Source organism: Microcaecilia unicolor, chromosome 5 (assembly GCF_901765095.1).
Source record: "Microcaecilia unicolor chromosome 5, aMicUni1.1, whole genome shotgun sequence".
NCBI classification, from domain to species: domain Eukaryota; kingdom Metazoa; phylum Chordata; class Amphibia; order Gymnophiona; family Siphonopidae; genus Microcaecilia; species Microcaecilia unicolor.
In genome coordinates, this window is record NC_044035.1 from 125,489,080 (window position 1) to 125,633,258 (window position 144,179).

Consider the following 144,179-nt stretch of genomic DNA (forward strand, 5'->3'; position numbering starts at 1 on the left):
TAGATTGTGAGCCCTCCTGGGACAGAGAAATACCCAGAGTACCTGAATGTAACTCTTGAGCTACTACTGAAAACAGTGTGAGTAAAATCTAAATAAATATGTTCCACCACATAAACAGCTATGTTACCATTTTACAACATAGACCAGTGGTTCCCAAACTCGGGCCTGGAGGCACCCCAGCCAGTCTTGTTTTCAGGATATCCACAATGAATATTCATAAGAGAGATCTGCATGCAGCGGAGGCAGTGCATGCAAATCTCTCTCATGAATATTCATTACGGATGAATATTTTTTTTAAAAAGCTGTGCCCAAATAACCAGATTGAAATTGTCTTATTTTGGACATATCATGCAAATGTATAATTAATTTTTGATCTGTGAAATAAAATGTCTTTGATCCAGCTTATTTAACTGCCTTGTTGACTTCCAGGAGGTTGACTGTAGATGCTTCTGCATCCTTTTGAGGTTTAGCTTGAGGATTAATTTTCCTTTTGAACTGAATTTGATCTGAAGTATGAGTGATGTGGAATTTTCCTTTGTTGTAGGATCAATTCTTTTTTTTTCTCTCCCTTTGATTGTGGATTCCCCATATTTTGAGGATTTTTGCCAATACCAGATTAGTGATTGCTTTATCTAAATTGCCTGTTTTCTTGTTTGAATTTTTATGTTACCTGGTATGGCTTTTCTGTACAAGTTGTTTGTTAGGGTGCTACTGAAATTATGTCACATAATAATAATAATAATAATAAACAGATTTTTATACAGTCATAACTGGAAGCTCCAGATGGTTTATAATATTTTGATTAAACCCATGCACAAAAGTAAATAATTTATAATCATAATTAAAACAATATAATCACTGATAGTATTTAACAAATAGCCAAGCCTATAAAAGCTTTCTAAACCTTAATAATTTGATTCACTTCTAATTTCTATGGGTAACGAATTCCAAAGGCTTGGAGTAACTACATTAAACAACTTCTTACAAAAAGAGCTAATTTAGTAAACGAGCCTGATGGGAAATCAAACTTATGTAAGTGTACTGAATAAGTAAAATGAGGTTAGATCAAATCTTCAATACAAAAATCAAATATGATGAATATTCTCCATAAATCAATTTAAAAGCTAAACAAAAAGTTCTGAATTTAATTCGGGCCTCTACCGGCAACCAGTGTAATGATTTCAAAAGTGGAGTTACTCTGTCAAATTCTGATTTGCATAATATTACCTTAACTGCTTGTGAGACCCCAAGCGGGAGTTGGGAGTAGGCCAGTGAAATAATGCCACTGGACAACAAGGTATAAATGCAAAAGAAGTATTTATTTTAAAGAAAGCCTCAGGCCTGTTCTTCTTACAGGCTTGAGATGTTGAGTAGGAAACTCCTGCAGTTCAATATATTTTCGTTTTAGCGGCCTCTTGCAGTAGGCCAGGCACAATCTTCGGCTGAAGGGGGCCACATCCCAAACAGAGCTGCTGAATTTCCGACTTTCTGTTCAAGTTCAGGTCTGCCCCACCAGACCTTTAAACAAACTTATAAAGTTCTCTTTGGCAATCAGATGGCTTACCTCTCCTGTCATGATTATGGCATAGCACCTTCCATATCAGAATACTAGGATTCAAGTATTTTTTCCCATGGGCTTCCTTATTCTAATCCTGGCTCTGTTTCTTATACTCCCAGGTATGGGTTCCTAGGGTGGGTCTCAGGCTCTTAAGGTGATCCAGGCTATTAGAGGGACTATTCTTAAGGGGGGCCCAATATATCAGTGGGACTTTTCTTGAGGGAGGGGGCAGTTTTCTATAAACTCTGTCGTATACTCTCACCCTCAGCTCAACTGTATCCGGTTGAGCACCTACCATATCAGGGTCTACCTCCTGGGACAAAAAGTTTGCATTTGCATGTTCTTGGCCTGCCTGGTGTGAAACCCAATACTCAAAGGGTTGAAGACTGAGGAACCAAAATATTACACATGCATTGGAATCTTTATGGTGGCCCTTCATGCTACCGTCGGCATTTTTGAACGGATTGATTTATGACCGATGAACTGGTTGATTGAATGGCTGTGGTCCTCAAGCAGCGGAATGTGAAACGGGACCCGATGACCACAGTTGAATCACGGTCTGGGAGGAGAAAGTCTGCAGTTAGCCGAAGTTAAGTAAAAAAAAATTTTATAGCTTACTCGGCAGAGCGGCTTTGTTATTGAGCATTAAGAAAAAGAACTTTTCAAAAAATGTTTTAAAATGAGGAGGTTTGTAGAAACGCCTATGATGATGAATTTGTAGCCTTCACCCCATTTATATCTGTGGGAGGGGCTTGTTTTTGAGGCGTTTTCCTCCTTTAATTGAAGAACTCTGACTTACACATTGATAACTGTGTTCTGTATTTATAAGTACAGTGAATGAATGGAACCAGTTTCCTCTTGATAATTTTAGTTTAAATCTTTATGGTGGGCCATCCACTGCAGGGGTTGATGATGAGTGACCAACAGGAATTTACGGCCCAGTACTGGAATATCTCCAGGGCCCATTTGACCGTGAGAACCTCCTTCTCTAGTACCATATAGTTCTGTTCTCTTGGGAACAGCTTTCGGCTGATATAGGTGATCTCCATCCACTTCCTGTGCCAACGCGGCCCGAGTCTAACTTCTGATGTATCCATCTAGATAATAAAGGGCTGGTTGAAATCCAGGCTAACCATCACTGACTCTGAGAAAATAGCCTTCTTTAGAGTTTGGAAGGCCACATCCAACTCTTCAGTGCACTGTACCTTCTTAGAACCTTCTTCTGCAGGAGGCAGTTCAGCGGCTCTGCTTTCTCCACAAACCCAGGGATAAATCAGTGGTAATACCCCATGATCCTGAATAAGGCTTGAACTTGCTTCTTTATCTGAGAGATGGGCACCTGAGTGATTGCCTCCACCTTTCAGATCTGGGGTTTCACTTGTCCTCTCTTGACTGAGTACCCCAGATACTAAACTTCTTGTCCTCCCAGGAAACACAATCTGGGGTTTGCCATCAACCCAGCAGTCCATAGGCTATCTAGTATGATTTCTACTTGGATAAGATGGGATCTCCAATTCTTACTATAGATAATAATGTCATCCAAGTAAGCAGCCGCGTAATCGCTATGGGGTCTGAGTAGGTGGTCCACAAGGTGTTGAAAAGAAGCTGAGGCTCCATAAAGGCCAAAAGGGAGCACCATAAACTGGAACAGACCTTGGGGTGTCAATAAGGCTGTCTTTTCTTTGGCGGCTGGGATGAGAGGTGTCCGCCAATATCCCTTGGTCAGGTCTAGGGTTGAAGTGAATTGGGCACCTCCCAGTCGCTCAATGAGTTCATCCATCCTTGGTACTGGATGGGTTCTAGCTTGGACACAGCATTCACTTTGCAGAAATCAATACAAAACCAGATGCTCCCATCTGGTTTAGGTACCAATACAATGGGTGATGCCCAATTGCTTGTAGACTCCTCGATAACTCTCATTTTCAACATTTCAGCAACTTTCTTTGCCACCGCTTGCTGTCAAGCTTCCGGGATTCGATAGGGATGCTGCAGAACCACCACTCCTAATTTGGTAATAATATCATGAACGGCAAGGTGGGTCTGGCCTGGCATTTCGGAAAAGACATCTTCATTTTGGCGTGCTATTGTATTATCTGTATTATTAATTTTAAAAACCTGATTTGTAATTGAAAAGATTCTTTATCTAGAGAAGTTCTCAATCCTTTCCCTTTATGACAGTTGAATCTTTTAACAGCTTTTCCTCTTAAAATAAAAGTAAAATCCAATTTAAAATGATCTGACCAAATCAATGAGGTTAGTTCGACTTTGTATATCAAGAGAATGGATTAGTTCAAATGTATCATAAACAGGTACTAGATGTTGGAATCTAGGACAAGCCATAAGATAACAGGAAATCCATAGAATAGAAAACAAAGGAATCTTGTAAATTGTCAAAATATGAATTAAAATCTCCTAAAATACAACTAGTTTGAAAATTTAAACAATGTTAAGTAATAATGGGAAAGGGAAATGGACTTGATATACCACCTTTCTGAGGTTTTTGCAACTACATTCAAAGTGGTTTACATATATTCAAGTACTTATTTTATACCAGGGGAAATGGAGGGTTAAGTGACTTACCCAGAGTCACATGGAGCTGAAGTGGGAATCAAACTCAGTTCCCCAGGATCAAACTCCACTGCACTAACCACTAGGCTACTCCTCCACTTTAGTAATCTTTAGTAAATGAGAGATTATTGATCTGGGAGAGTGATAAAGACAACCTACTTATTCCTGATCCTTATCCAAACTTACTCCAGTAATATACACACTCCCCCTAATTCTATATATGGTGCTCAAAATTGCATGTGCACATTTGGGTGTGCGCCCAAATTGTACATGCAATTTAATTGCTTAATGAGCCAATGAGTGCCGATAAGAATCAATCATTGGCAATAATTGGAATTTACATGCACATCTTTATAGTAACTATATTCTATAAAAATGTGTGTGTAAATTTTTCTGTGCAGATTCAAAAAGAGGGTGTGACAATCAGAGGGGCATGGGCGGGTCAGGTGTGTTTCTAGGATTTGTGAACAGTGTTATAGGATTTAGGGGATCCGTGCCTAATTTAGGCATGGAGACTTACACCAGGATTCAGCTGGTGTAGATCCTCGCACTAAAATTGGGTATGGATCCTGGTGCTAAGCCCTATTCTATAAATGGTGCTCATCTTTAAGCGCCACTTATAGAACAGTGCTTAGCGTGCATTCTGTGGTGCTTAAATTTGGGCCCCATTTACAGAATTGAGTCCTCTATGACCCTATCTGAATTACTTTGTAGTACCTTAACTGACATCCAGTTAAGGGCAGATCTAGAACGGTCCTATATAGAAAGATATAGAATAATAGATCATCCTGTAACCTAAAAGATGAAGAGTTTAGTTGAGGGCCCTCAGATTTAGGTAGCCAAGTCTCTGTTAAAAAAAAAAAAAGATAATCCATACTCTGAATCAACAAGAAGCAGTGGCGTACCTAGCGTACATGACACCCGGGGCCGATCATTTTTAACACCCCCTCCTCTATATGAAAATATTATTTTTACTAATAATCCAAGAGTCACACAACAAGGGTGTACCAAGGAAAGGCAGCATCCAAAACTTTGCAGTGAGCACTAGAACACCAATACACCCACTGTAAAACTAAACAAGACATTAGTAAAAATGATCCTGCCAACAGAAAACCATGTCTTTTTCACAAACATAAATACATCCTCACCAAGTATATAATAAGTAACCACAAACTAAAATAGAAATATGTAGACAAAAATTAAACTGAATCCCCAAGAGGCCACAGAAACAGTGATGCATGTCCCTAATGCTGTGCAAAATATAAAGATAGCAGATGAAAATTTGAAAAAACTGACAAATACCAATCACCACTTTACAAATTAAAAAATAGAAATAAAACGAAACATAGAAAATAAGATAATACAATTTTATTGGACTAATACTTTTTTAATTAGCTTTCCGAGGTCAAAACCTTCCTCAGATCAGTACAGTATACTGCTGTTATGGTCCTGTCCTGACCTAAAGATGGAGGTTTTGGTCTCTGAAAGCTGGTCAAAAATGTATTAAAATTAGTCCAACAAAAAGATCACCTTATTTTCATTTTCTATTTATCACCACAGCTACAATACTACTTTATTCTAAAGCAAATAAATACATAAATCTTTTTTCTACCTTTGTTGTCTCTGGTTTCTGCTTTCCTCGTCTTCTCTTCACTCTCTCCCTTCCATCCAGCATCTGCTCTCTTTCTCTCTCCCTTTCATCCAGCGTTGGTCTGCTTTCTCTGCCTCTTCCATCCACTGTCTGCCCTTTCTCACTTTCCATATGGTGTTTGCCAGCTTTCTCTGCTCCTTCCATCCACTGCCTGCTTTTTATTTCCCTTCTATCCAGCATGTGCCTTTTTACATGATGCATTCCAGCTTCTCCCATCTCTCCATCTTCCTCTCTCCACTCTCTGTTCCCTATCCATAACCACCTTCTGCTTATCTCTTGACTTTTTTCTCTCCATGTCCACTGTCATTGCCTCTGACTCACTATCCACCTTATAATTGAAAGAGAAAAACGCCTAGATTTCGACCCAAATCGGGAGATAGACGTTTATCTCACAAAAACGAATAACGCGGTATAATCGAAAGCCGATTTTGGACGTTTTCAACTGCACTCCATCGCGGAAGCGTACAAAGTTGACGGGGGCGTGTCGGAGGCGTGGTGAAGGTGGAACTGGGGCGTGGTTATCGGCCGAGGAGAGATGGGCGCCTTTCGCCGATAATGGAAAAAAAGTATGCGTTTGTAGCTAGAATTTAGGGCACTTTTCCTGGACCCTGTTTTTTCACGAATAAGGCCCCAAAAAGTGCCCTAAATGACCAGATTACCCCCAGAGGGAATCGGGGATGACCTCCTCTGACTCCCCCAGTGGTCACTAACCCCCTCCCACCACAAAAAATGATGTTTCACAACTTTTTATTTTCACCCTCAAATGTCATACCCACCTCCCTGGCAGCAGTATGCAGGTCCCTGGAGCAGTTGTTAGGGGGTGCAGTGGACTTCAGGCAGGTGGACCCAGGCCCATTCCCCCACCCTACCTGTTACAATTGTGCTGCTTAATGCTTAGTCGTCCAACCCCCCCAAACCCACTGTACCCACTTGTAGGTGCCCCCCTTCACCCCTTAGGGCTATAGTAATGGTGTAGACTTGTGGGCAGTGGGTTTTGAGGGGGATTTGGGGGGCTCAACACACAAGGGAAGGGTGCTATGCACCTGGGAGCTCTTTTACCTTTTTTTTTGTTTTTGTAAAAGTGCCCCCTAGGGTGCCCGGTTGGTGTCCTGGCATGTGAGAGGGACCAGTGCACTACGAATCCTGGCCCCTCCCACGAACAAATGCCTTGGATTTATTCGTTTTTGAGCTGGGCGCTTTCATTTTCCATTATCACTGAAAAACAAAAACGCCCAGCTCACAAATTGTCAAATAAAACATGGACGTCTATTTTTTTTGAAAATACGGTTCAGTCCGCCCCTTCACGGACCCATTCTCGGAGATAAACGCCCATGGAGATAGACGTTTTCGTTCAATTATGCCCCTTCACCTCTCCTATCCATTAGTGCAGTGGACATTGATCCTGGGGAACTGTGTTTGATTCCCACTGCAGCTCCTTGTGACTCTAGGCAAGTCACTTAACCTGCCATTGCTCCTGGTACAAAATAAATACCTGAATATATGTAAACCGCTTTGAATGCAGTTGCAAAAACCTCAGAAAGGCGGTATATCAAGTCCCATTTCCCTTTCCCTCTGCGTCCTTGTCCCTATTCCCCCCATGTTCAGCATTTGCTCTCTGTGTTCCCATCCCTGTTCCCCCCATGTTTCAGCATCTGCCCTCTGTGTCCCCTACCTATGTTCCTCACCCTTCTTTCTTCCTCTCTCCTGCACTCCCACCCCAGGGCCAGTATCTCTCTCCCTCTTCTCTCCCCTGCTTCATAGTACTGCATCTCGTTCTCCCCCTCCCCAGATCCAGCTTTTTCCCAGTCTCCGCTCCCTCATGCGTCCCACCTTTTTCTCCCCTCCCTCTCTTGCTTCCCTTTGATCTGGCATCACTCTCACTCCTTTCTCCACTCCCCCCCCCCTTTTTCCCATTCCACTGTCATCGCTTTCCTTCCTCTCTCCACCACTCTTTTCCTTTGGGTCTGGCATCCCTCTCTTCACCCCCCCCCCTTCCCTTAGAGCTGGCATCACATCCCATCTTCCTCTCTCCACCCCACTTTCCCATTGGTCTGGCTAGAATCGCTCTCCCTCCTCCCCGCCGCCACCGCCCCGACTAGTGTGGTATTGCACTCCCCCTCCTCATTCCATGCCCGCTCCACTCCTGCATGCTTCCAAGCTTCCAGGCCCGCCAGCAGCGTCTCAGCAATTAAAGTGCTGCCTTCTGCCTGCCCTGTAAGCCACCTCTATACAGCTTCCCGCGGGAATGATGTACAGAGAATGTTTCTAGGGCTGGCCGCAGGCTGCACTCACATTGCTAATGCTGCCGGAGGCCTCGAAGTTTAAAGACCAGCAGAATGGGGCGAGTGAGGAGGGGGGGAGAGCGATAGCGCACTAGTCGAGGGGGGGAGATGGGACACCCCATGCAGCACCGCACCAGTCGGGGGGGGGGGGGGGTGAAGACGTACGCAGCAACACCGCACCAGTTGGGGAAGGGGGGGAAGACATCCATGGATGGCAGCACCCCCTAACCATCTGCACCCAGGGCAGACCGCCCCCACCACCCCGCCCTCAGTACACCACTACCAAGAAGATCTCTAAATACATCTAACTTGTTACATACTGATTTTGTGTTTATGAAAACACATGGCATAGATGTAAAGAATTACTATGGGGCTCATTTTCAAAAGAGAAAAATGTCAAGAAAATGTCATAAAGCAGCATTTGAACAAATTTCTTCTCAAAACGCCCAACAGGCTTATTTTCGAAAGAGAAGGGCGCCCATCTTTCGACACAAATCGGGAGATGGGCGTCCTTCTCTCAGGGTCGCCCAAATCGGCATAATTGAAAGCCAATTTTGGGCGTCTCCAACTACTTCCTATCACGGGGATATCCAAAGTTCCCGGGGGCGGGGGGGTGTCGGAGGCGGGACTTGGGCGTGCCTAACAGATGGGTGTCCTCAAGCGATAATGGAAAAAAGAAGGGCGTCCCTGACGAACACTTGGCCGACTTTACTTGGTCCTTTTTTTTACAACCAAGCCACAAAAATGTGCCCTAAATGACTAGATGACCACCGGAGGGAATTGGGGATTACCTCCCCTGACTCCCCCAGTGGTCACTAACTACCTCCCACCCTAAAAAAAAAAACAACTTTAAAAACTTTTGTTTTGTTTTTTTAGAGTATGGGTGAAGGATCTCCTTCTATATGCCTCCGTCCCTGTGACGGCAGTTGAAGATGTCCAAAATGTGGATGTTTGTGAGAAGGACATCCATGCCTGGATGTTTCTGTGAGAAGGATGTCTATGCCTGTTATGCCTCCAACACCCCCTTTATTTATTTGGGTTTTGGGTCACAAGTAGCAGCAGTGGGATTTGAACTGGCTACCTCTGGATTACAAGATCAGTACTCTAATCACTAGGCCACTCCTCCACTCCCTTGAAATTTGGCCATTCCTGTGGGGGGGGGGGGGGCAGTATGCAGGTCCCTGGGTGGGAAGTATGTGTGTGTCAGCAGAGGCATAAGGAGGGCGTGGATGTCCTTCTTTCAAACATTTTGGATGTCCTCAACTGCCCCCCCCCCCCCCCCCCACAGGGATAGCCATAGTGGAACAAAACAAAAATGTCTAGGGGTAAAACTTCAATGTCTTGATCTGGACCTGTTTTTAGAATGAATAATGTACAAAAATGTGCTCTAAATGACTGCGGTTTTACTGTATTATAGAGCGTCTGGTACAATCTGCTACAGATCAAAAATTATTATAAAAGGACAATCTGGGTTATTTCTAACTTAAAGAGATACTAGATTTACCCCTGAGGCAGGTGCTTTTGTGTGCAAAAACAGGGCCTGTGTCGGGTCCATTTCATTAAAGATTGTACCATTGTTCCAGTTCTGGAGGCCCTTTTGTGCTTTTTTTGCTACTTTAGTTTGTGTACTTTTGGACCCTCTCTTTTTTTGCTGTCTGGCAAGTGGTACAGCCACACAGGGTGGAAAGGATGTGGAGGCACCAAAATCGGTCCCTGTCCATTGTCTTGGCCACAGTGTTGCACAGGGTGCATTTCTGGCTCAGTACACTGCTAGCAAATGCTACAGGTTTGCAACTGGGGAAATATTTATAAATTTTCTCCTTTTAATTTCCTGATCCAAAACCATTATTTTCTCTCTTTTTTTCAGTACTGTTGCACTTGAGATTATTATCTGTGAGAGATTTCCCAGCATCCCTGACATCCTGTGGAAAGCATTCACTGTTACTGTGTTCCTAAATATGTTGTTTAATCTCCAGTTGCAGATATTCCTTCAGCTTCTTGTCCTTCAAGATGATAGTGTTCAGATGTCACCTACTGGCTTTGAAGTGTACTGCCTGTGAGTTTATTTCCAACTTTTCAAAACTCCAGTCAGTAGGAAAACTAGATGAGTAGTTTGAACCCACACACAAGTTTGGGGGCAAGATAGCAACCTAAATGGACATGAGGCAGGAAGCTCTTGCAGTGAGCTTCCTGCAGTGCAGAGACAAAATGATGAAGTGCAAGGGGAAGGGTTGAATTTACTCAGCTAAATCAGAAGCTTCAAAGGGAGGGAATCCAATGTACACCCAAACAAAGCAGGAAAGCCAAAAAAAGCAGAAAAGGCCTTCAAGAATAGGGGGGGGGGGGGGGGCGTCAAGTCAGAACTTTATTATACAGATCCAATACGGTCAGTGTTTCAACAAAACCACCTGTGTCTGGGGTCTTATGTAGAGAAAAACAAAATGTGTCTCTCACTCAAATGGGAAGATTCAATCTAATTTGAACTCAGAGAACACCTGCAACTGGCACAGGGCACAAGGAAGCGCTGTCTCAACTGCCTTCATCAAAACAATGCGCATTTGACCAACACATTTTTGATGTTTTTCTCTGCAGGTGTGTCAGGTCTGTGTAATAAAGTTCTGACTTGAAGTCCCCCCATTCTTGTAGGCTTATTGTGCTTTTTTGGCTTTCCTGCTAAATAAGAAGCTTCCCCCAGGTTTAACCCAGCAGTTCCTGAAGGGTTTCGTGCTTTCTCAGATGACATTGTTGTCGGGAGCCAGAGCATGCTGGAGGAACGTTTGACACCAAGTTGATCCCTGAGAACTGCAATACTCCCCCTCAACCCAGAAGAACGTTAGTTGTCCTAAATTCACCCACTTAACTTATGTGGACCTCAGCTGAATATTGCTGGCACCTATATAAGCCCTACTTCCATCCCAGTGCCACCCCTTGGCCCATCCCTGACCGGCCCCCTATTTTGGGGCCAGTCAGAGGTGATACTTAGTGGCATTGGGGAGGAGTCAGGGCTTATGCGGGCACCAGCAATATTCAGCCGAGGTCCACATAAGTTAAGTCGGTGCCAATGAATATCGGCCATTGGGTGGCAAGAGATGATTTAAGCAGGAAGGAGAGGCTCCTGCCTGCTTAAATCACTTTGAATATTGGGCCCAATCAAAAGTTGAAAGCTTTGGAAAATTATAACTGTAGACTGAAAAACCCAACACAAATTCACAACCAGAGGAAAAGTAGACAACCACACATTCTGGACAACAACAATAAACGAACTCAATGACATACCACTTGAAGATAAACACTTCATGAGAAACTGGAACAAAACAAGTGAAAAAAAACATACTAAACAAAATAGCACCACTCAAATCAAAAACAAAAATCACAACCACACCCCAGAACATATTGGCAACAACTGAAACACCACCAACTGCAGACGAGCTTACACAATACTTCAAAAACAAAATAACAAACACAAGATCAAATCTTGGAAAACCACAAATAAACATCACAGACTACCTACAGACTGTAAAACACACGACAATCACACCACAGCAGACAGAGTATAGACCACATTCAAACCACCCCAACTAGACACAGTGAAAACACTATTGTTAAAATACGCATATGCATACTGCCTACTTGACAAATGCCCCAACTACATGATGAAAAACCCACCAGACTGGTTCATCGAGCAAATCACACAACATATCACATACATGTTTGAAAGAGGTCAATTTCCAACAGACAAAGGCAACATAGTACACACACCTATCCCCAAAAACACTGCCAGCAAGATCAGTGATATCACATTTTATAGACCAGTAGCCTCAACACAGTGACTAATGGAATACTTGACAACATTTTCAATTCTTTATAAATCCCAGTCAGGTTTCAGACCACAACACACCACTGAGACTGTCATAACCACCCCGATAATGAAATTCAGAAGCATAATATGCCAAGGACAAAACATATTACTACTACAATTCGACAAGTCAAGTGTGTTTGACCTAGTAGACCACACCACACTAATGACACTGCTCAACAACATAGGAATCAGAGGTGCAGTGGCAACATGATTCAATGCCTTCCTAAAGACCAGATCCTACATAGTAAAAATGTCTAACCAAACATCAGCCTCATGGGGCTCTGAGTGCGGGGTAATATAGGGATCGCCAATATCACCAATACTGAGCATTGTAATGATGGCACCACTTAAAAAAATGGAATTATTGGGTTTCAACCCATGTAAATATGCAGATGATGTCACCATCTTCATACCTTTCCAAAACAATATCACAAACATACAGGATAAAATTTAAAAAAGGGATTGGACCTCATGGAAGAATGGGCAACAACTTAGATTTCAAAGTATGAAGTCATGAGGTAACAGCCTAGAATTTCTCGTTAACACTAAAGATTTCATGTTGTTGAAGAGAAGTAAGTGAACAGAGAATGTGGATATTGTCTGCATATGCATACATTTTAAGGCCAACACTCTGTGTCAGGGTGAGGAGAGGAGCAAGGAAAATATTGAAGAGTGTTGGGGAAAGTATAGAACTTTGGGAACACCAGAGACAATCGTGAAGAAATCAGAAACAGAGTTATTAGAGTGAACTATACAGCGTCTGTTATTTAAGTATGAAACAAACTGCTCAAAAGCTATTCCTGTTACACTTAAGTCACACAACCTGTCAAGGAGAATTGGATGGTCTATTAGATCGAATGCCACGGATAAATTTAAACAGACTAACAGAACTAGTTTTGATTTATCTAGATGTGTGTGAATATAAGTAGTGATCCCTAGAAGTGCTGTTTTTGTGTTATGATAATATCAAAATCCTGTCTGGTTCAGGTGTAAAGCATTGGTCTGAGAGACAAAGTCAGAGAGTTGCGAATTTATGATATGCTCAGTGATTTTGGTCAGAAATGGGAGCTGGCAGGAGTCCCCAATCTCTGCCAGCAGGATCCCTTCTCCATCTGAAGCCAGGCACATAGCCTTACAAAGTTGCATGGAGGGCCATAATCGAAAGGGGCCGCCTATCTCTAAGGGCGCCCATCTCCGGGAACGGCTACGACAAAGGGCGGTCCCAATCGTATTATCGAAAAAGATGGGCAACCATCTTTTCTTTCGATAATACAGTTGGGCCCGGCCAGTGGCGTCGCGAGGGCAGCTGACACCCGGGGCGGGTCGCCGCTGCGCACCCCCCCCCGGGTGCAGCGCGACGCACCCTCCGTAGCGCAACACCCCCCCCGCCCGCGAGAACATACCTGGAAGGCGGTGAGGGGTGGGTGGGAGGGCCAATCCGCCGAGAGCACGCCGCTGGGGGGGTGTCGGCGCCTCGCTGGTTCCTTGCTCGCTCTGCCCCGGAACAGGAAATAACCTGTTCTGGGGCAGAGAGAGCAAGGAACCAGTGAGGCGCCGACACCCCCCAGCGGCGTGCACCCGGGGCGAACCGCCCCAACGCCCCCCCCTTCCTACGCCACTGGGCCCGGCCAAATGTCAGAGATGGGCAGGTTTGAGATGATCGGCATTGGTTTTCAGCAATAATGGAAACCGAAGGCGGCCATCTCAAAAACGAACAACTCCAAGGCACTTGGTCGTGGGAGGGGCCAGGATTCGTAGTGCACTGGTCCCCCTGACATGCCAAGACACCAACCGGGCACCCTAGGGGGCACTTTTAAAAATTAAAAAAAAACATTAAAATACCTCCCAGGTGCATAGCTCCCTTACCTTGGGTGCTGAACCCCCCAAAACTCACTACCCACAACTATACACCATTACCATAGCCCTTATGGGTGAAGGGGGACTCCTACATATGGGTACAGTGGGTTTTGGAGGGGTAGGAGGGCTCACATTTATCACCACAAGTGTAACAGGTTGGGGGGGGTGGGCCTGGGTCCACCTGCCTAAAGTGCACTGCACCCACTAAAAACTGCTGGCTGGAAAAAAATGTTTTTAAAGTACTTTTTTTTGGTGGGAGGGGGTTAGTGACCACTGGGGGAGTCAGGGGAGGTCATCCCTGATTCCCTCCGGTGGTCATCTGGGCAGTATGGGCACCTTTTTGGGACTTGGACCTAAAAAAAAAGGGACCAAAAAAGTGACCTAAATTCTCGCTATGGGCGCCCTTCTTTTTTCCATTATGGCCTGAAGCCGCCCATCTGTTAACCACTCCCATGCCCACCCCTGTCCCACCTTTGCTACTGTGCCGACACACCCCTGTGAACTTTGTTTGTCTCCGCGACGGAGTGCAGTTGAAAGCGCCCAAAATCGGCTTTCGATTATACCAATTTGGGCGCTCATCTCCCGAAGATGGGCGCCCTTCTCCTTTCGAAAATAAGCTGGATATTATAGAAACCTAAGTAACATAGTATGTCTATGTGCTTTGAAAATGAGCCTCTTTATGATATATGTTTTCCTGGTTGCTCTTTTCATTTGATACAATCATAGATGAAAGCAAGCCTAAAAACAAATAATTATAACAGGGATGAGCAACAATAGTACTTGAGGACCACAATCCTGTTGGGTTTTCAAGATTTTCACAATAAATATGCATGAAATTTATTTTCATATACTGCTTCTATTGTAGAAATCTTGAACAACTGGCTGGGTTATGGCACTCAAGGACTGTGGTTGCCCACCCCTGAGTTTTAATAATCTAAATGTACTAATACCTAGGCATGTAGCACTACTTAAAATCTGCAGGTGCAAAAATCATGTTTGAAATGAGGCCTAATTGACAGGGGAGAGGGAGAGGCAATGGAATTATGTTATTGTTCCTGTCTTTGCAACTATGGTATATGTGGACAGGCGGCATTAACATTTTTTAAAGTTGATTTTAAAATATTGTTAAATAACAGATGAATAGGCTTCAGAGTCAATGGTCCTCCCTTCCATAGCTTGCATGCATGCTTATGTGAAAAAGATAACAACATAATAATCAGTGGCGTTCCTAGCCTTGATGACACCCGGGGCGGATCGCCGATGCGCCCCCTCCCCCCCGGGTGCAGTGCCCCCCCGCGAAATGACACCTCCCCCCCTGGTGAAATGACACCCCCCGGGTGCACGCCGCTGGGGGGGGTGTCGCGGCACGCGCCTTTGGGCTCCGAGTTCGCTACACTAACTTCACTGGTTCGCTGCAGCTCCCTCTGCCCCGGAACAGGAAGTAACCTGTTCCGGGGCAGAGGGAGGGAGCTGCAGCGAACCAGCGAAGTTAACGTAGCGAACTCGGAGCCCACAGGCGCACCGTGGCACCCCCCAGCGGCGTACACCCGGGGCAGATCGCCCCAACCGCCCCCCCTTGGTACGCCACTGATAATAATTGCTTTGCCATCTTATGGGATAGGAGGAAATGTCCTATTGTGGATTAAAAACTGGTTGAAGGATAGGAAACAGAGAGTGGGGTTAAATCAGCAGTATTCACAATGGAGAAGGGTAGTTAGTGGGGTTCCTCAGGGGTCCGTGCTAGGACCGCTGCTTTTTAATATATTTATAAATGATTTAGAGATGGGAGTAACTAGTGAGGTAATTAAATTTGCTGATGACACAAAGTTATTCAAAGTCGTTAAATCGCGACAGGATTGTGAAAAATTACAAGAGGACCTTACGAGACAGGGAGACTGGGCGGCTAAATGGCAGATGATGTTTAATGTGAGCAAGTGCAAGGTGATGCATGTGGGAAAAAAGAACCCGAATTATAGCTACGTCATGCAAGGTTCCACGTTAGGAGTTACGGACCAAGAAAGGGATCTGGGTGTCATCGTCGATAACACACTGAAACCTTCTGCTCAGTGTGCTGCTGCGGCTAAGAAAGCGAATAGAATGTTGGGTATTATCAGGAAAGGTATGGAAAACAGGTGTGAGGATGTTATAATGCCGTTGTATCGCTCCATGGTGCGACCGCACCTTGAGTATTGTGTTCAATTCTGGTCTCCGCATCTCAAGAAAGATATAGTAGAATTGGAAAAGGTGCAGCGAAGGGCGACTAAAATGATAGCGGGGATGGGACGACTTCCCTATGAAGAAAGACTAAGGAGGCTAGGGCTATACAGCTTGGAGAAGAGACGGCTGAGGGGAGACATGATAGAGGCATATAAAATAATGAGTGGAGTGGAACAGGTGGATGTGAAGCGTCTGTTCACGCTTTCCAAAAATACTAGGACTAGGGGGCATGCGATGAAACTACAGTGTAGTAAATTTAAAACAAATCGGAGAAAATTTTTCTTCACCCAACGTGTAATTAAACTCTGGAATTCGTTGCCGGAGAAAGTGGTGAAGGCGGTTAGCTTAGCAGAGTTTAAAAAGGGGTTGGACGGTTTCCTAAAGGACAAGTCCATAAACCGCTACTAAACGGACTTGGAAAACTCCAAAATTCCAGGAATAACATGTATAGAATGTTTGTACGTTTGGGAAGCTTGCCAGGTGCTCTTGGCCTGGATTGGCCGCTGTCGTGGACAGGATGCTGGGCTCGATGGACCCTTGGTCTTTTCCCAGTATGGCATTACTTATGTACTTATGACTTCATAAAATATTCTTACATAAATCAACTAGACAATTTTAAGGACCTAGAGAAACAAAACAATGTGTGTAAACTTTAACAGAGAATCTACTCTTCATCTACAAGAGCATGAAATTAGAAGACAAATGAAATGCTTTCCAAAGAATGATCTATTCAAACTACAGCAGAAGCTTGCTTGCATAGCAGAAAGCAAGACAACAGATGGACATACCACCTGATTTATGTTGATGATGTGGAGGGGCATAATCGAAAGGGGCGCCCATGTTTTCCTGAGGACGTCCTCGCAGGACGTCCCGGCGAAGGGGCGGGGAAACTCGTATTATCAAAACAAGATGGGCGTCCATCTTTCGTTTCGATAATACGGTCGGGGATGCCCAAATCTCAACATTTAGGTCGACCTTAGAGATGGTCGTCCCCGATTTTTGGACGCCCATCTCAGAAACAACCAAATCCAAGCCATTTGGCCGTGGGAGGAGCCAGCATTCGTAGTGCACTAGTCCCCCTGACATGCCAGGACACCAACTGGGCACCCTAGGGGGCACTGCAGTGGACTTCACAAATTGCTGCCAGGTGCATAGCTCCCTTACCTTGGGTGCTGAGCCCCCAACCCCCCCCCCCAAAACCCACTACCCACAACTGTACACCACTACCATAGCCCTAAGGGGTGAAGGGGAGCACCTACATTTGGGTATAGTGGGTTTCTGGTGGGTTTTGAAGGGCTCACATTTACCACCACAAGTGTAACAGGTGGGGGGGGGGGGGATGGGCCTGGGTCCAATTGCCTGAAGTGCACTGCACCCACTAAAACTGCTCCAGGGATCTGCATACTGGTGTCAGGAAGCTGGGTATGACATTTGAGGCTGGCATAGAGGCTGGCAAAAAATATTTTTAAAGTTATTTTTTTAGGGTGGGAGGGGTTAGTGACCACAGGGGGAGTAGGGGAGGTCATCCCCGATTCCCTTCTATGGTCAGTTTGGGCACCTTTTTGAGGCTTGGTCGCAAGAAAAAAATGGACCAAGTAAAGTCGGCCAAATGTTCATCAGGGACGCCCTTCTTTTTTCCATTATCGGTCGAGGACGCCCATGTGCTAGGCACGCCCCAGTCCCACCTTTGCTATGCTTCTGACACGCCCCCAGAACTTTGGTCATCCCCGCAACGGAAAGTAGTTCAGGACGCCAAAAATTGGCTTTCGATTATGCCGATTTGGGTGACCCTGAGAGAAGGATGCCTATCTCCTGATTTGTGTCAAAAGATGGGTGCCCTTTTCTTTCAAAAATAAGCCTGATAGTAATTTATGGCAAGGGACTATTAACATACGCATGGCTCTTCAGTAGAAATGATTGCAGACACAAATGTCAGCTAGTGCAATTTTGAACATGATATCTAATGGACTTTTTCAGAGAGGAGACTGGCCAGAAAGACTCTTCAATATGTGGAGTAAAGATGAACATCCATTTGAAATACTTCCACTAAACAAAAGCCCATATGTGTAGGAACACAAAATAGGAATATATATTAAAAAAGAATAAACAAACAAACATTCTCATAAGTGTAAATAAGCTGGAAACTATCAGTTTAAGAATGATATTTTGTTAAGTGGTTCAGGAGCCCTTTTACTAAGGTGCGTAGGCACCTACATACATTCAACGCATGTCAAATTGGAACTACCGCCTGGCTACCGGGCCCAGGTCAGAGAAGAAGGAGAGACATCCTGAAGACTGGCAGGGATCAGAGAGATGATCTTCTTGCCCGTGCAGCGCCTTCACACAGAGGTGAGAGGCGCTGCGCGGGCCCAGTAAGGCGTATGGGGGTCCGGTGGAGGGGGGGAGCGGCAGTGATGACCTCAGGGGGGCGGGGCACGGGGGCGGAGGATGGCGGGAGGCGGAGCTGTGGGAGAAGGAGAAAGAGAGAGACAGGAAGGGAGGGGGGCCGAGGCTGCTAAACTTTTGATTTTTGTTTTGATTTTTTATTTAATACAGGGGGAAGCGGGGAGCAGCGGCGACCTCGGGGGGGGGGGGCAGGGGCAAGGCCGTCCATACAGGACGCTCCTGACGAGCGCCTTTGCCCCCTCCTGATCATTTTTTAATTTTTGGTTTGATTTTATATGTTAAGCAGGGGGAAACGGGGAGCCACGTGTTTGTGGGGTTTTTTTGGTGGTTGTTGTTTTGACGTTTGTGGCATGCGCAGAGCAGCCAGCATAACGCTTGGCTGCTCTGCGCATGCTTTAGGGGCCAATTACCGATGGGGATTACAACAGTTTAACGAATCTGTAATGCATTGTACTTTACAATACCGCACAGAACATGTGCAACTTGTTTTTTTGGTGCATTCTTCCTTTTTTAAAATTCGGTAAGCACTTTCACATTTTAGATTTTTTTTTACGTATGGTTGATGCATCTGTGTCTAAATCTCCATCTGCTAAATTTTCCTAAAATTTTGGGGACTACTCCATTCTAACTATTTACGCTATTCCTTAAGGAAAATTTAAAATATCCGCAAGAAGCTATACCACCAATAAATAAAATATATTATATACCGAACAAGATTAAAAACGCAGATGGAATGGGAAAAGATAATGGGAATAACGATATTGAAGTGGACAATATTACAGCAATATTAGAACAATCACTTGATAATGTTACTGAAAGAGCTACAATGATTGTCTCCTTTGTTTTTGAGCAAGATCTGAACTCAATTATGAGACTTTATTTTAAATCAGCTAATTATAATTTTGGAGGTGAAAAAATTTGGCTTTATCCTGACGTCACAAAGACAACTCACAAAGGAGAAAAATGTTTCTTTCTATGAAAACAAGAACATTAGAATTAGGAGGGACTGTTAGCCTATCCCTGTAAATGTATAGTAAGGTTAAGTCAGATAAAATATGTTTTTTATATGCCTGAACAGCTGAAATCTTTTCTTGACTCAAAACAGCGGTAGAGAGATAGAAATTAAAATAATGAGAAATACGGCGCCATAATTTTGTTAAATGTTGTTAAATATGCTTTATAATCTTCACTAATTCCTACCCCTCCCCCAATTGTTGAGGTCTAAGAAAGCCTTATTGATTTTGGTATAGTATTACTTATTGATTTGAAAAAATATTTTTGGCTGTATTTCACTTAACAGATGTAACCTGTTTAAGTTTTGAAAATCTAATAAATGATTAAAAAAAACATGTCCCCTTATGATCTGGATGCACTGCAGATGAACTGCATAGAAAAATGTCTAAAAAATGTGATTAAAAAATAACGATTTGGACATTTTTGCCAGAAAAACATCCATCTGCCGCTTTGTGCAATTTATTTTGTACATTTTTGTGTTTCAAAAATGAGTCAGCTATATTTACACACCAAAAATGCAAATAGTGAATCAATAACAAGTGTACTCCAGAATGTGAAATATATAAATTTTATAGTGATCATACATCCACATAGCATTTCTTAAATATCCTGTTACTACTTTTTTTTATATTATGTTTGTTTTTTGTTTTTTTATATTTCTTTAAAAAGGAGGAAAAGGACCTCAGTTGGTTGTGACTGTCTTACCTAACCAAAAAAGCAATAAAATCTGCAGTCAGGTAGACATTTATAATTCATAAACAGCTCACAGTTCTCTACCATTGGTCTTAAAAAACCTCCATGATTTTTAATTCAAAACGTTAGCATGAATTTTCACCAGATCTTCACAAAGAGAATAAAGATGTACTGTGCATACTCTTAGGGATAGGAAGAGGTAGTATCATTTGTATCCCATGTAGTTGCATATCGTTAACAAATTTAAAAAAGCAGAAAAAAAGCACATTTTCCCCCTGATTCTACAAAGGTCGCCAAGAATTGCATGCACACATTTAGACAAGGCTCCCAATTTGCATGCACAATTTAATAGATTAACGAGTCAATTAGTGTCAATAATTGGCTTTTTAACAAGCAATTATAGGCATTCATTAGATTTAATTGGGACTTATGTGAGTAAAGTTAGGCATGGGAACCTTGCCTAAAATTTCTGCACAGCCCAAAAAAGGGGTTGTGGAAATGGAAGGGTCGTAGGTGTTTTGGTGCAGATTGAGGACATGCAATTGTAGAATAGCGGTGCTCCACGTATAAATTTAGGTGCAGGCATTTTCACCACATTTTCGTTGCCACAAATGGGGGCACCTAAATTTACATGCAACCTCTCCGTTTAAGCATTAATTCTATAAACTTTGCCAAAATTTAGGTGCAGCTTACAGCATACTACTTAAGCATTTTTTTCGGCAATGATTTTTTAGGCGCCATATGTAGAATCTAGTCCTTTGTGTTTTTCATTTGCCAATGGCAGTATGCACTGTTTGCACTCTTTTGGAAGAGTGTGCACTCTTTTCCTGATAGTGCACATATCCAAACTCTTGAACATACACAAACCACTGTGCATGCATGAATAGTGCATTCATGCACACTGTACCAGGAAAAGAGTGCATGTTCTTTCTGAAAGAGTGCGCCATTTTAACAAACAATGCACACTCTTTGGAAAGAGCATTAACTCAATGACTTGCTTTCATGATGACATAATAGCCAAATGAAAAAGAGTAAAATAAACTTTCTCTCCCCTAACAAATTCACAGGAAGTGACACAAAACAGTTATTTTCTGGTAGCCCATCTCTATTGGTTATGCCATGAATGAACACATCTTGAGAAAAGAGGTGAACCACCAAATAGAGTATAGGTAATACGATGGTTGGATACATGAAATAACAAAAGATGATGATCAATAAGGTCAAAGGCTGCAGATAGATCAAGTGGAATAACAATAATGTGCTTTCCAGAGTTCAAGCAATGTTTTATTTTATTGATTGTAGTGACTGCTTCACATGCATTTTCAATTGCTAATTTTTTAATCAAGCAATTACAAGCTTCTCATATATCTAGGAAATGAAGGGGAGGTACAAAACTGACTGATAATGTGAGATGGCAACCAATGATCCTATTTTGTGGAAAACTCATATTCAGTAACTTAGGGGAAATTATTATTTTTTCTCATGAACTCTTACACATGTAATTTTCAAATGTTATTTCATGAAATCTTTCTAGGGGAAATTCTAAAATCTCTGACAAACCTGAGGTAGGTTGATAACTATTTGTGTTGCATTGGCATTGAGTTATTCAGTCATCTATAATAACTATCATCGATTTAGAATACAGTCCTTATACTTTATACTTAAAGATGAACAGTCTGAACTATTGAGTCCAGCACCTCCTGAACCCCTTTATATTTTACTAGTTTAACACTATCATATAACTTTTGTTAATGTGTTTAAAGCTATTTAAAACAAAAATATAAGAACATAAGACATGCCAATGCCAGGTCAGATCAATTTTCAATTGAACCCAGTATCCTGTGTCCACCAGTAGCAGGTCACTCTCTGCAATTCTATTGCTAGCTCTATATTCTAATTTGAGCCTGCATGTTTATCCCCATATAAGCAATTTCAGCTTAATTTGAAATGTGCTGCTGCTAAAAGAAGCCTTAATAATCATTAAATACCCGACTGAAAGCCCACCTCTTTACCATTGCTTTTGACTCGTAACCACTTGTAACCACTCGCCTCCACCTACCCTCCTCTCTTCCTTCCCGTTCACATTAATTGATTTGATTTGCTTATTTTTTTTATTTTTTGTCTATTAGATTGTAAGCTCTTTGAGCAGGGACTGTCTTTCTTCTATGTTTGTGCAGCGCTGCGTATGCCTTGTAGCGCTATAGAAATGCTAAATAGTAGTAGTAGTAGTAGTAGTAAGTAGTCATTAGCCTTATAAAGTTATTACTTTGAGTTTCTTTAATTTTATTTCAAAAAGTTCTATTAACCTAGGTCTGTTACATTATTTATTGCAGATGCAGAATTTAAATAAGGTCTATAGAACCTCATTACTTTAACTGATAATAGAAAATCTCATTCAGGAATAGTACAGGAGATTTCCCTGCAACTGATTAGCATTATCCTTATTACAGTAGTTCTCTATTAGTGTTGTCAACCAAAAGCTTATTAATATTTGTATTCTATTTGGTAGTTTATTTGTAATATATTTGTATGCATTCTTTCTTGTGATAAAGTTGCCACTTTGATTGTATTGTATTGACTGATTGTTTATTGAATTATTGAAGGAGTTGTATAATATTTCTAGTAATTTATAATGATGTCATGTGAATGGTGGGAATTCTAGTATATGATATATTTTTTTCTATTGCATTTCTGAGATACCAGTAGGCAGTGGCGTAGCGGGAGCAGCTGCCACCCGGGGCGGATCGCCGCTGCACCCCCCCCCCCCCGGGTGCAGACCAACACGACCCCCCCCCCCCCACCGGCATAGCGCCACCCCGACACGGTCCCCACCTGTCTACGAGCTCCATCCATCTGCAGTGCTGCTGTAAAAATCACTTTGTCGGCCCTTCCCTCACCCACTGTGTCCCGCCCTTGAGGAAATAGGAAGTTACGTCAGAGGGCGGGACACAGTGAGTGAGGGAAGGGCCGACGAAGCGATTTTTACAGCAGCGCTGCAGATGGATGGAGCTCGTAGACAGGTAGGGACCGTGTCGGGTGGGGAGGCGCTGCACCGGGGGGGTGTGGACGGATGCACCCCCCCACCCGTTGACACCCGGGGCGGACCACCCCCACCGCCCCACCCTTGCTACGCCACTGCCAGTAGGGAGCCTTATGGGTGTCAATGGAAAAAAAGGCTATTGCATATACTTTAGAAGGGGGATCTAGGACAATGCCTAAACAGCCAGAGCAAGTCCTCTGATTGTTCCTTGTAAATGAGTATTCACTAGGCTGATTCATAAGAGCCAATGCAAGAATTCTTTCTTGCAGATGGAATAGCAAGCTGTACACTAAGACCCTAGAATATGCACAATACCAGTCCCAGAAGATATTAGCTCATATATTTTAGAGACCATAAAAGGGGGCAGATGGGCTGCAGCTCAAGGAGGGAGAGTGGTGACAAGCTAAGCTGTCACTTTGGGTAAACTGATGAGGAGGACTTGTCTAAATGAAAACTGTAAAGTATATGCTACATCATGTGCGATGCCACAACGGTGAGTTTGGTAAGCCCTGTGTTACGGACTTTGAACTTGGTCAACAGTGCTTGCTGAGGCTAGTTCAGCACCGACTAGCTTCAGGGATGGAGGAAAGAGCTCTCTGGGATTTTATGAATTACATTGTTATATTTATTAAATAAGATTTATGTGTTAATAAAGCTGCAGCCCTTTGTTATGCCAGACATGAGTTTTGTAGTTATTGATGTGAAATGTGTTGAGCATACCGTGGTGTGAATGTTGATGTTATGAGAAGTATTCATTTGCTTTGAATCTTGAGCAATTTCTTTAAACTGTATCTTTTTTTTAATATAAAAGAAACGTTTAGTAACAGGTATCACATAATAGGAATGGATGAGTGGCCTAGTGGTTAGGCCACCAGCCTTGACACCCAGCAGTGCTCAGTTCAAACCCTCCATTGCCTCAGTTACAAAATTTGATTGTGAACCCTCCAGGAACAGGGAAATACCCAGTGTACCTGAATGTAATTCACCTTGAGCTACAACTGAAAAAGGTGTGAGCAAACCTAATTAAAATAAATAAACACAGACTGCCCCAACAACCTGCCCTGAGTCCCATAGAAACAAAAATCCAAAAAATACAATATAACTCCAGTACTTATCTTAGCACCAACATGAACCCAAAAAGGAAACAATAAACATTCAGCTGTCTTCATTCAAGTGCAGCATACTTATACAACAAAGCCACAAACACAGCTTGTCACAGATCCAGCTCCATTTTCAGCTCTGCCAGGTTGGTTAGTCTCAGTTGTGAGGCTACCATTCCGGGGGTGTTTACCCTGGTTTAGTGGTTGTGAAGACATTTTCTGCTTGGACTCCTGATGATACTATATTTTAGCGAAACAGAGATCTGTGTTGAGTTCAGTCCTTTTGGAATCAGTTCAGGACACTCTTTCCTGCATGTTCCTTGGACTATGGAGCTTTTATTTTGATGCACCAAACAGAGACATGGCAAACTGGTACTTTTCTTCTGGAAACTAATTGTGCAATGAATGGCTACTGCTCTGTCCTAACAGGGCTTCTGTAAGCTCAGCTTCCTGACATTCTTGCCAGGGGAAATGTGGTGTCAATGAAGCTAGAATGATTTGAAACTTTATGGCAGAGCTGAAGATGGAGCTGGCTCTGTGACAAGCTGTATTTGTGGTTTCATTATATAAGTATGCTGCCCTGAAATGAAGACAGTTGAAGATTTATTTTTTCCTGTTTGGACTCATGAGAGTGCTAATTACTGGAGTTGTGTTGTTTTGTTTTTTTGGATATTTGTTTCTATGGGACTGAGGGCATGTGGTTGGGGTAGTCTGTATTTTATGTAATACCTGTTTTTAGAAGTTCCTTTTGTATTAAATAAAGAATGTGTTTATTATAAGAATATGGTTTAGATTGGCATATAAATTTGAGATTATAATCCATTCTAGTGTTAAACTCAGTATAGATAGTAGTGCACTGTATCTTTGTTTACTAAGGTGTTAGCATTTCTAACTTTCCTATACATTTCTATGGGCGCGTTAGTGTTTAACACACGAAAACCATTTACGTGCGTTGAAAATGCTAACACGCCCATAGCGCACCTTAGTAAACATAGATGTATCAGACTAATGCTGCCTCGACACTACAGTGTGCTAAGACTTTTTATATGTAGGATTTGGAAGGAGAGAGACTGAGAGAAAGATCAGGCATCAGGGAATGATTTTTTTCTGATCAGGTCTTTATGGAGGGAGGCTGCCAGGAAGCCATCAGCCAGTCAGATTTACATCTAATAGTGCAATGGCTAGAACTTACTGAGGAAACTCATGCTGAAAATATCTGATAGCCTTCTAACTTACTCTTCTATCCTAACCTCACTTTCAGGCCCACCCAGAATTTGGCTGGCTAAAATTAGTGGGTCAATATTCAAACTCCATGGTACTACTACTACTTGACATTGCTAAAGCGCTACTAGGGTTACGCAGCGCTGTACAATTTAACATAGAAGGACAGTCCCTGCTCAAAGGAGCTTACAATCTAAAGGACAAATGTACAGTCAGTCAAATAGGGGCAGTCAAATTGGGGCAGTCTAGATTTCCTGAAAGGTATAAAGGTTAGGTGCTGAAAGCAATATTGAAGAGGTGGGCTTTGAGCAAAGATTTGAAGATGGGTAGGGAGGGGGCTTGGCGTAAGGGCTCAGGAAGTTTATTCCAAGCATAGGGTGAGGCGAGGCAGAATGAGCGGAGCCTGGAGTTGGCGGTGGTGGAGAAGGGTACTGAGAGAAAATTATAGCTGAATATTCAGTGTCAGCCACTATTCTAATATTACCTCTGAATATCTAGCAGTAACAACAGAGCCATGATTATGTGAATAAAGACAACATTGAGCATCATACCCAGATGACCATCCAGATAACTGAGGACAGCCAGTCTCTGAGTAACTCTGAGTAATCTTCCATCTTTCTTTGAATAGAAAACTTTTTTTCTTCAGGAGCTTTCTTCTTCATTACCAGCGGATGGTGTCATAAGCTAAGATTTGAATAGACAATTATGTTCGGATTCTTTATCTATGTCTACTTGCAACTCATATTAGGATACAACTCCATAGAACAATTATTTAAAATTTGCAACTGTCTTTTGTGCTGTAAAACTTGAATTAAAATTATTGTAATTGCTTGTTTGTAATATAGATTCAGCTTGAAAAGTTTGATTAGGTTACCATGTTAACCTAAAGTTACTGTATAGTGTTATGATAAACTGAGATAAGAGACAGAGAAAATATCTTATTCATTTCTTGATGCAATACTTGTTGCAGTCTTAGGGGCCTTTTTACAAAGTTGTGGTAAATACTAACATGTGCTTACTGCAGCAAAAACCCCAGGGCACACTGAGGCATCCTGTGGTAATTTCAGGATGTGCGCCACTACCCACGTGCTAAAATATAAAATTTATTTTGTGGCACAGGGGTGTGTGTATGGGGACGGAGAGTGGGTATGTACTGCACTTATCGGTTATTACAACTACATTCCCGTGCCCTAACTGATTAGTGCATGATTAGCACATGAGCCCCTACTGCCTAAGAAATGGGTCATGGTAAGTGCTCACATGGTAATCTGTTTTAATTGCCACACTAATGTTTGGGAAGAGAACAATATGATCCAGCAAGCTGATATTTAAACATTTTGAGGGGGCGATCCTTGAGACAGCTGGGGCAAAACATGCATGTCGGACAATACCCCCATCCGACAGCGTCAAAAATCATCTTTTTTTTATTTTATTTTATCAAAATTTCAAGAATTAATCAAGCAAAAATTTGTACAGAAAAGTATGATATAACAATAATAATATACAGATATATCTAATAGATACAAAGGGAAAACATCATCTGTCAATCATAACTCAAGTCCACATTTTGGAGCCAAGATATTAAACAATGGAGATTCTAATTTAAGGAAAACAATAAGATGCATTTTCTTCATCTAACAAATCACTAGATTCCTGTTAATTAAATTAAACAAAGAACTTACTGGGGAGTTATTGTCCCCCAGCAATCCGTTTAGTTGACAAAAAAGCTGTAAGATGGGAGGGCTCATAAAAGACATATTTTACCGATTGGTACCTGATGACACATTTACATGGATATCGCAAAAAAAAAAAAAAAGTAGCTCCTAACCGAAGAACACCTGGTTTCATTAACAAAAATTGCTGATGTCTATTCTGAGTGTCCTTGGAGATGTCTGGGAAGATTTGAATTTTCAATCCCAGGAAAATCTTATCTTTGTTTTTAAAGAACATTTTCAATAACCAATTCTTATCGGGTGTCAACACTACAGTAGCAATCAAAGTTGATGCCATAACTAAATCAGTACCTGAGGACTCCAATAGAGCAGAAACATTCAGCTCTTGATTATCTTGATCTTGCTGATTAACTGCTGGTTTAGTAGGTAAATAATATACTTGTGAGAAAGGTGGAATACTTTCTTCAACCACTCCTAATATTTCTTTAATATACTTTTTCAACATATCTCGGAGGGAGACTGTGAATTGTTTAGGAAAATTAAGGAATCTGAGATTATTACTCCTAGAAAAATTCTCAAGAGATTCAGAGGGGCATAATGGAACAGAAACGCCTATCTCCATGGGCGTTAATCTCCGAGAACGGGTCCGTGAAGGGGCGGACCAAACTGTATTTACGAAAAAAATAGACGCCCATGTTTTATTCGCCAATGTGTGAGCTGGGCGTTTTTGCTTTTCAGCGATAACGGAGAATGAAAGCGCCCAGCTCAAAAACGAATAACTCCAAGGCATTTGTTCGTGGGAGGGGCCAGGATTCATAGTGCACTGGTCCCCCTCACATGCCAGGACACCAACCGGGCACCCTAGGGGGCACTTTTACAAAAACAAAAAAACAGGTAAAAGAGCTCCCAGGTGCATAGCACCCTTCCATTGTGTGTTGAGCCCCCCCAAATCCCCCTCAAAACCCACTGCCCACAAGTCTACACCATTACTATAGCCCTAAGGGGTGAAGGGGGGCACCTACATGTGGGTACAGTGGGTTTGGGGGGGTTGGACGACTAATAAGCATTAAGCAGCACAATTGTAACAGGTAGGGGGGATGGGCCTGGGTCCACCTGCCTGACGTCCACTGCACCCCCTAACAACTGCTCCAGGGACCTGCATACTGCTGCCTGGGAGGAGGGTATGACATTTGAGGGTGAAAATAAAAAGTTGTGAAACATCATTTTTTTGTGGTGGGAGGGGGTTAGTGACCACTGGGGGAGTCAGGGGAGGTCATCCCCAATTCCCTCTGGGGGTAATCTGGTCATTTAGGGCACTTTTTGGGGCCTTATTCGTGAAAAAACAGGGTCCAGGAAAAGTGCCCTAAATTCTAGCTACAAACGCATCCATTATCGGCGAAGGGCGCCCATCTCTGTTCGGGTGATAACCACGCCCCAGTTCCGCCTTCGACACGCCTTCGACACGCCCCCGTCCACTTTGTCCGCATCCGCGACGGAGTGCAGTTGAAAGCGACCCAAATTCGGCTTTTGATTATACCGCGTTATTCGTTTTTGTGAGATAAACGCCCATCTCCCGATTTAGGTCGGAACTTGGGCGTTTTTCTCGTTCGATTATAAGCTGGTCAGTCTTCTTCCTCAAATATGTCAAGTCTTTAACAATAGTACTTTGAAGAGCTTGTATATGCTGAAATTCTTTCTCGTGTATCTTATTTTGTTGAGTTAAAGTTTCTAGTCCATAGTCAGTTTCTTTAAGTTTCCTATCCAAATTAGTCAAATCCTGGCTCAATTTTTGGACTTGAGGGCACAGTGCTTTACCCAAGTCCACAATTAAACTCCATAAACTGTCAAGGGTGACTTCAGTAGGCTTAGATATGGATGAAGGAAATAAAGTCATCAGTACCTTAGGTTCCTTGTTAGTAGAGGAATCTTTCTGTATACTCACGGCTCCTACCTCCCCCACAGTATCAGATGGAATGGCTTCAACCTCTCTTAGTGAAGCTAATGGTTCCAGGCTCCTCCAAGCTCCCTCGGGTTGATGAAGTGCCTCTCGTCTCTCTTCTCCTGCCCCACCCTTGGTTAGCAGGGCTGGAGACGCCGACAACGGGGAGCTACTGCCTCGTGGTTGTGGGAGAGGGGCTCTCACGTTGGTGCTGAACGAAACCTCTGGCTCAGGGAGCATCCCAGGGCCTCCATCTGCCCTGAAGCACTCCAGCAGGCTGCCCTCCAGTGTTCCAGGAATCCCAACCCTTTGAAAGTATGAATCGAATATGCTGGTACCAGAAGGAAGACTTTGCCGCTGAGAGGCTACAGGAGCAGATTGGCCCCTTCTTTTCAGCATCGCGGTCAAATTTCCAGAAGTCACAAAGAGCTGACATGAGCGTCAGATGTAGACAGCGGCCATCTCATCAAAAATCATCTTAAAGATGAGTATGATTTAAATCATTTAAACTTAGATATATAATATAATTTGGGAAGTATTATAGACATAACAATAAATACATGACAAAACTAAATATATTACCTAATCGATGAGGAGATGGGTGCTGTAAATTCTTGTGGCTGAAACGATATAACCACAGGTTGCACCACTGAGATTGGCAGTAAAACAATTAAGTTACTGTGGTGAGTTAATAATAAAATTAAAACTTGGCCATTAATACAAAAAAATAGGAAATTCATCCATTTTTTAAAATATTTTATTTATAGGCATTTTAAGATACTTTATATTCAAAACAGAATAGTATTACACAATTTGTAATCTATCTACAGATAATTAATAAAAATAAAAAGGAAATTAACAATACTCCCATCATCCACTAATAATAAGAAATGATCCAAGAATCATAGGAAAAAATTATTATCAAGCTATCAATATCAAGCTTCAAATATTCCAATTAAACCAAAGACCACGCTAGGCCCCATAGATTCACTCCTAAGTGCTATACAGTGTTCATTCGAGTCTAAACTTTCACAATAATACTCTCTTTTCAAAAACATATCCAACTGATTGGGTTCAAAAATTGATATTGTTTAGTGTGAAGTAGAATTCTACAAACACATGGAAATTTCAAAAGAAAATTTGCCCCCAGGGCAATTGCCCTTGGGCGCAAAGCAAGAAATAGCTTACGACATTTTTGAGTTTCCCTGGACAAATCCGGGAAAACTCTTATTTTTGAACCCAAAAATAAAGAATTCAAGTGCCTTAAGGAAAGCCTGAGTACTGCATCTCTATCCAACTCTAGTGCAAAAGTCACCAACAAAGTAGTCCTTTGAGTGACTGTTGGAATGTATTGTATTTTACATGCATTGCCTGTCACCTATTATTTCTCTGTGATTACTCTGTGACCTCTGATGTGAATTACTTAGAGAGGTCACACAGCTATGCAACTTCCTGTTGGGGGTTAGACACAGCAGATGCAGCACATGGAGCACATGGAGCTCATGATCTCTCCTAACCTGAGAGGATCTATGGTGGTGTGAGCATCCATTACCATCTAAGCACATGGAAGGAGCTGATAATACAAATGTATAATAATATGTATATATAAGCCTGTCTGATTATAATCTAACTACAAACTGTGAGTAAACAGATGTTTTGTTACTTCAACTTTAAAGTGACTCAGCAGTGAATTATTCAGGGGTGAATGAGAGAGAGATGAAGAAAGAAATTAACATTTCTAAAGCTGAAGCTGTGTGTACTAAAATCTGCTAATTATTTACTACAAATAATCCAACAAAAGGGTTATGGGCCCAGGGCTCAGGAATTGAAAAAGAAGAGAAATATTACCAGGCAGAAAAAAAAAAGGCCACATTTTTCTCTTAAGTTTTAAAGGAAAGATTCAGTCTGTCTCTCTCTCCCCCCACACAGCAGACAGAAGGCTAAGAAAATGGCTGAGGGAAGAAATTCACTATTGTTCTATTCTCTCAAGGTGCCTAAATTAACTGAGTTTAATTATCGGCAGTGGGAACTAAGATTCATATGTCTCCTTCGAGCAAAAAGATTAAATATATGCTTAGACCAAGACAGAACAGATGAAAATATGGCTGAATGGGACAATGCAAACTATTATGTGAAGTGCATGCTTTTGGAAGCTCTCTCAGAGAAACAAGCCATATTAGTGGAGGGAAAAGATACACCAAAGGACATTTTATATAAACTGAGAACTATGTATGCAACTACATATGCAAAGCAGCAACCAATTTGGCTGGCAGAGTTGAATGAAACAAAATTAAGGGATAAAAGTAAATGTAATGATCACATTATGCATCTTATGTCTTCATTTCAAAAGTTAGAACTTTCTGGAATTCCCATGTGTGATGCATTGAAAAGAGCATTTCTTTTTACCTCACTATCAAAGAAGTTTGATGTTTTTAGGTCTGTAAATGAGGCCATTGAAGGGCAATCTTTTGAACAGACAACATCAAAACTAAGGCAGGAATGCATAATAAATGATTCTGAGGAGATGTGTTCTCAAAGCAAGTCAGAGAGAAATGAAACAAATTTCTTGGCAAAGAACAGAGGAAGGCGGAGCTATGGGAAAACTCCACCCAAGGGCAAGCTGATTTGCTACTCATGTGGAAAGGAGGGACATGTATCTAAATGGTGTAAGGAAACACAAAACACTCCCTCTAGCTCACCTAAGCCAATGGAACTAAAGAATTTTCAAACCAGGAAATGTATGAAGGACAAAGATAAACACAAGGGCTTTCTAATGGCAGAAAAATCTTTGACTATGGTAAATAATAATTCAAATGAAAGTACTTGGATTTTGGATTCAGGGAGCACATGCCATTTAACCAATTGTAAGGATTTCTTTCAGGAAATGTGTCCAGAGGAAGGTATTCTTAAAACTGCAAACGCAGGGACTGCTAAGATCCAAGCAAAAGGTATTGGATTCTTAAAATGCAAAGTGTCTAATGAAGTTAAAGAAATTCCTGTAAGTGATGTCTTGTATATTCCCCAAGCAGTTTGCAATATGCTTAGTGTATCTACATTAGATAAGAAGGGATTTGTGATTCATTTTGAAAACAGTAAGTGCACAATCTCTAAAAATGATGAAGTGTATGCTGAAGCTTTTATGCATAATGATGTTTATAAACTGAGCATTTCAGGTGAAGCCTCACATATGGCGCAAGTAAGGAAGAATGCTGGTAAAATGGAGAAATGCATAGACTGTGTTACTCAAAAAGGTGTGAGACCCTCATTTCCTGCATACACAGGAAATAGGAGTAATAAAGTGCTGGACTTAATACACAGTGACTTATGTGGACCGTTTAATATCCCATCATTGGGAAATAACAGATTTGTGCTAATATTCTTGGATGATTTCTCTAGATATTGTGTGGCCTATTTGCTGAAAGAGAAAAGTCAAGTCACAGACATGCTGAAGAAATACGTAGCCATGGTGAGCAATAAATTTGAAAGAAAACCAAAGGTTCTTCAGACCGACAATGGTGGTGAGTTCATTTCACAAAGCATGCGCACATTTCTAGAACAAGAAGGCATTCAGCATATCACAACAGTAGCTTATACACCAGAGCAAAATTCTGTTGCAGAGAGAAAATTTAGGTCAATTGTGGAAATGACCAGATGTATGCTGTCAGATAGCAATCTCCCTAAAAGACTATGGGGGGAAGCCATTCTCACAGCAGTGTACCTACAAAACAGAATGCCAACTAAAGGCGCTGAGCGCACACCACATGAGACATGGCATGGTAGGAAGCCAAACCTGTCACACATAAGAACATTTGGAAGTACAGCATATGCTCATATACCAAAGCAAAGAAGGCATAAGCTGGATTCCACAACAGAAAGGGGCATTTTAGTTGGCTATGCTCCAGGACACAAAGGATATAGAATTTTGAATCTGAAAACTGGCATTGTTGGCATAAGACATGTTACATATTTTGATGAAAACAAAAGGGTTGATAAAGGCTGGATTATCCCAGATGAGCCTTATCATCCAGAATATGAAACTAGAACCATAATAGACATGCCAGTGTATATAAATGCCATACCAAGGCAGATGTCTGAAAGCAACTCACCTGTATCTAACGAGGAACAGGCAGAGGAAGCAGACACAGAAAGGATCATTGAAGAAGACAGTACAGTTGGAGAAGGGGAATCAATTGGAGAAGTACTCTCAGATTTAGAGGATGCGGAAAGGTCAGACCAACCTGTTGTCAGACGCTCATCCAGGGAAAACAAAGGTGTTCCACCCCCAAGACTGTCTTACCTAACAAAGTCAGCAGAAGCTCAAGAGCCCTTAACATGGGATGAGATTGAGAAAATGCCAGCAGAAGAAGCTGCTGAATGGCGTAAAGCTGCACAAGAAGAAATTGATGCATTGCATAAAAATAATACTTGGATTCTTACAAAATTACCTCCTGGCAAGAAAGCTATAGGATGCAAATGGGTATTCAAGTTAAAAAGGAATGCACAAGGAAAAGTGGAAAGGTATAAAGCAAGATTAGTGGCAAAGGGATATCTTCAAAAATATGGAGAAGATTTTGATGACGTGTTTGCACCTGTAGTGAAACACACGACAATCAGAACACTTCTGAGCATTGCAGTCTCAAAAGGCATGCAAGTCAAACACATTGATGTGAAAACAGCGTTTCTTCACGGAGATATAACTGAAGACTTGTACATGGAACAACCAACAGGTTTCATAAATACAAAACAAAGACAGCTAGTGTGTAAATTAAACAAAGGTCTTTGTGGATTAAAGCAAAGTGCAGAATGTTGGAATGAAAAATTGCATGAAATATTGACAAATTTAGGATTTAAGCAAGGTGAAGCAGATAAATGCTTGTACACTAGGTGCAGAAATGGACAATATGCATACATTTTAGCTTTTGTTGATGATCTGCTCATTGCAAGCAAAAGTGAGCAAGAGTACAAGGACATTGTAAAGTGTTTAAACCACAATGTTGAGATAAAAGAACTTGGTAATGTGTCATACTATCTTGGTATAGAAATTGAGAAACAAAATGATGGTTCTTATATTCTAAGCCAGAAGCAGAAAATAAATGAGCTTATTGAAAGTTTAGGTATGCAAGATGCCCAAGTTGTAAGCACTCCCATGATCACTGATTTTCTGAAGGATGAAACAGTAAGAGAACCTTTACCAGATAACATCCAATATAGATCAGCCATAGGTAAGCTTTTATATCTAGCTACCACATACAGGGCTGATATAGCAAATGCAGTAGGAATTTTGAGCAGAAGAGTCAGCTCACCTACCAAATCAGATTGGACTGCAGTTAAAAGGATGGTAAGGTATTTAAAGGGTACCATTGATTGTAAATTAAAGATTTCAGCCAATAGTAATCCAAAACTAATATGTTACTGTGATTCAGATTGGGCAGGGGATCATTCTAATTATAAATCCACAAGTGGATATGTGTTTATGTATGGAAATGTACACATTTCATGGGCCAGTCATAAACAAAGTATTGTGAGTCTGTCTTCTACAGAAGCTGAATACGTGGCCGTATCGGAAGCGTGCAGAGAACTGATGTGGATTGAAAAACTTTTGCTGGATTTTGGAATAGCTGAAAAGAGACCAATCCAGATAATGGAAGATAATCAGAGCTGCATCCGACTGTCACAGAATGACAAGGTTCAGTCACGCACCAAGCACATCGCAACGAAATACCACAACGTGCGAGAGTTGGCGAAAGAAGGGGTCATCAGTCTACACTATTGTCACACCAGTGAGATGACAGCTGACATCATGACCAAACCGTTACCCAGAGAACATTTTGTGAATCTGCGTATAAAGCTTGGACTTTGTATGAATAAATAATTGCATGACAGTTATGCATGAGAAGGGGTTTGTTGGAATGTATTGTATTTTACATGCATTGCCTGTCACCTATTATTTCTCTGTGATTACTCTGTGACCTCTGATGTGAATTACTTAGAGAGGTCACACAGCTATGCAACTTCCTGTTGGGGGTTAGACACAGCAGATGCAGCACATGGAGCACATGGAGCTCATGATCTCTCCTAACCTGAGAGGATCTATGGTGGTGTGAGCATCCATTACCATCTAAGCACATGGAAGGAGCTGATAATACAAATGTATAATAATATGTATATATAAGCCTGTCTGATTATAATCTAACTACAAACTGTGAGTAAACAGATGTTTTGTTACTTCAACTTTAAAGTGACTCAGCAGTGAATTATTCAGGGGTGAATGAGAGAGAGATGAAGAAAGAAATTAACATTTCTAAAGCTGAAGCTGTGTGTACTAAAATCTGCTAATTATTTACTACAAATAATCCAACAGTGACCACCTCCAAAGAAGATTCCAGAAAAGCCGTTAAGTTCATTGCATTCTGAGGGTCTAAGTTTCCTGGGACTTGCCCAGTAGTTTGAATATAATATGCCCTTGTAATTGGTGGCAATGAGTTTTCGGGCATTCCCAGAATATCAACAAGATATTTCTTAACCATCTGTACAGGAGAAAGAATAGGTGATTTCGGAAAATTAATCATTCGTAGGTTAAGTCTTTTAGATTGATTTTCCAGATATTCCATGCGTCTAGAAGCAAAGTTCCTGTCTTTAATTAATGTTTGGTCCACAAGTTCCATTTTTTCAACTTTTTGAGAAAGGATTTTTACTTCAGTTGCATGAGTCTCATTAATTTGAAATTGTTTGAGAGCAGACTCTGCCAAAACTTTAATGGTTTCATTATTCTTTGAAATAGCAGATTGTAAAGTCAAGATGGTTGTGGAGTTCAGATCCCAAAGTGACTCTAAGGTCACTACAGCAGGTTTTTCAAACTGCCCTACATTAAATACCAGGGGAGACTCCTGAACAACTTGTTCCAGGGTACTCACTGTCGCAGAATCCACAACAGTCACAGCTTTCTGCTCTGGAGTAGTCGGTTGTTCAGGAGATGACCTCTCTGCTACCATCGGGTTCCCTCCCTGCTCGCTCCCTTCACCTCTTTGGGCGGACGCTGCAGGACTCGACTGGAAGCGCTCACTTCCTGGTTGAGGGGACACTGCACGAAGAACAGGGCTTAGAGAAGCCCCGTCGACACTGTCGGTCAGCGCCGAGATGCTGGCACCAGCAACTGGAGTGGAAGTCGACGGAGTCCCGGAAGCTATTCCGAAGTGCTGGGAGAGCGGAGGTTTTGCGCCAGGGTCTAAGGGAAAATCCCTGACTTTCCCATGTCGCTTGCCCATCGCATCGACGGGTAAGGTAGCTCTCTCCAGATCTGCTCGAACACTGCTTATAGTGCGTCCGTAGCGCTAAATCAGACCGTCGCCATCTTGGATCGGATTCGGAAATTCATCCATTTTAACTCAGCTGTAAATATGGCCTTAGCACATGGCAAAGACCTGTATAAGGGTGAGTTAAGGCCACATTTTACTGTTGTTTGGTAAAAGGGCCCCTTAGTTACACACCATGTTCTTAGGAACATTTGCTACATTTGAATGATATAATTGGAGTTGTTTACATTTGACGTCAACTGGATTTATTTTCTATATAAATGTGGATGGCCGTCAATTTTGAAAGTGGGGTTCTGATTGGTGATAAAGATAAAAGTAGGCATGGCCATGTCATGAGATTGAAGAGACCGGCATTGCAATGCCATTTTTCATGGAAATGACCCCATGATGATTTGTAGTTATAAAAGAGGGTCATGTTATTGCTAAAAAAGTAGAAGATGCATGACATTGGACTGTCACTGGTTTTTAGATGTTAGATTGTGAGAAACAACAGGCATGGTCTTTCATTTCTGAAAACTGATTGGATATGAATTAATTCAAGAATGAAGAAGGCTGGCTGAATTTGAGTCTGAGAAATATAATGGAGCTTGTTTATATCTCTAGCAGAAAGAATACCGAAACAAATAGGAAAAGTCATTCAATAAACTAAAGCTTAGTACACCTGAAACAGATTCTATTTAGAAATATGAGGCTGTGATAGGCAGTCAGGTGTTTACCTGATGGGCATTCTTGGCTGTAGTAAGTTTTAAATGCAAGCAAAAGTGTAAAAATTTCTATTATTTGTGGAAAGTGATTACAATCTGGGAGCCAGAACACTGATATGCTGATTCTCATCCTATTAATATTTCATTATTAGAAATGTGTCTCTTCATATTTTGTTGATTAGATCCTATATAATAAAATGCACCTCCAACATTCTGAAGCTGACTGCATGGCTGAGGCATTCCTGCTCTCTGTATCCATCTCCTGAATTGACATCACGTACTTCCAGGTTCGTCACAAGCAGAAGTGACCAACCACACGAGGTTTCTCGGCTTCAGAATGTTGGAGGTGCATTCTATTAATAGGATTGGTCAGTTCCTTGAAGCACAGCCAGAGCTCAGCATCCTGCACAGTAACGCTCAGACACCAGAGAGAGAAGGGGGGCCTAACACCAGAGAGAGGGAGGGGGGGGCCTGATACCAGAGAGAGGGAGGGAGGGGGGCCTGACACCAGAGGGGATGGGGAGGTATCTCTGTCACACACACACACTCTATCTCACAGTCAATGTCTTTCTCTCACATACTGTCTCTCACACACTCTATGTCTCACACTGTATCACATTCACTATGTGTCACATAGTCACTCACACACTCACAGAGAGTCTGTGTCTCACACACACTCTCTCTCTCGCACACAATGTATCTGTGTGAATCACACTCTCTCTCTCTCACACTGCGCCTCACATATGCACTTGCACACACACTCTCTCTCTCATAGACACACTCGCACCCAGACTCACTCTCTCTCTCTCTCACACACACACACACACACACACACACACACACTCGCACATTCACTCTCTCTCTCTCAAACATACACACTCCGAGGAAAACCTTGCTAGCGCCCGTTTCATTTATGTCAGAAATGGGCCTTTTTTACTAGTTTATTAATATTATAAGCAATCAACATTCACTAGCTAGCATCAATAGCCATGCTGAGCAAGTGTCAGAATGACTTGATATTGGTTAGAGCAATTTTATTTTAAGGTCACTTTCAGTATAGTTAATCTTCTAAAAATCAAAGAGGATATTACATTTTTATAGCTTTCATCTACTGTAATTCATTTTCTTATAATTGCTGATTCAAATATCTAACTGTAACCTAAAGTTGAGAACTTTATCTTAAGTTGAATGCAAACTTCTGACATATCAAAGTTGACTAAAAATGTTTGTGACTTTTCCTGCTCATCAAGTATAGAGAGCTCTAAAATTCCAATAGCTTTAGAGTGTGGGAACCTCTAGTGGCCCAACAAAGTATAGTAACCAACCTTTTTATTTGATATTTATGCCATCTAGTACTTTCCAGAATTGGGAAGGTTCTTCTTACTGGTGATTTAAGGGTAGGAGGAAAACTTAAATTAGAGGGAAACTGGAGGGTATAAATATGTAGCCCAAAGTCTGTGTTTAGCTGGCTAAGCTACTTACCATGAAGGATGTAAAGTTTGACTGGCTGTCAATATCGTAATACAGTGCTTGTCAACCACTTCCTGGAGGCATATCTAGCCAGCCAGATTTTGAAGGAGTACCACAATGAATATGCATCAAATAAATCTGCATATGTTAGAGACCAACTGTATGCATATCAAACCCAATTGGTTAGGTGTACCTATAGGGCAGGGTTAAGAATCAAAGCCCTAATACATAGTAACATAGTAGATGATGGCAGAAAAAGACCTGCATGGTCCATCCAGTCTGCCCAACAAGATAAACTCATATGTGCTACTTTTTGTGTATACCTTACCTTGATTTGAGAACTGCACAGACATCACATGAAGATAGCCGGTGCCAATCAGGTTCCCACCCCGGTGGGCCAGCATTTTACAAGACCGGGACACTGCACCAGTGATTTCATAGTTAGAATCCTGAAAAGTAACTTTAAAACAATACAGGAACGTAAGACCTTGAAGTCAGAATGATTGAATATTTTGACACCCAACAGACAGGACTTAACAAGGATCTGGGTTTTCTAGCCCATTATAAACCATAAAATTGTATTTCTCTGTTTATCACCCTCCTCTCACCTACCCACACCCATCCTGTTAGAATATCAATGAAATGCTTTGATGTCCCCATGCATACCTCCTACCCACCCCCATCCTCCCACCCTGTCAGACTGTCAAAGTAATGCTTAGATGTCTCACTTATATATACTATCTGCTACCACATTTGCTTATTTCCGATCTGACGAAGAAGGGCAACCTTCGAAAGCTAATCAAGAAATGTATTAAGTTATGTCCAATAAAAAAGGTATCATCTTATTTTCTTTTCCATGTTTTATTTTGTTTGATTTCTATTGATACCATAAGGAAGGAGAACAAAAGCATTAATGCTGATCCTGGAAGAGGAGGATCTAGAGGACAACCCCAGGAGCTGAGCGATGGAGGTCTAGGATCCAAGGGAATAATTGTTTTATGTGTCTAGAATCCAAATTGGAATCTGCCAGGAGAGGGAATCAGGAAGGCCAGAGTTAAAGGGAAGAAGTGACTACTTTAGGTGTTTCTGGTTTGCCACCAAAGAGGAAGATATAAAGAGAGGAGTTGGAGAATACTAGATTCCTCAGTTCAGAAGAATACCAGTATGAGGAGATTCTTTACTCTAGAAAAGAGACAAAAGAAAAAAAAAGGATAATCTTTAAGCTTTATTTTAAGCTTTATAATCTTCATAATTGTTCCATTATTTAAAGACCGTTAGTAAACTTTAATGTTTTAGAAGAAAACCTGCACTAGGAAAGGGATGGTGAATAAGACCAAAAGTACTATAATGCCTCTTTCTCATAAGAACATAAGAGTAGCTATACTGGGTCAGACCAATGGTCCATCTAGCCCAGTATCCTGCTTCCAACAGTGGCCAAGCCAGGTCACAAGTACCTGCCAGAAACCCAAATCATGGCAATACTCCATACTACAAATCCCAGGGCAAGCAGTTGCTTCCCATGTCTTTCTCAATACCAGACTATTGACCTTTCCTCCAGGAACTTGTCCAAACCTTTTTTAAACCCAGATACGCTAACCGCTGTTACCACATCCTCGGCAAAGAGTTCCAGAGCTTAACTATTCATTGATTGAAAAAATATTTCCTCCTATTTGTTTAAAGGTATTTAAAAGTATCACAACAAGCATTGCTTGAACTAGTAATACTGCAGAACAGCTAAGTGAGTAAGAATCAGCACTGCTCCCTTTTGCCCTTTTTAAGTATATTATTTTTGCTGAGCCCCTTCTGCAAATTGTACTTGAAGATTATTTTTCCATTTTTATTAGCTTTTTAGTGTCTTTGGGGCCCTTTTACTAAGCATTAACACGTGCTAATAGACATTAGCATGTGTTAAGTGCCATGCAGGGCTTTTTTTGAGGGGGTACTTGGGGGTACTGAGTACCGGCACCTTTTTCATTCTCTGCTAAAATTGACTCATGGTCCCCAAGTTATAGTAAAAGAGCTCAGGCTCTACACACTAATTCTGCCTTGTCATAGATTCTGTGACTGGTTGCAGGGGGCCTGGCTATTGTGGGGTGGGTCCCTCATTGATCACCCCACCCCTGAAGGGTGGTCTGGCATTTGAGTACCGGCACCTTTTTTGCTAGAAAACACGAACTGGTGCCATGTGACCCATAGATATAAAATAGGATGGGCAACATTTAGCATGCAGTAATGTCCATTAGCACATGCTAAACTTTAGTTAAAGGGCCCCTTTGGTTTTTAAAGTCTGTGTGATATATGTGGCCAACTTTATGTTGGGCACATTTCATTTACTTCCTTGACTGCCTGTGTAATTTGTCAAGAACTATACTTTACTCTATTGGTTCATGTTTTACGAGTAATAGGAGTACTTGCCTGAATTGTCCTTTTAGCATCCAGTTTCATATTCTTGGATTAGAATAAGCTTTGTACTGATTGATATTTTTAGAAATGAAGTATGATATTTAGTAACATTTTTGTGATTTTCAGTTGGTAATTGGAGAGTGTTTTGGGTATAAACTTATGGTTACACTTCCAGTTATCCTGAGTAATATGGACTGGATTAATGACTTTAGCTGCATACTGAAAGTGTTCCTGTTGAACATTTAGAGTGAGTTCTTTATAATGTTTTCAGAATTATGCCCATTTTTGCATATTTTGTATGTTTGCTTTATTGTGAATTGTTTTTGACTTTTTGTTACCTTACCTCCCCTTTTAATGGATTTTTCAGAGGCTTTTTACTTCACATAGTTTGACTCTAGACGTTTGATTGTGGTGGTAAAGTATAGGGCACAATCATCCTATTTCTGTTTCTTATATTTTTATTTTTAATTTTAATTTGGTTTATTCGTGCTTCTATGTTTTTAGGATTTTTTCCAATCCTTTGCTAGATGATATGATGCCCTGACCTCATTGTTCACAACTAGAATTTATGAGTCTCCTAAAGAAGGCATTTCATCAAAACATGTCGAGCATCTGATATTTGGGAACATATTTGTAATGGACTAATAGTTGGCAATGATTGTATAACCACTGATATTTTTATGTCCTTTGGCAACACATATGATTTATTATTTACTTGTTTTTCTATGTAATTGTTATAATCATTTGAATCCTTTCATCCTGATTGCTTTGCATTGTATATGCTCATTTCTTGTTTGCAATTTGGTACCCCTTATTTTGTGCCATGGGAAACAACATGACATGAACATTTTTGGGATGCACACCCCTAGTTTAATCATAGGCACATATAAGACAATACAAATAAACCTATCATACCTAAAACCCTCAAAACACCCCTCTTTTCAAACCGCAACAATATTGGTCACCACAAACTCAAACAGCATTTATTTAATCTTTACCTGGCATTGAATTTCTCAGTTTAAATGCTGATTCCTGCTGGCTGAATATCAGGCCATGGGTGTTTTGTATACATTTGCATGCTTTGCATCTAATTATTTATGTGCTATACTGTAACAAAATGCATGCTATTGCCATTTAATGTACATTAAACAGCAAATAACTATCCCTCAGATTCTTCAATTTTTTTAGGTTTTACATGGCTTCAGATTTTAATTTCAAATAATTAAAACAAAAGCAATTTATTTTTAAAGACCTCACAATCAAAATGAGAAAAAAAAGTAAAGCATAAATCAGAAAAGTAAAGCATAAATCAGAACACGGAGATACTTTTACTCTTGGCTATGTCTTAGTTTTCCACTGTGAACAGTCAGTAACAGAACTTAAATCTTCAGAGCAACCCAAAGTTTGTCATCATCTGTTTAACCAACCTTTGCCCTTGGCACTTCTCCCAAGTATGTTGCTTCACATCATATGTTTTACTCTTTACTCTAATTTCCTGTAAATTGGAACATTTCTGCATTCATCTTCTTGCCTCTTTATCTTTCAATAAGGTAAAAATGCATTCCCATACAATTAATGGAAGCCCTAAACCTTTGTTATATGCACAAGTATTTTCCTTCATTGATTCTAATTATTAAAACTTTTTGGGGGTCTTCATGATTAACTTAGCTGGCTAGGTTTTCTCCAGTTAGGTTTAGGAAAATATTCAACTACAACCTAGTCAGCTTGCTTGTGGATGAACTTTGCTCCTAGACTAACTTAGCTGGATAAAATCTAGCTGAAAGGTCTATAGAATAAACCTTAATATCCTCCTTAAGTTCTCTCATGCACACTAAGACTTCCATGTACACATTAATATGCCCCAAAAGGACATTATCATAAACACAGTAAAATTAATATCCCTTTGAATGCCAATGAAGAAACATTATAGGGAAAGACGGTTTACCTTGCATATCTGTAAGCCACATTGAGCCTGCAAATAGGTAGAATAATGTGGGATACAAATGCAATAAAATAAATAAATATGGTAAATCACATGGTATGTTCTCTTCATATAATTTACCTAGGCCTCGCCAACAACCTGTAACTTAACACCTACCTTGAACCAGGTGTTAATTTATTGTTTACATACCAGTACGGATAAGGATTTGCTAGCTCACATTCAGTTCTTTTGGGAGCCTTAAAAATATTAGAGCACAAAAATTGATTATAAGCTTGTGTTCCTGTGAATTGGCATGTGTACAATAGATTTGTGTGAATAAAAAAGTTCTAGCACGCACACAATGCATGCATTTAAAATAAATATGTGAAACAAATAGAAATATGCCTGAATGGGGGGATGCTCAAAAGCCCAAGCAAGATGAAGGCGTGAGAGTCCGCTTCTCCAACCCATCACTGAATTTGCCTTCATGTGATGCTTTAGTCTATTATTTTTAGTACAGCTGTTGTAAAAAGATGTTGAATAATAAGACTAATAAGATTGAGGCAGCTTTTTGCATTATCTATTGGAGTAAAGAGTTTGAAATCTGATCCAGCATTACCCACCAAGCAGGATCGCGGCACTCCTGATCGAGATAATATGGCAGAAGTGGCCAAGCTGCTCCGACATATCTCAATAGTGCTTTCCGAGATCATCACGGATATCAAAGATATTAAAGCAGAAATTATAGAATTTAATACAAAGTTTTCTGCATTGGAAACTAGATTGCTCACCCTTGAAAGCAAGTATCAGGCAGCTGAAACTTTAACAGCACAGCAAAAGTCAGGTCAGAAGACCATACAACATATAGAAGAAGTTCTAAAAGATTATGGCAATTGAAACAACCAAAATAATGTACGAGTCCTGGAATTAGTGGAAAAGACTGAAGGAGAACATCTGGAGCACTTCATTGGAAAATGGATGCCTTCTGTGCTCAATTTGCATTTCACTCGCCCTTATGAAATTGAACAGGCACATTGAGGTCCCACCGATCACCGCTGGGCTCAGCTAAGCCCAGACATATTGTTCTGAAAGTGCTGAGGTTTCCACATGTACAAGCTATTTTGGAGAAAATGAAGACCATGCACAGCATAAAATTTCAAAATCAGCGCATTCATATCATGGCAGATTTCACAAAATATACATTGGACAAAAGACAATAATTTCTGGATCTTTGGTCAAGGCTAAAGGCACCCGAGGCCTGCTACAGTCTCTTGGCACCAGTGAGAATGAAGGTCACATATCAAAATCATACTAAAATTTATAGTGACTCAGGAGAGTTGGAAAAATACATTATTGTAGAAATAAACTAAAGACTCGGTGATAAGGAAGAATTCCCTAACTTGCCGACTTGCACATTCACTATCAGGGGTATTCACAATTAGACACACTTGTGTTTAAGGAGGAAAAGGCTCAAGAAGCTCCTAGATTATTGAAGTAGTCTTAGAGGAGCTGGACTTCTTCATCATCGGCAAAAACCTCCGTGAAATGGTAGTATGATATATTGATTCGTGACTTAATCAACAGTTCTAATAGTAAGAAGAACTTAACTTAGTCAGTTGGTCTCTGTGTCGGTCTCTGTGTTGCGTGATCAACGATGGCCAGCGTTTGGAATCTCAGCTTCTGCTTCAAGATCATGGGCCACATAGATCTATAACTAAATGGAAAACACAGAAATGACATTATATAATAGTATAATATCCCAGAACATTACAACATATACTTTTCACCTGTGCTACACTTTCCCATTTAAAGCAGGGGTTCTCAACCCAGTCCTTGGGACACACGAAGCCAGTCAGGTTTTCAGGATACCCACAATGAATATGCATGAGATAAATTTGCATGCACTACCTCCCCTTTATACAAATCTATCTCATGCATATCCATGGCAAGAATCCTGAAAACCTAACTGGCTCGGTGTGTCCCAAGGACTGGGTTGCGAAAACTTGATTTAAAGTGATACGGCTATCCCACCCTTTGAAAACTAACCTCCTCATTTCAACATTTTTTATGGTGTCTACAGGAAAAAGCTTGTTAAATAATGGTCCTTTGCCTCACATTTTACTGCAGTTGGGATATGTGATTCACTGGTACTATTCAATGTTTTCATCTGCCTGCAATATTTTCAATGACACAGGGAAGACATTTAGAAGTTCAGAGAGGATAACAAATATTCACAAGCCTGTACCATGCCATCTTTTTTTACACAACTAAAGACATTTGTCACACTTCTGTACAAGCAGTGGGAGTATAGAAAGAATAAGAAGGAGCCTTAACTGCCTCAGATAGTGCTTGTCAGTCTCCTTGCAATACATGAATGATCTTCCAGATATTTCTGAGAACTTTGGAATTTCCAAGAAACTCCCCCTGAAAGCTAGATGAGGTTTGCCAATAGAACAGGGTATAAATTAAGAAGTGAATCCCAGCTAGGACTGCAACAGATCAGCCGAACCTTCGAGTGTACCAGAATTAATCTGTGGTAAGTTCCTTATTTCAGGATTGTTTTGAAATGGAAAACAATGTTTAAGAATATATTATAATTTCAAGTGAAGCATTCCTATTATAGTAGCTTAGAGTTTTGGAATATTGAGCAGTATTAGGAAGACGAGGGAGTTGATATACCCCTTGAGATTTGGATTGTCACTGGGTGAATATTTGCAAAAAATCAGGCGCTATTGGTCATTGTTTGGTATGTATCAGAACAATCAGTTATTTTGAAGGACCTGAAAAAATATTTCAATCACACAGCAAAGAGAACCAGATTATGCTCCGGAGTGAAAGAATGTAAGTTTAGAATATTAAGATTATTTTAGGATTTTTAGATGTTTGTGGATTTGTGGGCGAGTGATTTTTGAGTGGATGTGAATTTTCTATCTTGATTTGGAGATCCTTTCTTCTAAATTATTGCATTGTTTATCGCCTTAACGTTTGTTGAACAAGTGCAGAATATCAAATAAAGGGAAACACATATCTTCTTTACTACCAAGAAAAAAATAATGGGATCCTCCCTATGAAGAGAGTACAGCACACCCTAGATAGCAAGGGAAAGAGAATTTTATTTATGTATTTATTGGAATTTATAACCACCTTTATGAAGAGGTTGAACCAAGGCAGTGCACAGCAGGTATGGCTTGACATTCAACTTATATCTTTGTAAAACAGCATAACAATAGTAAAATGATCAAATATAAACAGTACAGATTAGGAAAAAAGTCAGACTCAAGGGGTAACAAAATGATAGGCAAAATAATGCAAGATGCACAGAAGACATAAATGGATTAATTTTATAACAGAATGTCTATGTTGTTATGAAAATGTATTGCTTATGTTCAAAGTAGATGGAAGTCTAAAAATGCCTTTAAAAAAGTCCATCTGCCAAAAATGTCCAAATCATGATTTTTGAAAGGCAGAATTTGGACGTCCTACACTGCAGTTCATCCAAATAGCAAGGGGGCGTGTTGTGGGTGTGTTTAGGGCAGGACTATGGAGGACCCAAACAGAGGAAATCCAATAGCAATAATCAATATGGGAAGAAATGTCCAAGTAAAAGAAGAAAGATGTCTTAAATTAGACCTATTTCAATCATGTCCAGGCTATAAAAAGTTACCCTGATTGAGTAGCTGACCACTGGAGGGATTAAGGCATGATCCCTCATGAATCTCCCAGTGGTTACTGTCACCCTCCCTCACCCCTTAAAGTGACACCGTAAAAGAGAATCAAGGCTTTCTGACAACATCAGGTATTAAAGGCATTCTGAACATAGCAGCAAGCAGGTCTGAAGGGTAGCCTAGTACTCATACCAGGAGACCCAGGTTCAAACCCTAGTTCAACTCTCTGGGGTCCTTTTACTAAGCCACGTAAGCGTCTACGCGCACCCAGCGCCTTCCAAAATGAAGTTACAGCCCGACTACTGCGTGGCTCTTGCGGTAATTTCATTTTTGGCATGCGTCCGCTACGCACGTCTGAAAAATATTTATTTATTTTCTGGCACTCGTAACGGATGCACGCCAAGTGGCATTTGGCGTGCATAGGTCATTACCACTCAATTACCACGTGAGTCTTTACCGCTAGGTCAATAGCTGGCGGTAAGGTCTCAGACCCAAAATGGACGTGCGGCAATTTTCATTTTGCCACACATCCATTTTCAACAAAATTTTTAAAAAGGCCTTTTTACAGGCACACTAAAAAATGGATCGGCACGCACCCAGAACCCGCGCCTACACTACCGCAAGCCATTTTTAGTGCACCTTTGTAAAAGGACCGCTCTCTTTTTTTTTTTTGTAAGCCTCAACTCTCTTTTTTTAAAAGCCTTTAAATTGTGAGCCCTCCAGAAACAAAGCTATATCTACTGTACCTAAATATTAAAGACACCTGCAAGCCTTAGGGCTATTGAGGTGGTGTACATTCAGGTACCCTATCTCTGGAGAGCTCACCAGTTAAAATAACAGAGTTGTAGTGGAATATGAACCTGGGTGCCCTGGATTAAAGTCCACTGCACTGACCACTAGGCTGCCCCTCTGCTCTGGAGGGATATCTGTGTGGTCATTTTTGTACAAATGCTGCTAGTTAGCAGGCCTATCTTTGACCGCTAAAAGGTATCGGCATAGTCGGTTAACTTTTTAGTGACCAAAATAAACCTGAGTAAATGCCCTGCCCACTGCTGGCTGAATATTGGGCCCATACTTTTTAATATGATGCATAATTGATCATTTGTATATCACAGAACCTTTATTGCACATTTTCAATCAATTTCCATACAGAATCTAATCACCAGTCCCCTTTCTTATTTCTTTGCATTTTATTCAGTCTAATAATCCTATATAATAATTCTCACCTCCAACAGGATGTGCCTGGGACCGTGCCTGCCGGAAGTGGTCTGCTAGGCAGCACTGACCTCAGTGACATCAGTGACAGACAATTTGGGAAAGTAAAACAATCTGAATGCTGGTCATTAGGACACAGGGTAGATAGGAGAGTTTTAAAAGACTGAAGGAAACGAAAGTGTTAAACTGGAGAAGGGGGGGGGGGAGTTCTAAATGACTGAAAGACATGCAAATTTGGGACAGGAAAACAATCTCAATGCTGGCCATTAGCACACAGGGTACATTGGAGAGTTTTAAAAGACTGAAGGAACCAAAAGTGTTCGGGGGGGGGGGGGGGGGGGGGGGGGCAAGTTCTGAATGAATGAATGAAAGAAATGAAAATTTACGAGAGGAACACAATCTGAATGCCGGGCATTTGTACACAGGGTAGATAGGACACTTTTTTTAAAAAATGAAGGACGTGAAAGTATTACATCTTGGGGGAGGGGTGAGGAGGAAAGCGGTGGGATATCCGGATACTGGGTGTTAGGGCCACGGGGGTACATAGACTTTTGAAAGCCTTAAGGAACCCAAAGTGTGGGAAGGAGGAGGAAAAGGAGGGGAGGGAACGGAGTGAGGGGCATTAGGAACAGGGGAGGGGGCCCTGTCACAAACTCTCATTCTCACACACACGCTGTCACACAGACAGTCTCACTCTGTCACACACCCGCACATTCACTCTGGCTCTCTCTCTCAAACATACACACTCCCAGGAAAACCTTGCTAGCGCCCGTTTCATTCGTTCCAGAAACGGGCCTTTTTTACTAGTTTATTATAATCCCCATTATGTATGGTACTAAGCTCAGAATTTTCATATAGGTATCCACATGTCACGTTTTAAGTTCTGCATGTAACAGAGCATGAAGGAGACACTGGGGTGGGGTGACGGACAGCACAGGCCTGGATATTCAATATTGATGCCCATACATGCTGGTCTAATTTAGCTGGCAGGACTCAGTGTTTAAAAACAACATACTGTTAGTGGCTGAGTGGTTAGGGTGGTGGACTTTGGTCCTGAGGAACTGAGTTCAATTCCCGGCACAGGCAGCTCCTTGTAACTCTAGGCAAGTCACTTAACCCTCCATTGCCCCATGTAAGCTGCATTGAGCCTGCCATGAGTGGGAAAGTGTGGGGTACAAATGTAACAAAAATAAATAAAATATTGACTGGTACACTTCCAGTCAAAGTTGCTCAGAGTATGCCTGCTTCTACACTCCAAGCCCTGTGACACAATTGCTTTTGAGTGTCCATTCCTTTTATAGTTTTCCTTAGCTTCTGAAGCAGATAGATACATGAGATGCCTAAGACAATTAAAGAGACATTTTTCACATTTTACTGAAAATATCCAAAAATCAAGTGGCAAACATAGTGATTTTTGAACCAGAAAAATATTTATTTATTTTAGTACATTTATACCCCATATTTTCCCACAGGAGCAGGCACAATGCGGCTTACAAAATTACAAAAGTTACATATCAAGAAGGGAAATAACTGTTTGAAACAGGTTCAGTCAAGAGGAAGAAAGTGTGGGCTTAGTGATGTAGTGGGAATATGTCTTCTCAAACAAGAATGTTTTTAAAACAAATTTTTTGAACATTTGATGATCGTATAGCTCCTTTAAGGACTTTGGTAGACTGTTCCAAAACTTAGGATTGACATAGGTGAAGGATAAGGAAAGGAGCAGTTTATATCGAACAGATTTATAGCTTGGAAAGCGTAAGTTGAGGTAAGATCGAGCGGTCAAGGAAGCATTTCTGGATGGCAGGTCAATCAGGTCTTCCATGTAGGCAGGGGCCTCCCCATAGATGATCTTGTGTTTTTGTTATTATTATTATTACTTTTTTTGTGACCATTAATAAAAAACAACCAAGGGAAAAATGCACAGAAACAAGCCATTGGGATGTATGGGGACCAGCGTTCTTAGTAGACTGGCCACACAGACATCCCAGCAAAGCAGTGGGGCACATAAAAGATCCCAGGTATGTAGCTCACCATTACTCCTTAAAGTGAGCCCTCCAAAACTCATCAAAAACCAATAATACCCAACTGTATACCACCACAATAGCCCTTATGTCTACAGGTGTCACCTGGTGGGTTTTGGATGGCTCATACCACCACAAGTGTAACAATTAGAGTGGAATACAGTCCTGGGTCCCCTTCTCTGCAGTCCACTGCACCGACCACTAGGCTACTCCAGGGATCTGCTTGCTGCTCTAATAGGACTGGCCATAACATTTGATAGTGTCACAGAGGCTGGTATATACTATTTCTTTCACATATTTGGGGTGGAGGTGGGAGAAGGTACCACTGGAGGGTAAGGAGAGTCGTAATCCCTCCAGTGGTCATTTGGTCATTTAGGGTATCTTTTTGTACGTAGTCATGATTTTTAGCCTGGACGTTTTTGCTTTGTTCCATTATGGCAAAAAAAGGGTCCAAGTTCTGGGAATGCCCAAATCCTGCCTCCCAACACGTCCTGACATGCCCCCTTGTGATTTAGATGCACTGTAGACAACCTGCATAGAAAAATGTCTTTGAAATGTATTTCAAAAATAGCAATTTGGACATTTTGGACCAAAAAAGGTCCATCTGTCACTTTGTGTCGCTTTTTGGACTTTTTCTGTTTCTAAAATGAGCCCCTTAGTTAAAAATAAAAATCTAAGATGTGGTTTTAATGAATTTTCAGCCCTTGCATTGTTTGGTAAAAAATGTTGAAACATGATCTACCTAAAACATGATTTTTCATACTTCTTATAGGTCCATAGTCTTGAACAATGCAATCACTTCAACTCTCTGTCTTTCTCATGCTGGGGATGTTCATCATAATAGCAACATCCAGCCCTAATCCACAAAGCAGCACAGAAAAAGACAACACATGTTCAATGGTTGCATGTGGAGCTGCTGGAGCCAATGGACTGCCAGGCCGAGACGGAAGAGATGGAAGAGAAGGTCCTAAAGGAGAAAAGGGTGATTTAGGTACAGAAATGTTTCTTTTCTGGAATCATTCACACTCCACACCCCTCCCCCATAAAATTATGTTACACAAACTAATTGGCAAAACAGAGCTGTAGCTAGCTTTACTAACTACTATCTTCAATTAACAATGGACAGAACATAAGAATAGCTATATTGGGTCACACCAACGGTCCATCTAGCCCAGTGTCCTACTTCAAGCAGTGGCCAATCCAGGTCACAAGTACCTGGCAGAAACCCAGTTAGTAGCAACATTCCATGCTACCAATCCCAGGGCAGCCAGTGGCTTCCCCATGTCCATCTCAATAACAGACTTCCATGGTATATAACTTGTCCAAACCAGATACACTTACCACATCCTCCTGCAATGAGTTCCTCAAAGAATGAGAATCTAACTGTCAGAGCTGGCGCTAGATTAGATCTTAGGGGAGGTCCTTGAGACAGTTCGTATTAGAGCAAAACATGCATGTCAGGCAGCAGAGCCCCTGGATCTGATAGCTAAAAATGTCTATTATTAGATACCTATTAAAAAGTAGAAAAGAAAAGTTTATATAAATTATATTAATCGGGTGTACCGATGACGAAGTTTGCGTTATTGATACTGCCATATTAACATGTTTTTGGCAGTAAATGCTACTGAGGTCCCCTAAAAAAGTAAAAAAAAGTGTATGAATCGAGTTGTGGTAACATTAAGAAGAAGGAATGATTGATGTTAAATATGTTATTTGAAAGAATATATGAGTGAGAAGCTGGGTCCCAAAAACAAATTTTTTTTCCTTATTTGTAAGATAGTGGGACTGTTGAAGATTTGCTTTTGACACAGCCACTGAATAGGTGACATTCGCTAATGTTAGCATTAATATGCGGCCATTTTTTTAAAAATTAACATTAGGTGGCACTATGGATTCCCATGTTACAGATATATTAACTAGTTAGTGCACCAGTATTGTGAGTGCACTAGCTGAATAATGCTTCTATGTCTATTTTCTGCTCCTGCATGCCCCTTCAAAAAACAAATGTAATATTGAGTGTGAAATGACAACACTAATGCAGAACACTTTAGTGCATCCTGTCGTAGGCCGTTTTTCCTACATTAAGCGTGCATTAGCACTTAACGCAGCTTAGTAAAAGGGCCCCATAAATGATAAAATACACTAATTTAGGTGCAAACATAAATAATCTAGGTGTGGAAATTTACACCTCTCCAGCTCCTTCAACTAAACAGATGTGTGCTGGCAGTCGATAGGTCCATGAAGGAACAAGTAGTGATTGATTTTGAGGCTGTTTCATCGTAACTACAGTAAACTGGGGAGTTTGTCTATAATAAGATTCATGGTGCATATCAGAAATGCATTCCTAATTGACTTACAGGCTTATTTTTGAAAGTGATCGCCGGCCATCTTCCAACATAAATCGGGAGATGGCTGGTGATCTCACAAAAGCGGCGAAATCGGTATAATCAAAAGCGGCATTTTTGACAGCATTGCCGCTTTCCCGTCGCCGTGCCGGCAAAAGTTCAAGGGGGCGTGTCGGTGGTGAAGCGAAGGCGGGACATGGGTGGGCATGGGCGTGGCTACCAGATGGCCGCCTTTTGCGGATAATGGAAAAAAAAAGCGGCATTAAGCAGTATTTCGCCGGGTTTACTTGGTCCTTTAATATTCACGACCAAGCCTCAAAAAAGTGTCCCAATTGACCAGATGACCACCGGAGGGAATGGGGGATGACCTCCCCATACTTCCCCAGTGGTCACCAACCCCCTCCCACACTAAAAAAATTAAAATAAAACACTTTTTTGCCAGCCTCAAATGTTATACCCAGCTCTCTGACAGCAGTATGCAAGTCCCTGGAGTAGTTTTCAATGGGTGCAGAGCACTTCAGGCAAGCAGACCAAGGTTCATCCCCCCCTATCTGTTACACATGTGGTGCTAAGTGTTGAGCCCTCCACCCCCCCCCAAAACCCACTGTACTCACATGTAGGTGCCCCCCTTCACCCATAAGGGCTATGGTAAGGGTGTAGAGTTGTGGGGAGTAGGTTTTGGGGGGGATTTGGGAGGCTCAGCACCCAAGGTAAGGGAGCTATGCACCTGGGAGGTATTTGTATATTTTTTTAAAAATTTTAGAAGTGCCCCCTAGGGTGCCCGGTTGGTGTCCTGGCATGTCAGGGGGACCAGTGCACTACAAGTGCTGGCTCCCCCCATGACCAAATGCCTTGGATTTCGCCGGGTTTGAGATGGCCGGCATTTTTTTTCCATTATCGCTGAAAAACAAAACCGGCGATCTCAAACCCGGCGAACTCTGGCATTTGGCCGGGCTAAACCGTATTATCGAAAAAAAAGATGGCCAGCCATCTTTTTCGAAAATACGGTTCTGACCAGCTGTTGCACCGCTGCCAAAATAGATCGCCGGCGACCTATTTCGCCGTCGACGTTCGATTATGCCCCTCTTAATAATGTAGCATTATAAAGTCCAAGGGCAGTGAGGAACAAGGGATGGCTCTTCACAAGGGAACCGCTGAACAACAAATGGGTGTAATACAGTCTCTATTGGTTGTCGATGCACTTATATGTAGTGCATTCTGTGTTCCCCACTGACCATGGACTTTGTGCTTTGCTTTCGTGAGGTCCTGAGTTCCTCCACTGTGGTGTCTTTATCCACAGTGGTTTCTCTCCACATTACAGTGTATGACATTTGGACCTTTTAAGCTAACATATGATGTGTAAGCACATGTGTTGCAACTCTAACAACTGCCTTATACTGTAAACTTGACTGTATCAAAAATATTTTTTTGTTTTAGCACGATTTAATACATTTATCATGATCATTTAGAATTGGAATGAAGTTATAATGTGATAGTACAGCTATAAATAAAAATATGGATTATGCAGACCACTGCAAATTTGGTATTTGATTGTTTCATTGTACTATCATTAGGCTTGCAAGGATCAAGAGGTCTACAGGGACCTCCAGGGAAAGCAGGACCAGCGGGACCAGCAGGTTTGAAAGGTGATAAAGGTTCGATGGGAACTAAAGGAGAGAAAGGAAGCAGTGAAGACAATGGTAAGTAGGTCATTTCTATTGGGAAGAAGAGTTAATGCAAGAAAATATGTTGAGTCTTCAAAGAGTGGTTTTAACCAACTTTTCCTGCCTCATGGGGTCCAGAATGCGATTTTTATTATAAGATGAACTTTCCTTCCTGAATACTTACTCCTCTACCTTAACTATGTATTTCTTTTTTTCCGGAACTGGTAATCACCATTACGGAAATATGTAAGCCACATTGAGCCTGCAAATTGGAAAAATGTGGGATACAAATGTTGTAGATAAATCATTAAATAAATAAATCATGGGACTGCTTTTCTCATCTAACTTACATTGCAGGAGTTCATCATGTGCATCAACAAGTGTAAATAAATGAACTTTGGGCAGCTTGTATAAGACATTTTCAAGTGTTGGCATGATATATTTTAGTGAAAAGTTCAGAAACTTTGGATCAATATACATTCTCAGCTTCTTGGGCTTTTTTTTTTTTTTTTGCTGTAGCCATGTTGTTGATCCAATTGGTTAGTTCAGTTACCGGTGCAATATGGCCATCTGCTTCATGCATGCACACACTATGCAAACAAATATGCACTAAGAGGGCATACTTTCTTTAAAGAGTATGCAGTCTTTAAAGAAAGTATGCCCTCTTAGTGCATATTTGTTTGCAAAGTTTACACTCTTGATGACATTTGTTCCACAACAACAACAACAACAAAACAGAAAAAAATGACAAAAATGTTTTGGCTGCCCATCCCTACTATCCACATGCCTAATGATTGAATCACCAACTACAACAGCTATCCTAACCTTTCCTTCCTGAGCACATGCCCTTGAGACAAATCCTCAGTGTGAGAAGATGCATTACCTGAAGGACAGGTCTTGGCTACAGGACCACAGTACACTACTGCCACACAGATGACGTTTCATCTCTATGGCAGCACAATGGCTACTAGACATAAGGTTGGCTTTCTATGTTTTTGAAGGTCTGTTTTGTCTACCTCTGACCCAGTTCTCCAAAAATTCTATTCTAGCTTCCAGAGATCAGACTTGTTCCCTGCCATTTGAAACAACCGTATTGTTCCAGTGTCTAAGTTCAAAAGATGTGTGTAGTTTTACTCACAAATGATTTTTGGCAGGGACATATAATAATATATATTACATATAGAAAGGTGCAAATTGTTAAATATTGTAAAATATAATCAAATAATCCTGCAGATACTTGAATTATTTCAACTGCGCTATGACATCACAAATCACACAATATTCTCATTTAAATTGTCTGTGTACCTGGATCACATCCAGGAATCAACAATCATATCCTTATTCATGGTGTCTCTGATGGACACAATCTTTAATTTAGATTACGATTTTCTTGTATATGCAATTCTAAGATGTTTAGTACAAAAATATCTTTGTGTTTACAAATAATTCTACCATTGCATAATTAGAGCTTAACAAGACGTATGTTTCTTCAATAATGTTGTTTTGGGGAATTAACTACTAATCTCTGTTTGTATAATGAATTTGTTTCTAGGATCTCTTGCTCGTGTGGTTGGGATATTTCCATTGCAACAATTTCAAAAATAATTTATTGCATTGCATTTTGACATATTTACAAGAGGAGCAATTTCATTTATAAAATAAAACTGTGAATAAGATAAATTACACTTTAGAACCTATGGATGAAAACTGCCAAAATGCAGATAGGCATTTTGATCACAAGGATTATCAATTGCTCAAGTAGGGAACCCCCCTCCCCCAAATTTTTAGTAACTATAATGTTCAAAAAAGAAATATATGTAAAATTAAATTCTATAGAATATTAAGGCAGTTATTTTAGAAGCTCTACTCATGATTTGGACATGCGTAAAGTGACAGGGGCCCTTTTACAAAGCTGTGATAAAAAGTGGCCTGCGGTAGTGTGGGAGTGTGAAAATTGCCACGCGCTAAGGTCACTTTTACCACAGCAGGAATTTCCATTATTTAAATGGAAATCGTAAATGACTGTGTGCTAATAAAAATATTAGTGTGTGGCAGTTTACTGCCTGAGCCCTTACCACTTCCTATTTAGTCGGCAGTAGGGGCTCATGTGCTAACCTGGCGGTAGTCGGACAGCACACACGGATGGCCGATTACTGTTGGGCACGCCTACCCCACTCCCATGCTACAAAATAGAAAAATATTTTCTGCACGGGAAACGCTGCACAGCAAACACAGAACTACCACAGGGTGCCACTGTGCGCCACACAGTAATGCTGTTTTACTACACACTACCCGTGTGGTAACCCTACCGCACCTTTGTAAAAGGGCTCCTTAGAGCGGCATTGTAGAAAGAACGTCCAACTCAGAATATGGCCATCCAAGTCTGTATGTCACATATGGATGTCCATTTCTCATCTATTTTAGAACAGGATCTGCTGACATACAGCCATTCTAAAGTACATGAGAAACGGATGTCCAAGTTCTGGCTACGTCCAGCATGAACATCTATTTTAGAAACTAAAATGTCCAAACTATGAAAGGGGCAAAACAAGGGGCGTGGATGTCTTTGTGGCAGCAGAGGAACATCCATATTTTAAAATGGCCACATAGATATCTGTGTAGAGGAATAGTCTAATAGTTAGAACAGTTGCAAACCAGATCCGAGAACCAGAGATCACTGGTTCAAATCCCACTATAGCTGTTTGTAATTTTCTTTCCAAATTGTGAGCCCTCCAGAGACAGAAAAATACATCTGTGACTTCTCTTACTCCATCCTGTAGAGAATTGTTCAATGAGAGCACCTTTCTGTAACCTGGACATGCTAAGTACCAGGTCTAAATACAGGCATCCATCTTTTTGGAGATGGACATCCTTTCCCCTTCTGTAATGAGAGCTGGGTGCCCATGTTTGGGCCCCTCCCTAGTCCCACCCAAAACATACACAGATCATGCCCCCTTGTCTTATTAACTCTCTTCAGTTTTAAATGTCCTTATACTGGCTTTATAACATTGGGATTTGGAAGTGCATACAATTTAGTGGTCCTTTTACAAAGGTGCGCTGAAAAATGGCCTGCGCTAGTGTAGACGTGTGTTTTGGATGTGCGCAGATCCATTTTTCAGTGCCCCTGTAAAAAATGCCTTTTTAAAATTTTGACCAAAAATGGACATTCGGTAAAATGAAAATTGCCGCGTGTCCATTTTGGGTCTGAGACCTTACCGCCACCCATTGATTTAGCGGTAAAGTCTCACATGTTAACCAGGCGGTAATGGTCTATGAGCCTAGAATACCTTTTACCACCCAGATAGTGCCACACGCTGAAAAATAAAATTATTTTCCAGTGCACGTAAAAAATGAAATTACTTCCCAGGCCATGCGGTAGCCAGGTGATAATTCCAAATTGATGCATGTTGGGCTCTCGTAGGCACCTACACGGCTTAGTAAAAGGGCCCCTGGATGTCTAAATGCTGGTTTTCAGATGTCCAAAACAGGAATAGAGCTTCTAAAATAACCACCTTAGGTGGGGGGGGAGTTATCAACGTGAGATACCTTTAAGACAGGTTATTTTACCTCAAATCATGCTATTTTAACATAGGATCTCATTGCATAAAACGGGACCCTGTACTAAAATAGCATGAGTTGTGGTAAAATAATCTGTTTTAATGGTAGCTCAGGTTGATAACTATACCCCTCAGGCATCTATATTGCATACACGTTTAAACTCCAATTTTGACATCCAGAATATACACATTTAAATAATGATTATATGCATATGGAAAAGGGGTGTGGTCTGGGCATATTTTGGGCAGGATTAGGATGGAGCTAAGATGTACATGTACATTCTCCATTTCAGAAGAGGAATGCACATTAATGTTCTCCAAGATCAACATCTGGATTTACAGCTGCTCATAGGGACGTTTAGATTACTTGAAGGTGCTCATTTCATGTAGTGCTCTAATGGAGGGATTAGAGAATGTTGCCCTCTTAAACTCCCAGTGTTTTTGCCCTTCCCAACTTGACAACAATATTGGTAAATGATATTGGGATTGTTGACATGTAGATTTCCAAAATGGCAGACATAAACATCTATGGGCAGGCACACACAAGTGTATATTCTGAAATATCAATAATATGTGTATATGTGTTGGCACAAAGATGTGTATTACATTACATTACATTACATTATATTGATTCTTTTATGGTGCAACTACCCAAAAGAGTTCAGTGCAGATAACAGTAAAGCAAAACAGGCAAACCCTGCGAGCAAACAATACAGAGTCAATTATAGCATGTACAATTATTAAGCTAAAAATGTCTTTAAAAGAAATGTTTTTAAACATTTTCTAAAAAAAAAGTCATAACTGGTGGTTCTTCTAATATGGAATATAATTCCATATAGTGGGCACCTGATATAAAAGACTGGCCAAAAAACTAGTCAGACTTAATTCTATTAGGCGTAGGAAAGTAGAGTTGAAGATTATCTCGAAGGCTCTTACTTTCGATAATGGTTTGAGCCCAGTGGGATAGATAAGCTGGAACTAACCCATGTAAAATCTTAAAAACTATCATGCACACCTTAAAATGAACATGTGCCTCCACTGGCAACCTGTGGAGGGCCAGCAGCAAAGCAGTAACTCTATCACTTTTAGATGCAGAAAAAATCTCCTCCCTTATTTTCCCCCTTGGTGTGATTGCTTGCTTTCCTATATTTTAATGGAGTTATTTTCTTTGTTTCCTCATGTAGCCTGTACAGTGCTGTACACTGCCTTTCAGTTTAGCAGAGGCGTATCTGAACTTCGGCAGTAGGGGGGACCAGAGCCAGAGTGAGGGGGCACAATATAGCCCCCCCCCCTGCTGCCGCTGCCATTGCCGACCCCCCCCCCCCCCCCCGCCACCACTGCCGACCCCCCTGCCGCCGTCACCTACCTTTGCTGGCGGGGGACCCCAACCCCCGCCAGCTGAGGTCCGCTTCCTCCTGCCGCTGCCTTTAAAAATATTCCTTCAGCTGGCGGGGGACCCCAACCCCCGCCAGCCGGGCCGAGGTCTTTTAAGTTCTTCGTTCTCTGTGCTGTTCAAAGCTGCTGAATCCAGTTTCGGAGTCTGATGTCGCAGCACGTTGTACGTGCAGGATGTCAGACTCACAGAAAGAGAAAATAAACACAGAAAATAAACATAATGTTTTATTAAGTACAAAATTAGCCCAAAATGAAGGTCTCGCACACCTCCCATCACACCACAAAATAAACAACTCTTCCTCATCCACCCCCTGCAATACCCTCCCTAACACCTACCCTGAGCCTAACAATCATGACCCCTATATGTCCTTTAGACAAACCCCCTCCAAGAACCAGACACCAAACCCACCTCAGCCTGGGAACATGAAGCATCAGACTAGAATAACAAGGTCCCTATTCTGTCTCTAATATCCACCCAGTATTCCCCACCCTCACCCACCTCCAACAATGTCTAACCATCAACAATATAAGTCTGCATGACCATAACACATAAGTACATAAGCATCGCCATTCCGGGACAGACCAAGGATCCATCGAGCCCAGTACCCTGTCTCCGACAGCGGCCAAAAGAACAAACAATTTGTCCCTGCCCATCCCAGAAATAGTGGATTATTCCCACGTCCATTCAATAGCATTCTATGGCCTTTTCCTCCAGGAAGCCATCCAACCCTTTTTTTAAAGTCCGCTAAGCCTTAATCACTTTTTCCGTCAACGAATTCCAGAGTCTAACTACGTGTTGAGTGAAGAAACATTTCCTCCAATTCATTTTAAATTTACTACACTGCAGCTTCATCGCATGCCCCCTTGTCCTAGTAGTTTTGGAAAGCATAAACAGATGCTCCACATCAACCCGTTCCATTCCACTCATTATCTTATAGACCTCTATCATATCTCCCCTCAGCCGCCTTTTCTCCAAGCTGAAGAGCCCCAGCCTCTTCAGCCTTTCCTCATAGCCTACAGTAAAATGCACATTACAAACACTTAAAAGACCCAAAGTGAAGAATTTTAAAAACCTGTAAAACTTATTAAGGTCCTGACCACAAAGTCATTCTGGAGCATCCCATGCACCTGAAGTGAATCTCTTGGCCTTGCCTGGGATCCTCTGCCACTGACACAATTTCCCTATCGCTGTTGGCACTACTGCACTTGAAGAAAGTGTAGTCACTACCAGGCCAGCCACATACAGCAAATACCACGTTTCCTCCAGTGTGCAAACTTTCTAGGCTCTACCCAATACAGTAAAACACAGGAAAATGCCCATAGGCTTCATTGCTCTCCACTTTTCTAAAGTTAATGCAGAGACATGTTGAAAAATGAACACTTTACTGTCATTGTAGAGCAAGTGCGGCATGAGATGAGCTCCAAGTAACACGCGGTCCTTGTCAGTAAAGTGAGTGAAATGGACAATTATGTCCCTGGGCCTTTTATTGATAGGGGGACCCAAAGCCCTATGGGCCCTTTCAGTCAGCAGCGGCAAAACATCAGCATCGTCTTTAAGCAAGGATTGGCACAAAGAGTGCACAATGACAGTGATGACTTCTTGCTGCCCAGTGGCTTCAGGCACTCCTCTAAAATGCAGATTCTTGTAGTGATTCCAATTTTCTAGGTCATCTGTTTTGTAAATCGCTTCCTCCAACCTAGTAGAGAGATCAACAACCTGAGCACATGTAACATTAAAATCTTCAATATGCTCTTCCATCTGCAGTTCTAAATCATCAACATGACCCCCTAGTTCTTTAATTCATTATGAATCGCACCCATTTTTTCAATATCTCAGTATGAGGGTTCTTCACCTCACAAAAATACTATAAGTTCACTTAAATATCACCTGAGATCTCGAGGACCAAAGTGACCTTTATCACCCCTAAACATCTCAACTGCTGAAGCTTTAGATTCCACTTCTGAGATTGATTTGTGCTCTGGGGACACATGGCGCAAGCCTACTCAACTCCCAAGACAAGCAGTAAGTTGAGTCACCTCTTTCAGTTTAGACTTTTGAGCCATGGCTGATGCACAAAGAGTCAACGGATTGTAAATTCCAGCCTCTAACAAAGTTGATGCACAGGATTTTGAAAGATATTAAAAAGGTCAAGCAGAAACAAGGGAGCTAGGTAGCCATACTGGAGGGAGACATCACTTCCTCCCCAATTCACCTTTCTCTTTCAAACATTCCCTATTTCTTTCTTTACAATTCTTCCCCCCTCAATTCTCTGATTCCGTCTCATTTCCCCTCCATCTATACCTCAATCCCCCAGATACCCTTTCATCTGCAAAATCTCCTTCGTCAACAATTCCTCTTCTCCTCCTTCCTGAGATCCCTTCTTTATCTCCCTCTTCCAATATCCCCTTTTCTTACTCACCCCCAAGATTCTGAATCTATATTTTCTATCCTTCAGCAGTCATCACTATGATCCCTATTCCTTCAAACAGAAACAAATAACATAACCTGACAAGAAAAATGTCAGAAAATTATTTTGTAACATTTTTAATATGCAAATCCATGCAGATGTATGTATCACATAATTTCTGTATTTAATAAACTTTGCTGCAGGATTTTCAAACCCATAGTAGAATATCAAACACTGAATTGATACAGGAAAGTGAAAACTGCATGTATAGTAAATATATCTTTTTTTTAGGAATGCAACTTGCTGTAAGGCTTATGAATGAACAACTTAGAACTTTGCAAGACAACTTTAACAAATTCAAGAAAAGTAAGCTTACCTCTTTTTGACTTCCAAGCTGGTCAGGGCATTGCTTCCCCTGTAGGGGTTCTTTTACTAAAGTGTGCTAAGCTCGCATTATTTCTTTTAGAAAAATATTTTTAACAGGGAGTGTGTCATGGGCAGAAAATGGACATTAGGATTAGCACATACTAACTGGATTAATGGGAATGGGACTTGATATACTGCGTTTCTGTGGTTTTTGCAACTATGTTCAAAGCACTTTACATAGCATGTACAGTACTTATTTGTACCTGAGGCAATGGAGGGTTAAGTGACATACCCAGAGTCACAAGGAGCTGCAGTGGGAATTGAACCCATTTCCTCAGGATTAAAGTCCACTGTACTAGCCAATAGACTACTCCACTCTGCTCTGTAAAGCTTTAATATCCTAGAAGAATAACTTTGGCACATCAGCACACACCCTTGAAGCCTCATTATTTTCTGAAATGTACTGTATTGAATAAATATAGATAGTTTACTCACAGCAGTAGAATTTCAGAAGTATTGCCCCAAGGCAAGAGACTTCATAATTCTGAGAGCTGCATCAGTGGTTGGCGATGGAAATCTGAAGAGAAGGAGCTTTATTGCAGAGGTGGGAGAATAGTTAAACAGATGCAAGCAGTCCAGGGCTGGGTGGCTGGGATTGTGCAGTATCTTGAGAGAAAGAGTGAAGGAGTGGAGTGGGAATACCTAAGTGTCTCCAAAATAGGAGATGATAAGTGTTCCTGCATTAATTTTCTTGCAGGTCTTGCAGGCTAATGGACAAATTAGCACGTGACCTTGAAAAATAAAGAAAAGAATAAGCCTTATTTTACTGCCACATTAAAAGGGGCTTAGTACATGAAAAGGTTCCACATTAAAATGTGCTAAACCCATTTTTTAGTGCATTTTAGTAAAGGGCCCCTTAATTAAGTTGTTTTAGTAGTCTTTTGTTGCTTACTACTTCATATAACTTGATTCTTACTGACTAATAATGTTTTTATTGTTTACAGTTTAATTTTTGTTACTGTTATTTTAGTATGGTTTATTATCTTGTATTGCTGTGTTATATTTTTTGTTTTTATTGTATTTTATTTTGTTGATCTAATTTGTTTAATCTACTATAATAAAACTCACCCTCAACATTCTGAAGACAACGTTCTGAAGTCACTCAGTCACTCACTGAAGGGTTCATGGATTCATGGTGGTGAAGCCATAACACTGACCATGTCTCTCTGCCCCGCCCTCGCATGACGGACCAATCAGAAAAAACACCCTCAACATTCTGAAACACAAAGGACCATCACAACACCGTTCCCAGGCAACACTAGGCAACGTAAGACGGACCAATCAGAGGAAACTACGTGACAATAAGGGAGGAGCATTCCCTAGCAGAATGGCTCATTATCTGTGCAGCACAGAACCACCGCTGGAACGAGAGAAGAATATTCCTGCTGTGAATATGTGCAAAAATAGACCGGGGGGGGGGGGGGGGGGGGGGAGAAATTTTTAAATGTCTAATGCCAGTACTGAAGAGTGCCAGAGGGCCTATAGCACAGACTATATTTGGGATCGCTTGACATGGAGTCAGAGGAGCCGGAAAACAATGTGCCCGTCACCATCTGGGACGTGGGCGAACAGGACAAGCTGCAGCCCAGCTGGAAGGATTACCCGTGACCCAGCCAGCAGCAAACAGCGACCAAGGAAGGGGGAGGAGTACTCCTTCCCTGCCTAGGAATTGCTGGAGACTGGCTGCCAAACTAACGAAACAACCGCACACCGACGCACCACCTCCATCATTCGAAAGGCATCCACTCTTTCTTCAACAGAAATGCAAACTAATAATACAAAACAAACAAAGAATACATGGTTTCTCAGGCGGCTGCAGGTAACTCCCCACCTCCTTCCTCTTCCCCTTTTGCCGAAGCGGCCAAGGATGTGCCCAACCATCCCCAGCCTCAGGCAAGCAGTCTCCCACCTCGGGGATTCCCCGAGCACCCGGAAAAAGACGGCGCTGATTCCTGCAGCGCATAAATGTTCCAGCATTCCCCTGCAGTCGGCCTGAAATGGACCAAACATACCGGATCACTCCCCGACGGCCCGAGACCGTGCTCTTCTCCCTTCCGCCTACTTAAAACAACCATCCCGGTCCTCAGGCAAGCCGTCATCCACATCCCCCAACCCCCAAGCAAAAAACAAAACAAAAAAAGACACATCAACAACCTGCACACACACCGCACCCTCACACACTCACACAAACACACACACAAAATAACTCTGTGACACATACACACAGACACAAAAAAAAACCACATTCTAGCGCCCGTTTCATTGGTTTCGGAAACGGGCCTTTTTTACTAGTATTATATATTTTCACTCCTTTTTGTCTTTTTGATAATTTGGATGGCCACTTTTTGCCCGATATTCAGCCAGTGGCATGCAGCACTTCTCCTGTCCGCTGTCAACATTAAACTTGGATATTCAATGCTGGGCCATTTCCAGCAACCAACATCGAATATCTGGGGGGTAGGGGTTAACCGCTAAAAAGTTAACCAGCTATGCCAGTATTCAGCGCTAACTGGTTAACGTTTTAGTGGTTAAAGATAAGACAGCTATTTTTGTGGTCCTATTTTACCACTAAATGTATTCTGTTATGCGATGAATATTGGCGGCTAACCAGATAAGTCACACGATATAACCGGTTATGCACTAGGTGCTAACTGGCAATATTATGCACAGCACAGACAATTTGAATAGAATAGTGGAATTAGAAAAGGTGCAGAGAAGGGCGACGAAAATGATAAAGGGGATGGGACGACTTCCCTATGAGGAAAGGCTAAAACGGCTAGGGCTCTTCAGCTTGGAGAAAAGGCGGCTGAGTGGAGATATGATAGAGGTCTATAAAATAATGAGTGGAATGTAACGGGTAGATGTGAAGCGTCTGTTCCCGCTTTCCAAAAATACTAGGACTAGGGGGCATGCGATGAATCTACAGTAAATTTAAAACGAATCGGAGAAAATATTTATTCACTCAACGTGTAATTAAACTCTGGAATTCGTTGCCAGAGAATGTGGTAAAGGTGGTTAGCTTAGCTGAGTTCAAAAAAGGTTTGGACGGCTTCCTAAAGGAAAAATCCATTGACCGTTTGCTCTTCAATTCTAATTTGTATCTGATATCACCCAGAGATCTCTCTCTCTCTCTCCCTCTCTCTCTGGTTTTGTAAGCCACATTGAATCTGCATGCTTGTGGGGATAATGTGGGGTATAAATATCCCACATTATTAAATAAATAAATGGACTTGGGAAAATCCACTATTTCTGGGATAAGCAGTATAAAATGTTTTGTACATTTTTGGGATCTTGCCGGGTATTTGTGACCTGGATTGGCCACTTTTGGAAACAGGATGCTGGGCTCGATGGACATTTGGTCTTTCCCAGTATGGCAATACTTATGTACTTATGTACTAATCTAATAGGTGGTAGGAGCCAGCATTTTGTGAATAGTATGGCGTGGCCTGATTGTGGGGGTCTTTTACAAATGTGCATTAGCATCTTTAGTGTGCACTAATTGCTAGAGACGCTCATAGGAATATATGGGCATCTATAGCATTTAGCATATGCTTATTTTTAGCGCATGCTAAAAACACTAGCGTGCCTCTTCCTTATGCTACCCTGTGGGGAAACACAGCAATACAGTAAGTGCTAGGGCACCCAAACCAATGAATAGTTAAGTTGTGGAACTTGTTGCCAGAGGATGTGGTAACAGCGGTTAGTGTGTCTGGGTTTAAAGAAGGTTTGGACAAGTTCCTGGAGGAAAAGTCCATAGCCTGCTATAGGGGGAAGCCACTGCTTGCCCTGGGATTGGTAGCATGGAATCTGTCAGGTACTTGTGATCTGGATTGGCCACTTTTGGAAGCAGGATACTGGACTAGATGAACCATGGCTATTCTTATGTTCACAATTAACACTACAATCACAGAGGTGTAATTTGTCAAGAATTTGTTTGCTACTTCGGACCATTTTGGAGGTAATTGTATAAAGGATGTTTTGCATGTAAAGGATCTGGTTAAACACATAAAATGACTCATAAAATTAACACAGGGTTATGTGCATAACCGTATATGTAGTACCAAGAAAGAGTGCACATTTTTGCAACCCTTGTGTTGGTGTGTTCCAGAGCAGAATTTGGACTTGGTGCAGAAGGAGTTATGTTTGATATGTGTTCTTTATAAAATATGCATGCAGGTACTTTTCATACTATCTATGCCTGCTCCCGAGCAGCTGCTTCAGCATAGCCACAATTTCCACCCCTTCACATAGATGACCTATTATGGAAAGCCTCACAACCTATACTAAATGCACATGGGTGCCATTATAAAATAGACTTGTACAATGACCTCCAGTAGTGCTCAAACTGTCTTGCATTGTTATAGAATACACACCGATTTTGGCACGGATCTCTAGGCATGCTATATAGAATCCAGGGGACTTACTCTATAAAGGTTATGCACCTAAATTTAAGCTTCTAAAATGTATGAGCATAATTTATGTTCCTATATTTATGCTCATAAATTATGAGCATGCCCTATGCTTCACAACAGATTATGCTCGTAATTTAGGAGCATAAATTTAGTTACGTAAATTATGCTCATAAATTAGCAGCAAAATTTTAGGAGTGTAAATTTTAGAAGCGTAAATTTGGAGCATAACCTTTATAAAATAAGGCCCATAGCTGGAAGCCCAACCCCTGTCTTTCCTATGAACCAACAAAAACAAGGTCCAAGTCTCCCATAAAAAACACATAAAACAACAAAGAAAGCGGAAGAAAACCAAAATAGACCAGATAAAAACCACAAAGAGTAAGAGCACCAAAAAAGTTTTATTGGGACCCTACACGGTCTGTGTTTCGGCCAAAGGGCCTTCTTCAGGGGTCTTCAAATTGACGTATACAGATGTGCCTCCAGAATTCTCATGGAGTGAAAGGCATAAACGCTGGTGCTGTCCGAAATCGAGCATAGGTGTAAATACTTGTAAAAGCTTTTACAGGTATTTACACCTACACTGGATTTCGGACAGCACCAGCATTTATGCCTTTCACTCCATGAGAATTCTGGAGGCACATCTGTATACGTCAATTTGAAGACTCCGAAACACGGACCGTTGAGGGTCCCAATAAAACTTTTTTGGTGCTCTTACTCTTTGTGGTTTTTATCTGGTCTATTTTGGTTTTCTTCCACTTCCTATGAACCACCCGTGTGTACACCTCCCTTGCAAACATATGCTATGTAAGTCAAGCAGTCATTGTAGAACAGCAGTTGCTCTGCTGACTTTTTTACGAGTAAGTGTACACCCATAAGTGCTACTGTTCTAGACATTTACACATTCAAAGGGCATGAAAGTCTCAAAATAGAAAATCATTCTAAAGTGCTGGGTGTCATATTGGACTCAAAACTGAATTTTAGTAAACAAATCACTGCATCGAACAAGAAAGTTTTCTTCAGATTGAGGCAGTTTCACGTTATTAGATCGTCATTACTGTTACAGAATTTTTGAGTTCTGGTACAAGCAATTTTGTTGCCACAGTTGGATTATTTTAACTCGTTATATCAGAATATTTCATTTAAAACACAAAAATGGCTACTATTGTTACAAAATACGGCTGCCAAATTGATTTATTTGTAAAGGGAAGTTTGAACGTTAAGCAGCTCTTGAAGATTTACATTGGCTGCCAATTCAGAAATGCATTGATGGGCCCTTTTACTAAGCCGTGAAAGCATTTACGCATGCCCAACGCATTCCAAAATGGAGTTACCACCTGACTATTGCGTGGCTCTTGCGGTAATTTCATATTTGGTGCGCGTCCGATACGCACGTCTGAAAAATATTTTTTATTTTTGGGCACATGTAACGGATGCACGCCAAGTGGCATTTAACACATGTAGGTCATTACCGCCCGGATTCTTTACCGCTAGGTCAATGGCTGGCTATAAGGTCTCAGACCCAAAATGAACATGCAGCGATTTTGATTTTGCCGCACGTCCATTTTCGGAAAAAAAGGCCTTTTTTACAGGTGCACTAAAAAATGGATCGGCGCATGCCCAAAATCCACACCTACACTACAGCGAGCCATTTTTCAGTGCATCTTAGTAAAACGACCCCTAAGTTTACAGTAGCCTGTTTGGTTTTTAAATCTCTTTTTGGGCAAAATTTGGAGGGTTTTACAGAATTACTTCAGATTTCCTCCTCAGTATATTTGTCTTGTTTTTAATAATATATGTTTTAAATCTGTTTATGAAGGTTCTTTTACATTCCAAAAAGCATGAGTTTGGAATAGATTGCCCTGGGATGTAGAAAGATTACCTACATATTAACATTTCAGGAAAGGTTTGAAGAAATTTTTGTTTCATTTCAAATGAAGTTTAACTGAGCAGAAATGTCATTTTTTGTGAATTATGTTTAAAGTATTATAATTTCAACTATGGTGTGCTATTGTACATTCCTGTAATGATGAGACGCTATATTGTTAACCACAGTAAACCTTCTAGAGGATTTGAAAGGTATACAAATCCTTTATAATATAGTATAGTATGTAGATATGGGCATCTACATTATACAATTACCCTTACTGTGCCAATGAAAATTTGGTTGTAGACCTTGTCAGTGGCACATATCTGGATAGCAACCCCTTGTTACCAGGATAACTGCTGCTGAATATCAGGTCCATGGTCTTTGACTATCTGGGTGGCATGGAATTGAGGATGCACTACTTAATTGTGATGAACAATTGTCATATGAACCAAAAGTATAATTTGACTTTTTTTTCTGTCTTCAAGTTTTCATTTTCTCGATAGGCAAAGAAGTTGGTAGAAAAATATTTGTGACTAACGGTCTAGAGTATGATTATGAGACTGCATCAAGGATGTGTTCAAGAGCCGGAGGCCTGGTTGCCTCCCCAAAGAATGCCGATGAAAACCTTGCTCTACAAGAAATTGTATCCAAACATGACAAACGAAGCTTCCTTGGAATAACTGATCTACACACAGAAGGAACTTTTAAGTATTCAACTGGTGGAACAATTACTTACTCCAACTGGCATTCAAATGAACCGAATAATGATAAAGGAAATGAGGACTGTGTAGAATTAAACACTGATGGAAAATGGAATGACACATCATGTACAAACAAAAAGCTACTTATTTGTGAATTTTAAATTGAAAAAGCCTTATTTTTAACAATATTTATAGTAGTTTAATTAAGGCACTTTTATCAGCAACTATAGCTAATTACAGAGATTACATCAGAAATAGCACAAAATAATTCTTCAAAAAATATCCTAGAACAAACTACAGTGAAAGTCATCACTCAGGGCTAGATGAACTAAAAGTCACTAGCACATTATCAAGAACTAATACACATTAACACACAATCTTCATGTCAGTCCCCATTGTGGGTAATGGGACCTATTTATTTAGGAGTCCATTTTCTAAGCTGCGGTAAAAGAGGGCCTTCGCTAGTGTAAGTGCATGTTTTTGACGCACACTGAGGCCCCTTTTTCTCTCAGTGGGTAAAAGGCTGTCTCTTTTTTAAAGAAATGGCCATGCAGTAAGTGAACCACTTACCACACGGTCATTTTGGGGGGAGCACTAACCACCACCCATTGAGGTGGTGGTAAGGGCCCCGTGCTAACCGGGCTGCTTGTGGTGCTGCCTGATTACCGCTGGGTAAGCACCAGCGCTACGAATATATAAAATATTTTTTTAGCCACGGAAATGGCACTCACTGAGGGTGGGAAATATTGCTGGGCTCCTGAGGTAGTTCCAGAATGGTGGGCAGCAAGCCCATTGCAGTGCGCCAACCCTTTAGTAAAAGGGTCCTTATAGCACATGTTCATGACAGAGGCTCACTAATATTGTACATATTAGTAAATCTAGGGGCCCTTTTACTAAGCCACGTATGCGCCTACGTGTGCCCAACATGTGCCAAATTAGAGTTACCGCCCGGTTACTGTGTGGCCCTCACAGTAATTTTCATTTTTGCACACGTCTGCTACGCATGTCTGAATTTTTTTTCTGGCGTGCGGCAGCTATGCATATAGACCATTAACGCCTGGTTACCGTGTGAGACCTTACCACTAGGTCAATGGCTTGTGGTAAGGTCTCAGGCCCAAAATGGATGTGCGGTCATTTTCATTTTGCCACACGTCTGTGCGGTCATTTTCATTTTGCCACGCGTCTGTTTTTGGCAAAAAAAAAGGCATTATTTGTAGGTGTGCTAAAAAATAATTCTGCGTGTGCCCAAAACACACGTCTACACTACCGCAGGCCATTTTTCAGTGCACCTTAGTAAAAGGATCCCCTAGTCCTCAATGCAGTGCACATTGATTTCCAGCTGTTAAGTCACATATCTAAAAAAAATCAAAAAACACTGTGTTAGAACTAAATTTATAGCCAAGGGTCCATTAAGGATTTATGCATTGCACAGCAACTGAAGATACTAACTATAAAACAGAGGTCGATAGTCAAAAGCATTATGCAATTAAATTCAGAGTTAATTGCATGAATATTCTTGCTAAATTTGGGGCTGACCGATGTATATCTTTTGGCTGCCCAAATGTTATGTGCATTGAAGAGTAGGGGATTGAGGTGGTCATGGGGTGTGGCTTACATTTGACCAGATGATGACATGATAATACGTGGCCCAATGCTCCTCACCATTTAATGGGGGGTCGATCCCTCCTCCACCCAAAGACCCCCTGAAGACCCCCCTCTGAAGACCTCCACACCCTTTAGACCCCTGAGCCTACTTTTATTAATCCCTTATATGGGGCTTGACCCCTAGTAGTAGTACAGCAAGACTACCGCTAGGGGCCATCAGTGCATTTTGTAGGGGCAGAAACATCTGTTGATCTCTTCTGCCCCAGACCTCCTTGAGTTACTACTACTACTTATCACTTCTATAGCGCTACAAGGCATATGCAGCGCTGTACACCATACATGAAAAGACAGTCCCTGCTCAAAGAGCTCACAATCTAAATAGGACAGGCAAACAGACAGAACAACTAAGAGGTAAGGGAATTAAAGAGGTGGGGATAAAAGGGTACAGGGCAAGTGAGCAGTGGTTAGGACACCAGTACTTGACAAAGGTAGGCCTGGACGGACCTATGGGGGTAGGTCTATAGAGGTTTTCTTTAGAATGGGTCTGTTCAGGGGGGGTTCTTCAGGGGGGATGGAGGGAAGAGGGATGTGATCATATTTTAGCCATGTGGTCATTTTAAAGAAGGATTCCCTGGAGCATCAGGCTGACCCCGTTGATCCATAACTTTCTTTAAATTAATCCCCTTATTTTCTTACTCCTATTACTGTTCCATCTTTGCTTATACTCTAAGCTATCTAAGAAAATGTTTTATTACATATTGTGTTGTCGTTGTAATGTAGCATATTATGCCATATGTTGTATTGTTGTTTGAATATTTTTACTGCTATAATTATGTATTGCATATTTGTGACTTATTCTTGCTGTATACCACCTTGAGTGAATTCCTTCAAAAAGGCGGTAAATAAATCCAAATAAATAAATCATTCGCCATGGAAGTCGCTAACCTGCGTACTGAGTTACTGCAGGTTAACGACTCCCACAATAAACTAAGCTGCAGTAAAATGCCATATTTTCTCACAGCTTAATAAACTCCCCCTAAATGTTTACCCCCCCCCCCCCCCCGTTTACTAAGCCGCACTAGCGGCTGCTGCAATGGGCTGTGTCGGCATTAGCGCATGGCAGCCATTAGTGCAGCTTAGTAAACAGAGGGATAAGTGTGTTTACTCCTGTTTCAATAAAAAAGTCTTGTTCAAATTCAGATTATTATGCACTTGTAAAGTACTTTAAGCTAAATAAAACATTTGCTCATCACTTCAGTATTCTTATAATCATTTTAGATCATTGTTCTTGATTTCAGTCCTAATCCCCCAAATTCTATATAGTGCGATTTGAATTGTGCACGCAATTCTGGTCATATTCACCATTGCGCGTGCAACTTAAATATCTTAACGAGTCAATCAGCGCCAATAATTGGATGCTAACAACCAATTATTGACACTAATTGGCAGGGCCGGTCTTAAGCCGAGGCGACCGAGACGGCCGCATAGGGCCCCGCGCGGCACGCCTCAGTCAGCCTCCTCCGCTCCCGATTCCCTATTTAAATTTACCTTCTTTTTAAATTTTTTACCTCCGTCCGGCAGCGCAGCGTCAGTGAAGGAGGCGGCGCTCCCGAGTCCCGACGTCTCGAGCCTTCCCCCTTCCCTTCACTCAGGGTTCCGCCTTCTTCTGATGTCAAGGATATGACATCAGAAGAAGGCGGGCCCCTGAGCGAAGGGAAGGCCAGAGACGTCGGGACTCGAGAGCGCCACCTCCTTCACTGACGGCTGACGCTGCGCCTGTGCTGCCGGACGGAGGTAAATTTAAAAGAAAAAAAAAGGAAAGGATCTTGGGGGGAAAAGAGGGCGGGCAGTTGGGGCAGGGGAGAGAGGAGCATGGATAGGAGGGCAGGGTTCATGGAAGGGAGAGAGGGGAATTGCTGCTGGATAGGGATGAATGGAGGGGGCAGGGGACAGATGGGCATGGGAGGATAGGGCTCAGGGAGAGAGGGGCATTGCTGAATAGGGATGAATGGAGAGGGCAGGGGACAGATGGGCATGGATGGATGGGAGGGCAGGGCCCAGGGAGAGGAGAAATTGCTGGAAATGGAGAGGAGGGGAGAGAGGAGAATTGCTGGATGTGGATGGAGGAGGGAACAGCAGAGAGGGCCAAGGATGGACATGGATGGGAGGCCAGGGCCCAGGGAGAGGAGAAATTGCTGGAAATGGAGGGGAGGGGAGAGAGAATTGCTGGATGTGGATGGAGGAGGGAACGGCAGAGAGGGCCAAGGATGGACGTGGATGGGCGGACAGGGCCCAGGGAAAGGAGAAATTGCTGGAAATGGAGGGGAGGGGAGAGAGGAGAATTGCTGGATGTGGATGGAGGAGGGAAGGGCAGAGACGGCCAAGGATGGACATGGATGGGAGGGCAGGGCCCAGGGAGAGGAGAAATTGCTGGAAATGGAGGGGAGGGGAGAGAGGAGAAATGCTGGATATGGATGGAGGGTAAATTGCTGAATTTAAGTCCTGGATCGGAACACTTTGAAGGCAGATGCTGAAACTGGAGAAAGGATAGGGACAGGGCTACAGATGGTAGACAGAACACATAAGGACACAGGAGGATGGTGGACATGGTGAGAGAAAAAATATCAAATGGAAAGAAGACACTGCATAAAACAGAAGACACTGGGACCAAAGCGAATAGAAAAACTAAATGATCAGACAACAAAGGTAGAAAAAAAGTATTTTATTCAGAATTTATTAATTGGAATATGTCAGCTTTTAGAAATGTGCATCTGTGATATTTTGCATGTAAGTTTCAATTTTTCTAGTATTGCTGCATGCTGAGTCTGACTTCATGAGGTAACTTTCCAGTTCAGTATTTTGCCTTCATATTTGTTGTGCCATGTGTTTTTAATGTGTGATCAAGGTACAGTATCCTGCTAGCGTGTAGTATTTGCAGCCCTTTTTTTTTTCAAGGGGTAGTGTATTGGTGTTTTAGAGCCTGGTGTAATTACAGTTCTGCCTTTCCAAGCATAAGGTTGTAGCTCGTCCTGTCCTTGGAATTAGTGCTGTTATGGTTTGGTAAGGTTATGAGTGTGTTTTTGCACAAGTTTGTGTATAGTGTTTTGCAGTGGAGAGATTGTGTGTCCGCATCTCTGACCCCCCGTGGTTATGAGAATTGGAACTACTAATTGTAGTGGACTTAAACTGAATAATTTCTGGGGAGGGGGGTTCATGATAGCATTGTGCTTATTATTTCAATCAGTTTTTCTGTACAAGTTTAGCTTCATTTGTCTTTATTTGAAATTTCATAAAACATTTTCTAAAAATTGAATAATCTTATCAATTGGGGTGGAGCTGGGGTAGGGGCGGGGCTAGGGCAGGGGTGGGGCTAGGATGGGGCCCCACCAAATTGGTCTGCATAGGGCCCCGCACTTGCTAAGACCGGCCCTGCTAATTGGCTTTAATTAGAATTTACATGCACAACTTGCTAGATGCATTCTATATCACGATGCATGTAAATTCTAATACGTGCTGCTAAAAAAGGGGGTGTGGCTATGGGTGTGGAATGCATGGTTCTTGGACATTCCTAAAAATTATGTGCACTGTTATAGAATTCACCAGATCCACACCTAAGTTAGGGTCCCTTTTACCAAGCTGTGGCAAAAGGGGGCAGGTGCTGGCATCAGCATATGTTTTACATATACGCCGATACCCCCTTTTACCGTAGCTGGTAAAAGGGAAGTCTCGCTTTCCTACAGGAAATGGCCATGTAGCAAGTAATGCACTTGCCGCTCGGCCATTTTGGGGAGGGATCCCTTACCACCACCCATTGAGGTGGCGGTAAGGGCTCCGCGTTAACCTGGTGGTAACCGGGCAGCACACGGCACTGCCCAATTACTGCCGGGTACACTACGGCACTACAAAAGTAAAAAAAGGTTTTCTAGCGCCAGAAATGACTGCATGCTAGGGGTGGGAAATACCACCGGGCTGCTGCGGTAGTCCAGCGGTACATCCTGTATTGCTTACCGCCACTTAGTAAAAGGAGCCCTTAGTTGTCAGAATTTACACCAAGTTTTGCTTGGCATAAATTCTTGCGACTAGATTTAGTTGCAAGGTTGGGCCCTAGGTGTGTTCTATAAACTGTACCTAAAGTTAGGTGCAGTTTATAGAATATGCCTAGGCGTAATTTGTTTTTTAGTGCCAATTTTTATGGCACCATATATTGAATCTAGCCCAATATGTTCATGTTCTCAATGATTATTTTAAGCAATTAATATGCCAATTAGGGCTTCTTTTACTAAGGTACGCTAATGGATTTAGCACACATTAAATGCTAAGAAGGCCACAGAAATCAAATGGGCTTAGCATTTAGCGCACAATAATCGTTAGTGCATGCTAAATCCATTAGTTCACCTTAGTAAAAAGAGCCCTTAATCTGTAAAAACCTCTATAGAATATGCCTTATAAATGAAGCAGACTGATACAACAATGAAAAATGTTTAATTTGATTTTAAAGATAATAAAATCTATACAATAAAATGTAACATGCACATTAAGGGCTGTTTGCACATGGTAAAATTAATAGCATGTTATGCAGGCTTCTTAACATGCAAGTTAAGATGGTTCCTAGCACATCAAAGTACATATGGAAAATAGTGAGCTATATTCTTCATATTCATTATTTACCGTGGATCTGGTAAAGGGTAAAAATGTAGCAAGGTATTAAAATTTTATGCTGTACAATAAAACTGTAATTCATCCCCCCCCCCCCCCCCCCCCCCCCATGCTGTGCTATCTACTCTTTCATTTGTCAACATAGGGATTTTCTCTCTCCTCAAAACCTGCCATAGGGAAAAGACCACTTTTTACCCCCACCCCACCATGTCCACCCTAAATCAGCATCACCCACTTTTTTGAGGCATTCCTCTGGCTTATTATGATTACCTTGTCTCAAAGCATCTCCCCAAAGAACCTTCCCACTCTTCCAAGCTCAGGTCTCAGTCCAAGATGAAGGATTTTAAATTCAGAAGTAGGCTGATATGTCCTTGTCCAATCCAACCACACTTTTTCATAATGCCCTTTTTGTGAGCAACTTAATATTGATGCCTATACAGCTATATTTTGCAACTCGGCAGGAGTAGATTTTTACCCAGTGCATCTAACTGACTCAGTTTGGCAGTAAAAACTAGCAATGATAACGCATCAATAGATAAAGAGATGGTTCTCTATTACAGTAACAATGAAAACTGTTAATACAATACAAACTGAAATGATAATCAATCTTTATTAATTCAAGAGTACATGACAAAATAAATATTCATAGGAGTGATATCCAACAGGTTCAGCTATCTCATGTAGGCAGTGTCATATCCATTCAAGGTGCGTCAATCCCTCTCTCCGCATCTCTCCCTTCCCTTCCCAGCCCCACAAAGTTCTGGTAATTCCCTCCCTCTCCCCACTTTCCCCCGGCCCATGTCTTAAAATCACCTCCAGTCTTCACCTGGGCAGCAGCACCGGCACTCATAGGCTGCTTGCAGTCTGCACCAGGGCTTTCTCTCGAAACCATCCCATCCCTTCTGATGCAACTTCCAGTTTTCTGAAGGGGGTAGGACGGTTCAGAGAGAAAACCCTGGTGTAGGCCACAGGCAGCCTATGAGTGCAACTGTCACTAGTGATGCATGGGTGTAGATTGGAGGTGATTTTAAGGTACAGGGTGGGGGGGGAGCCGGGAGAGGGAGGGAATTATGAGAGTTTTGTGGAGTTAGGAAGGGAAGGGAGAGATACAATGGAAGGGAGAAGGGAGGGAAATGCAGCATGAGATGAACTCCCTATTGAAAATTCCTGGCTAAACCACTGCATATAGGATTCTGAGTCCACAGAGATAACTCCAAAACTAGTATAGTCCACTGTGCAGTGGACTGGTCAAAACCCTTCCAAACTCAAGTTTTGGTGTTGTCCCTTTGGAATCATGGTCCTACTTGAGACAGCAGAATCTACACTCTACAAGTTACTGACTCTGTTGACTATCACCAGCTTTACTCATTAATATTCATTTTGTCCTACACATTTGAAAGGGGTTTGATCACTCCACTGTAGAGATGTCGATACCATTTCTTGCTACTGTCTTTTCTGGCATTCACACAGCTACTGTGAGGCAATTGTCCAAAAATATCTAGTCTCCCCCACTCATTAATGTTTGGGTTGTAACCATGATTACTCCTTACTGATTACTCCAGCCCTTCTTGGAAGTGTGATGCAACTGTCCATCACTGTTAGGGTTATATATTTTCAGAGGGTTTTTTTAATGAAACAATACTACATAGGGCAAAACAGATAATTTTGATCATCTGTTCTCAATTCACGATGAAAGCAAAACCAGTGCATTTTTTTCTAGCAAAAAAGGTGCCAGTACTCAAATGCTTGACCACCCTTCAAAGATGGGGTGATCACTGTGGAACCCATCCCACAATAGCCAGGCCCCCTGCAGCCAGTCACAGAACGTATGACAAGGCAGAATTGATGTGTAGAGCCTGAGTTTTTTCATTAAAACTTGGGGTCCATGGGTCAATTTTAGCAAACAATGGAAAAGGTGCCGGTACTCAGTACCCCCAAGTACCCCCTCAAAAAAAGCCCTGAGCAAAACACGAACAATTACAAAGCTGAATATCACAACAGCTGAAAAGTATTCCATCCCTATAGTCCAATCCCCAACTACAAAGTAGCAGTAATAACACATTAAACTACCTCCACATTTTAACACAAAAAATTTCTCCCTCCCCATTACATGTAAAACAGAAGAAATATAACCCCCATCAAATAACACAATAAGAGTTGTACATCAATAAATTGCTCCTCCCCCCACCCAACCCAACCCTCCACCTTGCTTTTTGATGCAAGAAGAATATAATATCCACCTCTATGCAGACCTGATGGTCAGATCACATTCTACAGGTAATTCCATGGTCATTATTATTTTACCATAGAAGCCTAATGCACCACCACTGTGTAAGGGTTTAACCAAGCTTGATGCAGTTGTATTTATGCTTTCTGGCCACTGGCCTTCTGTTTTTCTGTCTTTGGCCTTCCAGAGTTTATAATCCTGAACAAACAATTAAATCTTCCCCTTTCCTTTCATCCAACTTTCACTTCTACCCCACCTGTATTACATGCTATCTGTTCTTATCGCTCGACCCTATAGATATTTCAAACAGGTTTAAATTTTTGTTAATTTCACTGTCCTCTACCTTTGTCAATAAGCTACTCCAGGCATCCACCATTCTTTCTGGAAAGAATTATCTTGTGTTTCCTTTGTACCTTCCTCTCTTCATATCATGGCCCTTTGTTGGGAATTCCCCTTTCTATGGAAAATTTGACCTTCCTACACATTTATTAAAACCTTTTAAATATTAAAAGTGGTCTTTCATATGTCTATGATCCCTTCTTTCCTACAGTGAGTATATTTTGAATATTTATAGTGATCGTGTTGCAGTTAACATTGATCATTCATTTGCTATTTATCCTTTTTTATATCTTGGGGGAAAGTAAAGCATATTCAGATGCTATATCAAGGTGAATGAATGGCTTGGCTTTGTTACTCCACTTTCTGCCTTTCCGTTTCAACTGAAGTTGTCGTTGGCAGTGCCTGGAACCCTCATTTAGGGGCCCTTTTACTAAGCCAGATAGGTGCCTATCCGGCTTATAATCGAAAAAGAAAAACGCCTATATTTCGACCCAAATCGGAAGATGGGCGTTTTTCTTGCAAAGGCGCCCAAATCAGTATAATCGAAAACCGATTTTGGGCATTTCCAACTGCACTCCGTCGCGGAAACGAATAAAGTTGATGGGGGCGTGTCGGAGGCATGGTGGAGGCGGGACTGGGGCATGGTTATCAGCTGAGGAGAGATGGGCGTCTTTAGCTGATAATCAAAAAAAAAAGGCGTTTTGACCGCGATTTTGGGTCACTTTTTTTGGACCCTTTTTTCTCACGAACAAGTCCCAAAAAAGTGCCCCAAAAAAGCCCACTTTAAAAACTTTTTTTCCAGCTTGTATGCCAGCCTCAAATGCCGTACCCACCTCCATGACAGCAGAATGTGTTCGATCCTGTCACAGCCTTTCCCTGGGTCAGATGTGGCTCTCGGGTACAGTACAGGGTCACATCAGCATTGCATTGTGGTGGGTGTAGGGTATTGCGCTCCATGATTTCATTAGCTTGTGTTACAGTCTCACGATGTTGGTAGTTGGTAGGCTCTTCTCCCATGGTGCTTTTCCCCCTGCCTACTGAGTCAGAGTGTGCCCTGTTGTGTTTCCTGTTGTAGTCCATGCGGTAGTGGCCATTTTTGTAAGCCAGTTTTAGTTCCCTTTCCTGTGTTAGCCACGTTACAGAACTTAGTTCTTACCTTGAATGTGATTGAAAGAGGACATTGTACAGCATTCTGCCAGCTCTGACCTACTGCTCATCTCAGTACCAGGAAGACTCGTTGCCAGTGGGGCACAACCTCTGATCTGCAGTTAACTGTGAGTAAACGCGGTTATTCCAATAAAGGACGTTTTCGGAGAGATTAGTCTTCAGGTGTCAACTGGTGTGCCAAGGTTATATAGCAGCAACAAGTCCTAGAGGCCTGGAGCACTTTTAGTGGGTACCGCAGTGCACTTCAGGCAGGCGGACCCAGGCCCATCCCCCCCCACCTGTAACACTTGTGCTGGTAAACGGGAGGCCTCCAAAACCCACTGTACCCACATGTAGGTGCCCCCTTCACCTCTAAGAGCTATGGTAGTGTTGTACATTTGTGGGTTTTGGGGGAGGGGGTTGGGTGTTCAGCACCCTTGGTAAGGGAGCTATACATGTGGGAGCTTTTTCTGAAGTCCACCGCACTGACCTAGGGTGCCCAGTTGGTGTCCTGGCATATCAGGGGCCAATGTACTATGAATCCTGGCCCCTCCCACGACCAAATGGCTCGGATTAGGACGTTTTTGAGCTGGGCGCTGCGTATGCCTTGTAGCGCTATAGAAATGCTAAATAGTAGTAGTAGTAGTTTCCATTATCGCTAAAAAAAAACAAACGCCCAGCTCAAAAACGTCCATTTTTTCGAAAATACGGTTCGGCCCGCCCCTTCACGGACCCATTCTCGGAGATAAACGCCCATGGAGATAGGCGTTTGCGTTCGATTATGCCCCTCCACGCGTGTCCAATGCACATCAATTTGGAGTTACCACCCAGCTACCACGAGGCCCTTGTGGTGATTTCATTTTTGATGTGCGTCTGTATTGTGCACCGGAAAACTATTTTTATTTTCTGGCATGTGGCAGAAACCGGGTGGTAATCATCATTCTACGCGCATAGACGATTACCACACAGTTAACGCGTGAGACCTGACCGCTAAGTCAATGGCTGGTGGCTAGGTCTCAGACCCAAAATGGACGCGCACCAATTTTTATTTTGCCGCACGTCCATTTTCTGCAAAAATTTTAAAAAGGCCTTTTTTACAGGCACGCTGAAAAATGGATCTGCACGCGCCCAAAACAGTTTTTGGTGCACTTTAGTAAAAGGACCCCTTATTAGTTAGTATTGTAAAGTCCCACCTAAAGCATTCAACAGACTCCTGCACCCAAACAATCTTTTCCACAGCCTTGTATACTTGCCCCTGTAAGCATTTATAGGTGAATAACTCTTCTGGGCAAAGCTACCCAATGAGTAATTCCCAGGTTCCGTTTACAGAAGTCTGGCTAAACCAACTTCCTAGCTCTCTGTCCAGGGGTGGTTATAAAGGAACCTGGCTGTTCTGGGCCTACACCAGAACTTTTCTTCTGTTAGACCCCTGCGTCCCACATCATCTAAGTTTTCCAGTGACTTTCCAACATAAGTAGTTTCATTTCATGTTATCCTAAACCAAAATATGAAATGTTTGATACATATTGAGGATGATCTTTATTGATGATATCTTGGTTATAGTTCAATCTAATGATATCATAGCTATTCCACTTTCAGGTGAATTTTCAAAAGAGAAGGGCGCCCATCTTCCGACACAAATCGGGAGATGGGCGTCTTTCTCGTAAAGTCGCCCAAATTGGCATAATCAAAAGCCGATTTGGGGCGTCCTCAACTGCTTTCTGTCGTGTAGACGACCAAAGTTCCTGTGGGCGTGTCAGAGGCATAGTGAAGATGGGACTGGGGCGTGATTAACAGATGGGCGTCCTCGGCCGATAATGGAAAAAAGAAGGGCGTCCCTGACAAGCATTTGGCTGACTTTACTTGGTCCGTTTTTTTTCATGACCAAGTCTCGAAAAGGTGCCCGAACTGACCAGATGACCACTGGATGGAATCGGGGATTACCTCCCCTTACTCCCCCAGTGGTCACCAACCCCCTCCCACCCAAAAAAAAACTTTAAAAATATTTTTTCCAGCCTCTATGCCAGCCTCAAATGTCATACCCAGCTCCATCAAAGCAGTATGCAGGTCCCTGGAGCAGTTTTTAATGGGTGCAGTGCACTTCAGGCAGGCGGACCCAGACTCATCCCCCCCTACCTGTTACACTTGTGGTGGTAAATGTTGATCCCTCCAACCCCCCCCCCCCAAACCCACTGTACCCACATGTAGCTGCCCCCTTCACCCATAAGCGCTATGGCAGTGGTGTACAGTTGTGGGGAGTGGATTTTTTTTGGGGGGGGCCCAGCACACAAGGGAAGGGGGCTATGGACTTGGGAGCAATTTGAGAAGTCCACTGCAGTGACCCCTAGGGTGCACGTTTGATGTCCTGGCATGTGAGGGGGACCAGTGCACTACGAATGCTGGCTGCTCCCATGACCAAATGCCTTGGATTTGGTCGTTTTTGAGATGGGCGTCCCCGGTTTCCATTATCGGCGAAAACCGAGGTCGCCCATCTCTAAGGTCGATCTAAATGTTGAGATTTGGGCATCCCCGACCGTATTATCGAAATGAAAGATGGACGCCCATCTTGTTTCGATAATACGGGTTGCCCTGCCCCTTCGCCGGGACGTCCTTAGAGATGGGCACCCTTAGAGATGGTCGTCCCCGTTCAAAAATGCCTCTCTTTGTATGAAACCACAATCCATGACATTTTTAGTTAGACATAGAAATAGGTGTTTGCAATCTTTTTGTTACAATGCGTAGTGTAAAGGCAGCCTTTTACTTTTAAATTTAACACTTTGTTGACTTTTTGAAATGTACCTATTGAAATGTTGCCAAGATAATCAAAATAAACTAATCCTGGAAAATTCTCCTGCAACTGATGTGCACAGATTAGAACTCAAAGTACAGTTGTGCAATCCATGGAGTGCAATGAGGACAATGATAAATGTCAAAAAATCTTTCCAAAAGACGCTACTCAGTTCTTGATGGTGATTGTGGTATGCTGCATCATACCCTAAAGTGATTATCCTTAAATTAAAAACAAAAAAAGGGAAGATTTATATTTTGCCAGCTTCAATCTATGCCCAGAAAGACAACTATAGTAATTGGACATATATGCTACAGTTATTTGTATATATGATCACGGAAATCTGTCACTAAGCAAACTGCCACATTAGGGTCAGGTAAGTACTAACAAGTTCTAAATATGTGTTAATATGGGTAAACTTGCATTTTGCATTTTGTATCTTGTATTTTGTTAAGCCTATTCCTGTTAAAAGAAGATATCAAGCATAGATACATTGAAAATATTTAGAAATGATAACAAGCAGAGACTCGTTGATAGATGGATGCATATGGGGCATTTTTCAAATTTATTGGATTGATATGTATAATATGTTCCATGTATTAGTTATGTAGAATGTATGCCAAAAGCCAGGTTGTTTATCTTCTTATCTACTCTCAGTTTTCCTTTACATGGTGCCAATTTGATCAGATGCAAGATAAATCTGAATGTGTGTGGGGAGAAGAAGACAAATTAAATGAATAAACAGCTTGAGAATTGCCCTCCTTCACCCAGCTAAAAATATGTGCAGTCTTCCAAAGCGGACATACTTTTGCCTGAATTAAAAAGTAGGGCTGTGCATTCATTAGTGTATATGTTGTTCATTAGTGTGCCTTAAAAATTTAGAGGCCCTTTTACTGTGCTGTTGTAGGGCTACTGCAGCAATCCGGTTCAACTGCCAAGCTCTTGGGGGGAGCCCAGTGGTAGTTTTGGCCCCCTCCTGTACATTTTCTTCCCACAAATATTTTTTTTAGTGTGAGTGGGGGGTGGGGTGGGGGGGAGGGTGCACCTAGTGGTAAGCTGCCCAGTTATCGCCGGGCTACTGCCAGAGCCTCTACTGCAGTAAGGACTTCAGCAGGAAATGGTCGTATAGCAAGTGTTTCACTTACCGCACTGACATTTCCTGTCCCAGCCAGGTGGCAGTAAAAGGGGGCCTTGGTGTGTGGCAAACCCACACGCCGAAGCCACTGCAGGGTCCCTTGTATTGCCGCTTGGTAAAAGGGGCTCTTAGTGCATTCATGCACATGATTCATTAGTGGGGCCCTTTTACTAAGCCAAGTAGGTGCCTACGCGCACCCAACACACGCCAAATTGGAGTTACCGCTCGATTACCACAAGGCCCTTGTGGTAATTTCAATTTTGATTCGCATCCACTACACGAGTCTGAAAAATATTTTTTATTTTCTGACACGCGGCAGCTACGCGCATCAAGTGGAATTTGATGCGCATAGACTATTACCACCTGAGACCTTACCGCTAGGTCAATGGCTTGCGGGAAGGTCTCAGACCCAAAATGGACGCGCAGCAATTTTCATTTTACCGCCCATCCATTTTTGGCAAAAAAAGGCATTGTTTTTGTAGGTGTGCTAAAAAATAATTCTGCGTGTGCCCAAAACACGCGTCTACACTATCGCAGACCATGTTTCAGTGCACCTTAGTAAAAGGACCCGAGTGTGTCTTAAAAATTTAGGGCCTCTTTTACAAAGCCATGGTAGGGCTACCGTGGCAATGGCTTACGGCAAATTGGCCCTACTGCCGGGCTACCAGAGGAGCCCAGCAGTAGTTTCGGTATGTGCCACGCACCATTTCCAATTACCACAGGGGTAATGTAGGAGCCCTTACTGCCTCCTAAATAGGAGGCAGTAAGGAATCCCCCAGAAAATGGCAGCACGGCAAGTATTTAATGTACCACACGGCCATTTCCTTTTTTGAAAGAAAAAAGTCTTCTACTTGTTGTGGTAAAAGAGGCCTTGGTATGCAGCAAATCCATGCGCCGATGCCACTGCAGGCCCTCTTTTACCACAGCTTGGTAAGAGGACCCCTTAGTGATCACATTCATAAATAGATCCCTGATACAGATGGTCTCATCGAAATATACTATCAGGTCGGAGCTGTGCAATAGTTAGGAGCACTCTATGAAACCTATATTATTTGGTTTCAGTTCAACAAAGAATGATATGATAGTCTGGAAAGTCTGGATTTATGTTGATATTGAGCAACAAAATATATTTATTTATTTATTTATTTAAAAATTATTTGTTATATTGCCTCAACTCATTAGTAGACCTAGAAGGGCATAATCGAATGGGGCCGGCCATCTCCGGGGCCGGCTCCGTAAATGGGCGGAGCCAACCATATTTTCGAAAAAAAAATGGCCGGCCATCTTTTTTTCAATAATACGGTTGGGGCCAACCAAATCTCGACATAAATGTTGAGATCGGCAGGTTTGAGATGGCCGGCTTCAGTTTTTGCCCATAACGGAAACCGAAGCCAGCCATCTCAGACCCGGCCAAATCCAAGCCACTTGGTCGTGGGAGGGGCCAGCATTTGTAGTGCACTGGTCCCCCTGACATGCCAGGACACCAACTGGGCACCCTAGGGGGCACTGCAGTGGACTTCAAAAATAGCTCCCAGGTGCATAGCTCCCTTACCTTGTGTGCTGAGCCCCCCAAATCCCCCCATAACCCACTCCCCACAACTGTACACCACTACCATAGCACGTAGGGATGAAGGGGGGCACCTACATGTGGGTACAGTGGGTTTTGGGGGGTTTGGCGAGCTCAATATTTACCACCACAAGTGTAACAGGTGGGGGGGATGGGCCTGGGTCCACCTGCCTGAAGTGCACTGCACCCACTAAAACTGTTCCAGGGATCTGCATACTGCTGTCAGGGAGCTGGGTATGATATTTGAGGCTGGCAAAAAAATATTTTTTGGGGGGTGGGAGGGGGTTGGTGACCACTGGGAGCGTAAGGGGAGGTCATCCCCGATTCCCTCCGGTGGTCATTTGGTCAGTTGGGGCTCCTTTTTGTAGCTTGGTTGTGGAAAAAAAAAGGGACCAAGTAAAGCCGGCGAAATGCTCGTTAAGGCCGGCTTTCTTTTTTTCCATTATCAGGCGAAGCCAACCATCTTGTGAGCAAGCCTCCGTCCCGCATTCACTACCCTACCAACACGCTCCCTTGAAGTTTGACCAGCTCCACAACAGAAAGCAGTAGAAGCTGGCCAAAATCAGCCTTTAATTATATCGATTTGGCCAACTTTAGATCGCCGGCCATCTCCCGATTTGTGTTGGAAGATGGTTGGCGATCTCCTTCGAAAATAAGCTGCCTAGGCAGTTACAGTGTTTCCCAAGTCCATTCCTGGAGTACCCCTTGCCAGTCAGGTTTTCAGGCTATCCACAATGACTATGCATGAACTTGATTTGTATACACTGCCTCCATTATATGCAAATCTATTTCATGCATATTCATTGTGGATATCCTGACTGGCAAGGGGTACTCCAGGACTGGACTTGGGAAATACTGTTCTCTTTTTTTTTTTTTCTTTTTTTTTTTTAATCATTTATTTATATTTTTTTTCATTTTACAAGGATCACTTGCAAAACAGTAAAACAGAGATGATTGTACATTAAAACAATTTTAGAAGAAAACAATCTCAACAAGATAAATGGATTTTATACAATCTTTCTCTTTCTTAGACCACAAAATAAATAGGGAGAGTGAAACAAGACAAGGAGATCAATTTAAACAACAGCAAACAAAGAAAACGTGGTATTAACCTGATTATCCCCAGTTATTTATCTAAATCATTAATCCACATTGATCATCTGGTTGGTTTCTTCAAGACCATAACGGTGCATAGTCCATCAATTTCATTGGAAACATACTTATTATCCAATATTAGTGAAAGTAATACACCTTATTTCATTTTTTTCCCTTTTAAAACCAGAAATTGTTTAACAATACAAACCCTTGAATCTCCAATCCAATTCCCGCTGATTAAAGTAATCCCAGTTTCACAGGCTTCACTCCTTTTGAATTAATATATTAAGAGGAATCATTTCAGAGGAAAAAAAACATTAGGAGTCATACCCGGAACTCTGGGAAAACAACAATCTTGATATTAATCATCTGTAACAATATTCATTTTGTTCAAATTTTTCTGGTCTTTTATCATTTTCAAATCTTAACCGTTTCCTACTTCAGTAGAACTTCATTTGCTGTATATTCTCAAAGGATTCGATTAGATTATCCATGTGGCTCATTAACTAGACTATATCTGAAGCAAAGTCATTCTCTACCACCGTCAGGTCCTGGAGCACCCTCCAGATGACATTCAATGCAACCTCCACGGGAGCCAAAAACTCCAAGCTGATAGCTCTTAAGGGTTTAGGAGTAGCACCGCCGACACGGGTTCAGCTGTAAACGACTTCCGTTTCAGCATACACTCCTGACTTACTCCTCCACTCCTTTGGGCATGGTGGTTAAATGATTTTTGAGCGATGAAGTTGTTTCCAGGTCCAAGAGCATCGACGCTCCTTCGTCGGCGCTAATCAAAGGACTCATCAACCCAATCATCTATGGGCAGCTCGTCATACAGCGGTCCCACACTTGCTGCACAGGGGACAAAACGCTGGTCATCGGCGGCTGACCCCCCATTGTCCCCTTCCTCTGTTAAGGCAACTGCAATGCAGAGAGGAAATTTCAAGTGAACAAAAACTGAACTTCAGAGGACAGCTGGGCCGTTGAGTGTACGAGCTTCAGGTCACCATCTTTCCCCTCTCCCTAATTTGGGACACTCTTTGTCTGGTTTCTCCTCAGAGGCCTGTCTGATATGGGTAACCCTTCAGCATAGCTCTCTGAGTCATTGAAACACGGAAGCCCCTCCACCACTTACAAGGTGGTGTCCCTTCGGAGGGGGGGAAATACTGTTCTAAACCAGTGGTTCCCAAACCTGGACCTAGAGGCACCCAGCAAGTCAAGTTTTCAAGATACCCAAAATGAATATTCGTGAGAGAGATTTGCATATAATGGAGGCAGTGTATACAAATCAAGTTCATGCATATTAATTGTGGATATCCTGAAAACTCCAGGACTGGACTTGGGAAATACTGGTTTACAACAAAAATAAAACGTATACTGTCAAGAAAAAAGAAAGGGAACAATAATATTTCAAAGGAAAATAAAGGCAATTCATTCCAACAAAAGCAAAACCAAACAAATGGGACAGAATAAGGGTAGGGGAGGAAGGGGACTGGGATGAAGACAAAAAAAGGTAAATGTGGGAACAAGAAAAAGGGAGGGGAGGTAAAGAATGTATGGGAAACAGTGGTACTAGCAGCAAACAGCCCTATGGGAAATTACATGCTTGGCAAAATAGCCAGGCCTTTATTACTGGTTTGAAATTTTTAAAAGGACAACTCTGCTTATGATAACACCAGAAGTTGTCTGAGTGCTCTCCCATGTTTGATGGTCCAGCATACAGTATAGAAATAAAGTGGGGGGGGGGGGGGTTAAGTGTGTGCTAACCTACAAAATACTGCTCATTAAGGGGGTCTTTTATTAAAGGCTTAATGCATGTTATCTGCCACAGGACCTATTTTATTCCTATGGGCTCTGCTGCAGATGATTTGAGGTAATTTTTATTAAAAGACCCCCTAAAAGGAACATTTTTGATATGACATGTAAGTCCAACTTTGGACAAGGCATACACAGCGCTGTACACCATACACAAAAGACAGTCCCTGCTCAAAGAGCTTACAATCTAGATAAGACAGGTAAACAGACAGAACAATTAAGGGTAAGGAAATAAAGAGGTGAGGATAAAGGACAGGGTAAGTGAGTTAGGAGTCAAAAGCAGTGGTAAAGAGGTGGGTTTTGAGTTTGGACTTGAAAACGGCTAAAGACGGGGCTAGACGTACAGGCTCGGGAAGACTATTCCAGGCGTGAGGTGCAGCAAGATAAAAGGAACGGAGTCTTGAATTAGCAGTAGAGGAGAAAGGGACAGATAAGAGAGATTTATCCACAGAACGGAGTACTCGAGGGGGAACGTAGGGGGAGACAAGAGTGGAGAGGTACTGGGGAGCGACAGAGTGAATGCACTTATAGGTCAATAAGAGAAGTTTGAACTGAATACAGAAACAGATAGGGAGCCAGTGAAGTGACTTAAGGAGAGGGCTAATGTGGGCATAGTGACTTTGGCGGAAAATGAGTCGCGCAGCAGAGTTTTGGATTGATTGAAGAGGAGAGAGATGGCTAAGAGGGAGTCTGGTGAGAAGTAGGTTACAATAATCAAGACAAGAGGTGATAAGAGTGGATAAGGGTTTTGGTAGAGTGCTCAGAGATGAGGGGACGGATTTTACTGATGTTATACAGAAAGAAACGACAGGTTTTGGCAATCTATTGAATGTGAGCAGAAAAGGAGAGAGAGGAGTCAAAGATTACCCCAAGGTTACAAGACAGGGCCATGGGCATTTAGGGAGACTGAATATGAGGGAAACTACCACAAGTCAGACTTGTACTTACAAATGAGGACCTCCTTTGCTGCTGGAGGCTCCAAGTGACTAGTCTGTTTGATTGCAGAGGGTTCATAAGGGTCTGTTTGCTGGTGGGGGTGAGGGTAAGGGGTCTATTTGCTGGCAGGAGATCAGGTGAAGGCTATGTTTGTTGGCAGCATGTAGAGTGAGGGGTCTGTTTGCTGGAAGGCAGATAGATGTTGTTGGGTAGGTTGGAGAAACTGGAAGATGGGGTCTGCATAGTGGGGGGGGGGGGGGGGGGCAGGCACTGATTCTAGGATTTGGGCCCTTTGCAGAAGTAGTGATTTTAGAAACTGCCCCCATGTCTATGTGTGTGGGGGGAGGGGAGAGCATGTTTATTTTCACCATATCCAGCTTTCTAAAATCACTGCTCTCTGTTTCACAAGGTTTTATATTTGGAAAAGCCTCTTCTAAAATAGTATGGGGATTCCACTCATCCCATCTTGGATGTTTGAATTCTCCTTTACATATCCTTTCTAAAATATGCTTCATATGTCTTTAACAAATGCTAACATAAATGTCAGAATTTACACTTACCTTACAGGTTCAGAAATTTACACCAATTTGAGAGCAGATGTAAATGTCACCACACACAAATTAGTCCATTTTATAATCTACTAGAAAAAAATGCCCGTTTCTGAAGGGAAGGAAACGGGTGCTAGGAAGACCATCCCCCACCCTCCCTTGCTGTTCCAGACTCCGCCCTCCCTCCGTTTTCACCCCCGCACCGCGTTACGGACCCCTGTAACCCACTTCCGCGACCCTGTCGTCCCCCCTTCTCGGCGAAAACCGTCCCACACCGCCGTGGAGTACCTGTGCTGATGGGGGACCCCAACCCCCATCAGCCGAAGTCCTGTGCTGGCCTTCGCGTTGCTTCCTCAATGATCTTTTGTTGAAGTTCCTCTGAGTGCGTCTGACGTCATATGTACGCAGAGGAACTTGAACAGAAGATCATTGAAGAAGGAATGCCGCGAAGGCCAGCACAGGACTTCGACTGATGGGGATTGGGGTCCCCCATCAGCAGAGGTACTGGACGGTGGCGGGGGACGGTTTTCGGCGAGAAGGGGGGGTTGACAGGGTCTCGGAAGGGGGGTACAGGGGGCCGTAACACGGGGGGGTGTTGAAATCGGAGGGAGGGCGGAGTGTGGAACTCAGTGGGAGGTGCGTGAGGGGAAACAGGGTGTTGATGCTCATCGGGTGGGGAGGCGGGTTGGTGATGCGGCGAGGGAGGGTCTGTGTTGCCCCGCTCCCTGCTACTTGCTCCGCAGTGGCAGGGAGCGGCGCACTGACAGCTGATTCCCATGCAGGTGGAGGAGTTCCCTACTCCTCCCCTTGCTTTGGAATCAGCTGTCACTGATGTCACCAACGTCAGTGCCTGCCTGCCTAGCAGACCACCTCTGAGGGAGGCACAGTCCCAGGCACATTAGAACGTTGCAGGTGAGAATTATTATATAGGATGTGTGCATTTGCAAACCTGCCCATGCTCCACCCAAAATCTACCTCTACACAGCTACCAGCAAAGTATATGTCACCGCAGGGGTCCTTTTACCGCAGCTTGGTAAGATGACCCTTAAGTGTCCCCTAGTCTTTACTTTTTGAAAGAGTAGAAAATCGATTCACGTTTACCCATTCTATGCCACTCAGGATTTTGTAGACCTCAGTCATATCCCCCTCAGCCATCTCTTTTCCAAGCTGAAGATCCCTAACCTCTTTACCCTTTCCTTACTTTTATGCCGGTCAGAATTTTAAGAGTTAATTTACACCTGTATGTGGTCACATATGCACAAAACTTACTTTATAAAATTGTTCCTTTAATGCTTCTTATAAAACTACACCGCATATAAAAGCACATATGATGGAAAGATTCCACATATTTGTATGGACATTATTATGAGCATGTTCTGGAACAGAGTTAGGGGAAAACAAGAGTGGAGTTGCAGTTTACATGTGTCCTTTATAAAATGCACACAATCATGCCTATTGTCTGCAACTCCAAATGTAGCATGTGCGACCCTGTTCAGAGTCGTGACCAACAATTTGGGAAGCTCTGGGGTGGGGATTGGAGTGCTAGGGGGGATTGGATAGGTAGGTGTGATGGCAGAGGGGGACCAGGAGGATGCTGACCCACCACTGCTGCAGCTTTATTTTTTTTACACTTGGAGCAGCCCTGGGACCTATGTTGCATCCACTGGCCTGGGAATGTAATGTGGCCCCTTGTGATAGGCATCTGCCCTCTGTACTAAATACAGTCAGATGCTGGGCATGCTCTCTGCATTTACCACACAGATTTTGTATTTACTACACCTTCATTTTGCAGCTATGGTGCAAAGAAAGCAAAATGTTACCAGAGTTTAGTAAACATGGCCCTTAATGTGGGGAATACACAGATAACAACCTTCTGGGGTGTTATGGGGAACGTGACACTTAGTATAGATTGCACAAAAACGGGACTCTACCATATTCTTGCAGTAGACTAAGTAGTATCTGGAAAGTGATTGTGTTCCCTTTTATCTATAGACCCGAATTCACAACAGAACTAACTCCACACCAAATGGTATTACAAAAATGAAATGGGTATCTTATCATGAGAATATCATGGAGCAAATGCACTTGAATCCCTAAATAGACTGCTCAGTAAGCCAGTTATTCTAAATCCACGGCACTTATAAAACAAACTATGCATGGTAACTATCAGTAGTGTGCTGGTAAATTTTTAACAGGCTCTCTCCCCGGTCCACCTTGGCGCCCCCCCCCGTCCACCTCAGCGCCCCCCCCCCCCCATCCACCTCTGCACCCCCCATCCACCACTGTGCCCCCCATCCACCTCTGCGCCCCCCCCCCAAAATTGCAGAGCTGGCTATAGCTGGGGGGGGGCAATGCATTACTCTCTCCAGAAAAAAAAATTAAATGATCCCAGGTTCCAATCTAATTCATGTTTAATATGGGATAAAATGCCATAAATAAGTAAATAAATATCAACTTTTAACATTCAGCACCTGATTCTCAAAGTGGACATATTCCAAACACTATAATGAAAATAAAATTATTTTTTTCTACCTTTGTTGTCTGGTGACTTTGTTTATCTGATCATGCTGGCCCAGTATCTGATTCTGCTGCTCTCTATCTGTTCCCTTGACTCCGTTTCCAGGGCTTCCTTTCCATTTATTTCTTTCTTTCCTCCTTTCTTCTTCATTTCTGGTCCTCCGCAGACTTGACTGTACAGTGGATCCAGCTTCTGCCTATTTTCTCAATCCAAGTGCAGTTTCTCTCCTCACTTCCTTTTCCCTCATCTAATCTCCTTCCTCTATCTTCCCTCCATGTCCAGCATTTCTTCTCTCTCCCTTCCCTCCCCTCCATCCATGTCCAGAATTTCTCTTGCCCTCCCCTCCATCCATGTCCTGAAACTCTCCTCTCTCCCTGCCCCTCTCTATCCATCCATGCCCAGCAATTCTCTCCCCTGCCCCCTCTACCCATCCATACCCAGCGATTCTCCTCCCTCCCCTGCCCTCCCGCTCCCATCCATGTCCAGCGATTCTCTGTCGCCCCCACCCTCCCATCCCGCTCCCATCCATCTTTTTGTATTACCTCCGTCGAAGCGCCACGTTATTTAAAGCCCTGCTGCCCGTCTCCAGCCTTCCCCTGCTTGCTTCATGATGATGTTCATTCCCTCAGTCCCGCCTTCACGGAAAAAGGAAATGACATCAGAATGACGTCAGAAGGCAGAACAAAGGGCACAAACTCATCAGAAGCAAACAGGGAAGGCTGAAGACTGGCAGCAGGGCTTTAAATAACGCGGCGCTTCGACGGAGGTAATACAAAAAGACGGATGGGAGCGGGAGGGGAGGGTGGGGGCGAAGGACATCGTTGGACATGTTTGGGAGTGGGAGGAGAGGTAAGCATGACCTATGATGGCGCCCTCCTGCCACGCTTACCTCCCATAATGGAGCCGGCTCACCCCCAAGAAAAACCAGCTCGCAAGAGCTGTCAAAATTTAACAAGCGGCTCTTGCGAGCCGGAGCGAGCCGGCTCCAGCACACCACTGGCTATACAACCTAAAGGGAGATATCAGCAGATGGCAGAGTGTTCTTCAAATGGTTAGTCAAATGCAAAGCAGCAGCGGCACTTCAGATAGAATGCAAAACAGTCACCTTTTGCCTCAGATATGAGCACCTTTTATACAGAAATTATGAGCTGCAGCTGGGCTAATGATGTGCATTCTGGCCTTGATGTTGATGCACAATAACTTTATTTATCCCAAACATTGTGATTTCAAGGGCCACTGTATTGTCTCAATGGTGCCAAGTTGAAGGGGTCACCTTGATAATGAGCCAGGGTTTCAAAAACAATGTGTAGTTTTGCCTCACTTCTCTGGCTGCAAGGGAAATTCTAAGAGTCCTTGGCTGGTCTGGCCATGATGTTGGTGCTGATAACAACATTGTTATTGTGGTACATTGGCACCCTTGGCAGTGTTCTCTAGTCTGTATGCAAGACCGAAGCTCATTAAGCAACAGACTTTAGCAGTGAAAGATAAAATACAACAGAGTCTATATTTTAAAGTCAGGGTGTTAATGCTGGATAGTGCCATATAGAATAATCCTATAGATTTTGTTCTATAGGAATATACAGTGCAGTATATAGTGCTTTATATAGTGCTTATTTTGTTCCTACATTAAAACATGAGATCTATGAGTCTCAATATTTTATTTTAAGATTTGCAGTATATCAAATAAATATGAATATGAAATGTGTCTAAAGAAAGGAGATTGTTACATATAATATGTATGATTTTTTTGCCAGGTAAAAATACTTGAATAATGCACTTTTTACAAGTTTTCAACATAGTTACTTTGGGAATAGTGATAACAATGGCCCCAGATTCAGGCAAATGTGAAGAAATATCAAACACCTGTGCAGTCATTTCATGTGGGACTCATTCACACAATGGATTACCAGGCAGGGATGGGCGAGATGGCAAAGAAGGTCCAAAAGGAGAAAAAGGAGATTTAGGTAGGTAAATATTTATCCTCTCATCCATTTTCTCTGTAAAGAACTTGTCAGTAACTGTTGTGTTTGTTCGAGAGAAGAAATAAAAACCTTCTAACCTAAACTTTTGCTTGAACGTAAAGTAGCAAACTTGTTCAAAGCCTAAACTGGGAATTGGAATTGTTTCCATGTTATCAAGATAAGAAAAAAATTACTACATTATTTACTGTAAGTATTGGATAAAGAAAGCCATCTTTCTGATTTGACAAAATTGCTATCATCTCCCAGTTTGCAATAATCTTATTTTTAAAAAACCACTATTCTAAGTATCTTTTCATTATAAAAACAAATTTACTAATTAAAGGGTCTTTTTACTAAGCTGCAGTAAATTATTGCCTTAGTGAACCCTTATGCAGGTTTTTCCTGTGCACTAAGGTAGAGAGCCGCATGGGGATGGGGTCAGTAGGAATCCCACAGTTCCCACGGGACTCCCACAATGATCCCCTCCAGGTTGACGAGACTCCCGAGGGGATGGACAAAGGTCCTGTGGGGATCCTGCAGGGATGGAGGAAATGTAATACCAGGCCAGTCTACCTATTCTTTTCTTGTGCCATGGCAATTATAATAGCACTAAAAATATTAATGGATATAGTTGATAGGATTGAAAGGGGAAGTTATCAACATGGGCTACTGTTGAGTTATTTTATCACGTCAGGCTATTTCAGCACATGGGATGGGCAGGAATGGATGAGATTACTCACGGGGATGGATATGGATGGAGGAGATTCCAGTGGGAACGGGCGGGATGGGTGAAATTTCAGTCCCGTGCAACTCTCTATACTAACGCCATTTTTACTAGAGCAGGAAAATAGCTGATTTTCCATTTCTCTTATTAATGGCCATACAATAATGTTTCCTACCAATAATCCAAAATGTTGCTTATGGCTGCTTGAGAAGACACCACATCTAAAGTCAAACAATTAAATATTAGAAAAACTGAAGCCTCAACCACCTTGGGGGAGCAGCCAACTGACTGTCTAATCAACCCCAAATGGGTTTAACTATCACTGGCTTCTTACCACAGACTAGAAAAACGACAGTGAGAAACAACTCCCCTATGGGAGAAAAAAAAATCACTTCCAAAAAAACCAGTCTATAGACTTGAACCTTTTGAATACTCAGGGAATATGCCGTTGCCACTGGAAGATTGGTTTGCAAGCAGAAGTGGATCGATTTCTGACGTTAAAAATAAGCGGTATTGTTTTTCTTTTGAAGCTGGGTTCAGTCTTGTGGAACTGTTTGTGAACAATTTTTCATATAATAGGACTGTTGTTCAGAAGATATCATATAGGGTGTTAAATATAATATCAAATAGACTGTCTTTTTTCGGTAGTAATTTGTTCTCCCGTATTAGGGGAGTTGTTTCTCTTTGCCGTTTTTCTAGTCTGTGATTAGTCAGTAGACCGCTCCCCCAGGGTGGTTGAGGCTTCACTTTTTCTTAAATATAATAATTATATTTCTCTATTTATGCAAAACAGGTCTCATGAAGGACATGGAAAGAGGGATGAAATTTAACATTCTATCTTTTACAATTATCATCTAAATGGTATGCATGTTATTTACGAGGCTATTTTTATAGCCTAACCCAAAGATGAGGTAATGAATCGATTTTTTCAGGGATAACAAACTATAAAGATAGGGGTTAGACTGAATAAAAATGAGTTTGACTTTAGATGCGACATCTCAATCAGCCGTAAGCAAAAGTTTGGTAGGAAATTTTTAATATTTTGCTTTCCCATTGATTTTTGCATTCAATAATGTTGCCATTAGCTTGCAGCCATTAATAAAAATAATCATGTGAGCGCTTACGAGGGCTCACATTGTAATTCTGTGCTAGCCAGTTAGTGATCAATAATGTGGATGTGCTAACTGGTTAGTACAGGAACACTTATGCTCTGCTCCCTGATATGCCCACTCCAACAAACATTTTAAAATATTTTTCAGTATGCGGGTAGCGTGCGCTAATTTGGAACTTACAGCAGGACACCAAGCCATTTTAAGCTGTGACAAGCAAACACTAGCGCTTATCACAGCTTAGTAAAAGGAGCCCTAAAAATGTTATTCAACATTCAAATTCAACACAAGTTCTAAATTATCCAAAGAAACATGCAATTCAGCTGTATGGTCCGTTTCTGTATCTTGAGAAACAGAGATTTGAACATAATAAAGCCTAACCACTTTCTGCAGAGAATCTACTGATGTACCAAAAATTTCAACCATGTTTTCTTATTATTTCTACTAATTTCAGGTGGTAAAATCTGGTCATAGCACATCCTAATGTGGAACTGTCCTGTGCACTAAGCCCAGATTTACTGTCTCAGTAATAAAGCCTTTTTAAATATATATATATAGAAGCATTTTCCAGCATGCACTAACTGGACAATTCAGACTTAACATTTGAGCACTTAGGGGTATGTTTAGTAAGGTGTGTTAACGTTTTTAATGCGCCCATAAATTTAAGGTGCATTAAACGCTCACGTGCCTATACATTTCTATGGGTGCATTAGCGTTTAACGCACGTACACCATTTACGTATGTTAAAAATGCTAACGCGCCCATGGCGCTGCTTAATAAACCTAGCCCTTAGTGCCTCCTAAAGGTAAATGCTCCCACATTAATTGTTTTGCAAGTCCAGTGTGCTAATGAAAGAATTAGCTCAGGAGTTTTAAAATATATATTTTGAAGCTCCTGAGCTAATATTTTCATTAGCACACTGGACATGCAAAAAAATTAATGTGGGAGCATTTACTTTTAGGTTGCACTATCAGGTGAATTTTCGAAAGAGAAGGGCTCCCATCTTCCGACACAAAACGGGAGATGGGCGTCCTTCTCGCAAGGTTGCCCAAATCAGCATAATAGAAAGCCAATTTTAGGCGCCCTCAACTGCTTTCCGTTGCGGGGATGACCAAAGTTCACGGAGGCGTGTCGGAGGTGTAGCGAAGGCGGGACTGGGGCGTGCTTAACACATGGGCGTCCTCAGCCGATAATGGAAAAAAGAAGGGTGTCCCTGACGAGCACTTGGACGACTTTACTTGGTCCATTTTTTTTCATGACCAAGCCGTGAAAAGGTGCCTGAACTGACCAGATGACCACCGGAGGGAATTGGGGATGACCTCCCCTGACTCCCCCAGTGGTCACTAACCACCTCCCACTCCAAAAAAAAAATTAAAAACTTTTATCTTTTTCAATATGGGTGAAGGATGTCCTTCGCTATGCCTCCGTCCCTGCGACTGCAGTTGAGGACGTCCAAAATGTGGATGTTTCTTGTAAAAGGACATCAATGCCTTTGCTATGCCTCTGACATCCCCTTTATTTATTTGGATTTTGGCTCATCAGTAGCAGCAGTGGGATTTAAAGCAGCCACTTCTGGATTGCAAGACCAGTGCTTTAACCACTAGGCCACTCCACTCCCTTGAAGTTTGGCCGTCCCTCGGGGGGAGATATGTGTGTGTCAGCGGAGGCATAACGAAAGCGTTGACATCCTTCTTTCAAACATTTTGGACATCCTCAACTGCCCCCCCCCCCCCCACAGGGACGGCCAAATTTCAAGGGTGTGGAGTGGAGGAGTGGCCTAGTGGTTAGAGCACTGGTCTTGTAATCCAGAGGTGGCTGGTTCAAATCCCACTGCTGCTACTTGTTATCCAAAATCCAAATAAATAAAGGGGATGTCAGAGACATAGCAAAGGCATAGACATTCTTCTAACAGAAACATCCACACCTTGGACATTCTCAACTGCCCTTGCAAGAAAGGAGGCATAGCCAAGAACATCCTTCACCCATACTCAAACACCTGGACTTGTGTTTTTCTAAGGTTGTAGATAGCTATTATACACACAGCTTGTCTGCATGTTTGACGCCATCTTTAGCATGCACAGAGCAGCCACGCATAATGCTTGGCTGCTCTGCACTGGCTTCCCCTCCTTAGGAAGAAAATTGTGTGCAAATGAGCTAACAGCGAGCAGCTCATTTGCATGTGATTTCCTTCATGCATGCCCATTCCTTTCCGAATCGCTAAGGGATCGGTAAGAGAAGGGCTTTTTTCCGTTCAGTTAGTGGGACCAGTGCACTACGAATGCTGGCTCCTCCCACGACCAAATTGCTTGGATTTGGTCATTGCTGAGATGGGCGTCCTCGCTTTCCATTATCGCTGAAAATCAAAAACGACCAAGTCCTGGGGACGACCATCTCTGCTGCGGACGATCTAAATTTGCTGATTTGGGCATCCCCGACCGTATTATCGAAATGAAAGATGGACGCCCATCATGTTTCGATAATACAGGTTTCCCCGCCCCTTGCTAGAGCCGTCCTGCGAGGACGTCCCCAGGAAAACTTGGGCGTCCCTTTCGATTATGCCCCTCCACGTGCTCAAATGTTAAGTCTGAATTATCCAGTTAGTGCATGCTGGAAAATGCTTCCATGCCCATTCCCCATCCATAATATCCTCCACCCAAAAATATTATTTTTAAATATACAGTGGGGGAAATAAGTATTTGATCCCTTGCTGATTTTGTAAGTTTGCCCACTGACAAAGACATGAGCAGCCCATAATTGAAGGGTAGGTTATTGGTAACAGTGAGAGATAGCACATCACAAATTAAATCCGGAAAATCACATTGTGGAAAGTATATGAATTTATTTGCATTCTGCAGAGGGAAATAAGTATTTAATCCCTCTGGCAAACAAGACCTAATACTTGGTGGCAAAACCCTTGTTGGCAAGCACAGCGGTCAGACGTCTTCTGTAGTTGATGATGAGGTTTGCACACATGTCAGGAGGAATTTTGGTCCACTCCTCTTTGCAGATCATCTCTAAATCATTAAGAGTTCTGGGCTGTCGCTTGGCAACTCGCATCTTCAGCTCCCTCCATAAGTTTTCAATGGGATTAAGGTCTGGTGACTGGCTAGGCCACTCCATGACCCTAATGTGCTTCTTCCTGAGCCACTCCTTTGTTGCCTTGGCTGTATGTTTTGGGTCATTGTCGTGCTGGAAGACCCAGCCACGACCCATTTTTAAGGCCCTGGCGGAGGGAAGGAGGTTGTCACTCAGAATTGTACGGTACATGGCCCCATCCATTCTCCCATTGATGCGGTGAAGTAGTCCTGTGCCCTTAGCAGAGAAACACCCCCAAAACATAACATTTCCACCTCCATGCTTGACAGTGGGGACAGTGTTCTTTGGGTCATAGGCAGCATTTCTCTTCCTCCAAACACGGCGAGTTGAGTTCATGCCAAAGAGCTCAATTTTTGTCTCATCTGACCACAGCACCTTCTCCCAATCACTCTCGGCATCATCCAGGTGTTCGCTGGCAAACTTCAGACGGGCCGTCACATGTGCCTTCCGGAGCAGGGGGACCTTGCGGGCACTGCAGGATTGCAATCCGTTATGTCGTAATGTGTTACCAATGGTTTTCGTGGTGACAGTGGTCCCAGCTGCCTTGAGATCATTGACAAGTTCCCCCCTTGTAGTTGTAGGCTGATTTCTAACCTTCCTCATGATCAAGGATACCCCACGAGGTGAGATTTTGCGTGGAGCCCCAGATCTTTGTCGATTGACAGTCATTTTGTACTTCTTCCATTTTCTTACTATGGCACCAACAGTTGTCTCCTTCTCGCCCAGCGTCTTACTGATGGTTTTGTAGCCCATTCCAGCCTTGTGCAGGTGTATGATCTTGTCCCTGACATCCTTAGACAGCTCCTTGCTCTTGGCCATTTTGTAGAGGTTAGAGTCTGACTGATTCACTGAGTCTGTGGACAGGTGTCTTTCATACAGGTGACCATTGCCGACAGCTGTCTGTCATGCAGGTAACGAGTTGATTTGGAGCATCTACCTGGTCTGTAGGGGCCAGATCTCTTACTGGTTGGTGGGGGATCAAATACTTATTTCCCTCTGCAGAATGCAAATAAATTCATATACTTTCCACAATGTGATTTTCAGGATTTAATTTGTGATGTGCTATCTCTCACTGTTACCAATAACCTACCCTTCAATTATGGGCTGCTCATGTCTTTGTCAGTGGGCAAACTTACAAAATCAGCAAGGGATCAAATACTTATTTCCCCCACTGTATAATGCACAATTAGCGCAAACAAATAGGCATATTACACCAAAATGCCTTAACACCTTTTCTCATATGCTAACCATGCATTAGGGCTTGATGACCTTCAATGAAAGGGCCCCTAGGGAAGTTTATAGAATGAAGATGTCTACTGCTTGACAAGTTTTCTGCCTAATATCCATGCAAAGAGGGGAGTGTTGCAGGTCACCCAGTAACAGCAATATTCAAACCAATATCCGGTAGCTAACTGGATAAAGGTAGGACAGCAGTTTTCTGGATAGCAGCCTTCAAATCACTGCTTTCTGAATACTTATTGTTGCTGCCTTTGGTCCATCTATTCAGCACCCTGGAAATATCTGGATAGTGCTGAGACAGTATATAAGTATTGCCATACTGGGACAGACCGAAGGTCCATCAAGCCCAGCATCCTGTTTCCAGCAGTAGCCAATCCAGATCACAAGTACCTGGCAAGATCCCCAAAAAGTACAATACATTTTATGCTGCTTAACTGAAAAATATGCAGTGAATTTTCCCCAAGTCCATTTTAATAATGGTCTATGGACTTTGCCTTTAGGAATCCATCCAAACCTTTTTTTTAAACCCCGCTAAGCTAACTGCTTTTACTATATTCTTTGGCAACAAATTCCAAAGTTTAATTACACAGCAGTCTGTAAGAATATTCAGTAGTACTATCAGGATAGTGCTGCTAAATATTCATGGCCAGCACCAGCTAAGGAATTTATCTGTATAACATCAGCCATTAGGCAGATAAGTGTCTTTGAATATCAGGCCTTTTATTTTTACCCTTGTAGAAAAACATGCAAGTCTATGAAATTTAACATTATTATGGGGTCCTTTACTAATGGTTTGCACTGGTTGGCTTAGTAAATGATCCCCTTAGTGTCTTATGTTTTCTGCAGGATATTTCTGGGTTAACACACTTTTCATACCAGATGTGCACTATGGATATCATTACATGAATGTATACATAGAAAACCAGTCTTCATACATAAGCCTGTTGGAGAGGTAGTAAAGGTTCTATAGTCAATGGAAAGAGTAATGGTTCTGTTCTAATTCTTAAAATATAGGATTTTTTTATACATTCCAATTAAGGGCCTGACTAAGCTTATTTTACAAAGTAAATAAAGCCCTTAATCAAACTTACCAATGTAAAATACTCAAGCATGACCTAACATTGTTGATTAATGCTATATACTATCAAATACTTTTAAGTAATTTATAGTCTGCCTTTCTATTATGCTCAATTAACTCCTAGGATTACAAGGACTGAGAGGCTTACAAGGTCCGCCAGGAAAAGCAGGCCCTACTGGACCAAAGGGGGCTAAAGGACCACCCGGTGAAAAAGGACAAGAAGGAAAAAGTGGACTTTTAGGTATGTGGAATTAACACTTTCCATATAAACTGATTCATATCTGTAGGTGGTCTTCAACCAGTTAGACACAGCAAGCAGTTAAGTATTATTAAAGAAGCAATTTCTATATCATAAATGAGTATTATTCAAGCTGGTTCAACTGGTTGAAGACCACCTACTGCCCGGTTTAGTACCACTGAATATTGGTGGTTGGACGGAGACAGGTGATTTAAGAGGGCCAGAGCCTCTCTAGCCCGCTTAAATTTCTCGGAATATTGGCCCCTATGGTATTTAGGTCCTACCTGATAGAATAGTGCCTAGTGCAAATAGGCACCTGACTGCCTTTCATGTGCTGTGGCGTTTACCTCTAGGCAGCAGTTTTTAGAATTGCCTTATAAAGGGTGGGGGGGGGGGGTGAGGAAGGGATTTATCATCCATGAAAATAATGTTGCAAACTTATTTGAGCTAAAAACTTGGAAAGGGTCATATTTATTGTTATACTATAAGATTTCATCATTGTAAACCCCCTTTCCAAGTTTTTAGCTCAAATAAGTTTGCAACATTATTTTCACAGATGATAAATCCCTTCCTCACCCCCCACCCCCACCCTTTATAAGGCAATTCTAAAAACTGGTGCCTAGAGGTAAACACCACAGCACATGAAAGGCAGTCAGGTGCCTATTTGCACTAGGCACTATTCTATCAGGTAGGACCTAAATACCATAGGGGCCAATATTCTGAGAAATTTAAGCGGGCTAGAGAGGCTATGGCCCTCTTAAATCACCTGTCTCCATCCAACCACCAATATTCAGTGGTACTAAACCGGGCAGTGCCGCTGAATATCGCCTCTGACCAGTCCCCCCAAAAAGTGGGATGGTCAGGAGTGGGCTAGGGGGCATATTGAGGAGAAGCCAGAGCTTATGTAGATGTTGGTGATATTCAGCTCATATGAATGGGCCAACGTGTGGGTGCTGTGGATCTCTGCTGTTCTGTTGCTTCAAGGGCAAAGGTGAAGGTTTTAGACATCACACATATTCCATTGCGACTAGTTCTGAATTATCATACATCCATTAGAAGACTCCTGAGGAAGACCTTTGTAGGCCGAAACATGACTCGTGTCGAGTCTTGGAAGTTATAATAAAGACATTTGTTTGGACATCATCTGCTGCTCTTTGCTTTGTCACCCTCACTGTGTTTGACTCATTTGCATGACTGCAAGTGTTACTGTTCTTCTGTTTTATTGCGATATTCAGCCAAGGCCTGCATAAGCTTAAGCAGGTGAATTTAGAATAGCTCAAAAGCTTAACAAATAAGCTATTTTTAAAACTTGAAGCCCCCCCCCCCCTGAGCCCCCAACACATCCTACTCTTCATTTCCCCTCAGTCCATGGCCACAAGCCACCCCCCCTCCCCAAATGCCTTCTACCCCAACCCCCAACACCTGAGTAGTTCAGGTAGGCCCCCAGGCCTACCATAATCCCTGGTGGTCCCTCACTCCTGCCCCTTGCAGTGTCTTCCCAAAATGGCTCCCACAATCTCTCATGGCAGCACATGACTGAATATCGGGGGGGGGGGGGGGGGATAGTGCCTACACATGGGTTGTCACATCTGTGGCCGTGACCACCCTCATACTTACCCTGTTTCTGGGAGTCAGTGGCTGTGCTGGCTTCTGCTTGTCTCTGTGTCTGTCTCTGTCTTAGTTTCTCTCTGGCTCTGTGTGCTGATTGCCTTACTGGACCTCACCTGTGTGAGCTATGCCTCTTCCAAGATGGCTGCCGACTCCTCTTTGCCAGTATCCAAGATGGCTCCCGCTTGTCCTTCCTGTGGGCTGTCTTCTCTGAGTGTCAAGCCTCTGTTTGGAGGCAAGGAGATTGCTGCAGCTGTGCCTCTGGTGTTGAAGGGCTTTATTAATCACTTAGAGACTGCAGCCCTGGCCTTTGCATTGCCAATGCTTCCGCAGTGCCTTAGGTCCCGAGGTTAGTGTGCTGTTTGCACAGTTAGCTTTCCTTGACTTTTCCTGTGGGGTTTCCAGCCCTTTTGTGTTTATTGCTCTGTGGGTTTCCAGCCCTTCTGTGTTTATTGCTCTGTGGGTTTCCAGCCCTTCTGTGTTTGTTGTTCTGGGGGCTTTCAGCCCTTCTGTGTTTATTGCTCTGTGGGTTTCCAGCCCTTCTATGTTTATTGCTCTGTGGGCTTTCAGCCCTTCTGTGTCCATTGCTCTGTGGCCTTTCAGCCCCTCTGTGTTTATTGCTCTGTGGCCTTTCTGCCCTTCTGTGTTTATTGCTCTGTGGGCTTTCAGTCCTTCTGTGTTTATTGCTCTGTGGGCTTTCAGCTCTTCTGTGTTTATTGCTCTGTGGGTTTCTAGCCCTTCTGTGTCCATTGCTCTGTGGCCTTTCTGCCCTTCTGTGTTTATTGCTCTGTGGGTTTCCAGCCCTTCTGTGACCATTGCTTTGAACCTGCCTACTGCCGGAACCCGGACATTCCCTGCCTGTCTGCCTTGCTTTCGCCTAGGTGCCTGGGGGCACTTCTGTATCCTGATTCCTGCTGTTCCTGCTTGCAAGTTCCAGTTCCGGTTTTTCCTGTAAGCCTTGCCGGCTGCCCAAACCTGAGGGCTCAACCCTCGGGGAAAGGTGGCTAAGCGTAGGTGAAGCCTAGGTCCAGTGTGTACCTGTCCAGCGGGTTTCACTCCTGTATGTTCCAGTCCAGTGGGGCCACTCCAGTGTGTTCCAGTCCAGCAGGCTCCACTCCAGTGCGCACCCGTCCGGTGTGTTTCAGTTCCGTGTATTCCTGTGTAGAACTCCAGACCGGGGTTCCGGTCCAGTCTTGTCTCGTCTCTACCTTGAATGTGATCTTGCCTGCCACTGCTGCTCCACGGTAGTGGCCCAAGGACTCACGAACCCAGTGCTCCCGGGGAAGAAGCCTGACATATGCCAAGGTCCTCGAGAACGCGACAGAATGCAAAGGCCATGAGTCCGGCAAGATCAGCCGTCCAGGTGGGCTTCCTGCCCATGACTTCGTTCCCTATGTACAATCCGGGTTCCAACCCCGGTGTAGCTCCTGATTCCAGTTCAGATCCCAGTTCCAACCTGATTTTTTCTTTGGATTCGTTAATGACCCTCCAGGATTACCGGGTACAACTTTTGTCTGATCCAGCCCTGAAGGATACTCCTGAGGCAGCAGCGGAGAGAGAGCGCGTTTCGGGGCGTGGATTTTTTGAAAACCCAGTTTCTGCTATGGATCCCTCTACGAAGCTCTTCCTTTACCACTTCCAACTTCTCTCGGATCCAGCTCTGCAGAATACTCCTGAGGCCTATGCGGCAAGGAGGTGGATGAGTGGTCCCAGTCCAGCTCCGGGTCAGAGTTCCAGTTCCAGTCCAGTTCCTGAGGCTAAGGCTGAAAGAAGGCGCTGTGGGATTTCTCCGCTCAGGGCTCCTCAGCAGTCTCGGAGGTCAGGCCGAGTGAGACGTCGGACCAAGCCTCTGATTCCAGTCCAGGTAGTGCCACCACCTAGGCACCTGAGTCCAGTCCAGGGGGTGCTTCATACCGAGTCCCCGCTTCCAGTTCTAGTAACGATTCCACTTAAGTCTCCGAGTCCAGTCCGAGGGAAGCTTTCGATTGAGCCTCTGATTCCTGCTCAAGTGGCGCTTCGGGCCGAGCCTCCAGTCCTCGTTCAAATGGCATGCCCTTTGAAACCTCTGAGTCCAGTCCGAGGGGTGCTTCTGACGGAGTCTCCAAGGCCTATGCGAGTGGCACTCCGGGTCAAGTCTCCAGTTCTTGTCCAAGTGACCCATCCAGTCAAGCCACTGGGTCCAGTTCGAGTGACGCTTCAGATTGAGCCTCCGATCCCTGTCCAAAGGGTGTTTTCTGCCAAGCCTCAGTTAACGTTCCGTCCCTGCCAGGAGGCAGAGGGCGCCTCGAGTTCCTGTTCCAGCCAAGATCCTGATACCAGTCCGGGTCCCAGTCCCGGTACAGCTCCTGTTCAGAGTTCCCGCTCCAGTCAAGATTCTGATTCCAGTCCGTGTCCCAGTCCCGGTTCGACTCCTGTTCAGAGTTCCTGCTCCAGTCCAGACTCTGATTCCAGTCCAGGTCCCAGTCCCGGTCCAGCTCCTGTCCAGAGTTCCAGTTCCACTTCAGACTTGGATGCCAACCCAAGTTCCAGTTCCAGATCTGCTTCTGTTCAGACTTCTAGTTCCTGTCAAGACTGGGATGCCACTTCGGGCCCCAGCCCAACTTCTGATGTCAGCTGGGGTAGTGGCTCCAGACTTGTTCCTGCCATTACATGGAAGTGCCAAGAGGTCCAGGACATTGTGGGTTCCCTCAGGGAAGGGTTCCTTTTGAATTTTGTTCCTCTTGATGCATCCACGTTCCTGAGGTTGCCCCGTGGTGATTCGAAGGAGCCTCCTGGTCACAAGTTCTACTTTTGTCTGCCAGTTTTGAACTTCTTTGTGACTTCCAGTCCAGTGATCTATGTCTGGCTTTTGAGACCCATCAGGAGGTTTCACCATAGTTACCCCTGGACACCTGAACTCCTCAGGGAGACCGAGAGGGGGGTCTTGAGGAGGGGGTACTGTCACGTCTGTGGCCGTGACCACCCTCAAACTTACCCTGTTTCTGGGAGTCAGTGGCTGTGCTGGCTTCTGCTTGTCTCTGTGTCTGTCTCTGTCTTAGTTTCTCTCTGGCTCTGTGTGCTGATTGCCTTACTGGACCTCACCTGTGTGGGCTATGCCTCTTCCAAGATGGCTGCTGACTCCTCTTTGCCAGTATCCAAGATGGCTCCCGCTTGTCCTTCCTGTGGGCTGACTTCTCTGAGTGTCAAGCCTCTGTTTGGAGGCAAGGAGATTGCTGCAGCTGTGCCTCTGGTGTTGAAGGGCTTTATTAATCACTTAGAGACTGCAGCCCTGGCCTTTGCATTGCCAATGCTTCCGCAGTGCCTTAGGTCCCGAGGTTAGTGTGCTGTTTGCACAGTTAGCTTTCCTTGACTTTTCCTGTGGGGTTTCAGCCCTTCTGTGTTTATTGCTCTGTGGGTTTCCAGCCCTTCTGTGTTTGTTGTTCTGGGGGCTTTCATCCCTTCTGTGTTTATTGCTCTGTGGGTTTCCAGCCCTTCTGTGTTTATTGCTCTGTGGGCTTTCAGCCCTTCTGTGTCCATTGCTCTGTGGCCTTTCAGCCCTTCTGTGTTTATTGCTCTGTGGCCTTTCTGCCCTTCTGTGTTTATTGCTCTGTGGGTTTCCAGCCCTTCTGTGTCCATTGCTTTGAACCTGCCTACTGCCGGAACCCGGACATTCCCTGCCTATCTGCCTTGCTTTCACCTAGGTGCCTGGGGGCACTTCTGTATCCTGATTCCTGCTATTCCTGCTTGCAAGTTCCAGTTCCGGTTTTTCCTGTAAGCCTTGCCGGCTGCCCAAACCTGAGGGCTCAACCCTCGGGGAAAGGTGGCTAAGCGTAGGTGAAGCCTAGGTCCAGTGTGTACCTGTCCAGCGGGTTCCGGTCCCGTGGATTCCAGTCCAGTGGGTTCCGCTCCAGTGTGTTCCAGTCCAGCGGGTTTCACTCCTGTATGTTCCAGTCCAGTGGGGCCACTCCAGTGTGTTCCAGACCAGCAGGCTCCACTCCAGTGCGCACCCGTCCGGTGCGTTCCAGTTCCGTGTATTCCTGTGTAGAACTCCAGTCCGGGGTTCCGGTCCAGTCTTGTCTCGTCTCTACCTTGAAGGTGATCTTGCCTGCCACTGCTGCTCCACGGTAGTGGCCCAAGGACTCATGAACCCAGTGCTCCCGGGGAAGAAACCTGACAGTATGCCAAGGTCCTCGAGAACGCGACATGGGTAGAGTATGGGAAGGCCATGGGCATGTCTCCCAGTTACATGTGTAGTTTATAGAATATTATAAATTGGGTGTCACTTGGCATACTTAGACATGCCAACTTATGCTTGCATAAGAGGTAATGCTTAAATATGGCTGCACCAATGCCAATTTATGCTAGTATTCTATAATGGAATCTTGGCGTTAAGATGCCATTATAAAATTGGTTCTAAGTACTCAGCATTGGGAAGCCTAAACTGAAGCACCAATTTACAAAATTGCTACCTTAAATTCTAACTAGATAGATGAGAAAACAGGAGAAAAAGTGACCTGCTCAAGGTCATTAAGTAATATCATTAAGTGAAGCAGGACTTGAACTCTAGTTTTCATTCTTTCAACCCAATGTAGGTTGGAAAGAATTATAGAAAAGGGATGGTTGGAAAGAATTATAGAAAAGGGATCAAGAATGTTGGTCTGCATCTCTGTCCGTGTGTTGGGGAACAAAATAACTCTCCAAGAATTTAATGGAATGAGATGACACTTGGCCACTGTTCCCTCTAAGCTGACCAAGTCCTCTACCTAAGATCCTGCCAGACACCACAAGTTCAAAAATGGTTCAAATTGGTCTGGGAGTTCTAAAGAGAAAAATCCCCCCAAAACTGGTCCCAATTAATTTCTGTGGGAGAAGGAGTTCCAGCTTCGGTAGCATAGAAACATTAACAGACGGAAATGAATCTTGGCAAAATTAAGCATCGGTTTTTAAAGCTCCTGTGGTTGTCAAAGCTTTAATCAAAGGCAGTGTGCTTAACGCTGCTATAAATAAACCAAAGGGACACATTTCATCAAAAAAAATGTGACTTCATCAGGATCTTGAGATATGTGGGCAACCAATTTGAAAAAACAAAGAAAACAAATAACTAAATATCAAAAACCCAACATTGATCCACTGGATAGTTTCTTCATATCTAAAAAGGTGCGGAGTTGATTTGGTTCATAGAAAACATATTTATTGCCCAGGAAATGTACTAAACACTTGCAAGGATATGCTATCAAAAAGGATGCACCTAGTTTCCTTGCTTCCTCTCTTAGTCCCAGAAATTGTTTCCTTCTATCTTGCGTAGCCTTAGTCACGTCTGGAAATATCTAAATTCTTTGACCACAAAAAGGTAACGAAGCATACTTGAAATGTAATCTCATCACTGAGTTCAAGTCCTGCTCAAATACAAATGAAACAATAAGCATCCCTCGAGTAGGTATTTTGGACAATGAATCTTCTAGCAACGCAGACAAATCTTGAATCTCTGATCTAATTCCCATTGATTGAGGCAAATTCCCAACTTTCACAGGATCCACTCGTTGTTAAATATGTTTTATGACATGGGGGGAATAGCTGAAGAAGGAATTTTCAAATTTTCCGTTAAATATTTTTTGAAGAAATCTATAAGAGTCATACATGAAGCTCTAGGAAAATTCAACAGTCTTAACGTTAAACGTCTATTATAATTCTCCATTTGTTCAATTTTCTGGTGAAATAGTGGGGATATTCAGGGTTAAGCCGTTTTCATTTGTATAATTTTTTCATTAGATAACTGATCTCCTTGTCTTATCCCACTTCCCCCCCCCCCCCCCAATTTGTGATCTAAGAAAGAGTGTATTGAATTACCTGAATCTAATAATTTTCTTTATATTATTTTCTCTATATTTCATTGCGAGTTTATTCTATTACTTGTAAAATTTAAATTGCCATAAATTAAAAAAAAATAATAATAAATAAATAAATATATATATATATATATATATATATATATATATATATATATATATATATATATATATATATATATATATAAAGCAGAAATGCATTGCTTACTTTGCGATTGCTGTGTATGCAGCAGAGACAGACTTTCATCTCGGCTAGGCACTACTGATGTCAGACGCCAACACTTGGTGCTTTAATAACTGATATTATACACGTCACTCACTAGCATACAAGTTTATAACAAATATAAAATTAAAACAGAATGTACAAATATTAAATCTAACAAAAATACTACTACCAAAAACTAAAAAATAAATTTAAACACCGCACCTTACTGGGAGGGGGGGGGGGGGGGCTATGGCATGTGCTCAGGACTCAGGAGGTTGAGCTTGACAATTATCTACTACTACTACTACTACTTAACATTTCTAGAGCGTTACTAGGGTTACGCAGCGCTGTACAATTTAACAAAGAGAGACAGTTCCTGCTCAAAGAGCTTACAATCTAATAGACAAGTGAACGGTCGGTCCGATAGGGGCAGTCAAATTGGGGCAGTCTGGATTCACTGAACGGTAAGGGTTAGGTGCCGAACGCAGCATTGAAGAGGTGGGCTTTAAGCAAAGACTTGGAGACGGGCAGGGAGGGGGCTTGGCGTAAGGGTTCAGGAAGGTTGTTCCAAGCATAGGGTGAGGCGAGGCAGAATGAGCGAAGCCTGGAGTTGGCGGTGTTGGAGAAGGGTACTGAGAGGAGGGATTTATCCTGTGAACGGAGGTTACGGGCGGGAACGTAAGGGGAGATGAGGGTAGAAAGATAGTGAGGGGCAGCAGACTGAGTGCATTTGTAGGTAAGAAGGAGAAGCTTGAATTGAATGCGGTATCTGATCGGAAGCCAGTGAAGTGACCTGAGGAGAGGGGTGATATGAGTATATCGGTTCTGGCGGAATATGAGACGTGCAGCAGAGTTCTGAACAGATTGAAGGGGGGATAGATGGCTAAGTGGGAGGCCGGTGAGAAGTAAGTTGCAGTAGTCCAGGCGAGAGGTAATGAGAGCGTGGATGAGAGTTCGGGTGGTGTGTTCAGAGAGGAAAGGGCGAATTTTGCTGATGTTAAAGAGGAAGAAGCAACAGGTCTTGGCTATCTGCTGGATATGCGCAGAGAAGGAGAACGAGGAGTCAAAGATGACTCCGAGGTTGCGGGCAGATGAGACGGGGAGGATGAGGGTGTTATCAACTGAGATAGAAAGTGGAGGAAGAGGAGAAGTGCAATTATCTGGGAGGGCTTTTTTTTTTTCCAGAAGTCAGCAGAATTTTACATTAATATCCAGAAAGCAGAAGGATGGATAAATATGTCCGGACATTTTTCTGAGTTTAAAACATCTATCTGCAGTTTTCTAATTCCTCTCCCTCTCCCTCCCCCTCCCCTTCCAACACCCACCCTGTGTGAGTGAGCCTATCCTGCCTCCTTCCATTGTAACCAACAACAAAGACTGTAGGTAAGATCCAGCCAATGGAAAGGCAGTGGGGGCAGAGGACTGAAAGGCAGCTCATAGTCAAGGAACTGAGGAGGTGATCAAGAGGAACATTTTGTGCTATAGAAGTAAAGTTTCTGCATGTGTTGGGGGGTGGGGTGGGAGAAAAATGACACCCCTCTCCCAAGTAATGCCCTAATACATTTCTATGGGAGAAGCAGTTCAAACAGCTGCAGCATATGTGCACTGATTCACTGTAACATGATGATTAAGAAATGTTACCTTTCAAACTGCCTCCTCTCATCTTTTCTTCTGATCACAGACACACAGAAAGCACACACACAAAAATGCAACCATGAACATACACATAACCAATACAGAAACACACATGCAAAGGCATACAAAAACTTGTACCCCCCCCCCCCCCCCCCACACACACACACATACACACAAACCAACCTCCCTCCCCCCCCCCCCCCATGCCTTTACATGAAGAGATGTTGGAATTCCATGAGATGTTCCGGATGCTCTACACACTTATCCTAGCTTTCAGCTCTTTATTTTAACCTCTCTAGTCCACACCTTATATTATTTGTATAAATATGGCAAATATTACTTATGAATTATTGTAAGAATAAGGGAGTCTTTTACAAAGGCGTGCTAAAAATCAGCTTGCGCTACACGCTGAGACATACATAGGAATATGATGGGTGTCTCAGCATTTAGCGTAAGCTGATTTCTAGCACAAGCTAAAAACACTAGCGTGGCTTTGTAAAAGACCCCCTAAATTTCATATTTATTTTTTCTAGACCTTGAAGATCTTAAATCACAATTCAGGGCTTTGGGAGGACAGATGCAAACTCTTCAAGACAAACTTGAAAAGCAGCAAAAAAGTATGGTAATTTTATATCTTTGTTTTTCTAGTATATTTTGACATTTAAATGATGTTCAAAAGTAAGCGCTACATTTATACTATAATAAAACAGCTAATAATAGCTTTCTACTCCATTAAAGGATTTTGTCTTCCACTCATACTTACTTTTCCCAATTATTCATGGTTTAATTACATAGATACCTGTAACTTATACTTGAATTGATTATCTGATGATTCAGTCATTCTTTTCTTTGAAAAAGTCAACACTTTTACTATTTTTTTCACCCAATTTCTGACAGTAAAATACCTGCAATTTATTTTATTTTATATGTATAAGTTTTGCAACAAAGGATAACAGTCTTGAGTGAAAATGAGCAAAGTTGGAGAAACAAAGGGGGTCCTTTTACTAAGCAGTAGAAAGTGGTCTTAGCACACCCTTTTGCAGATTTTTTCCATGCTCTTAAGGCCATTTTTACCTCAAATGTAAAATGGCAGATATTCTAATTTTTGCTTTAATGGTCATGCGCTACTGTCACCATTAGCATGCGGCCATTAAAAAAAATTCTCATTTTGGTCATCCACTCTATGCTTTAATCCTTGTATTTGTTGAGATACATGCTGGGGATCCAAGTGTTTCTAGAGGACACTTGGATATTGGGACCTAAGATATGCAGTAACCATTTAAATGCCATGTTCTCTTCCATCTGCAGGGGCTGGTCATCTAAGGCAATCATTTCCCTTATACACCATGTCACTACCTTTCATGCTGCCTGTTGCTTGCCCTGTGACAGTGATGGCAAGAATTACCCTATTTTTTCCATGGTGACTTGTTTACATAGCTGTCAGATTTCTTGCCTGTCACCTCATGGGAGGAAGAGATTGGATGCTCAGCTTGAGAAATGGATTGTTCTTTTTGGAGCTTTCCTCATGCTCCTATTTCAGTGCATGAAGAAATCCCAAATCTAGTTTCAGTGACTTCCCTTAAACATTATTGGAAAAGGGTTTTTTAGGGTTTTTTTTTCCTTTTTTGCAAATGATGCACCATAACACAGTTTGATATATGGCCTGTTAGCATTTCTTTCAACAGTATAACAAATGCAAAGAGGCACCTCAGATCCGCACCAGAAATAGAAGAAACAAAAAGCAGGTCCAAAAAAACCAAAATTCATGGCTAACACCTGTCTGGCAGTTTGCATGGCGCTGACTCTGCAGGACGTTCCTATTATAAGAGGAGATGCTCTTTCGGATATGAAATCATCATTGAATGACAAGTGTGAATTTTGAATATAACAGTACTGTCAGTGACAGATTTTACACTTCTTCATAGAGTGTTTTATGCCCCTGAAGCAGACCATGTGAGGGCGAAATGTGAACCACGTCAGGTGACATTTTAAGACAGAATTTTGTTTCATTGGACCTGTTTTTTGTTTCTTCCAACAGTATATAGAGACCGGCTAATATTCAAAACAAGTACTTAAATTCTGCACGATCTCAGCAATTCTCAGTGGATTGCAACTAAAAAATACAAAATAAAATTTAATATATTTAATACAAAGCACCATCAACATACATAGAGGGGATTTTCGATATGACATCTAAGTCCAACTTTGCATATTTTGCTCAAAATGTCCAGAACCTGAATAACAAATATAGTAATTTTCAAAACAGCAAAATGTCTTTTTTTGAAAATGCCACTTTATTAGATGTTTTTGTGCTCTGTGCATTTTGGTCTATTAAAAAAAAAAGTCCAAGTGAAAAACACATAAATTCAAGCCATTGGGATATAGGAGGAACCAGCAGTCTTAGTAGACTGGCCACACAAACATCCCAGCAGAGCTAGGGGGCACTGCAGTGTACTTCACATAAAGGCTCCCAGGTGCACATCTCACCACTGCTCCCTTACATTGTATAGTGAGTCCTTCAAAACTACTACTACTTATCATTTCTATAGCACTACTAGACATATACAGCGCTGTACACTTTAACATGAAGAGACAGTCCCTGCTTGACAGAGCTTATAATCTAAATAGAACAGACAAACAGGACAAATAAGGGATAAGGGAATTACTAAGGTGGGAATGATAAAGCATGGGTACTGGACAAGTGAGTAAGGGTTAAGAGTTAAAAGCAGCATCAAAAAGGTGAGCTTTTAGCCTAGATTTGAAAATGGCCAGAGATGGAGCTTGACGTACTGGCTCAGGAAGTCTACTCCAGGCATATGGTGCAGCAAGATAAAAGGAACAAAGTCTGGAGTTAGCAGTGGAGGAGAAGGGTACAGATAAGAGAGATTTACCCAATGAACGGAGTTCCCGGGGAGGAGTGTAGGGAGAGATAAGAGTGGAGAGGTACTAAGGAGCTGCAGAGCGAATGCACTTGTAAGTCAATACGAAGAGTTTGAACTGTATGCGGAAACGGATAGGAAGCCAATGAAGTGACTTGAGAAGAGGGCTAATGTGAGCCTAGTGATACTGGCGGAATATAAGTCATGCAGCACAATTTTGAACATATTGAAGGGGAGAGAGATGGTTTAGTGGGAGACCTGTGAGAAGCAAGTTGCAGTAGTCTAAGCGAGAGGTGAAAAAAGTATGAATAAGGATTCTGGTAGTGTGCTCAGAAAAGAAAGGAAGGATTTTGGTGATATTATAGAGAAAGAAATGACAGGTTTTAGCAGTCTGCTGAATATGTGCAGAGAAGGAGAGAGAAGAGTCAAAGATGACCCCAAGGTTACGAGCTGATGAGACAGGAAGGATGAGAGTGTTATCCACAGAGATAGAGAATGGAGGGAGAGGAGAGGTTGGTTTAGGGGGAAAGATAAGAAGCTCAGTCTTGTTCATGTTTAGTTTTAGATGGCTGTGAGACATCCAGGCAGCAATGTCAAACAGGCAGGCTGACACTTTGGCCTGGATTCCTGCTGAAATTTATGGTGTGGAGAGGTAGATCTTGGAGTCATCAGCCTAAAGGTGATACTGAAAACCATGGGATGAGATCAGAGTACCAAGGGAAGAGGTATAGATGAAGAAAAGAAGAGGTCCCAGGCCAGATCCCTGAGGTACACCAACTCATAGTGTGATAGAAGTGGAGGAGGATCTACCAGAATATACACTAAAAGTACGATGGGAGAGATAAGAAGAAAACCAGGAAGAATAGAGCCCTGAAATCCAAGTGAGGACAGTGTATCAAGGAGCAGGCGGTGATCAACAGTGTCAAAAGCAGCAGATAGATTGAGAAGGATGAGGATATAAAAGAGACCTTTGAGGCTGGCCAGGAACAGGTCGTTGGAGACCTGTGCTGTTTCAGTTGAATGAAGATGGAGAAAGCCAGATTGAAGTTGATCAAGAATATCTTGAGATGAAAAAGTCAAGACAATGGCAATGAACAGCGTGTTCAAGAATCTTGCCTAGGAAAGGGAGGAGAGAGATAGGGCAATAGTTGGAAGGACAGGTAGGGTCCAATGAAGGTTTTTTTGAGGAGTTGTATGACTACGGCATGTTTGAAGGCATCAGGAACAGTCACAGTGGAAAGTGAAAGATTGAGGATATGACAGATAAAAGGGATATGACAGTAGATGGGTGGGAATAGGATCAGAGGAACAGGTAGTTTCGAGGACGAAAGAAAATGTGCAGTTTCCTCTTCAGTGATTTCAGAAAAGGAGGCAGGGGTTGATGGAGGGTTGAGAGAATGGACTAAGGGAAGGAGAAATGGAGGTGACTTCTTGAGAACTCGTTTAATCTTGTGAACCTTATCATGAAAGTGAAGGGGGAATTGGAGGTGATGGAACTTTGAAGAGAGAGTTTAGTGTGGCAAAGAGATGTCGAGGGTTTGAGCCAAGAGAATTTGTCAACTGGATGTAGTAGTCCCGTTTGGCAAGTGAAAGAGCAGACTGGAATGAGGTCAGCAGTAATTTGAAATGTATGAAGTCAGCATGGGCACAGGATTTCAGCCAAACGCATTCGGCAGAGCGGGCACAGGAATGTAGGTAGTGGATTCTAGAGGTCAGCCAGGGCTGGGGTTTGGTACGCCTTACAGAACGGGGAATGGGAGAAGCAAGAGTATCCAGAGCAGAGGAGAGAGTAGTATTATAGGAAGAGACAGCCTCATTGACAGACTTGGATAACATAGTGGTTGAGAAGAGATTTGAAACACTGGATGACAGACTAGAAGGGTCAATAGGCTGATGATTCCTAAATGTATTGGTTAAGATTAGACAGGACTGGGGGAGAGGGTGTTTAAGTGTGAAAGTTATCAGATGATGGTCAGAGAGGGGAAGAGCTGAGGCGTAGAAATTGGAGAGTGAGCAGTTGGAGAAGATAAAATCAAGACAGTGGCAATTCAGGTGAGTAGGGATAGTGAAGCACAGTTGGAGATTGAAAGAGGATGTTAAAGCGAGAAACTGAGAAGCATAAGAGTAAGAGGGATGATCAGCATGAATGTTAAAATCCCCAAGAGTGAGGGAAGAAGATGAAGGTTCAAGAAAGAAGGAAAGCCAGGAGTCAAAGTTGGTGAGAAAGAAAGGGACCTACTGTACCCAACTTGACACCACTACAATAGCCTTTATGGCTGCATGTGTCACCTATATGTGGGTGCAGTAGGTTTCTGGTGGGTTTTGAAGGCCTCACACTTTCCACCACAATTAGAGTGGGATATTGTCCTGGGTTTCCTTCTCCACAGTGCACTGCACTGACCACTAGGTTACTCCAGGGACCTGCTTGCTGCTCTTATAGGATTGGCCATAGCATCTGAGCCTGTATAGAGGCTAGTATGTACTGTTTCTTTCACATTGTAGAGGGGTGGGAGGGTGTCAGTGACCACTAGGGGAGTAAGGGGGGGTGTCATTCTTTTATTCCTTCAGTGGTCATCTGGTTATTTAAGGCACTTTTTGTGGCTTAGTTGTTATTAAAACAGGTCTAGCTCAAAACTTCTTAGTCTTAGTCCTGGACTTTTTCATTTTGTTCCAATAGGGCTGAAAGACATCTAAATTTTAGGAATGCCCAAATCCTACCCTTAAACATACCCCTGACATACCCCCTTGATATTTGGATACACTGCAGATGAACAGCATAGAAAACCGTCTGGAAATGGGTTTTGAAAATACTTATTTGGAAGTTTTGGTGAGAAAAACGTACATCTGCCAGTTTATGCCACTTTGTAAACATTTTTCTCTTTCAAAAATGAGTCCCATAGAGTACTACAAATACTCACAAAATCCATACATAAAATAACCCCCAACTATAGATATCATCTTCTCCTACCCCAATAATACAGAACTCTATGATCCGTAGATCACAATTAGAATACGCCACATGACTCAACAAGTATTTGTCCTCTCTTAAACCCAACAAAATTGGGATTCTATTCCCATAACATCAATGTTAGTCTCCACCAAATGCTAAAATGAACAGAAATGTCTTCAACTGTTTTTTAAGAGCTCAAAACTCAATTTTTCTTAACAGAAGAGGTAAAGAATTCTAGAGCTGCAGTCCGACTATTGTAAATATGACTGAGTGATATTTAAATGCTGGACTATTAAGAATAGTGCACACTACATGAGTAATAATGTACATCAATGATTCCCAAACCTGTCCTGGGGGGAACTCCAGTGAGTCAGGTTTTCATGAGATCAATTTGCATACACTGCCTCCTTGGTAAACAAATCTATCTCCTGCATACTCATTGTGGATATCCTGAAAACCTGACTGGCTGGGGTTGCTCCAGGTCAGGTTTGAGAACCCTTGGTATACACTATTGACAACACAGGAAAACTCCTGACATTTTAGGAGATTTCCTGACATTGTAGGTTAAAAATGACACAAAACGACATGGAAAATAGTATTAACATTGGTGCTTTTTGTTCTCCTTGATTAACATTTCCCATGTCATTTCAATTTACTGTAGGTCCATTTTCTGCAATGTGGCCTATTTAATAATAACATGCATTAATGGTGTTAATGTGTGCTAATGTACTTTAGTTAACCTAGCTCTGAATGAAATACTCTACCCTACTAAAATCGAGTGTGGCAATTCTGTAAGCTAGCACTTAGGCACATCAAAGGCACTATTAATTGAAAGGCACCTATGTACACTAGGCACTATTCTATAAGGCAACACCTAAAATGTCATAGGGGCCCTTTTACCCGTAACCTACTACTACTACTATTTAACATTTCTAGAGCGCTACAAAGTGTACGCAGCGCTGTACAAACACAGAAGAAAGACAGTCCCTGCTCAAAGAGCTTACAATCTAATAGACAAAAAGTAAAGCATTTAAATTTAAAATATTTAAGCAGTCAAGCACAAGAGAACAGTCACAGAAGGACAGAAGATGTTGAAGGGTGGTCAGTGTGATTAGGTGTAACTCTGGTTGGAGTAGTGGGAGAAGGTGATAGAAGAATAGAAATGGGTGAGGTAAAGTAATGAGTGGGTTGATAGGGAGGTTATATAAGACATGTCACTCTAGGGGTGGGCGGGACTAAGTCTAAAGCAGGAGAAGGTATTCTCTGCAGCCTATCTGTGAGATGGAAAATGCTCTCTGAAGCTGCTGCTATAAGTTGTTAGTTTTCTCTCCCTGAAAGAGATCCAAGCCACACCCACGAAGTTCAAACTGTCAGTGGGGAGGGTGAGGGGAGGAAATGGCAGTGCTTGATGAAAAAGAGAGCTCAGTTTGATAGGAGATATACTATAGGATGTCATTCTGAGGCCAGGCTAAGTCTAAAGCAGGAGAAGGTATTCTCTGCAGCCTATCTGTGAGATGGAAAATGCTCTCCGCTCTCAAGACAAATCCCTCCTTTCAGTACCCTTCTCCACCACTGCCAACTCCAGGCTCCGCCCTTTCTCCCTCGCCTCACCCCATGCTTGGAACAAACTCCCTGAGCCCATACGCCAGGCCCCTCCCTGCCCATCTTCAAATCATTGCTCAAAGCCCACCTCTTCAATGTCGCCTTCGGCACCTAACCACTATACCTCTACTCAGGAAATCTAGACTGCCCCAACTTGACATTTCGTCCTTTAGATTGTAAGCTCCTTTGAGCAGGGACCGTCCTTCTTTTTTAATTTGTACAGCGCTGCGTAACCCTAGTAGCACTCTAGAAATGCTAAGTATTAGTAGTAGTAGTAGTTTACAAAGCGGCGGTAATCCCAACGCGGGCTTACCACACATTAATCTGGAGCTACCGTCGGTCCAACATGGGTGCGGGCGGTAGTTCCAGCCCCAGCGAATGCTATTTCCTGTGCTAGGGAAAATCACTCTATATTTTTTAGCACAGCGCTAACCAGGTGGTAATCGGGCAGTGCCGTGCCTACCCGGTTACCTCTGGGTTAGTGCGGGACCCTTACCACCACCTCAATAGGTGGCGGTAAGTGCTCCCCTCCACATAACAATGTGGTAAGAGCAATCTTATCACATGACCATGGCTATTTTCAGCCTTTTTACCTGCAGCTTGGTAAAGGGACCCCATAGTGCCTAACTGCAAGGGGGCATACACATGGAAGAGTCTCCTAGATACGAATGTATGGGTCAATATTCAAAGTGATTTCACCAGTCAGAAATGGTTCCTGGCTGGTTAAATCACCTGTTCGGGACTAACCGCTAATTTTCAACAGTACTTAACTGCTGAAAATAACTAGTTAGTGCCAAGATGAGAACCAGCTATTTAGGAGGCATTCTGGGGGCAGAGTTGGTACTTTTTACCAGTTAAGTGCCAATATTCATCGCTTAACCATCCAGGTTAACCACATAAATAGGATCGCATAAAAGTCAGTCCTATCTTTATGTGGTAACCCATAGAGGGGCATAATCGAAAGTGGGTGCCCATCTCCATGGGCGGCCATGCGAAGGGGCGGGACAAACCGTATTTTCGAAAAAAGATGGTGCTCATCTTTTTTTCGATAATACAGGTTGTGCGGGGCAAATGCCTAGGATTTGTTCGTTTTTGAGCTGGGAGCCATTGGTTTTCAGCGATAATAGAAACCGAAGGCGCCCAGCTCAAAAACGAACAAATCCAAGGCATTGGGTCGTGGGAGGGGCCAGGATTCATAGTGCACTGGTCCCCCTCACATGCTAGGACACCAACTGGGCACCCTAGGGGGCACTTTTACAAATTAAAAAAAAAATTAAAATAGCTCCCAGGTGCATAGCACCCTTCCCTTGTGTCATGAGCCCCCCCAAATCACCCCCAAAACCCACTGCCCACAAGTCTACACCATTACCATAGCCCTTAGGCATACAGGGGGGCACCTACATGTGGGTACAGTGGGTTTGGGGGGGGTTTCGAGGGCTCAACATTAACCAGCACAAGTGGAACAGGTAGGGGGGAATGGGCCTGGGTCCACCTGCCTGACGTCCACTGCACCCACTAACAACTGCTCCAAGGGACCTGCATACTGCTGTCAGGGAGCTGGGTATGACATTTGAGGCTCGCATACAGGCTATCAAAAAAAGTTTTTAAAGTTCATTTTTTGTGGTGGGAGGGGGTTAGTGACCACTGGGGGAGTCAGGGGAGGTCATCCCCAATTCCCTCCGATGGTCATCTGGCCAGTTGGGGCACTTTTGTGGGACTTGGGTCGTGAAAAAAAGGATCCAGCAAAAGCGACCCAAATTCTCGCTTCTGCCGAAGGCGCCCATCTCTCCTCGCACGCCCCAGTCCCGCCTTCACCACACTTCCGACACACCCCCGTCAACTTTGTTCGTTCCCGCGATGGAGTGCAGTTGAAGACGCCCAAAATCGGCTTTCAATTATACCGATGTGGGCGCCTTTGTGAGATGGGCACCCATCTTCCGATTTAGGTTGAAATATGGGCGCCCATCACTTTCGAAAATAAGGCTGATAGCTAAGCGCTGCATATCACTTGGTGCATTTAGGTATACCACATTACGTCTGTCATTGATGCCGACATACACTAATATTCTATAACAGGCACATGGCATTGGGGTACTTAAACTGAGGTACCAATTTATAGAATTGCCCTGAAGTTCAGTATAACTTAAAAGTTTCTTTCTGGAGTTGTAGAGGGAGCATACTGCTGAAGCTGCTACCATTGGTGAATGTCTGATGGGCTAGTCAAAAGCTAGGAGTTTGAGAAATGTCATTAAATGCCAAAAGATTCTATAGCAGGAAGGAAAGATTGGGAACCACTGCTCAGAACTATACATTTGGCATTGTCAAATTTTTCTATTCAAAAATGTTCTGTTCTATTTTAGTTTTGCTTTTCCTTGGGGGCAAGAAGATTGGTGGAAAGATGTTTGTCACTAATGGTAAGGAAGAGAATTTTGAAACTGCTAGGGAAAAATGTGCAGAGGCAGGAGGCCTGCTGGCTGCTCCAAGAAATGAAGCAGAGAACACCGCTATCCAAGATCTACTGCAGAGGGATATAAGCCAGGCCTTTCTAGGAATATCAGATGAACATGTTGAAGGCTTGTTTAAATATGTAACTGGAGAACAAATATCATACAGCAACTGGAATCTGGGAGAACCAAATAATAATAAAGATGATGAAGACTGTGTAGAAGTTCTGAACGATGGAAAATGGAATGATATACCTTGCTCATTAGCACGACTGGTTATATGTGAATTTTGATCTGCAGGTTTTATGTTCCTAATAGAACAGAATTGCTACTGGTAGCCACACATGACAGTTATTCCCTCTGAGAAGGTCAGAAAGTGTGACATCCTAACCTAAATCAATGCTGTGACTGTTGCTCCTCAAGAGCTATGTAAGAACTATTGTCTTTCTCAATACTTATTTTTATAGAAACTATGGTGCCAGTACTCAGATACAGAGCCATCCAAGGTAGAAGGGAATTAACTGCTTGGGGCTTCACGTTGTGGAAGACTCCTTGCATCCAGAGCTCGTGCAAGGGCTTCTGGTGCCATCCCTTGCAATGTATAAATTGGCACCTTCTTCCCTCATTAATGTTAATGGTAGGTCACACACATACCTTTTCCCGAAACTCCTTTACCAACTCTCAGTTTGTTCACATTTAATTTAAAAAGAGGTTTTACAAAAGGTTACAACTACATAGCTTTTTGTGCTTTCATGTTTACAAAATTAATTCAGTGATATCTAACTATGCACATATATCATTCTCAGTTATCAGAAATAGTCTTAGAATGATGCTTATGACATCATGCTCCTCTCACAAAAGCATATCCATCTACATACTTCCCACACCCATGCTGGACACACTCTTTCCCACAGACACACTCCCTCCTCACACACCCAGCAAATATCCCCACAAACCTTACACACCTCTCTAACACATTTGTCAAACCCACATGCATAAATACCACACATATATGCATAAATACCTCACATACCACCGCAACATACACTGACTAACTCTACATCCATCAAAACCAGTGGCCTTCGCTAATTTTTTAGTCAGGGCTCCTTTGAGACCAAACGGCTGAAGGATAGCTGATAAAAATCGTTGTACATGAGGTCATGACACCAACCAATGCATGCCGACATCCATCTCCACCAGAACACTGGCCTCAGGCACACATACAGAACACAGATAGCCCCTCTTAAAATACAGGAAAAGTGACCACAAACTAAAAGTACTAATGTAGACAAAAATTAAACTACACCCAGTACAACGTCAGAGAAATAGAAAGAAAGGCATTTCCTCCTGTACAGTGCAACATGTAAATTCTCAAAACTGACATATTTCAAGCAATAAACTGAAAATAAAATCATTTTCTTATCCTTGTGGTCTGGTGATTGTATTTTTTTTCTAATCATCTTGTTCCCAGTCTTTAGTTTTCCTTCCTTCTGTCTGTACACTAAACTCTGTTGCCAGGGCTTCCTGTCCATTTGCTACTTTTTATCTTTGTTCTACACTGTGTGCCCTTATCCATCTTTGGCACTGATCTTTCATGTTCAGCTTTCTTCATTTGCCTGCCTCCATTTCAAACCTACTTGTATTTTTAACATTCAGCATGGACCCTAATCTCCCAAAGGCACTTTTATAAACTCCAATTTAAGCCTCCCATCTCCTAGACCTCCAATCAATGACCAATCTGCACCCACCCATAGCCCCTCCCCTCCCCTCCCCACCTACTTCTTCAGTCCCTGGTGGTCTAGTGGATACTAAGCAGAAACAGTCCCCAGTCAGTCTTACTCCATGTGTCTCTAGGTTCAAAATGGCACCACTTGACCCCTAGCAGTAGTTTCACCATACTACCACTAGGGGTCAATCTATCATGTAAGAGCACTAAAGGTGCCTTTGGTGTGGTGGAGGCCTATGAAAAGGTTACCTTCAGCGGAAGAGTCTTTGATGTGGGGGAGAAGAAGAGGAAGGGGTATGCACTGAATGTTAATAATGCTCCATCCCCTTTACGATGGCACCCTGCAGCATCCAGCCATGTATTCGCAGAATGATGTTCCCAGACTGGAAAATAATGCCAGCTAAAGCTACAACTGAATCTATCTTGAATTGCAAGTGAGACTGAGTATTTAATTTGCAATGCTTAAGCCAGAGATATATCCTTCTAGAAGTGTAGGAGTATGCTGCATCTGCCACTGTATAAAATGTTTGAAGGATCAACCATTTGCTGTAAGAATTCCTGAGGTTTTAAATCTTATAAATATTCCTCAGCTGTAAATTAACCCATCTTTAGAGGAGTCACCATTATGATCTATATCTTGATCTACTGTACTTAGAATGTGGTTTATCAACAATAGCAAAAGACTGTACGTTTCCATAAGTATATGCCAAATCTATGTTTGAAGATAGTTATTAATACCTTCTTTAGAGGGGACTGCTCAGCTTTGCACAGTAGGTGATTCTGTGGGGCTAATAAAGATTTCTTCTCCTCTAACAGTGGACAGACATTTAGGGGATATAAACACCAAAACATAGTAACATAGTAGATGACGGCAGAAAAAGACCTGCACGGTCCATCTAGTCTGCCCAACAAGATAAACTCATATGTGCTACTTCTTGTGTATACCTTACCTTGATTTTGTATCTGCCATTTTCAGGACACAGACCGTAGAAGTCTTGCCCAGAACTAGCCCCACCACCCAAACACCAGCCCCGCCTCCCAATCTCGGCTAAGCCTCTGAGGATCCATTCCTTCTGCACAGGATTCCTTTACGTTTATCCCACGCATGCTTGAATTCTGTTACCGTTCTCATCTCCACCACCTCCCGCGGGAGGGCATTCCAAGTATCTACCACTCTGTCCATGAAAAAATACTTCCTGACATTTTTCTTGAGTCTGCCCCCCTTCACTCTCATATCATGTCCTCTCGTTCTACTGCCCTCCCATCTCCGGAAAAGGTTCATTTGCAGATTAATACCTTTCAAATATTTGAACGTCTGTATCATATCACCCCTGTTTCTCCTTTCCTCCAGGGTATACATGTTCAGGTCCGCAAGTCTCTCCTCATACGTCTTGTAACGCAAATCCCATACCATTCTCGTAGCTTTTCTTTGCACCGCTTCCATTTTTTTTACATCCTTAGCAAGGTACGGCCTCCAGAACTGAACACAATACTCCAGGTGGGGCCTCACCAACGACATACCGGGACATCAACACCTCTTTTCTTCTGCTGGTCACACCTGTCTGTATACAGCCTAGCAACCTTCTGGCTATGGCCACCGCCTTGTCACACTGTTTCGTCGCCTTCAGATCCTCAGATACTATCACCCCAAGATCCCTCTCCCCGTCCGTAACTATCAGACTCTCCCCGCCTAACACATACTTCTCCCGTGGATTTCTACTCCCTAAGTGCATCACTTTGCATTTCTTCGCATTGAATTTTAATTGCCAAACGTTAGACCATTCTTCTAGTTTCCGCAGATCCTTTTTCATGTTTTCCACTCCCTCCCCGGTGTCCACTCTGTTACAAATCTTAGTATCGTCCGCAAAAAGGCAAACTTTACCTTCTAACCCTTCGGCAATGTCACTCACAAATATATTGAACAGAATCTGTCCCAGCACCGATCCCTGAGGCACTCCACTACTCACCTTCCCCTCCTCCGAGCGAATTCGATTCACCACCACCCTCTGGTTTCTGTTCGTCAACCAGTTCCTAATCCAGTTCACCACTTCAGGTCCTATCTTCAGCCTGTCCAGTTTATTCAAGAGCCTCCTGTGGAAAACCGTGTCAAAAGCTTTGCTGAAATCTAAGTAGATTACGTCCATAGCACGTCCTTGATTCAATTCTCCATTCACCCAGTCAAAGAATTCAATGAGATTCGTTTGACACGATTTCCCTTTGGTAAAACCATGTTGTTTCGGATCTTGCAACTTATTGGCTTCCAGGAAATTCACTATCCTGTCCTTTAGCATCGCTTCCATTACTTTTCCAATAACCGAAGTGAGGCAAAAGAATTCTGTAGGGGCAACACTTGTGAGGTGGGATGCTTCTATGTCACATAACGAAGCCTGCCTGAGCCTACTGTGAACCATCTATTCTTAGGTGGTATTAACCTTTGAGGCAGTGGTGAGAATTTGGTATGATTCTGTGCAGTATGATTTTGTGCAGTCCTAGAAGTTGCTTTAAGTGCATTCAATTCCTGCTTTACTTTGCTGAGCTCCTGTTTTAAACTAGCAAGCTAAAGACAGATAGGACAAGCTTTAAGTCTCCAGATGCTTGGCCTTGAAACTAAAAGTAGCACTCTTGTATTTAGAGAGGTATATTTATTTATTTATTTATTTATTGCATTTGTAGCCCACATTTTCCCACCTCTTTGCAGGCTCAATGTGGCTTACAATACATCATGAATGGTGGAAATATATAAGAGAATATACATTTAGTATTACATAAGGATGTTGGGTTGCATGATAATGATGAAACATGATAGTAGTGTAGCAATCAATATTATAAGACAATTCTTGATTTATGTGTAGGAGTTCACATTTGTTGATCTTTGTGGTATGCCTTGTTGAAGAGATGGGTGGTCTTCAGTAGTTTGCAGAAGTTAGTTAATTCATACGTCTTATATAATAAGATGTTCCCTTTTTCTACGGATCCAAATCCAAAGCTCTAACATACTGACAGAACTGACACAGGGCCCAAGTATTATAAAAATAGATAGCATATTTATTTACATAGCAGCAGGAATAATAATATAAATGCAAGAATAATGAAAAAGATGTTCTTATCAAACACTAGTTCAGAGCAAATGCATATTAATCCCTAAAGTAGGCTACTACTACAGCCTCTATCTTAACCCCTAAGCAATAACATGGTAGTTATACAACCTAATTTAGATAGGACACCAGTTGATCAGTAGTAGGCAGACATTCTCCGATGAATCAGCAGAGCAGTGCAGGATGAGAGACTGGCATAGAACCTGAATGATGACAGTTCAGGTTAGATGGAAAACAGCCCTTTGTTTAGTTTGCAGCATCTCTTTGTATGGTTTCTGGTGGAAGCCGAGATCCTTGAAGCTGACAGACTCCGTACTGTCCATCACATCAATCTTGTTTGTCTCAGATGTTATGATTTGAGGATCCACAACATTGTCCTATCTGTATCATTCTGGAGGGTTAGCTGGACCAAGGAACATGATTTCAATAAACAATACACAGATGTTGTCACAGCTGCCTGGCCATTGCATCAGTCCAGATGGCAGGGGCATTCCTGCAGACCTTGGCAAAACCTTACTGAGCCATGCTGATCTGGCTCACTGTCTATAGACTGAAGGACTTTATGCTTTTGCAAGAAAGTTTTAACCAGCTAGAGTTTGAATTGCAGTACCAGGTAATATAACACTATACAGTTGTGTTATATAGTGATTTGTAGTGTTATGTATGGAGTGTTATTTTTACATTTCACCCCCAAAGGTTTAATGCAATATCTGTTTGACGACGACTGTTATGAAACTATCAGAACCCAGGTCTGAGTTTTAAAAATTCATATGTTATGAATAAAAGAGATGAGCAAGCAAATATGATATGCAGGCCTTGGGGGGCTGGAGGGAGGGAGGCAAGGTTCAACAGCAGGCAGCCCCTACCACTGGGTGGCCCTGGACATTTTTGCCAGGCTTATTCAATGGTAGACACGCCCCTGAGCAGCAGAATGCATATGTCTTTCTAATGACTCAAAAGAGCAAATAAAAAAACAGAAATATTCAAACTGGCTTGCTCATAATGGGTTGAAGGTAAATTATTAGAAAACACAGATTCTAGTGGTGACAACAGTAACTTCCATTGCAGATCCTAACTGTCGATGACGCTTGCTTGGAAAACAAGTCTGGAATGTTAGGAGTGATTTTAGACTCTAAGATTTCATTCAAGTCTTATGCAAAGCAGATAATGAAGAACACAGTTTAAATTGAGATTATTATGGCATTTGCACAGTTTTGTATCAGCTGGTGCTCTCTGCACTTGAATATTGCAATGTGTTGCTTGTTGGATGGCCTACAGATAGTATAGAATGTAGATGTGGTTAATTAAAAAATGCTATATAGAGAACATATTATTTCTCTTCTTTGACTGCCTTAGTGTACATGCAAAATTTAAGATCTTGATGCTGTTATTCAGGCAATTAAACTTGCTAGACCACTCTTACATACCCTCATACCTCTCATACCTTGTGTTCTCAACTGCAGGCGTTACTAGCGATCTCCTCTCTGTGTTATGCAATGAGTATTGATACTGCTAGTAATCTTATTCATTTTCTGGGTCCACAGTTGTGGAATTCATTATCTGTTGAACTTTGGAGGAGAAAAACTTACAGAATGTTATCATTGTTAGTATCTGTTATTATCAAATGCAATGGAGAGGGTCAAAGTACACAGCACAAATATTCCAAAAAGAAGCACAAAGGGCCTCTCATGAATGGAACAAGTACCCTTTATTGATGACCCAACATGGGCCGTGTTCGGCATATACTAATACCTGCCTCAGGGGTCAGTTCAATCAAGCACCACTTAATATTTGTGTGGTTTCTTGCAATACAGTAACTCGCAGTGCTTTTTGTGCCTGTACACACCGGTATGTTCTGAGGCCGGCTCACCTGCCCGCCTTCAGCTCCCTGACTTTCTGTTCGTGCTCCCTGCTTTGAAATCTTCTATTTACCCGAAGTCGCAGCGGTGAACCGGCAGTGAAAGCAACAGGCAGGCAGGCTCACCTCCTCGTCACTTTTCTTCCCTCTCAGCGTCCCACTCTCGCAGCAAGGAAATTACATCAGAGGAAGGTGGGCAGGTGAGCTGGCCCTCAGACAAAAGGGGCAAAGAAGAATCGCTGGGACATGGATAGGAGGGGTGGGCAGGGGAGGAGAGGAGAGTTGCTGACATGGATGGATGGAGGGGAGGCAGGAGAAATGCTGGACAGGGATGGAGGAGTGGAAGACAGGAAGGGATGCACATGGATGGAGGTGAGGGGAGAGAGGAGAAATGCTGGACATGGATTGGAGGGCAGGGCAGGGAAGAGAAATGTTGGAGGGAAGGAAAGACAGAAGAAGGAGATGCTGTCTTTCCTGCTGCAGAGGATTTCTGGCAGCTGCACTTTATCAGAAGGCAGATTTTTATGGTGATGAGTTACTGTATTGTGGAGCAACCACACAAATATTAAGTGGTACTTGATTGAACTGACCCTGAGGCAGGTGCTAGTGTACGCGAAACACGGCCCATGTCGGGTCAACAATAAGGGTACTTATTCCATTCTTGACAGCCCTTTGTGCTTCTTTTATATCTAGTAACTGTTATTAGAAATAATCTTTCAGATTTTTAAAGTATTATTTTTATTATATGCCACCTATAAGCCCAAAAGCTTCAAAGCAGTGTACATTCAGGTACAGTAGATCCCTGGAGGGCTCACAGGTTAGGGGACCTTTTTCAAAACACGTTAAATCTACATTTACAGTGTCTGCTGTGGATTTTACCAGCAGCACTGTGGGCGCATTCTCACTGTTTGATTGCACATTGTGCGTTAATGTTTCATTGGCATCAGTACTGCTAAGGGTTAATGCAGGACCACTTAGGAGATGGTAAGTGGCCCACATTAAGGGACCTTTTACCAAGCCACACTAAAAAGTGGTTGGCGCGGTGTTAGCATGTGGGATTTCCACGCGCAGCGGTCAGTTTTAGCACTGCAGTAAAATGGCTGCCTTGCCATATTTCTTTTTAATGACCATGTGCTAATTTCTGCTTTAGTGCATGGCCATTACCATAGGAGCCCTTACTGCCACCTATTTAGGAGGTGTAAGGGCCCCACGCTACTCCTGCGCTAATTGGGTAGCGCATGATAATGTGCTTTTGCTACCGGATTAGCACAGGCACGCCTACTCTCCGCCCATGGGTATGCTTCTCATGCTGCAAAAATAAAAAAAATATTTCCCAGTGTGGGACTAGCACACGCTAAGAGGGAAACTACCACGGGTCGCCTCAGCTCATCATGTGGTAGTGCCCTTTTTGCTGTGTGGTAGACCCACATTAGGCCTACCACACCTTAGTAAAAGGGCCCCTAACTCAGTGTTAGCCAGTTAGTGCACAGTACGTATAACATGCTAGCTAACCAATGCTTCCATGACCATACTCCACCCATGCCATGCCCCCTAAGGGAAAAAAAAACTGAAAAACACAGTCACAACCAGTTTAATGAAACAGGCAAACTACTGCACAACCGTGTAGTAGCCTCTTTCCCTTGCATTAACCACCCGTATTCCCTTTAGTAAAAGGGTCTCTAAGTTGTACCTGAGGTAATGGAATGTTGAGTGATGTGTCCAAGATCATCAGGAGCTGCAATGGGATTTGAACCAGGATCCTCTGGTTCTCAGTCAGCTGCTCTAAATATCAGATTATGTAGAGAAGATTAGTTAATGTATGTTGCTAGTTGAACTGTCTATGTTTTACAGGACCAGCTCAACCTATGGACCAGGTAAGGCACTGGCTCAGAGCACCAGTGATTAAAGGGCACCAAATCCTGGTCTGACATCTCTCCCTCTCTCTCTTCCTTCCCCATGCAGGTGAGGGGGATGAGAGGGAGAGATGTCAGACCAGGATTTGGAATTTTGGCACCCTTTATCACCAGCTGGGGTGGGGAGGGGTGGGGCTTGAGAGAGGTGAAGATATCAGATCACGGGTGGGGAGGAGGGCGCTGATGCAAAAGCTGGCACAGGGTGCCATAGTCCCTTGAACTAGCCCTGATGTTTTATTGGAAACACCTAAGATTTAAAAAACTTTTTAAACTAATAAACTTCTTTTCATATAAAAATGAAAGGCAAAATTATTGTTTATCATCCCTTAAACTTCAATCTATACTACACGAGCAAGAAAATGGGTCAGTGGCTTCTTGGTGTCACTCTTTCTCTTCTTCAAATTTCCTGCTGCCATTTCTAAGGAACCCTTCATCAGAGGAACACTATTACGTTGACTAAACTACAGTCAGCAAAAGAAAACCCACCATCTTTGAAGGAGATATAGCTAAAATGGAGTGACGTAGTTAGGACTGAATGGGCTCCAGGCAGAAAAATTAAGGTGGTCCCCCTAAAACCCAATTTCTCCAAAGGTAGTAGGGATGCAGTGAGGGGAGAGGTGGGAGGGAAAAGGGGGGAAATCCCTTCAGAGCTCCAGTAAACAACCCTGGAAATGCAAACACATTCTAGACCTATGTACAAAACCTGTCATAGTAATAGAAATAGAAACTGAAATACAAGGTATCACAGATGCGGACTTCCCAAAAATAAATTCAGAAAAAAATACATTTGTCTACCTTTGTTGTCTGAGCATTGCTCTGGTCCCAGTGTCTTCCTGCTTTTCTGTTTTGTCTTAACTCTTCCGGGTCTTATATATTTTAACAATTCATATCTCTCTACGTCCATTATCCATCTTGTTTCTGCATCACTTATCTGGCCTATCCAGCATCTCCCCTCTGTGTCCCTGTTCTTATTCTCCTTCTGTGTCCAGCAATGCCCCTCTGTGCCCCTGTCCCTATGCTCCCTCCATGCATAACTTCTCTGCTTTGTGTCCCTGTCCATCCATGTCCAGCTTCTCCCTTCTCCTCTTCCTTTCCTCCTGCACCCACCCTGCCCCAGGGCTAGTCTCTCACTCTCACTCTTTCAGTCTCTCACTCTCTCTCTCTCTCTCTCTCTCTCTCTCTCTCACACACACACACACACCCTCACACGCTCTCTCTCTCTCTCTCTCTCTCTCTCTCTCTCACACACACACACACACACACACACACACAGTCCTCCTCTCACACACAGTCTCTCCTCTCTCTTCCCCCCCCCCCCCCCAACTGTTTTCCATCTTGGGTTGCGGATCATCTGCCTTGCTGTTTTTTCAGAGGAAATGCCCTGGCAGGCCAGCCGCAGGCAGCCTGCTTACATCACTGCCTCTGAGGACTGATGTGGGGGGGGGGGGGTACAGGGTGATGTGGACCTATATGCACACGCAATAGGAAGGGAAAGAATGAACCTGATAATGGGGAGGGGGAATAGAGACAGAGAGGTGACATAGCAGGCTGAACAGCAGAGGGCAACAAAAGGCCCCTACTATTGGGTGACCTTGGGCATTTGCCAGGCTCACTTAATGGTAGCTGCACCCCTGACTACAATACATTTGAAAGCACTATCCATATTTGTTTTCTGATACAGTGCAATATTTGAAAAGATTTCTGAAGCCAAGAAACGTCACCAATTATATTCCACTTAAACGTAAGTAAATAACTTATTGTAAATGAAAGGCTAATAAATGATCATCATAACTTGAGTAATTAAATATTTCAGCACATTTCCTTTCCCTTCTTAGGTATAGAAACGTCATTAGTTACCATTGCTGCAATTTATTGAACATGTAAAGCAAGTTTTAAGAAGGCTGACAAGTTTCCCACAATGTAGTCATCACCGACATAAAGGCAGCCATTTCAACATAGATTACTAAATATCAGCTATGTTGAAATCATTAGTCACAAGTAAGTGCTTTTTGTAGAACACTACATCCTTTGAAAGTGCAATAGCAAAAGAATTCATCCTTCCACCATTATTCTTTTTCTTCTGGAATGAATAAAACTGAGAAATTTTTAGTGGACCTGCCTGTCTGTTCCTTTGTGGTCTAGTGAGAATGGGCAGAATCGATGCCCAGTTGCTCCTGCTCATGCCTCTTCAAAATGACTGCTGAAACAGTTTTGAGGTACTTCAGTAGTACCGTGAGGCTGTAGAGTTCACCTCAGCCATTTTTAAGAGGCAGCCACAACGGGCAGGACTGAGTGAGTATTGCTCCTGCCAGTTTCCTGATAGACCAGTAGGAATCAGGCAGGTAGGCCCGCTGCAATCCTGAGGTGGGGAGTATAGGGGAGGCATCTGGATGTGCTTCTTGGGGATAGAGGGATCTGGGGGAGTCTGGATAGCTAAAGGAAGGAAGGAGGATGTTATGTGATATATAACATACCTACAGAAGGCATATTTATACTATCTGCCTCTTGAATATGTGGTTTGGAGAATATTGCAGGATTCTTAAAATGTATGCAAAAAGATGCCTATTTTATAAAGGCTGAAATCATTGCCCCCATATTATTCAGCTATGAACTGTAAAGACTATGATATGCTGCCTATATGGACTGTATTTGGATTTCTGGACTACAATATATTTAATCATTTCAAAAATCTTTGAAATTGTGTTTTATAAGATCAAATTGATTTGCTGATCCATCAGACTATATCTAAATCTATCTATCTATCTATCTATCTATCTATCTATCTATCTATCTATCTATCTATCTATCTATCTATCTATCTATCTATCTATATAGAGGCAGTTCTACTTAGCCTATGTGGGAAGTTGCTAGGAATCGTGAGAGATGTAGTCCTTGGTCCCTTCTTCCAATAGAAGGACCAAGAGGGGGGAAAAACCAATCAGGGAATATCCACACAGGGCCGGCCCTAGGGTTTCTAGCACCCTCCTGCAGTCTATTAGTCGGCGCCCCTACCCATCCAGGGGCGGGATCACTATGGCTCCGTCCTCACAGTAGACACACCCCTTTTACCAGCCATGGCATCATTGAAAATATTACACCAGTATAGAAGAAAAATAACTTAGCACACAGACCAGGAATTAGAAGAACAGACAGTCTTGCCAACTCTGAAAAACAAGGTGTTATCAAAATTTCAGAATCTAACAAACAGATCCCTATTCAGGACACTTGGCCTTGCAGTCACACATGTAGAACCGAGATAGCCCTTCTTCAAATTCTTCAAAATTAACCTGAAATCCTAAGAAGTTAGACTCTGCATGCAGCACAATAGCCTTCCCATCGAGCACAGCTTAGGATCTAGCTAGGGCAGACTTAATCAGCATGAACTAACATATTCTACAATCTGAGGTGGACAGACTAACAGGAGTTACTGAAGTGGGAATGAGAGATAGGAGATTGGTGATGGTTAGGAATTGAAAGCAGGCATCTAGCCCTCCTGTCCTGTGAGTTGTTGTGTTGGGGGGGGGGGGGGGCTGGAAAAGGGTGGGTCAGGTGCAGCACTAAACAGTTGTCTCTGACAAAACAAGGGTCCAGGCTCTGCTGTGCTGTCTCCTGAGCCCTCTGGGCTGGATTCCAGCTCCTGGTTTCACTCTCAATCCCAATGTGTTGAAGGGGTGGCTGCAGAGAATACTATGCTGCTGCTTACAGTGCTTAGCTCCTGAGCTCAGCCAGGCATAGTGAGTGCCTGTGCTGGAGCCTCCTCAGGCTTTCCTTCTTGCCCTGAAGCCCCTTGTCACCAGGGTGGGGGGCAGGGGGCAGAGGTTAGCTGAGCTCCCACAAGTTATTTTGGAGCAGATTCAGTTGGAAGCAGTGACATCCTCCTCTGACAACACAAGGAGGATATTTCTCTGCTTGGGAGGGGGGAGGGGACGGGACGCTTTGAAGCCAGACTGAGATGAGCTGCAGAGATTAGATATTGAAAAACAAATGCCTCAGCAGAGCTTGCTGGCACCCTTGAAGGCATGCGCCCCCCTGCAGTGCTTACCATGCTTACTGGGTTTGACCAGCCCTGGGAAGGCAAGAGCTAGGCAGGGCTTTTAACCATCATTTCCACAGAGTAACACAGCATAGACAAGAGTTTCCAGCAGATACTGAAATACTTTCTGAAGCAGAAGAAATGGGACTGTCTCTGGATAATTCAGAGCTGACAGGTCGATATGCAAAATGATTTAAGCAAGGAGGAGCAGAGATAACCATGGTGGTAGTCTGCTCATGGGAAATCAGAGGAGCTGGACCTAAGAGATAGCTGCATGGACACCAAACCTTGATGTCATTGATGGGGGCCTTCTGGGCTTGAAGCACTCTTGCATCAACTTGGAAGAATGATAACCACAGCAGTGTGCTTATGGGAGATTGGCAATGCTAGAGCTAACAGGCAGCTGCTTAGGCACCAACCCCTAACTACTTCTACTACTACTATTTAGCATTTCTATAGCGCTACAAGGCGTACGCAGCGCTGCACAAACATAGAAGAAAGACAGTCCCTGCTCAAAGAGCTTACAATCTAATAGACAAAAAATAAATAAAGTAAGCAAATCAAATCAATTAATGTGAACGGGAAGGAAGAGAGGAGGGTAGGTGGAGGCGAGTGGTTACAAGTGGTTACAAGTCAAAAGCAATGTTAAAGAGGTGGGCTTTCAGTCTAGATTAAAGGTGGCCAAGGATGGGGCAAGACGTAGGGGCTCAGGAAGTTTATTCCAGGCGTAGGGTGCAGCGAGACAGAAGGCACGAAGTCTGGAGTTGGCAGTAGTGGAGAAGGGAACAGATAAGAAGGATTTATCCATGGAGCGGAGTGCACGGGAAGGGGTGTAGGGAAGGACGAGTGTGGAGAGATACTGGGGAGCAGCAGAGTGAGTACATTTATAGGTTAGTAGAAGAAGTTTGAACAGGATGCAAAAACGGATAGGGAGCCAGTGAAGGGTCTTGAGGGAGAGGGGTAGTATGAGTAAAGCGACCCTGGCGGAAGACGAGACGGGCAGCAGAGTTTTGAACTGACTGGAGAGGGGAGAGGTGACTAAGTGGGAGGCCAGCAAGAAGCAGATTGCAGTAGTCTAAACGAGAGGTGACAAGGGTGTGGATGAGGGTTTTGGTAGAGTGCTCGGAAAGAAAGGGGCGGATTTTATGGATGTTGTAAAGAAAGAAACGACAGGTCTTGGCAATCTGCTGGATATGAGCAGAGAAGGAGAAAGAAGAGTCAAAGATGACCCCAAGGTTTCGAGCTGAGGAGACAGGGAGAATGAGAGAGCCATCAACAGAAATAGAAAACGGGGGGAGCGGGGAGGTGGGTTTGGGGGGGAAAATGAGAAGCTCGGTTTTGGTCATATTTAATTTCAGGTGGCATTGAGACATCCAGACAGCAATGTCAGACAAGCACGCTGAAACTTTGGTTTGGATGCAAGGTGAGATATCAGGGGTAGAAAGGTAGATTTGGGAGTCATCAGCATAGAGATGGTAGGAAAAGCCATAGGATGAGATTAATGAACCAAGGGAAGAAGTGTAGATAGAAAGAGGAGGGGAACAAGAACAGAACCCTGAGGTACGCCGACAGGCAGAGGGATAGAAGTAGAAGAGGATCCACCAGAGTGAACACTAAAGGTGCGGAGGGAAAGGTAGGAAGAGAACCAGGAAAGGACAGAGCCCTGGAATCCAAGTGAGGACAGGGTATCGAGAAGTATGCTGTGATCGACAGTGTCAAAAGCAGCGGAAAGATCAAGAAGAATGAGGATGGAATATTGACCTCTGGATTTAGCCAGTAATAGGTCATTGGAGACTTTAGTAAGCGCAGTTTCAGTTGAGTGGAGAGGGCGAAAACCAGATTGTAGTGGGTCAAGAATAGCATGTGAGGAGAGAAAATCAAGGCAGCGGCGGTGAACAGCACGCTCAAGTAATTTGGAGAGAAAAGGAAGGAGGGAGATGGGTCAGTAATTAGAGGGACAAGTAGGGTCGAGTGAAGGCAACAACATCAATGGGCACCTTCAGAGCTTGAAAATTCCAGCACTCGTATGGCGAGCAACTGCAGGGCATGGCCGAAGGGGTGTGCCCAAAGGGGTAGACTATACCCCTTGGGATCCCCTTGGAGCACTGTTGGAACAATGATAGAGCTGAGCCTGAGATTGTCAACACATTAAATCATTAAGTGAGTTTCTGTTCTTTCTAATTTCTATATGGGGAAATGTAAGGCTAAGGCTAAATCTTTAGCAGCAGCAGTAGTTGGCCCTTTGGATAAACATATGGGGCTCCTGCTACTCCACTGCCAGGTCTCCAAATGGAGTATCTTTGAGCTCCACAGAGCAAACTCCTCCCCCCCCCCCCCCCCCCCCCCCCCCCCCCCCCCCCCCCCCCCACCAGCTCTGAGTTGCAACTGTGGAAATAATGGTATCTTCTATATTAAAATCTCAGCAGTTAATTAACAATGAACTCCCTCAGGAAATAACACTAAAGGACTTATGGTTGGCTGTTATTTGTCTGGAAGGGAAGATAAGTGCCTCATCTATACAAGTAGTGACATTTTCATTGGAGGTTGTAGATAAATTTCTTAGTATTGATAAATACGTTGCTCTTTTAGACAAAAAGTCCCAAATAGCTGAGTTATAGAGTGCTATAGTTCAAACCACTTCAGTATTAGCTATAGAAGACTGGGAGAATATGCACTTCGATTGAAAAATTGGAGAATTCTATAAGAGCTGGACTTCCTACGACTCCTTTACTGACTCCAGATATTATTTTGAGAAAATACTTTAAAAAATATTATTACTATCTTCAGCAGATAATATTCAAATTTCAAATTATTATATCTAACTGAAGAAAAGACCTGAATCTGGTAAACAAGATGTGGATGTTCTGTAATCTCCCAAGGTTAATTTAGCGGCTTTTCAAGAAGACTCCCGAGACTCTGTTGCTACTCTTTGCCCTTATTGTGACTGGACAGATTTGGATGGGCTGGAGTGAGGCTTCGATGACAACTTCAGTAGTTGGAGAATAAGGTCAGTGCCGTGCAGACTTCTATGGTTTGTGCCCTGGAAATGGCAAAGACAAATCAAGATCAAGTATACATATGTTTTATCACATCATACCTACTGCTATGAGTTAGCTTGGTGGGCAGACTGGATGGACTGTACAGGTCTTTATCTGCCGTCATTTACTAGAGCTACTCTTCTTTTTAGATTTGTTGATGAATGAGTTAAAATTTCTATATTGACGGCTTGTTTAAAAAAAAAAAAGAGAAAGCTTTTTTGTGGTTCTAAAATTATGATGTTTTCTGATGTCTCAGGAGCCACACAGATGAACAGAAAAGCATTTTTAGCTTTGAAGCTGTATGTTATGGCTCTGGGGGCTACTTATTTTTTGAAGTCTCCTTGCAAATGTACGATTGCTTATTCTTAAGATTGTTTTCTTTCTTTGGGATCCTATTTTTTTTTTATAACCATTTAAATTTTTACAAGCGATAAAACAACTTGCTGGAAATACAGAGAAAGTAATATGTAGGAATTATTTCAGTCAGGTAATTCTATTCTCTTCCTTAGACCACTAAATAGGGAGAGTGAAACAAGATAAGGAGATCAATTAAACAGTAAACAGAAAAAAAAACGTGGTATTAACCTGATTATCCACAGATATTACTCGTCTAATTCATTATTCCACATTGATCATCTGGTTGGCTTCTTCAAGGCCAATACGGTGTATAGTCAAATCATTTCATTGAAAACATACTTATTGTCCAATATTAGTTAGAAATAATACATCTGATTACATTATTTCTCTTTTAAAAACCAGAAGTTATTTAACAATACATATACTTAAATCTCTAATTCAAATCCCACTGATTAAAGTAATCCCAGTTTTCACAGGCTTCACTCCTTTTAAAGTAATAATTTGAGGCAATATTTCTGGATCCTATTTAATTAGAAAGATTTCTTATGGATCGGGAAGGTGTAAGACACTAAAAGGCATATTTTCAAAGCACTTTGGGAGGCTAAGTTCCATAGGTTTCTATGGAACTTTGGGAGGCTAAGTGCTTTGAAAATGAGCCTCCTTAGGCTCCTTTTACAAAGCGACACTATTGATTAGCAGCGCACTTAATGCGAAGAAGCGCATTCAATTCCCATGGGTTTCATCACATTCAGTGCACGCTAATCAGTAGTGCCACTTTGTAAAAGGAGTTCTAAAGTAGGGTATATGAGAGTTAAGATATTCTCACCAATTCTAATAGGTTTACTGGGAGTAAGGTCGGTGTTTCTCAGTTTGTATTTACTTTTTTTCTCTCTTTATCTCTTTTAGAAATTTGTTCCTCCTCCTCCTCCTCCTCCTCCTCCTCCTCCTCTTCCTTCTTTTCTTCCTCCATGGCTAGTTATTAACTGAAGTGATTTTTTTGTTTTGTTTTCTACATTTTTCAAATTATTGCTTTTTGATTTACTTTATTATGCTTTATATATTAATGAAAATTTCTTCAATAAAAAATGATTTAAGCAGGCAGGAGAGGCTCCTGCCTGTTTAAATTGCACTCTGCGGACTGGCCACCAATATTCAGTGGCACTTAAGTGGATAGTGTTGTTGAATATTGGCTCTGAACAGCCACTTTTAAAGTGGGCCAGAAAAGTGGGTTCTAAGGGTGGAATCAATGAGGAGCTAGCAGCTATGCAGGTGCCAGCAACATTCAGTGCTCGCACATGCATACCTAAGTGCCCAAATAGAACCACATAAATAGCAGTCCTAACTTTGGTCTAGAAGGAAATGGATAGGACTAATGCCCACTTGCTCCTGCTCATTGTGACTGCCTCTTCAAAATGGTTGCTACGACTTCTAGACTTCTAGTGGCTGTCTTGAGGTACTTCACTAGTACCACAAGGCTGCCAGTAGAGTTCATTGCATCCATTTTGAAGAGGCAGCCATGACGGGCTCTTGACTCTGTCCTGCTAGATCACCAGGGATTGGGTATGCAGGCCTACTGTTATCCTAGAGGGGGATCTAGGGAAGGCATCTGGATGTTCTTCTAGGGGGGCAGGGAGGGAGGGAGGAGGGATCCAGGGAGTCTGGATATTCTTTGAGGGATGGAGGGAGAGAGGAAGGGAGGATTGGAATTGTGGTGGGGTCAGAACCTGGCCAGTTATTTTGGGTTCTGGCCAATATTCAGCCTGAATTTCAGCCAGGACCTGCATAAGCTCTGGCAACTAGCACAGAACAAATTAGCACTGAAAATTCAATGCCGGTGCCTGGACATGGCCCAGCATTTAATATCTGACAGCAGTCCCCCTTTCTCGCCTAGCTGTAGTACCATGAGACTACAGGAGGAAGAAGTACCATATTAGATCCCAGCACATCCTGGACAGCAGCAAAAGGGACCGCTGCCTCCTGGGACCACTGAAAAACCAATGAAAACACCAGGTAGATAACTGGAGAGGGGGTTGGGAGTGCAAGGTGCATAGGTCTCTGGGAGCCATGACAGAAATATCCGGGGGGGAGGGGGTTAAAGCCAGATGAAGGTGTTGATATTGGGGAGGGTGGATTCGAGTGAAGGTGCTGACATCATGTGGGGAATTGTGGGGGGAGACATGTATTGAGGGGGGGGGGAGCCACCGTGGCTTGTTTTTCTATTAATTTTGTACATTGGGTACATGCACTAAATGCCTTGTGTGGTATGTGCAGGACAGATGCTGGACATTTTCCCTCCATGTATTATACTTATCCTGTGTTATGTTTTGCAGTTAACACAGTTACTGCTCTCCCCATAAAAAGCCTCCTGGACATCCTAGGTATCCAGTCTAACTCCCGATGTACATCTGTTAGGACATGGATGTTTATTCTCTTTCTGAAATGGGAATGAACATCTATATGTTATGCCTGCCCAAGTTCCACCCAAAACATGCACAGACCACATCCCCTTCTCTTGCCCTGGGATTGGTAGCATGGAATGTTACCACTATTTGGGTTTCTGCCAGGTACTTGTGATGTGGCTTGGCCACTGTTGGAAACAATGTAGTCTTCCCCAATCAATGTTGTGGGCATTACAGGTCGCATAGAACTCTGCAGCACGGCTTCTCTTGGGTTTGAGATGGAAGGTGCATATTGCGCTGCAATTCAAGATGTAGCACTGGCTTCATGTGGTGCAGCATATTTAATTTAAGATTTTGTTATTAGTATTCCAGGCACACCAAGGTGTTGCTCTGTTGGCTTTAGTGTAGTGTTTGCAGACTTACTGTCCTCCCAGGGTGTTGCAATCTTGAGATTTGAATTTGCTGGTTGTCCCTTTGTTTCATCACGTTCGTTTAGAGGAACTCGAACTCAAGTTTTTGCTGTAGCTGACCCTTCTTTGTGGAATTCTCTTCCTTTGGCCATGCGCCAACTCCCTTCTGTGTATTAGTTTAAAAAGCAGTTGAAAACTTGGTTGTTTCTTAAAGCGTTTGTTTGAGAGGAGGGTTTTCAGGTGTTTCTGGGACACTGACTGTTTGTATGGGTTTTATATGTTTTTATCTGGGGGGGGGGGGGGGAGAGGTTATGAGTGTTATGTTTACCCTGCCTAGATGGTTGGATAGGTGGGTTATAAATGGAATTGTCTGACCCAGTATGGCTGTTCTTATGTCTTATGGACATATTTCAGTTTTTAGACATCCATATCCCACCTTTGTAAAACTGGACTTTAGATGTTCATGCCATTTGAATATCTAAATGCCAGTTTATGGACATGTAAAACATGACTAGTGCACCTAAATGAAGCACCATAACCTTGTAACTTTATTCTGAGCCATCACCCCTAAACCATGAAATTTAAATAAAAATGAGAATGGTGCCAACAGTGATGGAAACAGGTGGCTGGACATGAGTGGAAGTGCATTCCCGATTCCCCCTTCTCAGTTCCCCTTGCAACCTGTGCCCTTTCTTCCCTTCAACCCCATTGATCCTGCAGATATCCTTCTGCCTTCAGATGATGGTGTCTATTTATTTACTACTTCTTCTACCTCCACTGCTGCTGCCTCCCCTGATTCTTCTCACTGATCATTCTCCTCCCAGCTCCAGCAAGCTTCCATCTCCCCTGCACCATTTCCAACTCCACCACCAGGGTCCCTAATACTGTTGCCTCTTCATATCTTCTGCCTCCTGTGGACTTTCTGCTGCTAGTTCTGCTAACATTGGTCTAAGCTGCCTAATGAACACCTCCTGTACATCTTCTTGACTTTTTCCCTCCACAACCTATTGCTATACTGTCACCTATATCTTACTGCTGACACCAATCTAATGCACTTTATTCTGTCCCACTTATGCAAGTGCCTCTCCCCATGCTAAATCTGCTTCTGGTCCCCCCGGTGACATTCCTTATACAGCCTATTCCTTTTACTTGTGCTTGCTTGTCTCCCACCTTTAATTCTAACCATGCTGAAAACTGCTATCCCAGATCATCTCATCCCACCCCATTGCTTAAGCTTGTCCAATATTCTCCCACTCTTCTCAATCCAGCTCTTTTGCCACTAATTCTGCTGCCAATCTAATGCTGCCTTTGTCCTCCAGCATCTCACCATCAATACCACTTTCATTCCTCCCTCTCCCCAGTGCTGATAACTGTCCACTGGCAACACTACCAGTTCTGCGGTTCCTCGACCAACCTCCATCAAGACATTCATTATTCCCTTCACTCACCCTACTGATTGCTCTCCTCCCTACCACTGATTCCATCCCCTCAATCTTCCCACCGTTCATGCTGCACATACCCTCCCTATCCCTTCTGCTCTAATTGCCTGGTGATATAGTTACCCCCTACCCTCCCCAGCCCAATGCAGGATTATAGTGATCAAAGCAACCCCTTCCTCTACTTATCAAAGCCTGATCCTGTTTAGGCCCGGCCCCTTTTGCTATTTTTTTTTTTTTAACTTTTAACCTTTGTGTACTTCCCTACTGCCCTAAGCTCCCAACTTAGGAAGGGAGAGAGCAGAAGCAATTTCAGTTCACTCCTGCCCCATGCAACATTGGAAGATCATTGGACCAGCAGGAATCAAAGCACTCTGAGGAGGCCAGGGGGCCTCTGATGTGAGCCATGTGAACCCTTTAAATCTTATGACCACTGTGCAATGGGGCAATGTTTTGCACATTGTCATGGCTGGAAATGTGTGAAAACTTTATAACAAAATTTAGCTGAAGACACAGATGAGCCAAAAGCTTATGTGCATCCTGTGGCTAAATTTTGCTAAAAGTTTTAATGAGCAGTAGTATTTGAAACTTAAACTGACTTGCACAAGATAACCAGAAGTGTGAGTGGGGGAAATGGGATTTGAGCCCTTGTTCTCAACCCATTGATCTAAGTACTGGGCCTCTCTTCAAATGTCATGTTGCATATCTCCTCTTATCTTATTTATTTCATGTACAATACATCACCTCAGCAGCTAGAACTCACTATTTGGATGATTCACAGCTCAAGTTTTTGAAAATAGGTAAAAAAATAATGAAAATGAAAATTTAAAAGACCAAAACCAGTCAAAATCTCTTTCAGAACATCATATTTAAGTTTAGTTTAATTCAATAAATTGATATGTCACCTTTTATTGTTTATTCCAAAGCAATCTACAAGGAAAATAATCTGTCACTAGAAGATAAAAAAAATAACAAATCTGGAAAATCCAAAGTCCAGAGGCATAGCCACAGGTGGGTCTGGGTAGGCTGGGGCCAAAGCCACTTAGGGTTCAAGCTCACCCAGCTGCAGTGCACCCTTAGCGGTAGCCATACCAGCTGAAAACCTCCTCCCGATGGTGGTGAGAATATTGATGACCACCAATCAGTCAATGGCAGCTTCCTAGAGGTTGTGGTGGCCATTTTCAATTAGGCACCATGAGGGGCAGGAGTGAGTGGGCTTCACTCCTGCCACAAGGATGACTAGATCACAAGAGCCAGTACATAGGCCTAAGGGGGCCTTCTAGGGCTTTGAGGGGGAATAGGAGCTGCTTTGTGGATTGGGAAAGGGGATCAGAACTGCTGCCAGGAGTGGGAGGGGGATTGGAACTGCTTTGAGGAGCAGGATGGGGATCAGTATTGCTTTACTAAGCAAAAGGGGGAATGATGAGCTTCGTCCTGACTGACTACTATGCAATATTCAGTGCTGGCACCAACATGGCTAAGCCACCAAAGTTAAAACTGCTAATTATGCATTCCTATTCGTTTGCTTAGCTATGCGAGCACCATCGCTGAATATTTCCACACCCACATAGCTGCCAGCTCCTCCTCAATTCCACTCAATGAATGCCCTTCTCTGGCCCAGTGGCGTAGCCAGAATGTAATTTTTGGGTGGGTCAGTAGGAAGGTTGGGTGGGCATGCATTTCCTCTTCCCTTCTCCACCCGCCCCCCACCACCATCATGAACTTTAAAAGTTAAATACTATAAATCTGAACCTCTTCCCACCTCACCCCACCCCGACATTCCCATCTGAGCCCCCCTGCATGACCCAGTCCCCACCTGCCTACCAGCTCCATGATCGATGAGCAGACGACCCTCGTCTTCCACCCAGCACCGAGCGTTAAAAAAAAACGGAGAAACGCCTCACGTCTGCTGTGCGCTGCTGTAAAGCAAGCAGCAAATCGCTTCGTCACATCGGCCCTTCCTTCACTGTGTCCCACCCTCGTGGAAATAGGAAGTTACATCAGAGGGCGGGGCACAGTGAAGGAAGGGCTGATGCGATGAAGCAATTTGCTGCTTGTTTTACAGCAGCGCACAGCAGACGCGAGGCATTTCTCCGGGTTGTTTTTTTTTTAAGGATCGGTGCCGGATGGAAGACGAAGGTCGTCTACTCGTCGATCTTGGAGCTGGTAGGCAGGTGGGGACTGCAGTGCCAACAGAGCACCCCCTCCCCACCTGCTGACACCCAGGGCAGGGCGGACGTTGGCTGGGCGGGCCTGGAGGGAAACTGGCTGGGCCTGGGCCCGTCCAGGCCTACCCATGGCTATGCCCCTGCTCTGGCCCTCTTCAAAAATAGCTGGTCAGAGCCGATTTTCAGTGGCACTGCCCAGTTAAGTGCTGCTGAATATCAGTAGCTGGCCCAGGGTGTGATTTAAGTGGGCAGGTGCCTCTCCTGCCCACTTAAGTCACTTTGACTATTTACCAGCCAGAATCTAAAGGAACACGCAGAAGGATACAGAGTGAGCAGTTCTGTAATATTAACACGAAAACTTCAGCACGCTATCTGATTGTGCCTAACAGCTGGTTACAGGCAAAACTTGGTAGTTCTCTCTAACAGTATATCCAGGAACTTTCTGTCTCTATTTGCACAGGTGGTGCTGCTTAAAAAGCTCTTTTAATCTCAGTTTATTTGCACAGTTTATTGAAAAGGTGAAAAAATTAAACATCATTAAGCTATTCAAATAATTCTTCAGGTCTTTTGCCTTCCAGAGCCTGGAAACAGGCAAGGATAGTTTCAGTAACCACAAACATAAATTAAAATTCTCTCTTCCCTTTTGAGGAATAAGGAACACTCTTCTCTGCTGCTCAGAAATATACAAATGGTGATTTGCTTTATTGATTTTAGATTAGGTGTTGTGTTTTGCCTTTCCTTTAATATATTAGAACTTCCTGTTTGGGTATGTGTACTTATTATTTTCAATTGGCATTCTATATATATTGTGGCAGGGCATACAGCCTGACCCAGGACAACCATGGAGCCCAAGGGAAGAAAGTTCTGACTCAGATATGTGATGAGTGAGGTGACCATGACACTCCACTGTTCTCCCTCATCACAGGGAAAGCTAGGTTAAGATTCAAAAGCTTCACAGGAGCCCTGGGGGAAAAAAAAGAAAAACCTGGCAGGAATCCCCAGGAGTGGAATTGGCTAAAAGCAGCCTAAGGAAACCTCAGTGTTGTAAACCTGGGCCAGAGTCCCTTAGGTTTTTTGTTTTTCTTTTACTAAGGTGCACTAGCGTTTTTAGCTTGCGCCAAAAAGCAGCTGGCGCTAAACGCTAAAATGCCCATAAGAATATAATGGGTGTCTCAGCATTTAGCACCAGCTGATTTTTAGCACAAACTAAAAATGTTAGTGCACCTTAGTAAAAGAACCCCTTAAAGATGGAGGAGACCTGGGAGTCCCAATGGACCTTAGTGCTTGAAGGAAGAAGTCTATAGCAGGGGTTTTCAACCTACTCCTTACAAAACATCTAGCCAGTCAGGTTTTCAGGATAGCCACAATGAATATGCATGAGATAGATTTGCATACAATGGCGGCAATGCATGCAAATTTATCTCATGCATTTTCATTGTGGATATCTTGAAAACCAGACTGGCTTGGTGTGTCCCAAGTACTGGGTTGAGAACTCCTGGCCTATAGGGAATGCCTGAGTCAGGAGGAGGTGTGACTGCCACGGCACTATCTGGTTAGCACCAGAGTGGTTTGTGGGTCAAGCTTAGGGGGAGTTATCTGATTAGCAGCAATATTCAATCCACTACCTGGGTAAGTAAGAGGGGATAGCCCACTGATCTACCTGGACACCAGCCTGATATATCGGTTGGTATCTGGATAACAGAGAAAATGAGATCCAGATCATAAGACAGACTCCCTCTCCAGACAATGTCAACAAACCACTATTGACACCCACTATTGACGTCTTTGCAAAGTTCCATGCAAAAAAGAATTAGAACAGAAGACTATAACTCAGTTGGCTCCCAGATGCAATATTATTATCAGGGCATTTTTTTAGGGGGTACTGAGTACCGGCACCTTTTCCATTGTCTGCTAAAATTGACCAATGGAACCCAAGTTTTAATGATAGAGCTCAGGTTCTACACACCAATTCTGTCTTGTGATTGCAGATTCTGTGACTGGTTGCAGGAGGCCTGGCTATTATGGGGTGGGTCCCTCAGTGATCACACTATTCCTGAAGGGTGGCCTAGCATTTGAGCACCGACACCTTTTTTGCTAGAAAAACCACACTGATTATTATTATTATGGAGATACACCACAGATGGACCAATGTAAAATAACCTGATTTTGCTAAGTCTGTTTATGTCTTTGCTAATGTCGAAACATTCACAACC

At 42.8% G+C, this 144,179-nt stretch overlaps 2 protein-coding genes across 2 annotated transcripts; both read left to right on the plus strand.

Annotated features, from left to right (window-relative positions):
• The first annotated feature begins 45,365 nt into the window (after positions 1 to 45,365).
• On the plus strand, positions 45,366 to 69,073 carry LOC115471172 (mannose-binding protein A-like). Its single transcript, XM_030204875.1, has 5 exons — positions 45,366 to 45,425; positions 50,563 to 50,781; positions 53,710 to 53,835; positions 61,451 to 61,525; positions 68,350 to 69,073. Exons 2-5 carry the CDS (start codon positions 50,580 to 50,582, stop codon positions 68,724 to 68,726), a joined length of 780 nt encoding a protein of 259 aa, XP_030060735.1. The 5' UTR covers positions 45,366 to 45,425; positions 50,563 to 50,579; the 3' UTR covers positions 68,727 to 69,073.
• A 12,390-nt stretch (positions 69,074 to 81,463) lies between these two features.
• Positions 81,464 to 120,866, plus strand: LOC115470250 (mannose-binding protein-like). The gene is made up of 5 exons (XM_030203262.1): positions 81,464 to 81,702; positions 92,695 to 92,904; positions 100,272 to 100,388; positions 110,192 to 110,275; positions 119,450 to 120,866. The coding sequence occupies exons 2-5, from the start codon at positions 92,712 to 92,714 to the stop codon at positions 119,824 to 119,826; spliced, it is 771 nt and encodes a 256-aa protein (XP_030059122.1). The 5' UTR covers positions 81,464 to 81,702; positions 92,695 to 92,711; the 3' UTR covers positions 119,827 to 120,866.
• Positions 120,867 to 144,179: the final 23,313 nt, after the last annotated feature.

Excerpts from the sequence above, each read along its gene's own strand:
- LOC115470250 (XM_030203262.1), top strand. The coding sequence starts at position 92,712 with ATGCACTTTTTACAAGTTTTCAACATAGTTACTTTGGGAATAGTGATA. Across the intron at positions 92,905-100,271 it reads AGGAGAAAAAGGAGATTTAG|GATTACAAGGACTGAGAGGC; the intron begins GTAGGTAAATAT and ends ATTAACTCCTAG. Across the intron at positions 100,389-110,191 it reads AGGAAAAAGTGGACTTTTAG|ACCTTGAAGATCTTAAATCA; the intron begins GTATGTGGAATT and ends TATTTTTTCTAG.
- LOC115471172 (XM_030204875.1), top strand. The coding sequence starts at position 50,580 with ATGCAATCACTTCAACTCTCTGTCTTTCTCATGCTGGGGATGTTCATC. Across the intron at positions 53,836-61,450 it reads AGGAAGCAGTGAAGACAATG|GAATGCAACTTGCTGTAAGG; the intron begins GTAAGTAGGTCA and ends TCTTTTTTTTAG. Across the intron at positions 61,526-68,349 it reads CTTTAACAAATTCAAGAAAA|TTTTCATTTTCTCGATAGGC; the intron begins GTAAGCTTACCT and ends TCTGTCTTCAAG.